Genomic DNA, 127,086 nt, shown 5'->3' on the forward strand with positions numbered 1-127,086 from the left:
AATGCCTACCCGCTTTGGGACACCCTCCCCTATATGTTAAAAGTGGTTAATAGCAAAATCAAAACTATTTGAGTTATTAAACATAAATTTTCATGTTTTATTTTTATTTGACTAGAATTATTGTTTCTGTTACCTGAACAAAAAAAAAAATATTGCAGTTTCATATTTAAAATATTTTTCAAAGGAGCATATTATTCTATGTCCTTGTTAGCTTTGAGATGTTCACCTCTTTAAACAAATCTATCTCTAATTCACTTTTTGAATGCATTTTTAAAGTTTTGTACCTTTTAAATCATTGTTAATGTTCACTTTAATTATGTGTGTAAATAAAACTTAAAAATCACCATGTACATGAATCGCTTTTGTAAATAAAAGTTTTATTTATTTATTCTAATGAAGTTATTTTCCTTTTCTTTTTTGAGGTCACACATATGATGAATATTTTCAACTGGATGAGTTATTTTTATACCAGTTAAGTCTGTTAAAATAGACCATTACAGTTATATCTCATGAAATCGCTTTTTTAACGCTCGGCTTCTGTATGAGGTTTCCCACCCATGGGTCGGCTATGGCTATTCCAGACTGATGAGCCCAAAATATAAATGCTGTAACTGAGCTGTTCGTTTTTTGTTTGCAGTGTAACTGTTTTTAATTTTGTTTAACTGTAGTTGAACAATATTATGTTTTTATTCTTTAATCACAAAGCAACTAGGCGTGCTTTCAAACATACATTAAAGAATTCATAAAAAAAAACTCTATAGCATTCTATAAGAAGTATATACAATTCTATAGAATTAAATTTATAGAAACCTATAGAGTTTTTCCCTATAGAATTCTATAGAAAACGGCCTATAGAAAATCAGGCCATAATTGTGTACGACTATATGGGTATTTCTATAGAATTTTTTAATAGAATTCTATAGACCATTTTCATAAGGGATGAGCCCAAAATATAAATGCTGTAACTAAGCTGTTCGTTTTTTGTTTGCAGTGTTGCTGTTTTTAATTTTGTTTAACTGTAGTTGAACAATATTATGTTTTTATTCTTTAATCACAAAGCAACTAGGGGTGCCCACTCCCCCTTCCCCCTCGATATTGAAGACCCCCCCCCCCAATTAAAAAAAATACCCCTCAAAACAACCCCTTCCCCCTAAAAATTTCAATGGTGCAGTCTGCGCCATGACCCCCCCCCCCCCTTGGTGAGCATTCCTGAAGCAACTATGGTCAAGTTATTTGCAATTTTTTACAAAGCTGTGTAGTAATTTTTTGGTAGCCATTTTCAATGAAATAGATGCCAGTTGTTGACTGGCGACCGCTAATCTAGAACTTTAATTCTCTCCGAAAAGGGGGTTCAGGGAGATACATTCGAATGTAAGACGATCATGCCCATAACGCGTACAAATAATTATTTTTGAAGTACAAAAATATTTCCCCAAAAGTTCATACTTCACATTATGATGTATGATAGTTCTTTGTATTCGAATCTATTACAATTGAAAGCCAAAGTAAAATCGTGGGATAAAGTACAAATATAAGCTTAAAAATATGCATTATATGTATAACTATATGTGTGCAAACGAATTGAGCTGTACATCTTATTTTATTTTTAACTAGTAGCACCCGCACGGCTTTGCCCGTAGTAGAATATTAAAAGGTCTTTTAGTTCGCCTGTATATTTACAAATAATTTGTGAATTTCTCGCCAATTGGCTTGCCCATGTTACGGTTCCACGTTGTGATAACTTGGTTATTTACTCGTCCATCTGATGATAATTTTGCTCGGGGAAATGTTCTTAAAATTGGAGTAGAAGAACAAAATCGAATTTTCGAAAAATCGCTTCGAAGTGCACATTTCCATGCTACAAACAAATTTTGTGCAAAATTTCATGAAAATCGGCCGAACGGTCTAGGCGCTATGCACGCCACAGAGATCTTGACAGACAGAGATCCAGACAGAGAGACGTTCAGCTTTATTATTAGTAAAGAAAACATTCAAACTTCTCGGTCAACTTCGATTTTAAATTAATGAAACATGTTTCAAACCAGAAATCCTCATTTTGGCAACTGCTTGTATTGCCATGTGCAAAACTTGAACTAAGAGGTCTCCCAACGTTCCTCATTTTCTTATTTGGCCGGATAGTTGGAGGTTACTGTATAGTTGGCGATAATGAACAGTAAAGAGCAAATTGTTATGGGGGTGAGCGAGCAGAGGACGGAATACTAGTTGAAAAAATGTTTTCAACATTTTTCATACCATTGTGCTTGAAGTTAAACAAAAGGGCCACTCCATGGAAAACGATCATTGTGACCCATACGTGACACCTCATACATGTCATTAATGATTTGATGTGTGCATCACATGACTTCCTTTTGCTCCAATTTAATGTCATTTCCCCATTATTGGCAATTTTAATGTGATTCAATTGTTTACTCTCTAAATATCACCAACAGTGGACAAATTGAAACCAGATTTGAACAAAAACAAAATCGCCAAATTTGTCGCCCAGTTGGCGACAAAACTTGGCGTCCAAAAGATTGGCGATACATCGTCAAGTGTCCTCCAAATTATAACACCACTTGAGTTTACATCGAAATTAACAATGATTTCCCCCAAAAAGGGGCAAAAGACCCCCTTAGGAACATTCGAATGCAACCAAAAGGGAAGGTGCACAACTAGGCCCCACTAGGAGTCTATGTACCAAATTTCAACATTCTAGGACATACCGTTTTCGAGTTATGTGAGATACATACACACGTACATACAGACGTCACGAGAAAAATCGTTGTAATTAACGCGGGGGGTCGTCAAAATGGATATTTCGGGTGTCTGTAGGTTCCTAGGCCTATATCCACGAAAGAAAAACTCAACATTCAATCGGGGGTGAGAAAAATGGAAATTAAGGCCGATTTTTGAGTGAAATTTTTTTCGCGAATACAATACTTCCTTTTTTTGTAAAAGGAAGTAAAAATAATACTTTAAAATATTCTTGAAAAAAAAATTCGGATCAACTAATTACAAATTAAAGTGTGATATCTTGAAAAAATTTCGTAATTACCCTTCAAAATCGTTACTTCTTGATGAAATATATGAACCGTCACGTGCGGGACAAGCGGTTGAATTTTTCTTGGAATGGCCCAAAATGGTTTTTCATTACGGTACAGCTCCTGCGTCTCGATTGGTTATTTCCACATGTAAATATTACTGCGCATGCTCTCCGTGACATGGGTATCTTTTATTTCTTTGACACGATTCCAAAAATAAAATATGATTGTAGTGCTACATTCTTTTCTTGAACGTGATCTTGCGGCCGAAATAATGGGCTATTATTCCCGAGTGCCAACGACATTTAACGACCATCATATGCACAATTATTATCCATGGCAAGAATGTTGTTTGTACAGAAGCTGGTGGTTAATAAAAAAGCAGTAATTTCCCCAAATATCTTACTTTGTTTTTCAGTATTACGAGCTCTTAATAGTCAGTTTCTTTTACATGGCTATAACGTTAAACGTTTATATAACGTTAAATGTTATGACACTCTAGCGCCTAAACGGATGAACCGATTTTGAAAAAAAAAAATCTTTGAAAGGAGAGTTGATCGAGAGTATTCTTAGCTAGGTTGCATCTTTGGATGATATTAATTAACGAAAATATCAATTAAAAAGCTCTAAAATGTTTTTCGCGATTTGTGCAGTGAAAACATTAAAATTTTGAAAATTTAATACCAAAATAAAGAGAATTTTTTTCCGCATCTTATGAATGTGTTTGGAAATTCCATGTTTCATAGAATTCGAATTATAACGTTTTTTTTAAAGCATATTTTAATGACGGCTAAGCCTTTATTCATGCGATTGATCACCGAATTCATCGTTGGCCGACAAACTCTACGTTAAATCCCGGTTATCACAAATTTGCCATTTCAACTGCGCTTGCGCGCGGACTTAGCTGATTTCAAAAATCTTGCTAAAATTAATTACAAACATTTTAAATTTGGTTTTAAATATGAGATAGCAACAGATTAAAATTAGAAATCACAAAATTTTCTTTGATTTAGTTTTTAGGCCTCGGTAAAGATTGAATTTTGCTTCTGAATTATTAATGGATTCAGTGTTTGATTTTTCTGTCCCTTTTCAGGACCAAATTTTTAACCTCAGAAGAGTGTACTAGAATTGCAGCATCACTTCTAATACAAAGCCGTACCTTCAACCTAAATAAAAATGTACAATACTAAGTTGTTTACGCCTAACGTAAAATATCCGCAAAAGACAAATTTCTGTACTAATATTCCAATCATTTTTGAAGTACACAACGTGTTTTACATTTATGTTAAATAAATGTTTCCAAACCAATAAATATTCAAGTGTCATTTTTCTCTTAAGGTTATCAGTTAGTCATATCCGTAGTTTCATATAATATATCACGAAATCGCCGTGAAAATGTTCTAATCGCATTCATTAATTTGGTGGGACTCTCGCTTATCCTAAATATACACAAGCAACACGAAATCTTAAAACAGAAAGCCCAAAAAGCTAAGTCCGCGCGCAAGCGCAGTTGAAATGGCAAATTTGTGATAACCGGGATTTAACGTCTAGTGGCCGACAAAGAAATGAAAAGCTATGATTTAAAATTTTTATCTGTTGCCAGTTTCTTTTTAATAGCAAATAAAATACTTGACATTGATTTTTAATAATATAAGGCTTTTAAAATTATTTTCAATTTTCCTTCCTGATTCTACAGTTGCGACTCAGTCGGGGGTTTTTAAAATTTTTAATTTTACCTTTGCTTATTTTAGTATTTATTTAGTACAAAATCACTACCATTTTTGTCATCAATGAGGGTTTTCTTCATTTTGCGAAAAAAAAAATTTTGCCGAAAGTATTGTTAACTTCAAGCGTTAATAACATTAAATTAATTTTTGAGCTTTATTTAAAAAAATATCGCCATTGACATCAAAAACTTATCACTAGTTTTCATGTATTTTTGCATTTTTACCTGATAGAAATTAGGTGTTAATCTCGGTCAGTCTTATTTGTTGAAAAGTTTCGTCTTATACGAATTTTCCCGATTAGTTAGTTAAAAAATCTGACATGATCACATTACTTCCTTCCCACTCCCCCCCCCCCCCCCCCAAAAAAAAACAGTGGTGCTCAAACAGTGGTTTTGTCCGAGGGCAGCACTTCGATTCGATTCCGAGTCACAACTGTATTTATGTCGAGGACTGCATACTAAGTGCCTTGCCTGCATTATTTTTTATACCGATAGATGGCAGCACCATCACCGGATCGTACAGTTAATGAGAATTTAGAACTAGACCAGGAGCTAATAGCTACCTAGTACTAGCACCCCCAGAGGTATCGTTTCACTTGGAGGACATTGAGACCACGAGCATATTTAACGTCGCCCAGTCCCCTTTAATGACGACGGTGGATCTTCGACCATCGAGGTTCGAACTCAGGACCCTCCGGCCCCGAATCCGACACTATACCGATCGGGCTGCCACGGCCCTGGTAGCACTTCATACTAAAATCATTCTCGTGGACCAGAACACATATAAAATTTCAAAATACTTCATTCTTTTCTAAATAACGTGGGAAAATATGAAAAGGGAAAGAAAATTAGAGACCAATAAATTGTTGTAATCATTAATTTGGAGCTTATTTTATTAAACGCATGTTTTTTCAAAAACGAATTGCTGAACATTTGGACACGCAAGGACACGTTGTTTTCGCTGCATTGAAACTATGCTGGCAGAGAAACGACTTTTATAAAATTTATTCGTTCTTCAGAATTTTGTTAAGTACGGTAGACCCTCGCGGGGGTTACGTTCCACGGAAATGCCGCGTAAATCGAAACCGCTTAAATTGAGACCTAACAATAGTGTTAAAATAGCGGTTTGGTTCCGTAAATAAAAAAATACTTCATTCTAGTGATGACTAATTGTATAATAAGTTTAATGTGCACTTATATCGACTTTTACGCACAACACGCATAAAGGAAACAAAAATTAATTTCGTGTTCTGTTTATAAAGAGGAGCTGGCTATGATCGTCTTTTGGCAGTCATTCAGAATTTTTCTCTGTCATTCTTTGCAGAGCATGAACGCATCCCTGATCACTTGCATCATTTCCATGATAGAATCTTCCTTCACTAACAAATCAGAAAGATCATTTCTATTGTCTAGGAATGGCTCAACATTTTCAATGTGAACGTTTTTGGTTGTGCGTCACCGACGTCTGTATCCTCTTGGTTTTGTCCTCCTTCGTCATTCTTAAAATCTCTTCTTCCAGTGAGTTCTGAACTGTGTGAGTTTAATAACTTTACTTCTGAAAAAAGCTCTGGAACCAATCGCATAAAATGTCTCCAGTGGCTCAAACTCGATGATTAGCACGCCAAAATGCAGTTTATTACGTGTTATCTGCAATCTTTGGGAGTTTGGATTTTGAAAGAGGGGAAAACTTTTAATGTGTTTGCATTGCCGCATCCGCGTAAAATCGAAACTCATCCGCGTAAAATAAAATAAAGGTCTCAAATCTTAAACCGCGTATAATCGAAACCACGTAAAATAAACCCGCGTAAAACGAGGGTCTACTGTACAGTATATTGCATGTGGTATAGTGTTGCTTTGTGTAAAATTAGCGATAATTTAGCAAATACTCTGCGTCGTTAATCGCTTCGCAAATATATGTCAATGTTCTAAACATTTTTAGTTCTTTTTCTGTGAAAGGGGCACATTTGCTCCGGGATTGGTCACCAATAGAATTAATGATAATAAATATCCTACAGAATTTTTTTAACTATCAGAGTTAACGCTTCAAATTTGCAGTGGAAACGTATCTTTATCTTTCTCTTTATATGCCCCATCTCGCTAAATTCCCAATTCCTCTTCTCGTACGGTGGCGATGATTGCGCATGATTAACTTAAGAACAGATCGATTCATTCAACTCATTCGATCAAACTCATAGGCTGTCCAATTTACCGTCTCAAGTGATTCCAAATACTCTCAATTTCTTACACATCAAGGCCTCGCGTAGACCAGAGAAAGTAATAATGTGGAAGAGGAAATCCCCTGATACCCTTGCTGTGTGTGACAGAGCATTGTCCTGTAAAAAATGGCTCATGGGAGCCCCGCCATAAGTGCTAATACTGACTGAAGCGTGACCCAACGTACCGTTATGGTGCTGTAGATCAATACCTCAGCAAAAACAACCCTTTTGTAAAAATTTCCACGCCAAGAAAACCTTTAACTCATCCCCACAAAAAAGAAAGTCTTCATCCTAAACCAAAAAAAAAAAACCTCAGCCTTAAAAAGTCATGATATCTAGTTTGCCCGCCAAGTATCTGCCAAACTATCATCCTCCCTGTTCTCCTCTTTCATCACACCTACTTCAGTTAGATCCTCCTCCCACCTTCAACTCCTCAGAAATATGGATAGATCCTTTAAATTGTTTATCTTGTTTGGCGGGAAGCTTTTCTAGTTGAGGTGGTTGCTTGATCAGTAAAAAGGGGCCACTAGAGATTGAGTGTACCAAAAATCAACTCCGGGGGTCTTCATGGGGCTGAGATACAGAGGGGTGAAAAACCCAAAAAACCCCAACTTGTTCTGTCGAGTAAACTTGTTCTTGGTCGCTTTTATTTTCTTTCGTCTTTGGCGGTGGATTTGCTTCTGTTGGCTGCTGACGTTTGGTTTCCTTGACGGGGCGGGACGGGACGCTCCCGCGTCCCGTGATTAGGAGTGACCCTGTTTCGTAAATAATAGCACCCTATAACATCACACCCACATGTGGTTGCGATGTGCCGCTGAAAAGCAAAAACACTATTTGGGAGTGCACAAAGGAATCGCCATAAGCGTAAAAAAAATGTCATCATTGCACAAATTTGATCAAATTTCATCGCTAAAGATGATCTGGATCCATTCTGTTGCAGTCAAATCTCGTTGAACTCGATACTATTGTCCGTTTTTCAGGAGAAGGCACTTGACTCCTCCCTCGTCACGTGGTATTCGATGATTCTATTTCGCTGTTTTCGCAGGAGGTATATTTGGATCATAGCATTTTGTTGTAAAAGCGGCAGTTTTTTGAGCAATCACGATTGCTTACTGCTTTCGTTTGACTGTTTTTGGCGTCCTATCATTTTATTTTCCCCCCGCCACCCTCCGCACCATCACCGTCGACGGGCTCCTCACGATGCTGCTCCTATAGCGAAAGCCGTCTCCAGGTTGCATCCATGACCTACACACACGCGCATACATACACAACTACACACACACATAGGTACACATACACACACATACACCTACACATACATACAGACACCTACACATACACACACACACAAAAACACACTCATACACACAACTACCCACACACTTATGCCAGCACACAGACACAAACACATATGCCTACATACACATACCCCCTACACACAAACACACATACCCCCCACACACAAACACACATACCCCCACACACAAACACACACGCCTACATACACACACTCGTGATTGCGGAAAACATAATTTGAATTCAAAATGTCAAAATTCAAATTATTTTTTTATTTATTTATTTTTTAATGTAAGAATAACTAAAATGACAACAGGCAAGTGATGTAAAGGACACTAAGACTTTTTTGCCCATTAAAATGCACGCCCAAGTTAAGGCTGTCTGGTTGTCTCCTTTAGAAGCGCGCGGATTGCGTACCGATCACCATCACGTAAAATGGAACTCTGCGTTCGAGGGCGTGTGGCGAAGACTCGACGTTAAATCCCGGTTATCACAAATTTGCCATTTCAACTGCGCTTGCGCGCGGACTTAGCTGATTTCAAAACTCTTGCTAAATTAATTACAAACATTTTAAATTTGGTAATAAATATGAGATGGCAACAGATAAAAATTAGAAATCACAAAGTTTTCTCTGATTTAGTTTTTAGGCCTCGGTAAAGATTGAATTTTGCGTCTTAATAATTAATGGATTTGGTGTCTGATTTGTCTGACCTTTTTCAGGACCAAATTTTTAACCTTAGAAGAACGTACTAGAATTGCAGCATCACTTCTAATACAAAGCCGAACCCTCAATCTAAATAAAAATGTGTAATACTAAGTTGTTTACGCCTAACGTAAAATATCCGCAAAAGATGGATCTCTGTACTAATATTCCAATCATTTTTGAAGTACACAACGTGTTTTACATTTATGTTAAATAAATATTTCCAAACTAGTAAATATTGAAGTGTCATTTTTCTCTTAAGATTATCAGTTCTCTTAAGGTTATCAGTAGTTTCATATAATATATCACGAAGTCGCTGTGAAAATATTCTAATCGCATTCATCAATTTGGTGGGACTCTCGCTCAGCCTAAATATAAACAAGCAACACGAAATCTTAAAACAGAAAGCCCAAAAAACTAAGTCCGCGCGCAAGCGCAGTTGAAATGGCAAATTTGTGATAACCGAGATTTAACGTCAAGGGTGGCGAAGTGCCTTCTCCTGAAAAACGGACAGTACTCCAAGTGGAGGTGACAGTGTGAATGCCCTAATAAAGCCTTTGTTTTTCAGCGGCACACCGCACCCACGGCTAGAGTGGATTTGTCGAGTACAATTTGCCAAGCACATGCGGGGCAAAGTGAAATAGTTTGTTTCACATTGACACACTTATTCATTTAATATGAATCACTTACGTTTTCGATGATTAATTAGTTCATTTACGTTCCTTCGTTTAGTGTAAGTCACTTATATTTATTCATTCATTCACTTATTTTCTTGTTCATTATCCAGCTGTCAAGTAGTACAAAAGTCTCAGTTTCTGCGGAGTGGCCCACTATGTGTTTCTTTTTAAAACTAGCACCGCAAGTAACATCACGAAACTTTCTTCTACATCTTACATATGAATTCTTGACTCTAACGTAAAATCACTAGCTACCAAGTTTTGCTGTCCGCAAAAGCAAAATCAAAAGCGAAAATTGATAATCATTTTAAAAGCGTTGTAATTACATTTTATTTGTTAACCAATAGAAGACGGCAACCGATAGAAATTTTAAATCATTGAGATTTCATGGATCATCTGCAATAGCCCCCCCCCCCCTCCGCCCCCCGCCCCAAATAAAAAGAAAAATTAGTTTTACTATTTCATTTTTTTTATTGACTTTTACATGAAGAAATGTTTTTCAGTTATTTAAAAGAACACAAAAGACACAAATCTTATTTGGATAAGAGCATTTTTGTTTGCTACAGAAGTAATACTGGAGTCAGAGACTAGGGCGGCAGAAGACATTTGAGGCAGTGAGAAGCAAAGGGATGTAAGTGGACATTTTCAAGTTTTGAATAAAACGACTTAAAAGGTAACGTCTCAGGTATAGGCTTTCATTGAATTTTTTTTTCTGAATCATGCTGTACAGCAGCACCCAGAGCTACCACCAGTGCTATCTTTTGCCCAAGACCGAGGTGGAGTTCACCTACCATTTGTACTGGTTATCTCGAAATTTTTAATTTTGCCACTTACATCCCTTCGCTTCTCACTGCCTCATTTGACTCACTGGTTTCGAATTCAAAAGAACGTATTATCGCGATTCGTCTATTAATTCTTCTTTGGTGGAATCATTAATTGACGTTTTCAAAGAAATGTGTCAGGAAGCGAAATAATAGATTTCTTTTTCAACTTACAACAAATGCAAAATGAAATAAATAGGTAACAGAAATTGGCAAAACCATAATATTAATGGAAGCGGCGAGTAGTATTAAAATTTTTACGAACAAATCTGCAACTGCTTTGAAATTCGCAAAGAAGTAGTTTCTGAATTCTTCAACAAAACCTATATGTTATGAAGCAATGATTTTCTTATTTTTTAACCGACTTCAAAAAAGGAGGTTATGATTTCGTCTTGCGGCTTTTCTATGTATGTTTTCGTATTGTTCCAAGACTACTGGACCAATTTGAAAAATTCTTTTTTGTTTAGAAGGGTATACTTCCCAGATGGTCCCATGGTAATTTGGTCTGGATCTGATAAAGGGTCTCGGAGAAATCAAAGAATCTTTGAATTTCACACGTTGTGGATACGTAATCCAGCTTACGTTAGCGGGCAGAATACGTAACAGGTCACGTGGTTTTTCCGTGAACGGTGTATTTTCACAGCAAAGGTTTTGCCTTCGTCTTGAACGATAATTCTCGTGGAACATAGATGATTATTCTAAATTTTATAGTTAAAATATAAATTCATGTATAGAAACTCAAATGGCTTTATTTGCTAACTTTGTCTCTGTATCATAATCATTATGAAAATGACGTTCCTAATTAGAACCGCTCATCTTACAGCATCTCGGTAATTTTATTTGTAGGGTTTTAATATATAGTGTTTAGTATTTAATCAGCTTAACATGTTAAAGATATTTTACGTCCACATTCAAAGTAGAAAAATGCATAGTATTTATGTTCTTAAAAGTAGATTAATTGCCTTTAAAGCATCCTCAAAAAATAAATAAATAAATAAATAAATTAATTAAATTAAATTTAAGTCATGAAAACTTTGTTATGAAAATAGGGAGCGGGAAGGGGGTGCTTTTCAATTTCGTGGGCCCCCTCTAAAAATTATTTCTGTACCCACCCCTGTTCGATTGCAACAATTGAATCGTGGAAGCTCTTGCACGCAGCAATGGTAAGTTAAACTCTTTTAGTGGGACTTATTTTTCATATTGTTGATTTAATTCAGCGCATCGGAGGAACAAAATAATGACCGCCCCCCCCCCCCCCCCCCCGAGACCGATAGGCGACAAAATTGAATCAAAGTCTGTTTCCGTGTAGGATCACTTTTATTTCGAACTAGTGGTACCCTCACGGCTTTGCCCGTAAAGTCTTTTGGTTCGCCTGTATATTGACAAATAATGTATGGTGGATTTTCTCGTCAATTGACTTGTGCCCATGTTGCGGTTCCACGTTATGATAATTTCGTAATTTACTCGTCCATCTTATGATAATTTTGCTCGGGAAAATGTTCTTAAAATTGGAATAGAAAAAGAACCGCATCGAATTTTCGAAAAATCGCTTCGAGGTGCACACCCCCATGCTGCAAACTAACTTTGTGCCAAATTTCATGAAAATTGGCCGAACGGTCTAGGCCATCCAACGGTCACAGACAGACAGACAGAGATCCAGACAGAGATACTTTCAGCTTTATTATTAGTAAAAATTTCATCTGAATCGTGGCATTATTTCTTGAAATATAGTTATCGCAATGAACAAGGGAAAACATTCGATTGCACCACCCTCTTTCGAGCAATTCGCACCGATATCGAATCAGTTTTCATGTTCTCTAAGGTCTACCTGTCTGTGGAATAATTTTTGTTAAAATCCATTCATAATGTCTTGAGATATAGCAGTCACAAGAAAAGACAAAAAAAAAAAACGTTCAATTGCTCAGTCCCCCTTTGTGCGATATTGGCACTATGGTCAAAATGGCCTCGGCACACCTCAAAACGTTCAAATCCGTCGAAATTCAAAGAATTTCAAGAATCCAATACTTTTGTCTATTATTAGATATACAGGGTGTCTCAAAAGGTCGTTTACAAACTTAACATGCTGGTCTGTCATATCATGATGAACAAGATTTACATAGGAACATGTGTTCGCAAACGCAATGCTGGCGCACTCCATGCACACAAAGTCAGACACTAACGGATGCACAACATGTCACATATCTATTATACAAAGACGGTTTTATGCAACATTTTAGTCTTTTAGGAAAGCTTAAAGCAGTTGCTAAAATTTGAGTCCTGCCAGCTCTCATAATCACGTTGCAACGACAACGCAGCGATCAGAGAAATCTTGTCAGAATGGATCGTTATTACGACGGTCGGTACTTCGTTCGTTGCGACGGTGTCTGACAGTTAAAGGCAGCAAATTTCAACAATAGCTATAAGCCTTCCTTGGAAACTAAAATGTTGTGTAAAATCGTCTTTGTGTAATAAATATGCGACATGTTCTGCATCCGTTAGTGCCTGACTTGGTGTGCGTAGTGCGCCAGCATTGGGCATGCGAACGTATGTTGCTATGTAAATCTTGTTCATCATGATATGGCAGACCAGCATGTTAAGTTTGTAAACGACCTTTTGGGACACCCTGTAGAACGTTAAAAGTATTAGTAGGAAAAAAGTAAATATATATATATATATATATATATAATTACGTTAGATAGGGATTATGAGATTAGATTTTGGAGGAATTGAGAAATCTCAAACTGAAGTCAAAGAGTGTGTCCTGATGAGACAAGTAAACTTCATTTAAAAAATAAAAATAAATTAGCAAAAAAAATAATAATAATTTGCTTAACAAAGCACACAAGCAAAGTACTTTTACTAGACCAGCGAATTTTAAACTTTTAGCCGTAAATATATATTTCTTTTTATGTATTAAAATGTAACGAAAAATGTAGTCCAATTGTCCAGCACGTGAAGATAGTCCAGCACCCAAGGGGCCGTTCAGTAATTACGTAAGGGTCCCGAGGGGGAGTTGGAAAAATCTCTACATACCCTTACTTTGGAGGGGAGGGTCAGACCCATTCTTACGTAACATTTTCCAAGTCGATATTTTATATTAGAAATCGCGCGGTCAAGTGGTTTGGTAATGTAAGATATAAGTAGGGTAAAATATAAAAAAAGAATCGCACGGTTGTATGGAATGTCTCATTTTTAATTAGTATCGCATCATATACAAAAATTATTTGTCGAGAAAACATTCCGTCTAGATTCCTTTTAGTAAATATTTCTTTGCACAAAAAGATTTTTAAAAAAAAATTACGAATAGTGAGTTTAATAATGATTCTAGTGATTCGTTATTTTATTATTTTGAAAAACGAAATGGAATCTAACGTAAGATAAGGGGGGGGGATCTGAAAAATCTTACGTACCCTTATATGGGGGAAGGAGGGGTCGAAAATTGCCAAAATCATCCTTACGTAATTAATGAATGGCCCTTAATGGCCGTTACAAACTTGCCGATTTATGTTGGTTTAGTTCCATTCATTTCCAAACTTTACAAAGGTGTACCCGCCATTCATAAATTTAAACATCTGACGCTCGCGCTAAAACATCTGCTGTTACTTTCTTTAACATTTTTATGCCCGGATATATCGTCTGCGGGATTATTATTAGAACAATTGTCGCCTGGCTGAAGTTTTATGCTCCATTCGCACCCAAAGTGAGAAAATTATAATTTTTATAACTGTACAAAAAAATAGATGTGTGTGCCTGAATACACAAGATTGGGAAGATGTAACCGAATTGGGAGACGATCTCCGAGCAGATGTGTGTGCCGATAAGATTAAATCGTTTTTGTCCGAACCTTGCCGAAAATTCGAGTGGGCGCGGATGTTCCACTCATAACAAGTGTGAAGTCGTGAATGAGGCATTACAAGCAGGGGTATATAAATCACCCACAGGTTTTGGACTTCATAAAGTTCTTTCTTATTCCTTGTTCCTGTTTGTAGAGATATTGCAAATTGTTTCGTAGATACTTTTTGAGTTTTTGAAGTTTCGGTGTAGAATAAGTTCTTAACGTTTTCAACATGAGGTTCCTTGTGGTTGTTGCCCTTGTCAGCGCACTCGCTCTTACCCAACTATCTGAAGGTAAGGATGTAATTTCTGTTCTAAATAAATGTTCTTATGTGGAACTGATGCACTCTGGAAAGCAACAATTTCAAAAATGGCGAAAAGTACTCAATTTTGAACACATCGCAGAGTCAAAATGGCTCCAACTACGTGGTACTCAAATTTGAGTACATCGCAGAGTCAAAATGGTTCCAACTACGTGGTACTCAAATTTGAAACATTCAAATGCTCATCAAATACTCAAATCAACATATGCTCATTTTTGAGATATTTTTGCTCACTTTTGAATATGTAATATTTTCAAAATTGAGTATTAACCGAGTTATGTACTCAATTTCGAGTATGAAATAATTTAGCGCACTATTTGAGAACATGGGTACTCATATTTGTAATAAAAGGTTTCAAGAAAATTTGAAAGCATGAATGTATTTATTTTTGAACACTTCATTTTTCTCAGTGTGGAAACCTTGTAGCATTTTCGGTACGATGATCAAAAAAGAAATATAATTAGATTTTTATGAAAGTAGGGTCAGTATTACTACTTTTCTATTGATTCCAGTTGGCAACGTACCCAATTTAGTCTTCTAAAATACACTAAGAACAAATTGAAACTCCTTAGCTGGCAATAACGAGGAAAATACTCACTGAAGATGCTATTAAATCAATTTTGTAAATGCACCAATCTGATGAAAAACAAAAGTAGATTTATTTTTCTGGCATTCACAAATGTAAGACTTTTTTTTTCTTTTTAGTTCAGTGCGCTTGAAATGCCTATCTTATTTTCTATAACGAATCAAGTTTCACTACTACTTAAATGGAAAAACATTTTCATAATATTTATTAATGTTTTGGGAAATTTGATGGTAATAACTTATTTGTTGTTGTTGAAGTTTTTTTTTTTTTGTGTCAGTGAAAACCCAATGTTGTGCCCAAGTGGTTGTTTAAACTTAAACCATTCCTAGATTAAATTATGAATTTCTTATGTATTTTTCTCATATTTTGAGCAGAAACTGAAAATTAAAGAACACATTTCAAAGTGTTTTTAAAGAATCATGCATGTAAGAGTTAAACTTGACTTGTACTTTAAAAAAAGTTAACATAAATGGTCGAATCAATCTGTGGCTTGTAGGCTGCATGTCCTTTTCCAAATGTAATCTGAAATTATTTAAAAAGCTGAAGCATACAAAACATTAAATTATGCTCTGCATTCATAAAAAATACACACAAAAGTGCCATTTACACCAGAATTATTTTTTCTAAAAAAGTAGGAAGATGAAAAACTTTGTTGTTTCCATTTACCCCTGAACTGAACGGAAACACCTAAATTGAACAACAAAAGTTGCTGGAAAAGTGAAATGCATAACCAAATATACAGTAAGTTCCCGCCCTATAGCCAGGGGTAAGGCAGAAACACATGAAATACACGGCCAGCTCAGTCAAATCTAGCCGAGTACTGCAGTTTTCGTGCTTATTAGCACTCATCAGCCTGGCTTAGGAAGTGACTGAGCTGGAGGTGGAAAACCTCTTAAGGAAGCCAAGAGTGCCAAACAAACTGGTACCTAATGTAGAATCAGCACTGACCAGACGAGTGACCGGAGCAATGGTTCGGTTCAACTCGAATATAAATTAACTACCAGTTTGTTTGGCACTCTTGACTTCCTTAATAGGTTTTCCCCCCTCCAGCTCACTCACTTCCTATGCCGGGCTGATGAGTGCTAATGAGCACGAAACTGAGGTCCTCGGATGGATTTGACTGAGCTGGCGGTGTATTTCATGCATAACCAAATGTTTTTGTATCCTTCCAAATGAAACCAGTTCTTTCGTATTGTAGTCCCACTGGACAGGAAAGTGGAAGATTATTAAACTTTTTGGTCAACAACTTTTTTCTGTGTTGTCTTCAAACAATGGTGACGCCTACACAGTTATTTAAAACCATGCAGAACTATCAGATTGTTCCCATGCACCTTATGTTGCCTAGTCATGATTCATTAACAGTTCAGTTTTAAAAATCACGAGTGTAGGTGTGCAATTTGTTTCCATTGGCTCCAGGACCGTATGCAGGGGGGTGGTTTATAGGGTTCAACCCCCCCCCCCGAAAATTTTCATCCAAAAAAATGCTTTCGATTATTTATTTAATTTATTTATTTATATTTTGGTGACAAAAATAATACTGTTGTTATTTTTATTATTTCAATTTTATTTGTGAAATGAAATTAGTATATGACTGAAAAATTGTACAAATTCATTGTGTGTTTATGGTAGTTTATGGTAGTTATTGAGAAATTCATTTATTATGTAACAATATGGCGTTTTGTAAGAACATCCCCTCCTTCCATTTAAATAATCTATTGTAACAAAAATCAATAGAATACACATTAAACCAAATATGATGCACCATATAAATGTTTCAAAAAATGTGTTTGGGAAAAAACCCTTCGAAACGAAAGTCTGGTTACGGCTCTGATTGGCCCCTTGTTTCCAATAAGTCCAACTAACCTTATGCAACGACAGATTCATAAGATAATGTTTTTAATTTTTTTTCAGTAATATATGTAACTTCTTGATTACAGTCAGACCACCGATGAGATGGAAAGGCAAACATCCGGTTTACAGGCGGAAATGGACGCATCCATTAGTTTTCAGGGATGCCAGCTTTTGCACATGTATGTTATCATTAACTTAAGCTAAGTCAAAATTGAAATTAGCGGAGCACGCGCATCATATTTTTAGTTTCAAACAAAAATTAAAGAAATATACATAGAGAGGCCCCGTCTATGGTAAAAAGGAGATGACATTGAAGCCGGAATTATGGGATACAGCGGTGCAATGATAGGCGGGGTTATGATAACGTGATCGCTAAGCGAGAATCGTTTTGACCAATTTCGCAAGGAGACCGACTAAAGTAGCTGGCGGATCGGTTTGCATTTTCATTCATGTTTTAAGGCAATTTTGAAAACGTAATTCCTGAACTTGCATAAATATCTGTGTTTAAATTAACAACCAATCGAGATTCAGCAATGGAATGTTTTGAATCAAAATGTATCTCAAGATATTTAGCAAGAAGCTAAGGATCTTGGGATACAGCGGTGCTACTTCCGGCTTCAATTTCTTAGTATAGCAGGGCCTCTCTGTGTAATTTCTTTACTCTATGATTTTCCCCCACATTCAGATGAACTCGTCTTAACTGGACGTTTGCCAATACCATATCATCCGTAGACAGACTGTAGGTGTTTTGCTTTTTACCTTCTAATTAAAGTAATTGTATAGTATCCATAAACAAAATTGATTTTTATGTGTACTGAATGAATATTTGATGACTAACGTTGCTTTTTTTTTTGCTCTGCAGCTAGAAAACAACAGCGTCAGCAGCCAAAATATCGTAAGTACACTTTCCTTGGCTAAATATTTCGACAGATGGTGACATTCAAAATATATTTTCTTGCACATTGAATACTCTACTACCCTTATAATGACACATTTATTTCGTAGATACTATGCTGCTGTTTTAACAGATCACATTATTTGAACTTCTCTTTTTTCATTCTGCTTTGTTTATTTTAGTTGAAACCCAAATGCACGGCGTCCCCTACTTTTCACCGGCACGAAATTTTCTACCTCTCCCCCCCATTTTTCAGTTTCAACCTTACTTTTGATATACTTAAGGGGGTGGAAATTTTAAATGTCTGCGAAAAGTAGGGTAAAACAAATGCACTCCTCTCCTGATCTTGAATAATGCTCATCATTGTTAAAACAAGAAAATCTCCCGTCAAGGTATGACGGGGGAAAATGGCTTCTACTATTGAACGAAGCCATTGCCTGTTTGGTGACATTTTGATAGTTGAAATTGTAACCCTAACTCCAGTAGATAGCGTTCATTGTTGACCACTTTTTCGTTGCTTCATTCCATAGACTAATAATAAGAGTAGACCGAGCTATGGCAACCCTTTTGCTGTTCATAAACCAAACCATGTGACTGGTGGATATCCTAGCAACAGCGGGCGTTGATCGTAGCAGACGATCAACGCCAGCGAGAAATAAAATAAATAGAACTGATGGAACACGGGAGAATGATCTTTTATGGAGTCCGATTTGTAAATTTGTTATTCTAAGTTGTAAATATTTTGTTAATATAGTGAGTTTTTCGTTTAGATAGTATTGTGCATTTTCTTTAGTCAATTTCAATAACTCTCTAAGCAATAAAAGATGCGAGCGACCAAGAGGAATCAGCAAACGGTAAGATTTTTACCTACAGTTTTAATTTAAGATACCGATTAGTACATTTTTGCGTTAACGCAAAACGTTTACGCCATTTCGTTCACGCCAACGCTGACAGCTCCGAATGAAATAAAAGTTACCGAAAACTGATCAAAAACTATTACTAATGTCAAAATAATGCATAACTAAAAGAAAAACAGTTCAATCTCTGCACCTGGAAGTTTTTTTTAATGAAAACACATTGTCTTAAAATACATGTCGAGTGCCAAACTATAGATAATGCTGCCATCTAGCAACCAGGCTGCTAAAGTCTTCGCCAAGCCCTTCCACTAGTCACATGATACATCTATGAACTAATTTTCTTTATCAGCAAGAATGAGAAAGCTCGGTCTACTCTTATTATTAGTCTATGCTTCATTCTCCTTAAATTACAGTTTAACCAGTAAAACATTTAAGTTACCGGATCCAGTTTAGCCTTGTCACAATAAAGCATTTCCCTGCACGTCAAACACTGCTAAAAAAAATATTATCGAATTATCATGACGTGGCGCGAGTTTCATTGTTGATGACGTCAGGAACAATACTCGATCAGTATAGTATAGAACCGCTATATAGATAGGCCCACGTTATCAGCTTAAGTTCGGCCATTTTGGATCGGATCTTTCATTGTTGCACTGCTAGGGTTACCACAGCAAAGTTTCGGTTTTCGCCAAATTTAACGAAAATAATATTTTATTTAATAAACAATTCATGTGTGTGTCACTAATAATTGCTCACAGTGAACAATCATCAAACGCGATAACTCGCCAGAAAAGGCCACCACTCAAATACGCGCTCTGATCCAAAATGGCTAATCTTAAGCTGATGCGTCGCACAGTGGGGCGAAAACGCCAAAAAGCGCTTAAAAGTGTTTTTAAACCTCTCTCGCTTATTTGTTTACTCAGGCATGTTATAATGGATTTTTCTCGATTTGTTTGGGCTCAAAGTCCAAAGTTCGCAGGTTTACGCAGCTAATTCCTTTTCAGGGTATTTCTACTGACCATTGGTGACTAATTAATATTAATTTCTAAGAGGACATAAGAGGACATTTTTTTGTAGAGCGTTTAAAAAAAAAAAGCTTTGAAATCCCAAGTTTTCGGTTTTGATGAAAACCAACTATCTGTTTGAATATTCGATTATTCTTTATTTTTGTTCTTTTACTATCGTCGGACACGAGAAAAATTAAATATACCTGCCATTAATAAGAAAAAAATATATAGATTGCTTCAAAGCAATTTGTTTAAATCCCCTTCATTCATGGTTCTTCACCTTCTAAAGGCTATCTTTAGCTTTGTAGTGGAAGAAGGGCTCTAAAATTCTAGTTCTGGTTTCCTAAGATATAGGCCTGTGCAAATATATTAATTCGCAATTGGTTGAATATAGAAAAAAAATTACCCTTTTAAGCGGTTTTTGTCGTTTTCGCCCCACTGTGCGTCGGCTCGTATATACGTATAATCGTATATATCGGCTCGGGGCCTTAGATCAGGCCGGCGCATCAGCTTACGTTTAGCCATTTTGGATCGGATTTTTCATTGTTATTAGCTTGGGTTACCGGAGAAAAATTTCGGGTTTTGCCAAATTAGCCAAAAATAATATTTTATTTAATAAACAATTCACGTGCCGCTAATAATTGTTCCCAGTGAAAACTCACCAAACGCGATAACTTGTCAGAAAAGACAACTACTCAAACACGCCTTCCAATCCAAAATGGCTGATCTTATGCTGATGCGCCGGCTCTTATATATAGGGGCCTTAGGTATGTGTATCAGTCTATTATCTACATGAGGATATTCAGCAGATTTTTTAAATGCAATTTCAAAGTATAATACAAATTTATTTTATTTAATATTTACTTATTTTATTTAGAATAAAGTGGCGAATAAATAACTTTTGAAAAGCATTTAACGTACAAACGACACCAATAAACATCAATAAAAACTCTTCAGCTGATCTGCGATTAAGTAACTCATGCGAACTAAGAGTCCAAACTGAAATTTTGATCTGAAATTTTGATAGAACATCTATGTACGAAATTATTTGCATTCAGCTGATTGGCTAATTCACAGTTCTAGAGTTTGAACCCGCCACCTTATGGTGATTTAAGAAATTAGTCACAGAGGTAAAACATTCCTTTCCTCCTTCAGGGATGGAAAACGTAGGCTTGAAACAGTTTAATATGTTAATGGAATTTCAAAAGAATGCAAGCGAGAAAGGAAAAAAAATTACTTCATTTACTAAGCTCAAAATCAGGTTATAATTACAGGTTTTGTTCGTTTTACCTCTTTCAGCGGTCATTATCCGGAGACTGCAGCGCCGCCTATAGTTTATCTTGTATTTTTGACATCTTTGTGCTGTTATAATATTTTCATGATACTGAAAACTGTTTTTCTGTTTTCCCTTTTGGATTGTTTTTCAAAATTTAAAACTTCGTTCATGTGCTTTTTTCGGTAATTTCCCCCCCCCCCTCCCAAAATTCTAGAAGTTTTCTTTGCTTATTTAACAATTTCTCTTCTTTGGCTCCTTTTTCGAATTAAAACAATCGTTTGGCGCAGTAAAGCCTACTCAGGCTCTTGTGCCACAAAACCCAATCAAACCAACCAACCTTTTTTTTAGTTTCCCAAACTGTGGTTCGCGGACCCTTGGGGGTACACGAGTCCATGCCAGGGAGTCCGCGGTGCTGTCCAGCTAAAACGTGAAATATAATTGAGATTGAAGGACGAGTAACGATATTTTAATTCAAAAAGAAAGCACATTCATCTTTACTTATAATAAAGCTGAAAGTCTCTCTGTCCGGATCTCTGTGACGCGCATAGCGCCTAGACCGTTCGGCCGATTTTCATGAAATTTGCCACAAAGTTAGTTTGTAGCGTGGGGGTGTGCACCTCGAAGCGATTTTTCGAAAATTCGATGTGGTTCTTTTTCTATTCCAATTTTAAGAACAAAATTATCATAAGATGGACGAGTGAATTACGAAATTATCATAACGTGGAACCGTAACATGGGCACAAGCCAATTGGCGAGATACGAAATCATCATGACGTGGAACCGTAACATGGGTACAAGCCAATTGGCGAGAAAATTCACCGTGCATTATTTGTAAATATACTGGCGAACCAAAAGACCTTTTAATTTTTCTATTACGGGCAAAAACGTGCGGGTACCACTAGTGAGGAACAAAAAAAGTACTTTCTTAAGTACATTCAGGACGCAGCGCCCCCCCCCCCCACCCCTCTCTTGAAACTCAACACACTAACTACACATTAATTAATTTTATGTGCATGACTTAACACACTTTAACTAGGCTAATGTGTTTTGTTCACTTACTTCCAAAGTTCATTTTTATTAGTAAACTTGTAGAAATTTGATGATATTTCTAATTGAATTTAAAATAGAAGTTTACCCCCATAACTCGAAATAATAGTGTAAGAAATGAAAACCAGACAAGAGCTCTGAAAAAATAAAACTGAGTAAAAATATACTATTTAAAAAAATAGATTTAACTGCGTCATTTTTTTAATGCGCGCGCCGGGGTCGGGGTGGGGGGGGGGAGGGATCCACGAAGTTTAACTTTTCCGGAGGGGGTCCGCGGAGGTCTGAAGTTTGGGAACCTCTGGTTTATTTGATAGTTGAATACAATTTGAAGCTTCAACCTAACAATAATTTCAACTGTTTACACTAAGCCCCCTGTATAGCGGCTCTAGTTTACACTATTTTAGGGTAGCTTTTCTAGTTATAAGCAAAGTTCACAAATTAGGAAACATCAGCTTATAACACTATATGGTTCACGTACGTTTTAATCTGTCTCTCCTGTCATAAAGTTCCAGTTTATTTCCTGGCAAAGTTCTTGTTAATCTCCCGATGGAGAAACACCAGATACCCTCTCCAGTCGAGTTTGAATAATGACGTCATAGTTTCGGAAGCTCCGAATTTAAGCTCACCAGAGCTATTGTACATAGTTGATGAAACTACTTCCACATGGGAATGAAAATGATCTGAGTTTCATACTGTACTACGATAGTATATTCAAGAACATATTTTGCATACTGTCCATTCCAACCAAATGCTGCAATAAAATAAGGTTAGTTAAATTAATTATTTTTAAACTAGGCGGAGATGAATGCTCAAATTCTTCTGCTAATGTTATTAAATCCTTCTTTCGAGCTTAAGGAAAAAAAATCATACTCTTACAAATTCACACAAAAAAATAAAAAAATTTACCTGGTATAACGTTATCCTCTTTGAAAAAAAAAAGAAAGAAAGAAAAAAAAAAAGCTTGGAACAGCATATTTGTTTTTAATGTAAATGCGAAGTTTTTAGAGGAAAATAATGAAAACTAACATCCTTTTGAGAAGCTTGAGAATAGCATTACGGGAGAAAACAATTTCTGTTGCTGAAAGCAATCTAAGACACATCGAATGCGTCAATAAATACTCACAAACAAACCGCCTATGTTTACCGACAGACACACGTGAAACGCAATGTTTTACCTTTTTCTTTAATTTTGTAAATCACCGCAAGGTAGGTATTCCAGCGCCGGAGTTGCGAATTAGAAACAAATAATAATACTAATAACAATTTTATTAAAACGGTACACACCATAAACATTCATCACAATAATTCAGTATTACACCTCAAAAACAGAATGAAAACCTTCAAAAACTCATAATACATTCTCTGCCTCCCTATTTATAGAAACTATACCTGCTCTAAAAAACTAACTAAAACTGCTATTCGCAACTCCAATAAGCTATAGGGGGCGCTGCAGCCACTATCTAATGGCGGATGAAAAAGGTAAAACAAACAAATGCCGTAACTTATAACTTTGACGCTTAGTGATTGACAGTAATTTTTCATTGTGTTTGTGGGCAGCTTTCTTTTCTATTCTTCTGAAATTACATTACATCACAAACTGTCTGAAGCCTGTAATTTACAAGAAAACACGTGGAATGGAATGCTTTACCTTTTTCGGTAGTATTGTCAATCACCACAAGGTAGCGTATTTGAGCTCTGTAGTTGCGAATTGATGGGAAATGCTTTTCAAGTGGGTGGATAAATTTAGATTGCGAAAATTGAATGCTCCTTTAAATAAATTGTATATTGCATAAGAAAATGTATAGACTTCAAGCTATTTAAAAATTGCGATTGTACGAAATTAAATTAAAATTAATTCTCTTCATACGTTTCCATTCAAAATTGGAGTTCATATACTATGCTTACGTTCGACGAGCACGACCGGTAGCACCCGGTTAGTTAATCACGTGAAGGCTAATGATCACGTGCTCCAATCCACCAATCAACAGCTTAAAATGGTAACCGGTGAGGTAACCGATAGATGATAGAACGCTACGGTTTGTAACCGGTTAATTACCGGTCGATCGGTGAGGTTCGTCCAGGGAGATTAAAGGGAAGGAGATAAATCTTTACTATGCAGAAGTGGCAACGTTTGTTCACTTTTCCCAGAGGGCGCTGTATGTGCACCGCTCCCGTCAATCGCAGCAGATCAATGTAAATGATGCTAAATTTCTCATTGTTTTAGAGGCAGCTATTAAAGCAAAATAAAGAAAAAACTGCTGGAAATTGGTTCTAATAAGGGGCCAATATAGTGGACGATGTACGGCTTTCGTCTACAGGAAGTTAGCGCAGTATTTTGATGGAAAAATTTATTTTATTTTTCATCACCAACTTGCCGAATTCGTCTGCTATTAATATTGCGCTGTGCGATGTTTTATTTTTTACGAGTTGGAATCTTTCTATTCCTGAAAATAATTGACGAAATGAGAATGTAGTAGAATTAATTACGTAAATACTTTTTTTAATTAGTTGTAAATTTCGTGACATGCTTCGAGAACTAATTAAAGCGAAACAATTTTTTGCTTTCACGACCTTCAAAAGATAAAAATAAATGTTAATGTTCTATTCACTTAACTTCAAGCTGATATTGATTGTAATAATTTTATTCACGTGTTTACTCACTGCTTAAACAGAATTGTTATCATTATTTTTTTTATTATTGCATTTTTTTCTACAACCAAATCGAAAAAAAATCGGGAAACTTTTTTCATTTAAAAAATACACATGATTATTTTCAACAGAAAACCCCACAAACTATCTCAAAAAAGCGTTCCAAGGTATAATATTTTTGAATGAATAAGGTTTGTCGATTTTTTTTCCATTTGGTTGTCGAAAAAAATGCAATCTGTTTAAGCAGTGAGTAAACACGTGAATAAAATTATTATAATCAATATCAGCTTGAAGTTAAGTGAATGGAACAATAACATTTATTTTTATCTGTTGAAGGTCGTGAAAGCAAAAAATTATTTCGCTTTAATTAGTTCTCGAAACATGTCACAAAATTTACAACTAATTAAAAAAAAGATTTACGTAATTACTACTACATTCTCATTTCGTCAATTATTTACAGGAATAGAAACATTCCAACTCGTAAAAAATACAACATCGCACAGCGCAATATTAATAGCAGACGAATTCGGCAAGTTGGTGATGAAAAATAAAATAAATTTTTCCATCAAAATACTGCGCTAACTTCCTGTGGACGAAAGCCGTACATCGTCCACTATATTGTCCCCTTATTACAACCAATTTCCAGTAGTTTTTTTTTTTTCTTTTTTTGCTTTAATAGCTGCCTCCAAAAAAATGAAAAATTTAGCATCATTTACATTAATCTGCTGCGATTGTCGGGAGCGGTGCACATACAGCGCCCTCTGGAAATAGTGAACAAACGTTGCCACTTTTACACTCGCAATCCCGTAGGACATTTCTCTCCTTCTTCCGACTCCGTGGGTTCGTCGAACGCAACCTATGTGTACACATTTTTTATTTTAATTAAATTGACCTTACATTAACTTTGTACCTTAATATATGTCGAATTATCAAAGTCTGCTTGAAATTATTGAACTCAAATGATTAAGTCATCTGCATACTTAAAAAAAAAAGGATGACAAATGCAACAATACTTGAATTATTCGAGTTTTAGTTTGTTTGTTTTTTAATTGAGCCGAAAGAGCGATGTAGTGGTTAGACGCTGGTCTCTTACGCCCGAAGGCGCAGGTTCAAACCTGGCTCCAGTCGGTAGATTTTCAAGATGCAGAAAATCGGCCGTGGTTATGTCATATGATTATGCGGATGTGAAAGGTCCCTCGAGTACTCGTTTGGCTTGAAGTGCTCTTGGCAAAATTAAACTCCAAATGCAGTTTCGCACCGAATACAGTCCAAGTGCCTCCATCTGATGGGGGAACTCGGCCTCAAAATGCTCTTGGTTGCCGATTAGGGTGCTACATGGAAAAAAATGGATGCTGAATCGGGGGGCTCTGCAAAAGGTAGAGCCTCTAACGCAGTCCCGTTAGAAAAAAAAGTTTCTTTATTGCTCACCAGTATTTGAATTTTCGAAAGTGTCAAAACATGAAAACATTTTGTTTATGACATTATAAGTGGTTATATTTTCCTTGTATTTTGAAGTTAATTTATTGTTTCTATTCGGAGTTATAATCAGTCATTTTTGAACTTATTATAAAACTAGCAGTACCCGCACGGCGATGCCTGTGCTAAAAATTTAAAGAAAATCCGTTGAATTAAGGAAAAACAAACTACATCAAAATTACACTTGTAGTAGCTTTCAAGTGTAAAAAACTCCATAATTCATTGCCAAATTCTCCAAGCGACTTTCTAATTAAAAAGAAAATCAATTAACATACGCACAATGAATTTAAAATAAAGTAAAAACAGTAAAATATTCATAAGCAACAAAGGCAACGTCCTCCAAAATGTTTAAAAAGAAAGTAATTGAAAAATTGTCTGGAAAATGGTCCTAGTGTTACAGTTAAAAATTGTCTGGAAAGCGGACCTAGTGCTATAGCAATTTCTCAAAAGAGAAGACTTGAACATTAGCTCAATTAGAGTCGCTTATATCTCCTGTTCTAATTAATTGAGAAAAATGGAACAAACATCATCTTGTTCGGGAAGGAAAACCCTTTCCAATGATATATAATGTTTGGGGGTGGGGGGGATTTTTTACCCCCTAATTAGCCGAAATTTAGCTCAATTAGTCAATTAGAAAAAAACTAATTCGAAATTTAGAATTTTGGCTTCGAGGTGCATGGGCCCGGGGTACGTTCGAATTTTTGTGCCAAGTTTCAGGGCTGTAGGTGCTATGCGGTCTTCTGGCCATCGGGTACAAACAAAGAAACACCGTCACCTTTATATATATATATATATATATATGTGTGTGTGTATGTATATATATATATATATATATATGTGTATGTATATATATATATATGTGTATGTATATATATATATATATATATGTATGTATATGTATATATATATATATGTATGTATATGTATATATATATATGTATATATATATATATATGTATATATATATATATATATATATATATATATATATATATATATATATATATATATATATATATATATATATATATATATATATGATTTTATGACAGTTAGCGATTGTTTTTTAGACTGCAATTAAGTTTCGTGTGTTTCATTATAGGTAAAGAGTATGATGATGACGATTATGCTGATGAGGATGGCGGTAAGTTAAACTCTTGATATTCATACAGTATTTTTACGGCGTGTTTTAGCTACATGGCAATTTACTTTACTTAAGTTAACTCAACAATTGATAATGTTTCAAGCCAAAAAAATTATTTCGCTTCCCTTGAGTAATTAGTAAAAAAATTTAGTAATAGTAGTTAAATTGATTGAATATTTTTCTTAGTTGATTAGATTTTTTTTTTATACTTCAGCTATATTTTACGAATAATTTGGAAAGGAAATTATTTTTCTTTTTTCATATGCTGTTTTTTTTTTTTTTTTCCGTTTCTGCTTTCACTATTTATGAGTTTTTTGAAAATAGTTAGTAATTATTTTAATTTTCTTCATCACCTTTTCCCCAGCACAATAAATAAAAAAAAATAAGTTAAGTTTACTGACCAAATTAGCGAGAATAAAATACGGAGTTGCAACTTTTAAACGGTTTTCGTAATGAAATTTCGTTGTTTGATTTATAAAATGTATTGAAAATATTTTCATTCAAAAAAAAAAAAAAAAAGAATTTGAACAAAATCAGAATTAGAGTGATCGAACGTGTTAGGTTTTTTGAAATATTGTTTGTCTTTGCTAATAATAAAGCTGAAAGTCTCTGTGTCTGGATCTCTCTCTGTCCGGATTTCTGTCTGTCAGAATCTCTGTGACGCGCATAGCGCCTAGACCGTTCGGCCGATTTTCATGAAATTTGGCACAGAATTATTTTGTAGCATGTGGGTGTGCACCTCGAAGCGATTTTCGAAATTTCGATTTTGTTCTTTTTTTATTCCAATTTTAAGAACGTTTTCCCGGGCAAAATTATCATAAGATGGACGAGTCAATGACCAAGTTATCATAACGTGGAACCGTAACATGGGCAAGCCAATTGGCGAAAAATTCTTCATCCATTATTTGTAAATATACATGCGGACCAAAAGATCTTTTAATTTTCTACTACGGGCAAAGCCGTGCGGGTGCCACTAGTTATATCATAAAACGATAAAAATTAGCATTGACAATGATTAAGTAATAAACGTATCCCTAGTATGAAGCGGATTTTTAAATCAAATTGTTCAATTTACAGCTAAAAGAACTAACGATTTAAGGTCACCATTAATTGAACAAAAGCCGAATTTACTAGTAGCGGATTGTAAAACAATTCTTAAGGGGTTACAATACATCAAATATGATGAAACGATCAAAAAAAATTTTATTGCTTATTTCAAAACTAAAAACTATTCTGAACATAGGGAAAAAGTTTCATTGCTTTAGTTCAAATATTTAAAAAGTTATGAGTGGTTTCAGGCCATGCTCGCTATGTGTTCTTATGCAAAAGAAAAACTTTAAACTGCTTTTTCTCGATGATGGTATTTTTGTGTTTTCTTGTCATTAGAATCCCTAAGGATGTTTTTCTATTAAAGATACAGCTTTAAAGTAATACTTTTTGGAATTGGGATAACATATTTGACAAAACTGTGCATTGGATAAGCATTTTATAAATGACTCAAATGTTTAGAGCATGTTAAACCTTTAAAAACCAATTTTTGAAAGAAAAAAAAAACCTTTGATTTTTTACATAATTCATCACAGAAAATTTTCCAATAAACTCATAAGCAATTGAATGCACAGATTTTTAGAGATGATTCTAGTGATCGTTTAGCAAAAAACATTTTTTAAATTAGTGCAAAAATAAAAAAGCCTTAAGGATTTCAAAAAAATGAATTTTTTTTCAATTTTTTGAATTTTTAAAAAAAGTAGGCAATATTTTTAAATTTTGAAAATAAATTATTGATTAAGAAATAAGTATGCATCTTATGGTTTAAAAGAAATATAAAATTTGCTTAAATTGAAAAAAAAGTTTGAAAGGTACTATGACCCCTTATTGACGAGGGGAAAAAATCTTTTGAGAAAGTAATCATCTTCTTTACTAATAATAAAGCTGAAAGTCTCTCTGTCCGGAGGATGTCTGGATGTCTGTAGGATGTGTGTAGGATGTCTGTAGGATGTCTGTGACGCGCATAGCGCCTAAACCGTTCGGCCGATTTTCATGAAATTTGGCACTAAGTTAGTATGTAACATGGGGGTGTGCACCTCGAAGCGATGTTTCGAAAATTCGATGTGGTTCTTTTTTTATTCCAATTTTAAGAAAAAAAACTATCATAAATTACGAAATCATCATAACGTGGAACCGTAACATGGGCACAAGCCAATTGGCGAGATACGAAATGATCATAGCGTGGAACTGTAACGTCGGTACAAGCCAATTGGCGAGAAAATTCACCATACATTATTTGTAAATATACAAGCGAACCAAAAGACCTTTAATTTTTCTATTACGGGCGAAGCCGTGCGGGTGTCACTAGTTACTAATAATAAAGCTGAAAGTCTCTCTGTCCGGAGGATGTCTGGATGTCTGTAGGATGTCTGTGACGCGCATAGCGCCTAAACCGTTCGGCCGATTTTCATGAAATTTGGCACAAAGTTAGTTTGTAGCATGGGGGTGTGCACCTCGAAGCGATTTTTCGAAAATTCGATGTGGTTCTTTTTCTATTCCAATTTTAAGAAAAAAAAATATCATTAGCTGGACGAGTAAATTACGAAATTATCATAACGTGGAACCGTAACATGGGCACAAACCAATTGGCGAGATACGAAATTATCATAACGTGGAACTGTAACGTCGGTAGAAGCCAATTGGCGAGAAAATTCACCATACATTATTTGTAAATATACAAGCGAACCAAAAGACCTTTAATTTTTCTATTACGGGCGAAGCCGTGCGGGTGCCACTAGTTACTAATAATAAAGCTGAAAGTCTCTCTGTCTGTAGGATGTCTGTAGGATGTCTCTCTGGATGTCTGTGACGGCATAGCGCCTAGACCGTTCGGCCGATTTTCATGAAATTTGGCACAAAGTTAGTATGTAGCATGGGGGTGTGCACCTCGAAGCGATTTTTCGAAAATTCGATGCGGTTCTTTTTCTATTCCAATTTTAAGAAAAAAAAATATCATTAGCTGGACGAGTAAATTACGAAATTATCATAACGTGGAACCGTAACATGGGCACAAACCAATTGGCGAGATACGAAATTATCATAACGTGGAACTGTAACGTCGGTAGAAGCCAATTGGCGAGAAAATTCACCATACATTATTTGTAAATATACAAGCGAACCAAAAGACCTTTAATTTTTCTATTACGGGCGAAGCCGTGCGGGTGCCACTAGTTACTAATAATAAAGCTGAAAGTCTCTCTGTCTGTAGGATGTCTGTAGGATGTCTCTCTGGATGTCTGTGACGGCATAGCGCCTAGACCGTTCGGCCGATTTTCATGAAATTTGGCACAAAGTTAGTATGTAGCATGGGGGTGTGCACCTCGAAGCGATTTTTCGAAAATTCGATGCGGTTCTTTTTCTATTCCAATTTTAAGAAAAAAAATATCATAGGATGGACGAGTAAATTACGAAATTATCATAACGTGGAACCGTAACATGGGCACAAGCAAATTGGCGAGATACGAAATTATCATAACGTGGAACCGTAACGTGGGCACAAGCCAATTGGCGAGAAAATTCACCATACATCATTTTAAATATACAGGCGAACCAAAAGGCCTCTTAATTTGCTATTATGGGCAAAGCCGTGCGGGTATCACTAGTTGTTAAATAATATACCTTTCATCTTACAAAATTCAGTCAACGCCTAAATGGATAGGAACAAATTTTGTAATCTATTTCCTGCTATGATTAATTAAGTTATTATGAAAAAAATATTCTTGTTAAATTCCTATGAATCACATAGGATGTAAGCAACATGTTTAGCACGTTGTTGAACAATTTATTTGTTTATCTTGTTCAGGTGATTCCTATGATGATGATGAAGGAGGAGATGATGATGGTGGTGCTGGTGGTTTTCTTGGAGGCAGTAAGCTCGCTTATGTTTATTTTATTTTGTTTGTTTATTTATTTTACTAGCTGTACCCGACGCGCGTTGATACGCCAACAAAAAAATACATCATTATACTGATTTTCATGACAATCGGTTGAACGGGGCAGAAGTTGCTACTCTGCAGTGCCACCTGGTGGCGAGTGGCTTCAATGAGCATATTATGCACCTTCTCCGTGGAAAAATACATATATATAGCAATTTTCATAATAATCGGTCCAGGTATCGAGTGAAGCCGTGACTCTACTCAAATTTTGTACTCACGCAGTTTGCAAGATCAATCCATCGCTAAAAATATCAAATAGAAAAAGTTTTAAATCCCCCCGTTGCATGAAAAGCCATAAAACAATAAAGAAAGAATTTATTTGTTCATACTCAAGAAAAATGGCAACAGCTAACTTCTTATCAATGAGATCTTTCACGCGAATTAATAATTAACGAATTTTAATATCACGCGAATTAAATTGGATAAATACGATTTTATTCGCATTTATCCAATGGATTGTGACTTAAATTGGAATAAAAAAGGAACTATCGATCGGATTTTTTTCGAACTGGTCTATAAACATTCCCAGTACCAAAAATAACAAGCGGTGAAAGTTTCAGCCAAATCTGCCGGGTAGTTTTAGAGTTCATGGATGACATACAGACAAACATTCATTTTTATATATATATAGATTATTTGGACAGAAATAATTAATAAAAAGTCGCGTCACATTAGTGATAAAATGGATTTCCTCCTATTGGAAACAAATGACTTCATACACAGCAGGCAAATATCAATTAACTCGTTACGGCATCCACAGATTGCAGTTTCATCCCCGTTAGGAATCATCAGTGTGTAACAGAGCTGGAGTTATTAAACCTCTCGTAGAAACTGAGTTTACCTTCACACTGGTACCTAGATTTGAACTAATCACCCCAGAGAGAGGTCTGCAAACACGGTACGACTCTAAGTAAAGTGGAGGGGAAAAGCTTGGGTGAACGGTTTCATGGTTAGCCACATTTTACTATTGTAAAGTAACTTTAGTATTTGCTGTCATGTTTGGACACAATTGTATAGAAACTAATTAATTGGCTTTACCCTAAATTGTTTTGTGGTTCTATTGAAATTTTGAATAAAACAAATCATTAAAGAAGATTAAAAGTTCCTTCAAAATGAAAAATAATCCACTAAAAAAGTATTTTTAAAGTTTTAGAACCATTAAAATGTAAATTAAAACGCCTAATACATTAAACTCTTTAACTAAACAAGCCGATAAATATAACTGTAAGAGTTCTATCTTTACTAATAATAAAGCTGAAAGTCTCTCTGTCCGGAGGATGTCTGTAGGATGTCTGGATGTCTGGATCTCTGTGACGCGCATAGCACCTAGACCGTTCGGCCGATTTTCATGAAATTTGGCACAAAGTTAGTTTGTAGCATGGGGGTGTGCACCTCGAAGCGATTTTTCGAAAATTCGATGTGGTTCTTTTTTTATTCCAATTTTAAGAACAAAATTATCATAAGATGAACGAGTAAATTACGAAATTATCATAACGTGGAACCGTAGCATGGGCACAAGCCAATTGGCGAGAAAATTCACCATACGTTATTTGTAAATATACAGGCGAACCAAAAGACCTTTTAATTTTCTATTACGGGCAAAGCCATGTGGGTACCACTGGTTAAGTTATAAAATAATCAACCAACTGAGTGAAGCAACAATAAAGGCTCCGACAAAATGTAAATTAATCTGCTAAATAAATATATTAAGTCATTACAAAGCATTAAAAGTTCGATTAAAATGTTGAATTAAAGTAAGATGTCTAAGAATGGTGGCGATGATAGTCGGCATTTTTTCAGTTTTTGTCAATTTAAAAGGAACACATGTCGCCAATCGTGAATGTACCGTAACTTGACTCTTACCACGGAAATCGAAGCATACATTTTGGAAGTTTTTCTCTCTAAATTAAATCTAATCTAAATTAAATCTTCTCTCTTAATCTCTTTTTTTTATATTTCAGGTAACCAGCTATTCAAAATGCCAATGGATGCAGGTAATGATTTTCTTTCTAGATTTTTATATTTACTGTTTCACTGAACGCCAATAAGATAAACGGAAAGCATAAAAGTTTTTTTTTTTTTCAACCAAAGGTCAAAAGAATAAAAGCGAAATTTAAATGTGCCCCACATTTCAACCCCCCCCCCCAAAAAAAAAAAAATTAAAAATTTAAAAAAAAATAAATTTCATTCAGACATGCTACTACAACAGTATTACAGCTACTAATTTGAATGATCACAACTTTTGATCTATGTTTTTTAATTTTTTTACTTCCTTTTACAAAAAAGGAAGTAGTGTATTCGTGAAAAAATTTTCACTCAACAGTCGGCCTTAATTTCCATTTTGCTCACCCCCGAATGAATATTGAGATATTTTTTCGACCCGACCACACGTGGATATATGCCTAGGAACGTGCAGACACCCGAAATATTGATTTTGACGATCCCCGAGTTAATTACAACGAAATTTCTCGTGACGTCCGCATGTACGTATGTATGTGCGTATGTGTGTATGCACGTATGTATCTTGCATAACTCAAAAACGGTATGTCCTAGAAAAGTGAAATTTGGTACGTAGACTCCTAGTGGGGTCTAGTTGTGCACCTTCCCTTTTGGTTACATTCGGATGTTCCCAAAGGGGACTTTTCCACCTTTTTGAGGGGAAATCATTGTTAATTTCAATGCTAACTCAAGTGGTGTTGTAATTTGTCAAACACTTGGCGATATATCGCCAAGCTTTTGGCCGCCAAGTTTTGTCACCAACTTGGCACAAAAATTTGACGATTTTTTTTTTTTTTATGTCTGGTTTTAATTCGGCCAAAGTTGGTGATAATTAAAGAGTTAACCCCTGAATCACATTAAAAATACCAATAATAGGGAAATAAATCTGTGAAAAACGTTTTTTTTTTTTTTATTCAGTTCGCAAGAAACTAGGGATGAAAATATTTAGGGTTTCCTTGTTCACTCCAAGGCGCTATTATCATTAAATTGGCGTAAAAAAGGAAGTCATGTGATGCACAAATCACCACGTTTTAAATCAACATTCATTGTTTTAAATTAAAAATTGCTCACTGAAAATCAAAGACCATTTTAACGCCTCTACAATCCTATTTCACTCATTTATAATCGGAAATACGCCTTAAAAATTTCGCCAAGCTTACTTCTACGTTTAGCATTTTTAATAAAAATTTAGAATCGTGGAAAAGGGGGGGGGAGAAAGCAACTGGAATATTTAAAATATTGTATTTGAATGTTCTGTTCGTTTTTAAATGTAAAACGTCAAAATTGTTAAAAACCAAAGTCATAGACAACATCTCTTCTTTAACTGCCGCGTTTCATTTTATTCTTTGAAAATATTATTTTTTATGGAATTCATCACTATCTGTTCGCTGTTTTCGTATATTAAACTTCTCTAAAATGAATTTATCTCCACTAAAAATATCAAGGAGTACATTTACGCCTTAAAAATGCACTAACTCTCTGCAAAAACTATCAAATTTGAAACAGGCTAGAGGTTTTCAAACAACAATATTCAGGAATTGTATCAAAAACCTTTCCTTAATTGCAATACGTAATCTTTATTTTTTTTTCTTTTTGCAGGGAAGCAACTGTCAGAAAAGGGTAAAAATTTTACAATATATTATTAAATCATAGAATAAGGTCAATAATGTTAACCGAATGACTTGTAAATTTCATTGAGATGTAAACATTCGTGTAACTTTGTGAATTACATTTTGAGATTATTACATTTTAAGAGAAAAAAGTGTTTTTATTTGTTGTCATTATTGGCCTAAATATGAATTTCTAAAAAGAAGTTTTTGTTTTTCTTTCTTTCTTAAATCTATTAAAATAGTAGAGAGTATATCTTAAATATTATTAACGTTTCAAGTTATAAAATTGAAATTATGGAAAATTTTCTGACTAAATTTTTAAAAAAATATGGTTTTTACAATGGTTTTCACAAAAAAGTTCTGGATAGGGACACCCTGATTACCTAGCGGTATGAAATATACTTAAAAAATTTCATAAAAATCGGTCGAGCCGTTGCGGATGAGTTCAAACATATATATATATATATACATATATATATCACTCTCTTCTCTAATGGTTCCCCCAATAATATTATACAGTTAATTTTGTGAAAAAAAAAATAATTTTTTGTGCAATAAGTATTAAATATTTTTTGTTGTACATGCAACTTATATTATACAACAACTTGCATTATCAAAGATAGGCAGTATTTCAACATATAAGGAAGGGGTGGGGGAGACGGAAATGGCAGCAGAATTTAAGTATGATAAATCTCTAATTTCATCACTTTTTGCTGAAAATTTCAATTAAAACTTGCTGAAGAGTTGAAAAAATCCAATTTTTCAATTTATCCGAAATAAAAATAAACAGCTTCGAAAAAAAATGTTTTTTTTTCCGAAATTTTCCCGTTTTTTCCCGATTGTTTTCATCTTTAGTAAAAACGAAATTTCAAGTAGGATAATGTACAAAAGACAAACAAACAAAACCGCTCTTTATATAACTTTTCCTAGACGCATATGTGCGTCGAGAGGTCAAAAAAGCAAGGGGGTGTATGAAATTGGTGGCCGTTTAAATATTTCAAACGTATATCAAACACAGAGAAAGATAATGAGTTTCATTTTCTTTGTATAAGAGAAAGTCACTACTAGGTTAAAGTATTGACAATATGAACCTAATCCTGTGTATAGTATTCATTCCATGATTTGGGGTGGAAAAGAGGGGTTTCTGAGAGGTTTCCCCCGGAAAATTTTCGAAATTTTAGTCTTAAAAATTCCTTTTTACTTTATAATTTTTAAAAATTACAATTCCTCTTTGGGTGTAACCCCCAGATGCATAAAACCCCAGACGGACCGCCCCCCACCCCCGCCCCCTCTAGCGGCACTACTAAATGCATCAATTAAAATGTTTCAATTCTGCTATGTGCCAAAGAGTGCAGTTTATATCAATGTTATTAACTTTTGAAAATGAAATTCTACTAAGTGGTTTTTTTACCGGTCGGTATACCCTACTTTATCATCTAAAATGTTTGTGTTGAATATTGTAAATCGGAGATTTTCATATTGAATTTTCGAAACGAAAGATTTATTTCAATGTTTGTTATTTGTTTCAGGCAAGAAATTTGCCAAAAAGGGTATGGATGCAGGTAAATGAATTATTAAAATATGTTTCTCAGTTTTTGTAAAGTATTTTCCTAAAGACATATCTGCTAGAAAATATTTTAACAATAATTCAAATACAAGCTTGCTTAAATATATGTTATTTGTTTTAGTGCTTAGCAGTTGCATGGTTAATATTTTGAACTAAAATCATGAGATTTAATTCTATAATTAGAAGTATTTTGAAACTTTTCTTTCTTTTAGGCAAACAAATTGGTGGAATGGGAAAGAATGTAGGTAAGTAATTAACATTTATCATTTTTAATTAATTAAAGAATGATAATAGTAAACAACGTACATCAAGCAGAAATTAGCAAACAGAGTGCAAAATATATACGTTCTTGTTATTTTGTTACACACAAAAGTATTCATTCATTTCATAATGGATAAATAATTTAATTATTAAGAACATTTTTTTAACATTTATAAACAATTTATGCATCGCAAGATTTTTTTCAATTTAAATATGTTAATAATGTTTCTAAATTACGTTACTAAGTTTGGCTTCACAAATGATTTTTGAATTGATTTTTATCATTAATACTGCAGTACTGTTAGTGTTATATGCACTTCTTTTCTAAGGGTTTTCAATCCCCTAAGAGTGATGGAGCACCCCCAAAAACGAGTGCCCTCTAAAAATAGAAAGATACCCCTAAAGTTGGATGGTGGACAATCTCTACAATTGCTAATTTAGATGATACTGGCTGCGTTGCCTGGCTTGGCCCGGTCTACTTTGAAAATAAAAATTGTGTCAAGTGACGTATGTTCAGCAATCAGGCTTAAATAAAAGAAAAAAAAACATCATGCAAAATTTCCCCTCTAAACAATGATGACAGATATTAAAATACTTTTAAGAAATTTAAATGAGAAAAATGGATTTAAAAAGCGTAACCATAGAAACACAAAGTAAAATAAGTTTAAGAATTGAAAATGAGAAAGATGGAAATAAACCATGGATTCTAAAAGCGTTACCGTGGAAACGGAAAATAAAATGGTTAAAAGCTTGTATAAAGTACAGATTTTTGAACTTCATTAATTCGCTTGTAACTTTTTTTCTAATGGAGGTGGAGGGTTAAACTTTCGACCATGGGTCGAGTTAAATCTGGAGTAAAAAAAGTCGCTCTTTTCAGTTTTGTGAAAGAGAAAACTGCGGGACAATCCCTTCACTTTTTATTGATAGATTTCATGAGGAAAGTAGTGCCTGAATTCCAGCTAAGCCTAAACAAATTCGAGCTAAAATGCAAATATCTCCCGTCGTAATTAAGTAAGATCATTGAAATAAATTGCGTAGAACGCGGAAAGTTCTACTCTTTCCAACGATATATAATATTAATATGTGCAAGTAATTTTTCTTCCCCATAATCGGGAATTTATGAGAAAATAGGGCCTAAATTGGAATAAAAAAAAGAACTATTCATCGAATTTTTTACGAAATGATCTGCAAACCTTTTCAGGACTTAAAGGAACAAACTGTGAAAATTTCATCGAAATCGGCCGGGTAGTTCTCGAGTTTTGCGAGTTCGAACACACAGACTCTTTTTGGAGACTTCATCTCATACTATGTAGAGATGCACTTCTTTCGAAGGGTTTTCATTCCCCCAAAAATGATGGAGCACCCCCAAAAACAAGTGCCCCCTAAAAATAGAAAGATACCCCTGAAATTGGACGATGGACAATCTCTACAATTGCTAATTTAGATGGTATGTGGTGCATGGCATCTAAAAGATTTAAATGATGCAATTGAGAAATGAGCGTGATTGAGTATTAACCAATCTATTCTCTCCAAATATCTTTGGCGAGAATAGATTGGTCCACAGCACATTCTCCAACGCAGTGGTTCATCTGCAATTTGAGTTTAAGGAGGGCCCGTTTTAGAAAATTCACAATGTGTCATTTTTTCTCTGTTTATGTTTTGACAACACATTTTTCTTAACAAAATCTGTGAAGGTTCGCTGCTGATAACGTTTCACTTTTTAAGATGTTACACTTTTTTTAAATGTTTCAATATTATAACTTGATTTATTTGCAGGAAAGCAATTTTCTGGAATGGCGCAGAATGCAGGTAAGACACTATTTTGTAATAAAGTAAAACCTTTAAATGCAGGAATAATAATTGTTTTCTGTTTAATTTCTTCACTTGTGATACATTAATTCGAAATTTTCTGTGAAACTTTTTTTTTTTTTTTGGTTTGAAAAAAGTAAAACAAAACAAAAATGTTTATTACACAAGGATGTAATAAATAAATCCATAAGCATTAGTAAAGCAGAGGACAAGATTATTTTTTGAAAGAAAAAAGATAAATAAACAAGTGAAAAACTCAGCACTTGTAAATGCCCAAATCTCATTGAATCCATTTCATTGACCTGTTGTTAATTTTTTTTCACATTTCTTATTATTGTTAGTTTTTTAGTGTTCGCATTTAATAAATATTAACACCAATCTAAAAGAAATAAAATATATGTATCGATTATCTTTTTTTTGATAACATTTACAACAAAAAATGAACATGATCAACAATTACTCCAAAAATCAATAAGTGACTAACCTTCCTCAAATAATTCTGGAATCTTCCTGTAAAGTTCTGAAATATTCTGAATAAAACCAGTTACGTTTCAGAAAAAAAAACCAGGAATTTCCTAAGATAACTGAAATATGTTAGTAAAAATAGTTTGATGCTTTCCTAATTTACCAGGAAGGTTCCTAGAGCATTTTAGCACGTATGAACGAAGCTAAGGCAGAATTTTAAGCAAATACCGAGTGGCTCATTTGCCTGCATTTCTTAAAAAACTACAGTATCCATAGACTGCATTTCGCCCTCGTTTGGGACTCAGTCAATTTGGAAGGTCCGTAACCATGCTGAGGGTAAAACGTCGAATAAAGAAGACTAGCTACGTCGCCCGGCTTTGTACGGTCCACCTCGAAAATAAAAGTTATGTCAAGTGACGCGTGTTCAACGCTCAAGCATGAACCAAAAAAAAAAAAAAAAACAGTAAAATTTTGCTGCAGATAGCGGAGAAATAACCAAAAAGTAAACATTTTAAATCCCCCGATTACAGGAAAAGCCTTTAAAACAAAAGCCAGAATTTTATTTGTTCATATTCGAGAAAAAATGGCAACAGATCTTTCGTCTCAATGATTTTCTCCCCGCGCTATAAATTTTGTGAGAGCAAAAATGTTGTGAAAAGTTGATATGAAGCAGTGAATAATAATTTGAATGGAGGAAAGCCTTCGAAAAATAAGGATTTTATGTCGAAATCTAAGTGCCATAATTAATAGCTTTTAATTGATATCTCCGCTAATTATTATCGGAGGATTATGTTAAATAGCCAAACTTAAAGACGGGAAGATGACGAATCCATTGATACCTGGTTCGATGGTCAGTTCACTGTCGTTTGGGAGAAGAAACTTGGACATAGATACATAGGTACATACATAGATACATGCGCTCAGTTTTTAATTATATAAGATGAGCATAGCTTCATATTGAGACTAAAAATACTTTTTACTACAGTGAGAAGCATGCATTCGTATAGTTTTAACCACTTCAGGACACTTTTTGCAAAGATACTTGTTTTTCACAGGAAACTGGTTAAAATCCATGAAATCCAGGAACGGTACTTGGAAACAATCTGCAACTTCCCGAATTTTCTCACAATGTAATACCATCAATCCCACCAATAGTTTTAAGCTTAAACTTCTATCTGTTCTGTTCGTTGAACTTGTGTCATTCATTTTATTTATTTATTTATTTTTTTGGAAAAAGTATTTCATAAAATAATTTTAGTACTAATACATTGCTTTTAATTATTTTGCAGCAAAACAAGGAATGGATCAAGGTAAGCGTTGCTTTTTAGATGTACTAACGGCACGCGTTGTAATTTTTCAATCACCTCATTCGATTTTACCCCTCAATTTTTGTTTTACGTCCCGATAAATCATTAAAAGCTTAACTATTTACTGAACTAGTTATTCAGTGAATAGCATTGAACGTCTATCCTGTCATGTCATATCCTAAATGTTCATACTAAGCTTTAAATTGTTTGTGTTCTATACAGTTTAAAATTATTTCAAAAAATCATGCAATGGAAAACAAAATGTATAAAAAATATCCATTAAACTACTGTCTGACCACGGATTGTATAGAAAACAAACATTCGTTTTACAGCCGGAAATGGAAGACTCTATTTTTTTTCTACCAAAGTTAGCTTTTGCAAAGCAGAGTCTCATTCAAGTGAGTGGAATACGCGCATCAAATTTTAACTTTTCTCCCTTATTCCCATAGATTCGTCTTATCTGGACGTTTTAAAATTCCATGCAATCCGTGTAGTATAAAACAGAAAGATTCTCAAGGTACTAGATCAGGGGTTCCCAAACTATTCCGTTTCGCGGCAATCTTCGAAGAATTGGAATTTTCTTACGGCACCCTAGCGAAAAACAAGTTTCCTTCAAAATGGCGAACAGCGCGCTTTTTTTGCACTCTCCAGGTTAAATTATCTTTTTAACTTCTTTTCTTCACGAACGAGTAATGCCATATCTCAATCAAATTTGTTACTTTTAAAGATATTAGGGGTGTCCATACGATCCATAAAGTACCTTATTCTCTTTTAAAAACGTGTGATGTCACCCTTAAAGGTGACGTCATTTGTGGGCGTCCCCAAAGGAAAAATATAATTCTTGTTCTTTTTACTTCCTTTTACAAAAAAAGAAGTATTGTATTCGCGAAAAAAATTTCACTCAAAAATCGACCTTAATTTCCATTTTGCTCACCCCCGAATGAATGTTGAGTTTTTTTTTCGACCCGACCACACGTGGATATGTGCCTAGGAACGTACAGACACACCGAAATATCCATTTTGATGATCCCCGAGTTAACTACAACGAGTTTTCTCGTGACGTATGTATGTGCGTATGTGCGTATGTATGTCGCATAACTCAAGAACGGAATGTCCTAGAAAGTTGAAAGTCGGTACGTAGACTCCTAGTGGGGTCTAGTTGTGCACCTTCTTTTTTGGTTGCATTCGGATGCTCCAAAGGGGGTCTTTTGCCCCTTTTTGGGGGTAAATCATTGTTAATTTCGATGTAAACTCAAGTGGTGTTATCATTTGGCGGGACACTTGGCGATATATCGCCAGTCTTTTTGGTCGCCAAGTTTTGTCGCCAACTTGGCGACAAATTTGGCGATTTTTTTTCTTCTTTTTTGAATCTGGTTTCAATTTGGCTACTGTTGGTGATATTTAGAGAGTAAACTATTGAATCATATTAAAACTGCCAATAATAAGAAAATGGCAATAAACTGGAGTAATAGGAAGTCATGTGATGCACACATCAGCTCGTTTACAGCCAATGTACAGAAAACACTGAATTTAAACATCAACTGATTAGGCATTTTTATGAAGAAACAATTAATACATATTTAAGAGTAAAACAAACTAGTTTTAAAATAATGCATCAAGCTCTCATATCCTTCTTTCCTTTCAACTTGGTATTTTGATGGCAGATTTCTCTTTTTGCGAGACGGCACACATGTGAAATAACGCTATTTATAATATTGCTGCTCATTTGAATCTGTTTTTGGATGCATCAATGTTACGTACTTAAAATAACTTTGTAATTATTTACAGGAAAACAGTTTTCTGGAATGGCATCCGATGCAGGTAAAACACCATTTTTTAGCGTGCTGCAATTCTTTTATGCAGGAATAATTACTGTTTCCGATCACTTATTTTCACTTGAGATTATCGATTAAAATTTCTTGCGAAACTTTATTTATTTATTTATTTATTTATTTATTTTGAAAACTGAAATATAAAACCCAAACATATACTATTTCTTTTAAGTAAGTCAGCCACAATCTTGTTTCAGATTTTAATTAAACTTTTATAACAGTTCAAATAAAACAAATTACTGTTTGAGCGCGTTCTTGCACCTTTTGGTGGAATAGATCGAATAACAAAACGCTTGACTGTGCAAGAATTCAATTTTGCTTGGAAAGATGAGGTAGAACAAAGGCCCATAGCTATTGCAGTATGTTATTGGCAAAACAAAGCAGCTCTCCTCACCACTCATTTAACAAATAGAATCATTTCATCCTTCGTCCATCGAAGTTCAAGTTGTAAGAGTCAAATTGTTTTTATTTCTTACTTTTTTTGGCCCTTATTAGTCTACATCAGCGGTTCCTAACATTTTTAGTTACGCGGCTTACAAGTTTTGTAGAAAACACCATTGAGGCTTACTAACTACTAAATATTACTTGCACAGCCAAGATTTCCTTTCTGGGGGAGGGGGGGGTTCGGTTAACTGTCCTTAAGTGTAAAAGCCATCAAAGTTAAAGCTGCATTAAATTTTTGACGCTGTTTTTCCTCTTCGAGGTAGTTGATATCTGGATTGAAACTGGATAGTTTTAGCCTCTAATAACTCGTAACATTCGAAGCATTTCTGCATTATTAAAAACAATTAAAAAAAAAAAAGCTGCTATGAAAAGTCTCATTTAAATAGGTAAGTTGTCGAAAATCCCCCCAAGTGTCTCAATTCACTGGATAGTCATGCCCGTTTAACAAAGGAGGAGCATTTTTAACTTGAAGCTAAAATGTACTGTTTTCTTTGGCAATTTTCTTTTAAAAGAGTTTCTTAATCATTAGATTTCATATAGTCAATTATAGGGGAAGGTCCCTAAGAAATAAAAAAAAACTTAATCTTAAAGTTCCTTATTGGCTATGAGCCAGGGCTCTTGAGTGAGAGTGATGGTACATCTAATTACTGAATTTTCGGAAAGAAAAAAGAAAAAAAAAAAAAAACGGAAATTAAGACCTTAAGAATTATTTTGATGTTTCATATTCTCGACCAGTGTTCACGGCCCAGTAACACGCTATTCGCAGCCCACGGGTTTGGAACCGCTGGTCTACATATATTTCCCATTACCTTGTTTGATTCCATATTGTTGCCAGTTCAGGGCGTTTTACATTCTCAAAAAAAAAAAAAAAATCTAATTTCAGATTTTAACGGAAATTACACTTCTGTTTATTAAAAAATGATAAGGAGCAAAATCAAATAAGCTTTTGATAGAATAATTTGAATAAAATAAAATGAGACAGTTTGAGAAACTATTTTTAGAACCAGAGTGCAACAAACAAGCAAGTTAATTGCATTTTAAAAGGACTTTTTCAATGTTTTCATGTTTACTCTTCCTTTAATTACGTCGTATTTTGCTCTGTATTATGTTTAAAAAAATAAAAAACCTTCTCTTTTCAGCCAAATCAGGACAATCTGCCCTCAGTGAAGGAGGTAACGTGTTTAAATTTTTCTATTAAATAATTCTGCTAACCTTTTTCTCCAAGTTAATGTACTGTCTGACCTTTAATTACATGAAAAGGCTAATATCCGGTTAATAGGCGGAAATGCGCGTATCTATTAGTTTATAGGGATGTTAGTTTGTTTCTCATGTGCACTTTTGCCTCTCTATTACATAGCCTTAGTTTTGTAAAAATGAAAATTTGCTCACAGTAACATTTTTTAAATCTTAAGTATATTCGATCTATATTCACACGGCAAAAATGAATTGATTTATTTAGTCACAACAAAGTTTTGAGCTTACCATTTTGCTTTTACGTTCCTGAACGAAATGAAAATAGTTTATTATCTTTTTGTTGTTTCCAGGGTAACTACTTTTGTTTCCCCTTATTTTATTTTAGAGAATGCAATAAATGAATAGGGCACTAGTGACATTATAAAACGCGTGCATCAAAATCCCATCGTTATTTTCCCTTCTCCCCTGCTACATTCATTCAGATGGAATCGTCTTTACTTGGCAGATTGCCAAATTACAAACAACCCGTGGACAAACAGTAATAACAATTAAACTTTACAATGTGCTTCATTTCACGTGATTCGGTTTTCCTTTTGGAACAATTCTGGGGGAGAAAACGTCCCTGCAACATTTTCAAAACATAAAAAATGCTGTAGATACTATTATTACGACTTTGGTGTAATTTCAAACTTTCTTTAAACGACGACACAGTTCTTGAGAAAACACATTAGATTTATTTACAAATATTAATAACTAGCTGCGTTGCCCGGCTTTGCCCGGTCTACCTTGAAAAAAACCATTGCAACCATCTTCAATAACCAGGATTAAATGAAAGAAAAAAAAAAACAATCCTGCAAAATTTTCTCGCCAAACAGTGACGACAGATACTAAAATACTTTTAAGAAATTAAAATAAAATGAGAAAGATGGATTTAAAAGGCGTAACCATGGAAACACAAAATAAGTTTGAGAATTGAAAATGAGAATGATGGAAATAAACAATGGATTCAAAAAGTGTAACCGTGGAAACGCAAAATAAAATGGTTAAAAACTTGAATAGAGAACAGATTTTTGAACTTCATTTAATTCGCTTGTAACTTTTTTTCTAATGGATATAGAGGGTTAAACTCTCGACCTTAGGTCGTGTTAGATCTGGAGTAAAAAATTGCAGCTCTTTTCAATGCTGTCAAAAAGAAAACTGTGGGACATTTCCTTCACTTTTTATTGATGGATTTAATGAAGAAAGTAGTGCCGAAATTTCAGCTAAGCCTAAAAAAAAATCGAGCTAAAAACGTAAAAAACTCCCGCCGCAATTAAGCTAGAGCATTGGAAAAAATTGCGTAGAATGCGGAAAATTCTTCCCTTTCCAACGATATGTAATATTACTATTTGCGAGTAATTTTTCATGCTCATATTCGGGAATTTATGTGAAAATTGGGCCTAAATTGGAATAAAAAAAGAACTATTCATCGAATTGTTTTCGAACTGGTCTGCAAACCTTCTCAGGACTTAAAGGAACAAAGTGTGAAAAATTCAGCAAAATCGGCCGGGTAGTTTTCTAGTTTTGAGAGTTCAAATCACACAGACGCTTTTTGGAGACTTCTTTTATACTATGTAGAGATAGAGCAGGTAACAATTGCAAACATCCAGCAATTAATCGAACATCGTTAAACACTGTACATTACTCAATACACCACGCATTTAAATCCAACATACGTGAAAAGAACAGCAATTCGAAAATCACAGCGCAAGCGCTAATACAGCATTCACACACAGCAGTAAAAAAAAGGAGACTAAACAGTTAAAAAGCAAAACTGACTCTCCTCCATTCACAAGACGCCCGACTTTTTATACCCAGCAAGGAAATATCCAGAAAATCCTACTATGTTCTACCAATTTCTCATATTTTCTTTTAACTCCATTCACAAATCTTATCATTCAGAGCTGGGGGGGGGGCGTATACTTCAATTGAATGTTAGGGGGTTGTATGTACATTGCAAGAAATTATTTACAGGTTACGTTGCTATGATAATTTTAAATGAAAAATAATGGAATAAACGCCAACTTTAGCCAGATTACAACAAATGAATCATAAAAATAATTGCTATTTTCAAAATTTGTAACACTATTTTAAAACTAGTTCGTTAGTAGGCTTACCATATGCACGGGACTTAGACAGTGTTGAGACTTTAATATTGTCTGGGTTGTAAAAATAACCAATGTTTTCAAAATTTTATGACCGGCAAGAATTTTATTTTGTTTTTAAAATTTAGGATCTGTTTGCTGAACGAAAGTTGTTTGTAAAAGAAAAAATTATAATTGCACGAATTAACCGGGTACATCAGACACGTGTTTCGAAGTTATAGGGAACCCCTTTTCCATGCAAAAGAAACTAAGCTCATATATCAAAAGACATCCGACAAAAGTCATTTAAATTTACTAGTAGTACTTTAAAGAAAAAGTTTTTGTCGAATGTCTTTTCACATATAAGCTTACTTTTCTTGCATTGAAAAAGATTTCCTTGCAACCCCAAAACACATATCTGTTGTTCCAAGTAAATTTGTGCAATTTCCCGTTGCATTATTAAATTTCACTTTTCAACACAAAGTAGTATTTCTTTATTTATTAAAGTTTCCTGGTTTTATTTGGAAGAGAGCGTACAAGTTATTAATAATATTATAAAATATTCGATAAATATTGTTGACTTATTCGATGAAGACATACATTGTTAAACCAGATAATTCGAAACCAAAAGATAATTTGTGGTTCAAGTTTTGATCAAGCATCGCAGTATCAGATTCGATTAAAGAAAAGAAGCAAGCAATTTTTAAAAATTTTCAAAAAAACTCTTATTTCGTGTATTAATATTTCTAAAATAATTGAGTTTGCGATTGTTTGCTTGTGGCATTTGCTGTAGTTGAGAGGAATTTTACAATGGGATCGTTTCCAAAATTTAAAAAGTATTTTTTTCTAAAAGAGTATGCTTAAAAATATAGGATCTGAACATTTTTTAAGTATTTTTTTCTAGTTGAACATTAAAAAAAAATACTTAAATCGGTCCGCTTTCATTGCTTACGTTTCTGGCGTGTGACATCACAAATGATGAAATGCCATTCAGTGTTGCCATTCACGGAGAAAAATATTTAATTCGCATCTTTACTCACGTGTATTGGCAACGATAGGGTTGATAACAAGCGTAGAGTGCCATATTTAATCCGCTTCTTGAATATCATAACGTGGAAACGTGGTAGAAAGACGCCTTGTTTTCAAAAAGCGGACATTTTAAAAAATTAATTAAAAAATAACAGTTGGGAAAAGTATTTTCTGGGTCCATGTTATTTTTTTTTACTCATTCTATCAATTTTAGTGACTAAAAGTACTACTTTAGACTGAAGGAAACAACTCCATTAACTGGGAACACTTGAATGTGAATTAATTTCATTTTTTTTATCTTAGGCTTTTGAGTGACGTAATGTTTGTTTAATTTTATTTATACTTTTTTAAGAATGAGTAATAACGAGATGTTTCTTTCCATAGCTAAATCTGCTCAATCTGCCGCCTCTGAAGGAAGTAATTATGAAAAATCTCATATTTTTCCTTTCTAATGTTTTTTAAAAATTTTACTTAATTGTTTTCAAAATTTTATTAAGAAATGTACTGATTACTTTTTGAGTAGTTTTGAGTCTAATTCAAAGCATTTCCTTTTTAGTTCAAAAGGGACAGTCCGCCCTGAAAGACGGAGGTAAATTTAATTTAGTAACACTTTGCTAAAATTAAAAAATATTTCTCTAGCTTTCTATCTCATTTGAAAATATATTATATTATTTAAAGTATATATATATATATATATATATATATATATATATATATATATATATATATATATATATATATATATATATTTAATGCTTATTTCATTGATTCAGTTTTCATATTTTGCGTTGATTTTCTTATTAAATTATTTCATGAAATAGTTTTACAAATTAACTGATATTTTTTACAATACTTTCCGCAGCAAAAATGGGCATGGACCAGGGTAAGTTACGTTTTATTACTAATAAAAATTATTTCATCATGCTAAAAGTTTTTAAAAAATGCAGTTTTAGAAATTTCAGAAAATTTTAGAAGTGCATTCATTGTCTGCAAACGAAACACGTATTAAATTGAGCTTAAAATTATTATTATACAGTGAAAATAAGATAGGTTTGTACTTAAAATATTCATGTACTACTTCCCCCAAATTGTGGAGTCATGCTACTAATCTTAGCTGCACTATTTACCAAGTTATTATTGATTTTTTTCAAAAATCAAAAATATTTTTCCATTTATTTTAAGAACTTCTGCTGGTACATTCTCCTTCAATTAAATTGTGTTTTCCTTAGCATCGAATAGATCGCATCATAAAACGCACAGAATAGCTAACACTTTTCATTTCATATGTCATGAAAGTATTTTTCACTTAGAGTCTTAAAATTCTGTAACTTTCAGCTTGGTCATATTACATGTAGTTGCTAAATATTTTATTTTTTGTGCATAAAAAAAACGTTAACAAATATTGAAATTTTTTATTGAATACGGTGAAAATGCCAGATTGCTAAATCAATTATGCTTATCACGGGGAGAAAATATAGTTTGAACAAATGTATTTTACACATAAAATAAAAGTTTTAAAACATAATTAGTCTTTTTTTTCCTTTTTTTAAGAACTTGTTAAATTCTTCTTTTCTTTATTATTTGAAAATACCTAAGTTCTTTTGTATCGACTTTTGATGAAGTATTGAGACATGCTCACATAAAATATTTTCATCTATCGCTAATAAAAGTGCTTGATCGTTTATTATATTTCTTCCCGTTTTCTTTTCAGCTCAATCAGCAATGAAACAAGGTAAGTTTAATTTGCACTCAAGTGAACGGTACAGTTTCACGACAACTTAATTTTACAAATGATTTTATGCATTAAAAAAACAACAAAAAACATAGATTTAGTTTTTACTAGCTGCGTTGCCCGGCTTTGCCCGGTCTACTTTGAAAATAAAATTGTGTCAAGTGACGTATATTCAACAATCAGACTTATATAAAAGAAAAAAAAACCATCATGCAAAATTTCCCCTCCAAACAATGATGACAGATATTAAAATACTTTTAAGAAATTTAAATAAGAAAAATGGATTTAAAAAGCGTAACCATGGAAACACAAAGTAAAATAAGTTTAGGAATTGAAAATGAGAAAGATGGAAATAAACAATGGATTCAAAAAGCGTTACCGTGGAAACGGAAAATAAAATGGTTAAAAACGTGTATAGAGAACAGATTTTTGAACTTCATTTAATTCGCTTGTAACTTTTTTTCTAATGGATATAGAGAATTAAACTTTCGACCGTAGGTCGAGTTAGATCTGGAGTAAAAAAGCAGCTCTTTCCAATGGTGTTAAAAAGAAAACTGTGGGATAATCCCTTCACTTTTTATTGATAGATTTAATGAAGAAAGTAGTGCCTAAATTTCAGCTAAGCCTAAAAAAGTTCGAGCTAAAACCGCCAATAACTTCCGTCGTAATGAAGTTAGATTATTGAAACAAATTGTGTAGAACGCGGAAAATTCTACTCTTTCCAACGATACATAATATTAATATATGCAAGTAATTTTTCACCCCAATAATCGAGAATTTATGAGAACATTGGGCCTAAATTGGAATAAAAAAAGAACTATTCATCGAATTGTTTTCAAACCGGTCTACAAACCTTCTCAGGACTTAAAGGAACAAACTGTGAAAATTTCACCGAAATTGGTCGGGTATTTCTCGAGTTTTGCGAGTTCAAACACACAGACGCTTTTTGGAGACTTCATTTTATACTATGTAGAGATTTTGTTTAAAAAATTTTTGTATTCTAGAAAAGATGTATCCTAGTAGTTTTTAAGCCTCGGTTATCCATATTTAGTGCTTTTGCTCACTTGCTAGTAACATTCAGAAGATTTGTATGTGAATTAATATTAGACTTTTACAAAAGTAACCACTCTTTAAATACGTTAAAATGTATATATATATATATATATATATATATATATATATATATATATATATATATATATATATATATATATATATATATATATATATATATATATATATATATATATATATATATATATATGAAAAAAGAAAAAAAAATGTTTAAATAGAGATAAAAGAAAAATAACCACCAATTTTTATCATACTCGTAGTAACACTCCCTCTGCTATCAATGCTTTTTGCATAATTTTGAATAATTTTTGTATTACTCTAAAATATGTTTTTATTTATATTATTCAACAGCTAGTCAAACTTTAGACATTAAAAATGTGTTTTTATTATCATTTACTTACAATGATACTTAAAAGTAAAGAAAAGTAGTTACTGCATTAGTTCTACATAAGCTAATACATTTTTGATAAAAATATTAAAAAGAATGCAAAGTAATTAAAATATTAACGCAAAAAAATTAAAATATTAATTTTCAATCATTTTTTTCCCAAAACGTTAAACGTTATAGCATGATTGCAACTACTTAAAAAGCCTGATGCGACACGTGTATGCTTTTAATTTCTATATGCACTATTTCAAAAAGAAAACTTGGATACATTTTTTTGTGCAAAATTTTTGTCCTATCCGCATATTCCTCATAATTATCAGATTTTAAAAACTCATCAAACCAATAGAATAATGTAAATCTTGTAAATATTTGCAATATTTTTATGCAAATGTGAAGCCTATAAAAGCTAATAATTCACCGGCAATTATTTTGTTTTAGGTCAAGATCTCGGTGCCGGCGCAATGGAAAATGGTGCGTTTGTGTTTTTGAATAAACGTAAAAACTAATATGTGTTTGTATGTGGGCATGTGTGTTTGAATGTTTTTCCAAATGTCTAAACTCATGTTTTCGTTTTTATAGCTCAAAAGGTACCATCAATGGCAGCAGAACAAGGTATGTCGATCAGTTTCTCAAAACGTTTTTGATAACATTGACAGACTTTTACTTAATATATTTGCAGAATTTTCAGAATATTTTAATTACTTTTAATTACTAATTTTAATGTACTTTCATAAATTAAAGGAATTATGGGGTTTTTTTAAAAAATATTACCTGAGAAGTTTCAAAATTATTTTGTGATAGTTTTTAAAATAAACAAACAAAATTGGGGAAAAACTGAAGTTAAAATTGTTTTCAAATAAAAGTTAAAAACAAGGAAAAACATTTCTTTTACGCTCCAAACTGCAAATGGTCCATGGATGAGTTTTATTAATTATTCTTAAGGAAAGAAAACGGCAAATCAAAAATTTCCGAATAAATTAAATGCAACCTTCCATAAATACAACTAAAATCCTTTAAAAAAAAAGAATGAAGATAAATCACCAAATAATAATCAAAAGGGGAAATTTTTACCTCAAAACAAAACAAAACGATAGTTTTCCGATACGAAAATAGAGGTCCATTTGGCTTAAAAGTGCTTTTAAATTTTTCCCCGGTGATTTTACAACCCCCTTTTTTTTGGTAATTCGAAGGAAGTGAATGAACTGTATGGGTATTTTTCGCGGGCTTTTGGATGGTGTTAAAATCGAACTGATCAGATAATTATTTAGGATAGAAAGAGCCATTTAATGCCATTTTCGGGCCCTAAAAATTAAAATTCGAACGTTTCGGTTCTTTTCCGGCTTTCGAACTCCCCCCCCCCTACGTTCCTTCTCGGGTGCCCAAGTACCTCCCTGCCAAATTTGGTCAAGATCCCACGAAAACTGAATATGTATAGGAAACATTCATATATATATACACGCACATAAATATATTCTTTGGTGTATTTATATATTTTTTTTATTTCGGTACTTTTTGATGATTTGACGAAGTTCTATTCAGGTATTGTTAACTTTTAATTTATTTCATTTAGTAGCACTGCTGCTCGAAAAGGACATTTTAAATTATTAATAGCCAAAGTTTTCCAATCAAGATGAATTGTAACTTTATTTGCATTTGAAAGCATAATTGCATCTCAATGTGATGTTACATTGAATGAATCATATTATACTAGCTCAGCATGTTAATAAAATTTCATCTTGTGTTTGCTAGGTGACTAAAAATATAACTGTATTTAATAGCCTAAGCATAAACACTTTTTTAAAGAATAAAGTTAAAAATCAACTGAGATAAAATGATAATTCCCTAAAAAATTCTTGAAAATTTTCTTTATGTACGCTGATTTTTCACTTTATTCATATTTTAGCACAAAGCTTGTTTGATCATTTTCCATTTATATTTTTACTATTGAAATGTTTCGCCAATAGCGTGTAGACCGTTCGGCCGATTTTCATGAAATTTGGCACAGAATTAGTTTATAGCATGGGGGTGTGCACCTAGAAGCGATTTTTTAAAAATTCGATTTTGTTCTTTTTCTATTCCAATTTTAACCGAGCAAATGATCACAACGTGGGCGAGTAAATTACCAAATTATCATAACGTGGAACCGTAACATGGGCAAGCAAACTAACATAGCAAATTGGCGCGAAATTCTTCATCCATTATTTGTAAATATACAGGCGAACCAAATGACCTTTTAACTACGGGCAAAGCCGTGCGGGTACTACTAGTATGAAGTATAACGAAAAAGGAATGATTAGCGTAATCAATATAAAACCATTGAAAGGAGGTTCTTAGACGAAATGAGTGCGCTTCTTTATTATTTCAAATAGTCTGTGCTTTAGGTGAATGAACTAAAAACAAAGGTAAAAATACGACATTGTTCGCGATTTTAATTCTATATGCATAGAAAATTCATTTGACTTTGCGAGTGTGTTCATCTATATTTTTGTATTTCATTTCTAGGGCAAAAAATGGCCTCTCAAGCTATGAAACAAGGTAAATATGCTTGCAAATTTAAACATAATTTATATTTTGATACTGATTACGTATGCGGCGAACCTGCGAAATGTGGTTGACTTGGAGTATTAAATTTTATCTGGAAGAACGTTGTCAAAAAAAAAAAAGAAAGAAAGAAGAAAAAAAAAAAAAAAAGCAAGCTTTTTAAAACTCTTTCTTAGTTCATTTAAAAAAAAATCAACCACGTTTACCGTTTCACATGGAACCAGAAAAAATCACATGGAACCAGAAAATACTTTTATTTTCCCAACAGTTATTTTTTAACTAATGTTTTAAACTGTCCGATTTTGAAAACAAGGCGTGGTCTTTATGACGTCACAAAGAATGCACTTTGGCGCATTTTTCCACCACTTTTCCACGTTATGATAATCAAGAAGGGAATTAAAATTGCGCTCTACACTTGCTATCAACCCTATCGTTGCCAATACACGTGAGTAAAGATGCGAATTAAATATTTCGCACTGTGGATGGCAACACTAAATGGCATTTGTCACACGACAGAAGCGTAAACAATGAAAGCGTACCGATTTAAGTAATTTTTTAAAAATATTAAGCTTGAATAAATTATTTAAAAAATGGTTAGATCCTATGATTTTAAACATGCTCTTTCGGAAAAAAATACTTTTACGATTTTGGAAACGACCCCATTATTTTATGTATTGTTTTCCTCATTTTCGAAGAATTACTTCTAATCTCTCCAAAATATTTTATAAAAGCGAAAAATCAAATTTGTCGTTTTAATCTAGTTCGTCCTTTACGTTGATCCGGGCATATTTGATTTTAAAATTGTTTTCGAATGAAATTTATGTCTTATCTCAACAAAGAATAATTATACCAATTTTCAATTTATATGCGTTTCAGTTTTTTGACGACAAAAGGTTCTGGATGAAATTTGTATAAGAAAGCGCTATTTTTTCTGTTCTGAAATTCATTTTTCGCTTCCGAATTTTTTGGAACTAAAATATTATTTTTGTCGAAAGCAAATTTACTTCAAAAATAATACGTTCAACAAAATTCATTTAATGAAACTTGAGATTTAGTTGAATATAATGTTTCTTGCTATGTAAATTTAAAAAAAATATTTTTAATTTCCCTGAAGATATTGAATTTTTAACGTGGAATTCTTATGAATTGATTATTGATTTTCCCCCTTTAAGTCAGAAGATTCCGTCAAAGGTACAAGTCTGAAAAAGTTTTTTTTTTTTTTTTTCTTAATTATGGTTATAGATTTAGAAGTATTTATTGGTCGACATAATTTACTAAAATTTTTCCTCATTTCTGAAAAACAAGATGAATGTAAACTAACTGATGACTAATGAAATTTAAACTATTTTGGATAGTTAAACTTAATTGCGGCGGGAGTTTTTTACGTTTTTTGCTCGATTTTTTTAGACTTAGCTGAAATTTAGGTACTAATTTCTTCTTTAAATCCATCAATAAAAAGTGAAGGAATTGTCCCACAGTTTTCTTTTTGACAGCATTGAAAAGAGCTGCATTTTTTACTCCAGATCTAACTCGACCTAAGGTCGAAAGTTTAACCCTCTATATCCATTAGAAAAAAAAGTTACAAGCGAAATAAATGAAGTTCAAAAATCTGTTCTCTATTCAAGTTTTTAACCATTTTATTTTGCGTTTCCACGGTAACGCTTTTTGAATCCATTGTTTATTTCCATCTTTCTTATTTTCAATTCTTAAACTTATTTTATTTTGTGTTTCCATGGTTACGAGTTTAAGATCCATCTTTCTCATTTTATTTTAATTTCTTAAAAGTATTTTAGTATCTGTCGTCACTGTTTGGCGAGAAAATTTTGCATGATTGTTTTTTTTTTTCTTTCATTTTATTCCTGGTTATTGAAGATACTTCACTTGACGCAATGGTTTATTTCAAAGGTAGACCGGGCAAAGCCGGGCAATGCAGCTAGTGTAAAATAAATACCTTTGTGCATAAAAATTAAAATACGAACATACAACATCAACAAGCAGAAATTGCAGATAACTGCAGACACGCGTTTCGGCGTTACAAGGAACGCCTTTTTCAATGCAAAAGAATTGAAAAATTTGACGCCTTTCAATGAAAAATTGAAACGCCTTTTTCAATGCAAAAAAAATTGAAAAATTTGTTTCTTGGAACGCCGAAACACGTGTCTGCATCAATCTGCAATGGGGTCGTTTCCAAAATTTTAAAAGTATTTTTTTCTGAAAGAGCATGCTTAAAAAAAATAGGATCTGACCATTTTTTAAATAATTTGTTTAAGTTTAATATTTTTAAAAAAATTACTAAAATCGGAGCGTTTTTAATGTTTATGCTTCTGTCCGATGCCATCACAAATGATGAAATGCCATTCGGTGTTGCCATTCACACAGCAAAATATTTAATTCGCATCTTTACTCACGTGTATTGGCAACGATATGGTGGATAGCAAGCGTAGAGCGCAGTTTTAATTCGCTTCTTGATTATCATAACGTGGAAACGTTGTAGAAAGATGCGCCACAAATTGCATCATTTGTGACGTCATCAAAACCACGCCTTGTTTGAAAATCGGACATTTAAAAAAATTAATTAAAAAATAACTGTTGAGAAAATGAAAGTATTTTCTGGGTCCATGTTATTTTTTTTCGCTTATTATATTAATTTCAGTGACAAAAAGTACTACTTTTGACTGAAGGAAACAACCCCATTTGTGCTTTTTGACGTTTTTCTTATTTTAACATTTTACTATGTTTGCAGATTTTTTTTGAGTAATCACGATTGCTTACTGCTTTCATTTGACTGTTTTTGGCGTTCCTATCATTTTATTTTCCCACCAGCACCCTCTGCAGCATCACCGTCAACCGGCTCCTCACGATGCTGCTCCTATAGTGAAAGCCGTCTCCAGGTTGCATCCATGTCCTACACACACGCGCATACATACACAGCTACACACGCACGCACATATACACACACACAAACACATACACACACATACACTTACACACACACGCGCATACATACACAACTACACACACACGCGCACACATACACACACACAAACACATACACACACATACACTTACACACGCACACATACACACACAAACACATACACACACTTACACACACACACAAACACATACACACACGCATACATACAGACACCTACACATACACACACACACACACACAACTACCCACACATTCATGCCAGCACACAGACACAAACACACATGCCTACACACACATATACATACCTCTATACACAAACACACATACTCTCCACACACAAACACACACGCCTACATACACTCGTGATTGCGAACAACATAATTTGAATTCAAGGTGTCAAAATTCAATTTAATTTTTTTTTTACCTTATTACTAAATTGTGTGCAAACGTGAAGTCTATAAAATATAATCATTCATTAACAATTATTTTGTTTCAGGCCAAGATATGGGTGCCGGTGCAATGGAAAATGGTACGTATGTTTTTTTAAGCAAACGTAAAAATTAATTTGTTAATTTTTGTTAGCCTGATATTAATTTTTGCATACACAGCAAACTCTCAATTATTCACCGATTTGAGTAGAGCGGATACTCAAAATCGGGATAACCCGAAAAAAGGCCAAATATTAAGGGCAGATACGGTAAAGATCGTTCTTGCTCAAAAGCATGATTGTAGGATTTTGCTCTAAATCCCGTGGGATTAATTTTGCTAATTATTGTGCGGGATATCGTGGGATTCCGTATCGGGATATCGGGATTGGAAACCCAAGTATCCACTGCAAACCTAAGTTGGAATTTTGCACTGAACTTCGATTTGTTTCTGAAGGCTTCTTCGATTTCAATTTTTAATCCTTAATTTTTGCGAAAGGCGATTGCTGCTATTGTTAGTTGAGGTCACAGATTTACGACGCAGATCCTTTATTTTCTTTTTTTACTTCCTTTTGCGAAAGGCGATTGCTGCTATGTTAGTTGAGGTCACAGTTTTACGACGCAGATCCTTTATTTTCTTTTTTTACTTCCTTTTGCGAAAGGCGATTGCTGCTATGTTAGTTGAGGTCACAGTTTTACGACGCAGATCCTTTATTTTCTTTTTTTACTTCCTTTTACAAAAAAGGAAATATTGTATTCGCGAAAAAAAATTCACTCAAAAATCGACCTTAATTTTCATTTTTCTCACCCCCGAATGAATGTTGAGTTTTTTTTTTTTTTTTTTTTTCGACTCGACCCCCCATGGATAAGTGCCTAAGAACGTATAGACACGCGAAATATCCATTTTGGCGATTCCCGAGTTAATTACGACGAGTTTTCTCGTGACGTTCGTATGTACATATGTATGTATGTGCGTATGTGCGGATGTATGTCGCATAACTCAAGAACGGTAAGTCCTAGAAAGTTGAACTTTGGTACGTAGGCTCCTAGTGGAGTCTAGTTGTGCACCTCCCCTATTGGTTGCATTCGGGTGTTCCTAGAGGGGTCTTTTGCCCCTTTTTGGAGGGAAAACATTGTTAATTTCGATGCAAACTCAAGTGGTGCTGAAATTTGGCGGATACTTGACGATATATTGCCAGTTTTTTGGTCGCCAAGTTTTGTCACCAACTTGGCGAAAAATTTGGTGATTTTTTTTTTAAAAACGTGGTTTCAATTTGGCCACTGTTGGTGATATTTAGAGAGTTAAGTATAGAATCACATTAAAATTGCCGGTAATGGGGAAATAACATTAAATTGGAGTAAAATGAATTGAATTGGAGTAAAATAATGTGGTATCCACGTCAGATGATTACTAAAATTAGTAATCGAGTGTAACTTCATGAAGCTTTTAATGTAATTTTTTCTCTGTCCTGCAGCTCAGAAAGGCCCTGGAATGGTGATGGATCAAGGTAACTATTTCCATGAGCTATACATACTTAAAGGGTCTAAGGACCCTTAACCTTCAAAATGTTCGACTTTCGGGAAAAAAATATATGTCATGCCTAATTTAATTCTGAACAATTTGATACCTTATTTATTACCATACGCAAAAAACTTTTCAAGTTATCGAAAAAATGCGTATACTTTCCCCATAGAGATTTATGGTTGACAGCAGCTGTTTAAGTCTCTTTTTCTTAGGTTGCGTTTTCTCAGGTTTCTCGTTTTGCGTGCATGATATTTCAGAAAGTTTGTTATATATTTCCGTAAAATTTTTTGTGCATGTTTGTTTGGTTTATTTTTATGATCTGAACCTAAATTCGTTTATTAAAACAATTTTTTTTTTGGAAATCTTATAAGTTAATATCAAAATTTTCCAAAATTTTGGGTGAAAATATTTTAATTCTGAACAATTTGATACCTTACTTATTACCATACGCAAAAAACTTTTCAAGTCATCGAAAAAATGCGTATACTTTCCCCATAGAGATTTATGGTTGACAGCAGCTGTTTAAGCCTCTTTTTCTTAGGTTGCGTTTTCTCAGGTTTCTCGTTTTGCGTGCATGATATTTCAGAAAGTTTTTTATATATTTCCGTAAAATTTTTTGTGCATGTTTGTTTGGTTTATTTTTATGATCTGAACCTAAATTTATTTATTAAAAAAAATTTTTTTTGGAAATCTTATAAGTTAATATCAAAATTTTCCAAAATTTTGGGTGAAAATATTTTTTTTTTTTAATATTAACTTTCATATTTAGTTAAAATTTAGGTTCAGATCATAAAAATAAATCGGACAAATATGCATAAAAAGTTTTACGGAAATACATAAAAAACTTTCTGAGATATCATGCACGCAAAACGAGAAACCGGCACCTGAGAAAAAGAGGCTTAAAAAGTTGCTGTAAACATAAATCTCTCTGGGGAAAGTTTTTACGCATTTTCACGATAACTTGAAAAGTTTTTCGCTTGCGGTAATAAATAAGGTATCAAATTGTTCAGAATTAAATTATGCATAACATATATTTTTTCCCGAAAGTCGAACATTTTGAAGGTTAAGGTAGACCCCTTAAAAGAGTGTAATTAGCTGAAATTTCAAAATTTCAGTATTAATTTCACAAAAGTTTATAATCATCTTTGCTATCTTTCTTGCAGCACAAAAAGGTCCTGGAATGCTTATGGATCAAGGTAAGCAAATTGCCTTAAATCAATACATTTCTAACTGATTTTTTTGCTGAAGTGTTCAATTTTTTTAATTTGCTTCTGTTATTTCAGCTCAACAAGGTTCTGAAAAGCCCAAGAGTGCAAGTATGTTAAAGGAAATTTCGAAAATCTAATTTCTATGAAATTAATGACGCATCTTTCACTTTTTATTTCGTTTTATTGTTAAGAATAAATACAGTAGAAGATCGTTATAACGCACTCCTTGGGACCAGAGCTTTTGCGTTACACAGGTTTTTGCGTTAGATAGATCATTTCACAAATTTTGAAACTAATATTCAGGATACATCTATGTATTAGCACTTCAGAATGAGTTTTATCTGTAGTGAGTATTAAAGCACCAATATTACAATTAGACACTCACAAATAAATATGTTTCACAATTAAAAGAAAGTGAATTATCCTGAACTTCTGCTAGCTTAATGGTTTGCATAACAGCTGCATTTTCAAGAGCAATCTAGTATTTTCTGTTTTCTGCGAGTACTAATTTTCATTTAAAAGCTTTGAATCAAGATGAAAAAAAAGAAAAACTGTTTCAAAAACTAATTTGCCTAACAATTTTTATGTTTGCAAAGAAAAACAGGAGATTTTTTAAACTTCAAAACTTAATGTTTACTTCTGAAAAGTTGTGTGGTTTATAGAGAATTGCGTTATATAGGTCGGCGTTATAAAGGTATTCTACTGTATCTGAATGATGTAATTCAGGATCTGTGTTTGAAGTTCTATGACATAAGTTCAATCGTCAGCAGTTATGAATTAAAAATGTGAAAATGAAATTTTAATTTTTCAGTATTCAGAGCATGCCCTCTGGCGATGAAATTTTGAACTATTTTTTACTTTTTTATTATTATTACGTTCCGCTCAAACAAATTTCCATCTCTTTATTATGTTGTACACAAAATTTCGTTCATTTCTGAACAATAGTTATGTCGATAGACAACTTTAAAGTAGGATAATTGAATTTGGACACCCTTTTTTGTATAGGAGAAAAGGGGACACATGTGAGCACGGGGCACATGTGGACATGGTATGTTTTGAAATGGTATGTTTTACTAGGATAACGGTAAGCAAAAAATCTTGAAACATTCTCAAGTAATGGCAGTACCAATCCTACTTCCTGACCAAACTTTTAGAGCAATGAGCCAATTTATGTTCCTGTGGTAACATTTTCTTTGTTTTAGCAGATGTTGATGTAATTTTATCACTGTCTTTCTCACGTAGAACTAACTAATAAGCTAAACAATTATTGCAAACCATCATACGTACGTTCAAGTAAATTTATGACAATGTTTAAATTTTTCAACTAAATAAAGAAGCCTTTATTTTTGAAAATTAGTTCTATATGGTATTTGACTTATTGGAGGGCACTTGTGAACACAACAAGTTGGGGCACATATGAACAGTTCCCAAATCCTTTCCGTAATGTAAATATTAGTGTAGTGTTATTATAAGTGTTAAAAAGGGTGTAAAAATTCACAATTATTATTTTGCTACAATCTGTTGGCAAATTTTAATTTCAAATCTTATTATACATTATTATTAATTAATTATTATTTTTATTGTTTTTTTACTTATTAAATTCTTCTGTTGCTAAATTGCTGACCAACAATTTAGTGTTACATAATACTTACAAGAAAAAGAAAGACAAAATATTTTCCTACGCTATATTGTCTCCGATGTTGAAATATGAGGTCTTAAATTCTGCCGAAATTTTAAGGAAAGTCGCCAAATTTAGCGAGTTTCGGGGAGTTTTGGAAGACATCGCTTTGCAGATGGATGTCCTGCCACATACCAACTGAGAAGTTCCGCGGTATCTCCGATTTTTCGCCAAGTTTTTTAATTTGGCGCTTTTTGTAAAATTTCGGTAAACTTTAAGACTTTATACGAGGGCAAACAATTTTTGCGTCAAAAATAATTTCTCAATATGATCTTTCTGTTGCTACTCAGTAGGACGTTTTTCATTGCTATAAAAAAGATTGTATCAAAGTTTCTCTGAATGACTAAATGAGTTTTTTATTCGTGTATTTTCTAAATTCTGGCATATTGTTCGATTTATTTTTGTTTTGTTTCTAGGACGCCGAGGAAGAAAACCGGCTCAGGATCAAGGTAGATTTTGAATATTTGTTTAAGTATAAATTATTCTGTTTTTATTTCACTTAACTTTTAACTAGCAATGGTATCTTCGTACATGAATTTATAATTCATATCAACGCGGTCAGTTAAGGACGTGATGTGACTAAATTTTTATTTTATACTAGTGGCACCCGCACGGCTTTGCCCGTAGTAGAAAATTAAAAGGTCTTTTGGTTTGCCTGTGTATTTAAAAAAAATAATGTATAATTAATTTCTCGCCAATTGGCTTGTTCATGTTACGGTTCCACGTTATGATAACTTGGTCATTTACTCGTCCATCTTATGATAATTTTGCGCGGGAAAATGCTCTTAAAATTGAAATAGAAAAAGAACAAAATCGAATTTTCGAAAAATCGCTTCGAGATGCATACTCCTATGCTACAAACTAATTTTGTGCCAAATTTCATGAAAATCGGCCGAACGGTCTAGGCGCTATGCACGTCACAGAGATCCAGCCATCCTACAGACATCCTCCAGACAGAGAGACTTTGAGCTTTATTATTAGTAATAATAATAATAATAAAGATTGTTCTTTTCTGATTTATATTTTAATACACTTTTCCTCCCATCCTATTTCAATGTAATAGATTTTATTTCATGAGATGGGGGGTGGAGAGGGGGGAGGGGGTCAATAATGAATGCAAATCTTCACCTCGTTTCTATACATTTAGTACGGTGCAAATAGACCGAAAAAGGGCCTAACCCCAACATCCAAAGTAAAAGTTTCCCGTCAACTCCAAATTGTTGTATACTGTCCACATATTGTTTGGTAAAAAGTTACACCGTTATCAGCGTCGGGTTTTGGGGGGAGGGGGGGGAATAAGTTGGTAAATTAGTAGTTTTTATCAGTTTTTCCGAAATATTTAGAAAACTATAGTGTTTAGCACGAAAAGTGCAATATACAAAATAATCTACACTAAATTACGAACAAAATGGTCCTAAACATTATTTTGTTAAGTGAACGATTCCAGAGTTACAATAGGTGAAAAATAGAAATTTTTCGTATTTTTTGAGATTTTTCGGAAAAAAAATTCATTATCACTCGGGAAACTAATTTTTTGTATGAGGAGTGTTTTTTAAAAGCAAATTGCGATTTATGGGGCCGGTAGTATGTTTGTGATTAGCCCTTGAAGGAACGACAACCTCACCACCTACTCAAGGGGCTCTACTTTTAAGGGAAAAGAAGCATTCATGGACCGTGGTTATATAAATCTGCCACAGGGAGAGACCCAAATTTTCTCTAGACAATGCCGCAATAAGAATAAATATATTATAAACATAGATGATTTTAAATTAAAAAATTCATAACAATTATGATTTATAGTTATATCATTTTTAATAATAACATTTTTATAAGTGCAGCTTTTGAAGTTTTTTCTTTAGAAAATAGGCATATTCGCCTGCATATTGCAACCATATTTTATCAAACTTTTTGACGTTCGTACACTGAGTTCAATACTAATATTTAATAAAAATGTAGAACGTTAAATGCGACATATTGTGATGTAAAGTATTCATCAGGATTCAGTCCTGTTCAAGCATACCACAGTGTCCTCTTCTAGATCTTCGTCTATGATATTAGTGCCCCTGTTATTACTTCCTAGACCTGAGCAATTACTGCACATACTTGAGCAGTTTAGACCACTACTTCTGCACTCGCAGCTATGGACGCATTCGGCTTTTTAAACGCGCACTATGAGGGAAAGTAATTCCTAGGGAGTTACAGAAGGCATTGTTGTAATTGGTCTCAGGTATTCACCAATCTTCTTCTACCCCCACTGGAGGTAAATTCTTTTCTTCATCCAGCTGCTGCTGAACCTGGTGGTATATGAATGCTGCCTGGTAACTGTAGAAGTGAGGGTAAGCCAACTTGAACAATGAATGGGCTGCGTTGCAATAGCCTGCAAGTTACACTGGTAGCGAAAACTATCTAGATCTTCAGTATTCTTTGCTCCAAACATCGCAAGAAAGAAATACTTTCCTGTGTCAGCCACCGCACTGGGGTCAGCTTTAGAATCGTTAAGGACTTAAAAAGCTTCGTACGAAGAGCGTTGTTGGCTTACACTTTCCTATACGGTGAAATGTTTCCCTTCTTGTAGAAAGATGGTACATTGTCACATCCTGTGAAGGCGTATATTGCAAAGAGTACACCCTTCATGTCTCCAATGCTTCGCTGAATGTCCGAAACAGTGCATACCTTTTCCTGCTGATTTTCTTTGGTACCACCATTTTCAGTTTGTTTTCTGATGGTGTGTGAAGATTCAACAGGACTACTAAGTCCATGTCATCACCGATCACACAAGCTTCAACTCCATTCTTAGCTTTATCAATCGCTGTTAAAACTATAAGTCATCGTCACCCGATGCTTGGTGAACTGTGCAACCGCCTCTTTGCAAGTACATTGTCAGGAGAGAAATTAGGCCCATTTTGTTCTTAGTGTTAGCTAGAAATTCACGTTGGTTGATAGTTACATCGATTGAGTCTTCAACTTTGACTTCAATGTTAGTCGTAGAACGTGATCTACATAATTGTTCTTCATCTTTTGTGGTTCCTTGCTCGTATTCATCAAAAACAAGTTGCTGGCCTATAATGAGCAATTACGTAATTTATGTATTGCTCGCAAATCTGTCTGAAGGTAGCTGAGAAACGTCAGAAAACACGATGAAGAAGGTGATCTTCATTAATGATATAGGACGCTTTTTCTAAATAAGGGGTGATCGATGATTCATTTGAATCTGGAACCACAACAGACACCATTGGAGATAAGCTCCCCTTCCTTATCAAGCCAGATTCGTCGAACAAGGGTGGATGATATGCACGTAATTCGAATTAAAATAGTCAAGCCCGTTTATTAGAATATCGGTTAAAAGAATATCCCGCTTAATATAATACATTTTCAATGTACCAAACCAATGTAATGTGTTATTTTTATCCCGGTTTTTGGAATATCCCACTTATTAGAATATTTTTTCGTGGCAAAATGGCTATTCACTTAAGCGGGTTCGACAGTATTTCTTAAAGTCTCTCATATTTTCTTACAGTGCACACCATCCGATGTGAGAGAGTATTAGGCAGGGGTGCACGTGGACTCAAGTAAAATTTTTTGAAGGCAGTGTGAAATTTCCTGAAACTATGAAGCTAGACCCTTCTCCCTCCCCAGTAAAAACTCTTCAAATATGCATACAAAAATCATTTAAATCATTAATGAAAATTATTTTTAAAGTTTATTTATTTTTTTATTTTTTGAAATAATTTTTCAGTTTTAGAATGTATTGTCAACCCATAAGTTTTGGAAATTTCTGAAGTTTCGGATCACAAACACCCCTGGTATTAGTGTTCACACATACAGTGGTGTTGTTAATTATTATAGACTTGGTAATAAAGGCTAGAGACTGAACAGCTAACTTTCTTTTCAAGAGTATCTCTGAATGTTTTGTTCTCAATCTTTTTTGAAGCTAGTAGTCTAACTTCAAGTGCTTTATCACAGTTCACGCAAATTGCAGAAAACCGGTTCTCGTTCCCAGTATTTCTACGTTTCTAACCCCATGTGGTGCCTCTTAGTTTCTTTTTGACTAGAATACGATTGTACAACATTACTTTTTAATAAAATTATTTAGTTATTTCTGTTTACGTAGTTAGAATTGCACTTCCCAAAAAATCTTAAAAATGCGAAAATTTTCTACTTTACACCCGCCGTAACTCTGGAATCGTTCACTTAACAAAATAATGTTTAGGACCATTTTGTTCGTAATTTAGTGTAGTTTATTTTGTATATTGCACTTTTCGCGCTAAACACTATAGTTTTCTAAATATTTCGGAAAAACTGATAAAAACTACTAATTTACCAACTTCTTCCCCCCCTCCCCCCAAAACCCGACGCTGAAAACGGTGTAACTTTTTACCAAACAATATGTGGACAGTATACAACAATTTGGAGTTGACAGGAAACTTTTACCTTGGATGTTGAGGTTCATGTCTAATTGCACTGTACTAATTGAAGTAGTATCGATGCATACTTTAGATTTAATGTTATTAATCTTAAACCTAAGCTTCATTTATAGTCTTTTTAAACTATTATAGATGTACACTTTATTAATTTTAACTCAATTTTAACTGAAAGCCTTATTTATAGGCTTTTAAAATCAGTATATTTGTATACTTTTAATATTTAATGTTATTAACTTTAAATCTAAACTTCTTTTATAGCATTTATTTATTTTTGCTCTGCACTGGTTTGGTTGGTTTGCCAAAACAAGCGTTCCCATTGTTATCAAAATCAAAAATGAATGAAAGTAATTATTAAGTTAGTTGTTAATCAAGTACAAAAAATAATTTCAAGACTTGAACTCATTATGGAGAATGTGTTCGCAGTTGACACTATTTTCAAACAAAAAGTCTTTAATCATTTTATTTTTGTTAGCAAAATTACCTTTAACCCTAACATTATCAAGCAAATTCAACTTTCTGATTGTATCGCAAGTTCATTAGTGGGGCCAATAAATGAAGAGTAATAAAATAAGTAGCTCTTTTACTAAGATATTATTGATAATTGAAAGACCCATTTGAATTTATGAAAAGCGAAGAAAAAGCAATTGAATCGCCCAATTGTCTTTTGATTTAAAAGTTCATCATCATTTTCTCGTTGTAGAGTCATTCCTTAATTATAAAGCTGAATTAAAACATTTTCAGATGAAGAAGCTGCGCCCGAAAGAAGACAACGCAGGAAACATAACAGGAGAAGACGTGAGATATTCTTTTGTTTCATTAAGTAGCACTAGCAAAATTATTATTCTTTTGATTTTTAAGATTTACGATAAATTATACTGCATCAGGTTCAAGGGCGCACATATAGGGGGGCAGGGGGGCTAGAGCCCCCCTTTAGAAATTATAACTTCCTTGCTTTTAGTACAGTAATCCCTCGGTACATCGCGCCTCGTTATATCGCTGATTCGGATGTATCGCGCTTTTCCTTTGTCCCCCCAAAAAATATACGTTTAATTAAAAAATTTTGCTTTTTATTTAAACTCACCGCAATTTTTTTGAAAAATATTTCTCCAATATATTTCTTTTTTTAATAATAATAATAATAATAATAAACTTGCATGATTTCCATGTACTTAGTTCAATACAGCTTCAACTGCAACTTGCGATTCATATTCCACCATAAACCAATAAAAGTATTTCTGTATTTTTTTTTAAAGAAAAAGTATTTTCTTTTTGAGTTTACAAAAAAGCATCGTTCTAGTTCGGTATTAAACTAAAAATTTTGTTGAGGCACATGTCATTAAATTTTATGTTAATAGGTTAAAATTGCGTTACTTTTTATAACCTCGGTTTTATCGCGTTTTCGGATATATCGCGCTTTTTTTTTTTTGTTGTCTCCCGACAAGAGCGATATAACGAGGGGCTACTGTACTTTTTTCTTTGCAAAAATGTAAAAACATTTCTTCTCCATCCATTAATGAATAAGTTATTAAAAATGTCAAATTTTAATGACTCTAATCTGTCCAGAAATCTACTTTTATGGGGAAAATATCCCGGCAAACCATGGTTAAAATATCTGAGCCCCCCCCCCCTTAACAATTTTGCATATGGGCGCCCATGAGCAGGTTCAATGGTGGTGTTCTGAAGTTGATATCTGCGTGTGGGGGGAGGGGGTTCGGAAAATTTGTACACAAAAATAAGTGTTTTACCTATTATTTTTTTTTGGGGGGGGGGGGGCTTTTGTAATTCACGGCTTGCCGTGTTATTTAGTTTGAATGATTGTCATTATCTTCCTTAATTGATTCGTATTAATCAATTGTTTTGTGTTATGCAGACGGAAAACTGGAAAATGTTACGAAATGTCTACCTATTAATTTGGGTTCATGTTTCAATGTTTTGCATTTTAAATGTGCGTGATCTGTAACTTATTCGTTTGTTTTACTCAATTAGAAAATTATTTATTTCAAATAATTAATTTATTATTATCATTATTACTGGAAAATTGCCTCTCAAGGTATGGAGGGTGAAAATCGCTTCTACATTTAAACGAATCAATTACACACTTGGTGATATTGTGATTGTTGAAAGTTTAACCCTAACTCCAGGGGATTAACCCTAACTTCAGTGTTCATTGTTGACCACTTTTTCGTTTCTTCTTCTCCTTAAATGACAGTTTTATAAATCAATCAGTTTAAGCTACCGGATCCAGTTTAGCCTTGTCAAAATAAAACGTTTCCTTGCATAATGAAAGACTAGCATAAAACATTGCCAAAAAATATTATCAAATTACAAATAACTTACTGAATTTTTGGTGCTTCAACAATGCTGTGGAGCGAGTTTCATTGTTGGTGACGTCAGAGCGTTACTCGATCAGTGAATTATCTATTATATATATATGAGGATTATTGACTTTTGTAGTGGATGTGACTATTGGATAGTATCGATGTTTTAATTGTGTTGGTCATTTATGTCGCACTACGAGTCAGTATTTCTGTTTCTAAAGTATGTAAAACGCATTTATTCAATTGTATATATGCAGCGACTTACAAAAGACGTAAAATCTTCGGAGCCAGGAGAAATTTCAGGCTTGAGACAAGTTATTTATCAGAGTTATACAAAAAAAAAAAAGAAAAGAAAAAAAGAAAAAAAATCACTGTATCATGCATTCCGAAATATTCCTGTTCTGAAAAAAACATATTTTACTGTCCCAGTCTTTTTCGGCCCCTGTGTATATGCAACATATTTGTTTCACTTATTTAAATATTTAGTTAATTATGTACTTAATTTTTGTATTTTTCAGAGCAACAAGAAGAAGAAGAAGAATAGAGTGAAAAAAGAAAGACATCAATTTCCTCAGGAATACTTGCTTTATAAATTTCTCAAGTTTTTTTGAGACTGGGTTAAAGTTATCTATGATATGGAAATGAATGTTCAATAAAATATGTATTACTAAAAAGAGTTTTCTTCTGTGTTTAATTTTTTGTACTCTATTTCGTTCGTACTTTACCTCTAATAGAAATTAGAAACTTAGCTAAAATCGACAGTAATATCATGACAGTACGCTTATAGTTTAGTGTACACTAATTATCAAGCTATTGTTGTACTTCTGTTTACACAAATCATGCTCAATAATTTAATCAAGGTTGGCAAGGTATTACCCACCCCCTGTAAATACAATCTTAAAAACCGGTATTTACCGTCCTGGGAAATACTATGTTTTTCCCACATGGGAAAAACTGATTTTTAAAATATAAATACAGTAGACCCTCCTTTTACGCGGGGGTTACGTTCCACGGAAATGCCGCGTAAATCGAAACCGCGTAAATGGAGACCTAATACTGGTGTTGAGACAGGGGTTTGGTTCCGTAGATAACGAAATACTTCATTTTAGTGAAGACTAATTCTGTAATAAGTTTAATGTGTACTTATATCGACTTTTATGCACAACATGCACAAAGAAAACATAAACTAATTTCGTGTTCTGTTTATAAAGAGGAGCTGGCTATGATAGTCTTTTGGCAGTCATTCAGAATTTTTCTCTTTAATTATTTACAGAGCATTAACGCATCCATGACCACTTGCGTCATTTCCATATTAGAATTTTCCTTCACTAACAAATCAGAAAGATCATTTCTATTGTCTAGGAATGGCTCAAAATTTTCAATGTGAACGTTTTCAGTTGTGTGTTACCGACGTCGATATCTTCGTTGGTTTTGGCCTCCTTTGTCACTCCTGAAAGCTCTTCTTCCAGTGCGTTCTGAACTGTGTGAGTTTAATAACTTGACTTCTGGAAAGAGCTCAGGAATCAGTCGCATAAAATATCTCCAGTGGTCCAAACTCGATTATTAGCACGCCAAAATGCAGTTGGTTACGCGTAACCTGCAGTCTTTAGGAGTTTGGATATTGAAAGAGGGGAAAATGTTATCTGTTTGCATTGCCGCATTAACGTAAAACCGAAACTCAGCCTCGTAAAATAAAATAAAGGTGTCAAATCTTAAATCACGTATAATCGAAACTGCATAAAATGAACCCGCGTAAAACGAGGGTCTACTGTACAAAATAATCTTTAAAAATATCAAAATTGAGATCTAAGTAAATAATAGTTTGAAAGATTGAAAAAAAGAGGAAAATTCACAAAAATGGACAATAAAGTGGATTTTTTAATTTTTTTGAGGCTTTTTGCAAAACCAGTCTATTTCTAATATTGTTTTGGATGAGTGAAAAAATAGAAAAAAATACGTTCGAGAGATGCTGATGATGCAGGAGCAAAGAGAGAGAGAGAGAAGGGACACTTGTTGGCGCGAGCCTGAAGGGGGCCCAATATTTTAAAAATAAGGATTTAAATATCGGGATAAACAATATGGAGGGGGGCCCGTGAAAGTCAAAGTCATTTGTGACGGGTCCCTAATTTCTGCGCACGCCCCTGCTTCCCGGTCTCAACCAGGTTTTACCACATATTGCCATTCATAATACGGTAGTTTATGTAAAGATAAAGAAGGATCCCCCAGCAAGTGCAGATCATGGGAGGGGGGGGGGGGGGTCATGACCTCTACCCCCTTTAAGTGAGTCTGAAACGGCGTTTTAGGGACTTATATTTCGAAAAATTCGCCCCAAACCTCCTAATTATGTTCAAAAACGGGACTTATGACTCCCTCCCCCTTCCAGAAATGACCCCCTCCAAAACCAGAGGCTGTATATGTCCCTCTGGGCCTGATTAATGAATAGGTCAACTAAGTCGTGGCTTAGGGCCTTCATTCTTTAGGGGTCCCCCCCCCCCCCCCAAATAATTAAAATAGTTTTAGTCTACTGTAAGGTTTCACTACAGAGGGTGTTGGGGGGGGGGGGTGGAAGCATATGGCCTAGGCCCTTCAATGTCTTAATCGAGACCTGTCTGCCCTTACTCTTCCCCCCTCGCCCACAGACTCTTGCTGCTCTCTGGCGCATCCCGATGGGAGTCAGGGATAGATGTCTGACTATTCCAAAGATTCGGAGACGTTATGGCAATTTTTTTAAACAAAATTATTTTCTTTTAACAAGGGCGCCCATATAGGGGGCAAGGGGGGGGGGGGGGGGCTCGAGTTAGAAATTAGAACTTCCTTGCCTTTAGCACTTTTTTCTTTGTAACAATGTAAAAACAGTTCTTCTCCAGCCATTAACGAATAAGTTGTTAAAAATGTCAAATTTTAATGACTCTAATCTGCCCTGAAATCTGCTTTCATGGGGAAAATATCCTGCTGAACCATGGTTAAAATATCTGAGCCCCCCCCCCCCCTTACAATTTTGCATATGGGCGCCCATGTCTTTTACTGCATAACATCTCTTTTCTTCAGTGCAAACGGGGAGCATGTTCGCGTTTTATCATTCAGTAAAATTCGAAGTTTCATTTAGTAAACTGCAACCCCCCCCTCCCTTACAATTTTGCATATGGGCGCCCATGTCTTTTACTACATAATATCTCTACTCTTCAGATGCAAGCGGGGAGCATGTTCGCGTTTTATCATTCAGTAAAATTCGAAGTTTCATTTAGTAAACTGCGCCCCCCCCCTCCCCACCGAAAAAAATGTTAGCGCTACCGAAAAAATGCTCTACCGAAAGAACACACTGCGTCGACCCTTTCACACCAAACAGGAACTCTTCAAACAAATTGAGCTTCATCATGATCTTTAGCGGAACCTTTGCATAACCCTCCTCAGCTCAGACAAGGACCACGGTGTTGAGCTGGAAGGGTCAAACATCCAAACATCTGTACTTAACCTCCCCCCCCACCCCATCAATCCATAAACCACACTTCCTCGCTAGTTCCCCGCGCGACTACTAGGGGCGAGGGAAAGAGGGCCCCGACAGATGGCGGGGCGAGCGCCATTCGATTCTTCGCCGGCGCAGTCGCAATCCGTCTCCTCCCCCCCTCAATGCAATCGCAACAGCCCTCGAGGCAAAAGCGTCTCTGGCGAAAGGCGATGGACCGCCGAATCGCTTCGACTATTGCAATCCAGTTCGGTTGTTATTTCCTTTGCACAAGAACCGATAAACCTGCACGTGTGTCTGTGCATCGCCTGCACATAGGAGAAGCCTCCTGAATGGTGTGTGTCAGTGTGCACCGCGACTCCCCCCGTTCATTCATAAAATTCGTTCGAATTCGTTCTCTCGCGAGCCGGCGTCTTTTCGAATGGTGATCCGTCATATTTAGAGCTCGTCCGTACCATGCCACCAAAGTGGGACTTCGACGACTGCTGGCAGTGGTTTGTTTGTTTGCACATTGCAGCTGTGTGCCTACAAGTGTGTGCAGTGAGCGACTTGAATGGAGGTGAGTGCTTCGCTTTTGTTTTTGCTCCGTGTTCTGTTTATCTCCGTGCGCGCGACCCTTCGAATAAATCGAACGAAGCACGTTCCCGATCCCTCGTAGCATCGTGCCGCCCTTGTGTTACATTTCCCAAAAACCGAGAGCCCTAAGGATCGATGTTGTCGGGTTTCCAGTGTCAAATATATTTTTGTCGAATATTTAGGGCAAGGGCGCCCATATAGGGGGGCAAGGGGGGTCGAACCCCCCCTTTGAAATAAGAATTTTTTTGTTTTTAGTACTTTTTTCTTTGCAAAATATAAAAACATTTCTTTTCTAGCCATTAATGAAAAATTTATTAAAAATGTCAAATTTTAATGACTTTAATCTGTCCTGAAATCAGTTTCCTCGGGGAAAATATCCGGCTAAACCATGGGGAAAATATTTGAGCCCCCCCCCCCCCTTGCAACTTTGCATATGGGCGCCCATGATTTAGGGGTTGAACTGTTTTATCAATGTAAAGCTTGCGTCTAATGTGGTGTTACGAGAAAATTTTAATGAGGAGGTATAGGGGGGCAGAGCCCGGATCAAGTCAAAAGTGCTGCCCAGATCCTGATAAAAGTTGGTGCCCCATTCAGAAGACAAATTATTTTCAAAGTAGTTGTGTGCAGGTCCCGATCAAGCCAAACTGGTGCCCAGGTCCTGAGTAGATGTTGGTGCCCCCCCTCCCCCATGAAAAAATTCGCACAATTTTAAAGTCAATGTTTCATACTAGAAACCTAATGTACTAGAAACTACATTTTAAAGAAACATTACTACATTTGAAAGGAAACCTGGGATTTTAATACCAAACACTTGATAGTCACCATACTAATCACGGTTAAAATTGCCTTACTTTTTGAGGCGAAAAAAAGTTAAAAAACGATTTAAAACTGCAAAAAAGAAAAAAAAAATCTCACTAATTCTGACATCAAGCTTTAAAAAGGCTTTTTTCTGGCTTTAACAAAGGCGAATGTGTCGATTAAATAATCGAAATCTATATTTGATGTCACAGAATTTTCAATGGTCAATAGCAAAACGCCTGTAAATTATCCTGAGAAACGCAGCTTCTCAAATGATTGATTCCTTTCAAAAATGAAAAGGAACGTTCACTGGAACAGCTGCTGATAGGCAAGGTAAGAAGCTGCAGGGGTGAATACACATTCGGAAATGTATGTGTAATATTTAGTGATCTTATTCTTTTAAAACATGCTCCTGGAGAAGGGTTAACTTTTGCAAAAATTTGAAAGTATGTTAATTCTTCTGGAAAATTCATCTATGTTATCCGAGTATTTTTTTTTTCAAATTCCAGAGCTAATTAACAATGACTTCTTTACGCGAATTTTTTTTGAGTTTTTGAGCTGATTTAAAAAAAAAATTTGACTCCCTCTCCCTTAAAGTTGAGAAAAAGTAAACTGAGCTTAAAAAAAGGGGGGGGGGAGGTACGTGAATTTCGGCTAGGCTATTTTGCTGCCCCTAAATTTGTGGTGCCCAGGTCCGCGGACCCGCCGGACCATGGCACCAGGCCATGGTTGTGTGGGGAGGGAGGACCTTTATATTGTACACTATTCCTTATCCCCATTCCCCTGTTCCCTTTCAAAAGTAGGTTTTCTTGAAAATTTTTATTTTTGCGAAATGTTTGTATGGGGGGGAAAACAAACAAAATCCTTTTAATAAACAAACAAACAGAAAAAAATGTAGTCATTGAATACTGTAACCTTTTAGAAAAATCAAATATCAAATCAATGATGAAATGGATATAACAAAAGCAACAAAATAAAATAAAACTGCTTACATGAGCAGTGAAGAATCCTGTGTAGAGTTTAATTGCTAAAATGTGAGATGTGCTTTTCAAAATAAAAAATCGTTGTGGTGTGTGAAAAATTTGGTGATCCTAAAATTATTGTGCCCAGAGGGGGGGGGGGGAGTGCGAGATATAAACATATGTTTATTTTCAAGCTCACATCTTTATGTGTACATATAGTTTTAGTGCTTCATGGTGGCACTAACTAAAAAGGTCCTACTGTCGTGGGAAGGTAAATGGCTGCATATGCAGAAATGAGAATTTTAGATATTTGAAGAAACATGTTCAGGATTATTGACAATCGGGAAATGTTTAAATTCGACGGTTTTTTCGTGCTTTATTTTCGGCGGAAACCAATTAAGCAAGCTACAATAAACTATAGCACAATAAATGACTAAAATGCAAAAGAAAAAAAGGAAAAAATTTGCAGACACTTTCCCACTGCAGTACAGCCCTTAATCCGTTATCCTCTCTCTTGTTACGTCACTGTTCTGAGTGTTAATTCTTCGCTTAAAAATATTTGACGTGAAATTCCAGCTATTCAAGGCTAGCTCATAATTGTCAGCATTTTTTTCTGAAGTTATACAGTTTTTAACGCGTAATTTAAAGCATTTTTCACTGCTGCTAATTTTAATTCTCAAACTTTTTACCACGAAATTTTTTTTGTTAACTTCAATTGTTTATTTATGCTAATAAATGTTTACTTAAAATCCAGCTGTGTAGTATTTAAGTTTTAAGTAATACAATTCCTAAGATAAAGTTTAATGAAAGAACTAAGTTATTGAAGCAGAGCACTTTCTTGACAATTAGTGTTATATTTACTTTGTTCATTTTAATCACATTTTAACGCGAAACGTTTTTGATCGGTTTGCATTTGTAGCTTTTTAAAAAAATATTTATTATGCTACTTTCTTTAACCTGTTCTCTTTTTTTTTTTTTTTTTTTGACTTCAGTCACAAGCAGTGCTGTTGATCAAAAAAAAAAATTTTTTTTTTTTTAGAGCACAGAGGTGTTTTTTTTTTTTTTTTTTTTGTAGATGTCTTCATAATTTACGAATCTTCGATAAGCCAAAAAAAAAAAAAAAAAAAAAAACAGCTCAGCTTAGATTATTTTGCCACCTTTAATTCAAAATGCACACATTTATTATTTTTTAAAAGTTGGTTTGAAAACAATTCACGTTAAATTACTTTTACATTGTATTACTTTTACATCAATGAACCAAATATTTCGAGACTATCTGCCTTCCCCCTCACTCTTAACAACAGGACTGGTCATAAGCGATACTTTTTAGTTTGAAAATATTCAGCACGAATGTTAATAGGTGATTAATGTATATTTCTTTTAACTGCTAGCAATCCTTTATAAGCCTTGAAACTGATTAACTGAATTTTAAAATGGTTTATTAATGCTAATACTGTCGTGTGCAGGTAAAAGGTAGTCACTGCAAATTTTTCATTTTTTTGCATTTCTGTCATCTATTGTACGTTATCTTGATTGTACAATCTGGCTTATTTGGTTTCCGCTGAAAAAAAGGCGCCAAAAGCTCGTCTAATTCCAATGTTTCCCCATTGTTAGTATTGGATCCAAAACGCGTTTATATCTCGAAAACTCATTTCTGTAAATACTGCCGTTTACTTGCACACGGTAGAATAACGTCTTAATGTACAGAAAATAAAAAACTTAATTTACTAATAACGTTGATTTTTTTTTTAACCTCAAAAAAGAACCAATTTGTTGTTTCAATGTTGGCAATCCTAATGTGTCTCATAAATTGTATCATTCATGGTGGTAAATTCTTACTTTGAGCAGTTATACCTACATTTTTTTTTCTTTAACGTTTAGACAAGAAATTTAGTCCTTTCTATTAATGCGGAAAGTATTTATTTAGTTACCAAACCAGCTGTGTTTTCAGATTTAGAAATCTTGACTTGAACGTAAAAGATAAACGAAAATAATTTATTTCTAAGCATCTATTAACCCCCCTGACTGCTTATTCTGCGATTTCCACGGGCTACGTGAATGCAGCAAAATTTGCTCACCTCGCGATTTCCACGTGCATGCGTTTTTTCACGTTCTAGATTTAAACCCAAATTCCGCTATGTCATCGTTTAAATGTCAGTACAGTCGATTCCCGCTACAACACGATTCGACTTACGCGAAATGGCTATAACGCGAATTTTTCACGAGTAACGAATTTTAGAGCCAATACGAGTTTTTCGTCCAAAACAAGAAATTTTTTGGCTACTAAATACTGATTTCGTGAATGTTGTCGTATCCCTTTAAGAATCACTGACAGCGAAAATTCCCACACCAAGCTAGTCTACGTATCGCGTCGTTAGTGCATCAAATAACTACTCCCTGCATCTTTCATTTCTTTATTTTTTCATTTTAAATATTAAAGTTTATGAAATACAATGGCACCTTAGTGGTACCTTCATCTAAAGTATATAAAGATGGGAAGAAAGAGAAAGTTTATGATTAAATAAAAAAAAACTAAGATTCACGATATGCTTGAACATTAAACAAATTTATTTCATGTTTTATTCATGTTAAATAAAAGTTTTTATTTTTTAAATACAGTAAAAAAACAGTTCCTTATGTAAGAAATTTTCTTGCATGGTTGGGGAATGCTTTAAAGCAGTTTAAGGGGTGTTTATAAGTGTCTAAAAGAATTTGGTATGCTTCTAGAAAATGTACACATACATTTCTCCATAAAGCGAAATTCCGACTTACGCGAGGAGTCTTGAAACGCATCCCTCGCGTAAGTCGGGATTCGACTGTAATACGTTTTCTGAAGTGTTTACCTTGACGGTTCATCACCTTGCAAGTCGCATCTTCCTTGATGGGGAGGTCAGTGTGACCTCTCGAAAAATTCCGTATCTCGGTTAATTTTTCTGACGATTCGATAAATTTGGAGACAGTATGCCGTTTTTATTTTTTTTTTTTAAACTGTTGCCTATCGCCTTTCCTCATTAGTGGTAGCTGTGTGTACATACACGTGTATTTTCATTGGGACAAATTCGGAGTTCATTCGGCAAATCGATAAACCCCCTTCCCCCCCCCCCCCCAAAAAAAAAAAAAAAAGTTCGAGGCATACCTACTCCTATCTCCTCAATCAAAAAATAATCAAAATATTGCTACTTTCATTCACAGAACCACATACCGTAAACCGGGGTTACTTTGATACAGGTTTCGCATATTTTGTATTGTAGCACCCTCATTTTTCAAGATATTTCAACAATTCTTGAACCAAACGATAGCTTAACATCTCAGCTTTAAATTGCCGCTTGAAATTCTTCGATATATTGAACAGGGAGGAAGGGGGGTCATTTCTTGTTTAAATTAATGTTACCCCCATCATCCGGGGTTACTTTGTAACAACGTGTTTTCTCCATCTAAAACGACTGTTTCGGTGATTTGTAATAAAGTTACCCCATCCCCACATAAATCGGTGTTTCCGAAACCATTTTACTGTTTCAATCAATTGGCGATGTCACTCTGAAAAGTGATTCTTGAAACCCTGAGACCACCAGGGGGTCGCCAATTGTAAAATTAAGCCCGCCAGAACGGTTCAAAAATAAAAAAACAGGTTTTTATAAAGTTACCCCCGTCAGTCTAAAGTAACCCCGGTTTACGGTACCTTCACACACACGATCACAGTTGCTAAACTCGATCAAATGTGAAAATGTTCTATTCATTAATCCATACCTTCCGAATCTACAGTTTTAAACGAGAGCTGCCAATTTAAAAAAAAATTGTAAAAAAAATTAAACTTCAACAAACCTTTTAAAGATCGAGCGCGACAATAAATGATACAAATTTGCAAAAAAATTTTTAAATCAGAGATTTTTCTTTCTATTATTTTGTAATTTACCTCTAAACTCTAACGATCGTGTCGATAAAAATTAATTCCGTTCATGACCGTATTGAAATACAGTCGGATCCCGCTACAACGCGATCCGACTTTCGCGAAATGGCTATAACGCGAGTTTTTCATGAGTAATGAATTTTTTTAGTTGCGGACACAAATTACTCGCCTGCAACATGAAATTTTTCAGGAAAGAGCGGCGGAGAGTTAGAATGGGCTTCGTTGACACTAAATATTGGTTTTGTGAATGGACTTTCATTCCTTTAGCATCACTGAAAGCGGAAGTTCACCCACTGCATTAGTCTAAACAACGCTTTGCTTTAGTTTATACAAATAGCCGCTCCGATTCTTAACTTTTTTTTTCATTTTACATATGTACGTTGATAAAATACATTCTGATAACATTCTGATCGCGCTGCATAAACCTTCTTCATTTTTTAAATTATAAATATATTTACTGTATCTATACTGTTAAGTGTTATAATAATGCTGTAGTGTACATACTGTAAGTACCATACTGCTTTATTTTAAATTTCTGTCCCCCCATTAATCATTGATTTTGTGCTAAATTACAGAATTTTTATGTCAAATAATAAAGCTTTTTCTAAAATACAGAAAAAGTCGGTTCTTCGTAAAAGATAACTGCAATATATAGTTAATAAATGGTTTGAAACCATATGAGAGGTGTTTACAAACATCTGAAGCAATTGGGTATGCTTATAAAAAATTATTAAACATACCTTGTTCCACAACGCGAAATTCCAACTTACGCGAGGTGTCTTGGAACGCATCCCTCGCGTAAGTCGGGACTCGACTGTAATACATTCTAAAATTATTTTATTCGATAAAAAAGTTCTTTGTAATTTCCGTTTTAATACTTCCGTCGAAAGATGCAATAGCTTCGCATCTGTGGTTGGATTCCCCCCCCCCCCCCATTTTCGATTATTATTTAGCATTGTTAAAAGATTCTTAGATAAAATTGATATTTATTTTCATTAGAACTTTACTTCCGAAATGTTTACACGAAATTATGTGATAATTTTGAGTGCAGGTTTTTGAGTTTCATAATCATGACATTAAATGCTTAACTGAATTAAATTTATTTAACATAACGTAACTTTAAAATGCTTTCAGTGTAAAATCATGCTGTTTTTTCTCCTGTTTTTCGAATCAAAATCTACTGTTTGCGTTTCTTTGAAAAACGGCACGCGTGCTGTACATATTGCAGGAACTTTTTTCTTTTTCAAAATGTAGTGGCATAACCGCGAGGGTTTATTTCAAGACGTTATAACAGGCAAATCTGTTCTTTTACAAAAGGAGCTGACGTGTTCATCACATGACTTCCTTTTATTCCAATTTAATGTCATTTCACCATCACTAGTAATTTTAATGTGATTCAATAGTTTGCTCTCTAAATATCACCAACAGTGACCAAATTAAAATCAGATTTAAAAAAAATCGCCAAATTTGTCGCCAAGTTGGCGACAAAACTTGGTGACCGAAAGACTGGCAATATATTGCCAAGGCCCCTCCAAATTATAACACCACTTGAGTTTACATCGAAATTAACAATGATTCCCCCCCCCCCCCCCAAAAGGGACAAAAGGCCCCCTTTGGAGCATCCGAATGCAACCAAAAAGGGAAGTGCACTATTAGACCCCACTAGGAGTCTAAGAACCAAATTTCAACTTTCTAGGACATTCCGTTCTCGAGTTATGCGACATACGCACATACATACGTACATGCAGACGTCACTAGAAAACTCGTTGTGATTAACTCGGGGATTGTCAAAATGGATATTTCGGGTGTCTGTACGTTCCTAGGCATATATCCACGTGTGGTCGGGTTGAAAAATAATCTCAACATTCATTCGGGGGTGAGCAAAATGGAAAGGCCGATTTTTGAGTGAAAATTTTTTCGCGAATACAATACTTCCTTTTTTGTAAGAGGAAGTAAAAAGGAAATATTAAATAATTTTGTGATTCATTAAAGTTTTATGAAAATGCTCCACACATTTTTATGTTTGAAATCTAGCGTGAAAAAAGAAAAAAAGCACACTTCCTAAAACCATTTTTTGTTCACTTGTTCTTCATGTTATCAAAAAAATAAGAACGAATCGACCCTTGTCGATTGATACTGTTGATAAATATTATCGCTTGCTCGAATATCTTTCTTTGCATAGCCTCGGACGAATATATGTATCTGCAACAGTCGTTCGTCCTATCTTAAACGAATTATTCTTGAGTTGTAAAAAACGTTCGAGAGTGCTATGTGTGTCTTTTAATGTTTCAGCTACTGCGTGCAAAAATTCGTCTATTTTTGTAAATCGCTGATTTATGTCAGAATTGCGAGAGGACCCCACAACATTAGGACCCCGTAAGGTATTTAAAATGGCACAATATGACAAAAATTTTACGCTTGACAAAGGGACCTCAAAAAGTGCAATGCGACGGGCCCCAAATGTGTGAATGTGCTACTGACCTTTTTCTCATCTAACTGTTGTTTATCAACAGAGCAAGGATGGCGAATCTTTTTCTGACGCGTGTCGAAAAAAAGAAATGTCTTGCAACAGTTGAAATTAACGCTGCAAGTTCCTCAAAAAAAGAAAAATTTTGAATTTTGACATCTGGAATTCAAATTATGTTTTTCGCAATCACGAGTGTGTGTATGTAGGCTTGTGTGTTTGTGTGTGTGGGGAGGGGGGTATGTGTGTGTGTAGGCATGTGTGTCTGTGTGCAGGCATGGGTGTTGGTAGTTGTGTCTGTGTGTATGAGTGTGTGTGCGTGAGGGCGGGGTATGTGTATGTGTGTGTAGGCATATGTATTTGTGTCTGTATGTATGTGTGTGTATGTGTAGGTGTCTGTATGTATGCGTGTGTGTATATGTTTGTGTGTGTAGGTGTGTGTGTGTGTGTGCAGTTGTGTATGTATGCGCGTGTGTGTATGACATGGATGCAAACTGGAGCCGGCTTTCGCTAGAGGAGCAGCATCGTGAGGAGCCGGTCGACGGTAACGCTGCAGAGTGTGCTGGCGGGAAAATAAAATGATAGCACATCAAAACAGTCAAATGAAAGCAATAAGCAATCGTGATTGCTCAAAAAAAAAAAAAAAAGCATTTGGGTAAACCTTCGGATGTTCAAAACAATTGCATGATAAATATTTAAAACAAATTTAACTTTATTTAAAACTAGTGGAACCCGCACGGCTTTGCCCGTAGTAGAAAATTAAAAGATCATTTGGTTCGCCTGTATATTTACAAACAATGGATAGTGAATTTCTCGCCTATTTGCTATATTCATTTGCTTGCCCATGTTACGGTTCCACGTTATGATAATTTCGTAATTTATTCGTCCACGTTGTAAAAATTTGTTCGGTAACATTTTCTTAAAATTAGAATAGAAAATTGAAATTTCATGAAAATCTGCCGAACGGTCTAGGCGCTGTGCGCGTCACAGAGATCCAGACAGAGAGATATCCAGACAGACTTTCAGCTTTATTATAAGTACAGATTATCAATGTCAGGAAGAAAAGAATCGCGGAAATATCAAATTTAATGTGACACTTGTTGTCTTTTCGGACGATAATTCATTCATACTTGGTTCGATATTTAAAACTTTTAATCGTAATCGTACGCAAGCGGCGAGCAAGGTTTTTCCGTTTTAAAATTCAAATACAGTGAAGCACCGTTTATACGTTTCTCTTTTATACGTTTTTATCAATTATACGTTTTTAAAATTGGTCCCTGCAAAGTCTAATACACATTAACCTATACCTATTATATACATTTTTTCGTTTGTTCGCTTTTTTCGTATAGTCCCTTCAAAAACGTATAAACCGTGCTTCACTGTAATATACACAAAACCATGCCCCCCCCCCACCTCCACCTAAACCGTCGACAATATTATCCATCCATATCGTGTTCAAATACTTCGTATGAAATGCAAACGATTGCAGTAAAATTTTTCAATTCATTTATTGTATTTAACGGTAAAAACTTTTCATTGCTTATGTAATTAATAAGCAGCGTTTATGATGAGACCCAAGCTACGGCCCGCAAAGTAGATCTGTGCGACCCGTTGTTTTGTTTTAAATCTTGCAAGTCGAAAAGCACGATTAATGACAATGTTGCAAATTTAGAGCCAAAAATGTTGAGAAATGGGTTTCTGAGAAACAGCTGCAATTAATAGCAGGTGCATCAAATAATGATAAAAATAATTATTCGTTTTTAATTTTCTTTACTTTTTTCGTAGTTTACTTTGTTCTTCAGAAATTTTTTACATATTTTGAAAATTTATATGTATTCTGACCTGCGAAAATTCATTTTCATACGAGGTGCGGCCCTCTATTCCTGCCGATTTGATGTTTTTTTTTTTATTGACACCCAAAAAGTTTCAGAAGTTTTTCACGCTCAAATCCCTATGTTTGTATTTCAGCATGATTTCCTCCCTCTGGGGTGCCCCTTTAAGAGCAAGAGCGCACTCCCCCTAAATATCTCGCAGACTCCCCCCCCCCCCGAAAGCAAGAGCCCCCAAGCGAAAAATATCCTTTAAAACAGCCTCTCCCCTAAAAACTTCAATGGCGTAGTCTGCGCCATGACCCCCCCCCCCAGGTTGGCCCTCCTGCTTCCCTTTCTAAAATGATAGTCTGTATCCACCCCCTGCCCAGCATTCTTACTAATTATTTCCTGAGATTTTTTGAATTTTCTATACGAAAAAACATGGAATAAAATGTCCATAAAAACAAAATTTCTTTATTTTCGTAATTAGTTTTTTAAACTATTGGAACTTTAGTTTTATTAAAATACATCTCATATTATTTAAAGTTGTTGCTGGGGGTACGCATGGTTATAAAACAAAAGTTGGCGACACGGTTTAAAAGAGGTTGAGAACTCCTGACCTGGGAAGTGGTTAAAAAAAATTTCTGCTTTGGATTTTTTTTTTTTTTTAAACTCTTGATTGAAGAATATGCAATTGGACGCTTGCGCATTTTAAATTTTCTCAGCAAACTTATGAGCCCTTGGGCATTTTCACAATTAAAGAACCATGAGTTCGTGCTCCCCTGATTAAGCTTGCCGGAGGCTAACACAAACTTTTAATTCATTTTTCCACCCCGTGCATTTTTGTTAGCTTTAATTGTGTTTTATTTGCTCATAAATCATTCAAGTCAGCGAAATTTTATATTAATTTACGAATGCATATGTTCTTATTAAATTCATTCCTTTAATTAAATTTGGATTTGTGTAGTTTGATTTGACTTACGTCTTTGAGAAAAGTTTTTCGCTAGCTGCATTTTCGCTGACTATTTTGCAAAACTATTCGTTAATTAAAGTCTAGTTTCATCTGAGCTTTTGTTAAAGAATACTTTTAACCAATTTGTAATATATATTTTTTCCTTGCTATATTTTTAAGGCTTTGGGGGGAAGTATAATAAGTCGCTATTTTGAATTCTTTGTGATGTTCTCTTTTATTTAATTTTAATTTTAATTAGATATTGTGATAATTTGTCTAAAATATTCGTAGATTTTTTAAGTTTGAATTTTTATGAGTTTCTCTTTCCGTTATTGATGGAGGTTTCTGAAAAAGAGGAATTGTTAAGGTGAGTACAAATACTTTGCGTGGAACACATAGATGAATTTGCACTTTTGAGGATTTAGGTACATTTGTTGCGTATAAAATGTACAAAATCGATTAAATAGTGTGTCAATGGGGTTGTTTCCTTCAGTCAAAAGTAGTATTTTTTGTCACTGAAATTGATAGAATAAGCAAAAAAATAAATAAATAAATAAATAAAATAAATAAAAAAATAAAAGTAAAAATTAATTGGAATTTTGACCTCTTGAATTCAAATTATGTTTTTCGCAATCACGAATGTGTGTTTATGTAGGCGTATGTGTTTATGTGTGTGTGTGGGGAGGGGTATGTGTGTTTGTGTGTAGGGGGTATGCGTGTTTGTGTGTAGGGGGTATGTGTATGTGTGTAGGCGTGTGTGTTTGTGTCTGGGTAGTTGTGTGTAGGTTTGTGTGTGTATGTGTGTGTAGGTGTATGTATGTGTTTGTGTGTGTTTGTGTGTGTGTACGTGCGTGTATGTATGCGTGTAAGTGTAGGATATGGATGCAGCCTGGAGACGGTTTTCGGTAGAGGAGCAGCATCGTGAGGAGCCGGTCGACGGTGATGCTGCAGAAGGTGCTGGCGGGAAATAAAATGATAGCACATCAAAACAGTCAAATGAGAACAATAAGCAATCGTGATTGCTCAAAAAAACATGGACGCAGAATTTTTTTCCCCAACAGTTATTTTTTTATTCATTTTTTAAAATGTCCGTTTTTTTTTTCAAAGAAGGCGTGATCTTGATGACGTCACAAATGATACTCTTTGGCACATCTTTCCACCGCGTTTCCACGTTATGATAATCAAGAAGCGAATTAAAATTGCGCTCTACTTGTTATCAACCCTATCGTTGCCAATACACGTGAGTAAAGATGGGAATTAAATATCTTGCTCTGTTTTTGGCAACACTAAATGGCATTTCATCATTTGTGTGTCATGGGCAGAAGCGTAAACAATGAAAGCACACCGAATTAAGTAATTTTTTAAAAATATTAAACTTAAACAAATTATTTAAAAACTAGTTAGATCCTATGTTTTTAAGCATGCTCTTTCAGGAAAAAATACTTTTAAAATTTTGGAAACGACCCCATTGGTGAATGTGCAATCTTGAGGATTTAGGTACATTTGTTGCGTATAAAATGTACAAAATCTGTTTAATAGTGTGTCAATTATAGCTAAAAGTAGTTAATGCTAAAATATAAGAGGAACTGTAAAAAAACAGAAATTGTGGATCACATTTTCTCTGAATGACTATCCTGATAATGTGAGTTTGATTATTAAAATGTTTTAAAACTGCATTAAACATAATTTGTGTGTACTTTCGCAAAAATTTCAATTTTATAAAAAAAAATCTATATAAGTAAAGCAAAGAATATGTGGGTACATAGTATGTGTGTATGTTCCTTATACAATTCCACAGTTTACGTCGAATCTCGACCAAACTTGACAGGGAGGTACTTTGGCACCCGAGAAGGAACGTACGGGACCATTCGAATTTTAATTCTAAAGCCCGAAAATGGCATTAAATGGCTCTTTTTACCCGAAATAATTATCCGATTTCTTTGATTCAGGTCCCATTCGAAAGCTCGCGAAAGATACCCTCAAGGTTCCCTCACTTTCTTCGAATTTCAAAAAAAAAAAAAAAAAAACCTGTAAAATCACCGGGAAAAAAGTGAAAAGCATCATTAAGCCTAATGGAACTCTTATTTTCATATCGGAAAATTATCGTCTGCGCGATCTCATTTAAAATTAGCTTTCAGAAGGTTGCCACTTTTTTTCTCCCTCGGCTGTGACTAAATAAAATTTTGCTTTTGTTTTGAGATAAAAATTTCTCCTTTTGATTATCATTTGGCAATTTATCTCCTTTCTTTTTTTTAATAAGGATTTTATTCGGGAATATTTGATTTGCCGTTTTCTTTCTTTAAGAATGATTATTTGAAAGAGAAATTTACAGTATTTTTTTCCCCTCTAATTGAAGCCTGATTGTTGAACATGCGTCACTTGACATAACATTTATTTTCGAAGTAGACCGTGCACAGCCGGGCAATGCAGCTAGTATTAAATAAATAACATGATGAATGAAATAGTTGGAATTTTCTCTCACTTAGATGTATGCAACCTTATGCTATTCGCAACTCCAATAAACTATAGGGGGCGCTGCAGCCACTGTATAATGACGGATGAAAAAGGTAAAACAAACTCATGCCGTAACTTATAACTTGCTTTGACAGTAATTTTTAATCGTATTTGGGGGGGGGGGGGGGGAGCTTTCTTTTCTATTCTTCTGAAATGACATTACACCACAAACTGTCTGAAGCCTGTAATTTACCTCAAAGAAAACACGTGGAATGGAATGTTTTACCTTTCTTTTTAGTATTATTAATCACCGCAAGGTAGCGTATTCGAGCTCTGGAGTTACGAATTAAGCAAAGCTAATGGAAGAAACGTATAACATATTTAAAAACGAAATTAATGAATTACGCCATTTAGAGAATAAATTTGCTTGCTAAATTCTGCCAAATTTAAACTGATCTCATAATTTCAACTAGTGTTTTCATAAATCTGGCGTGAATTATGGTTGTCACATTGACGTGAGCCATCTTAATAGTCATGTTTGGGAGTGCCAAAATAAATTTTCAGCGGAAATGGTAATTTATAATGCCGAGTATTAATCCTGCATCGCATCACCGTGAAGTAGTCGATATAATTAGAAAAAATAAATACCACACGAGGCGAAAATTATGCGTTTTACATAAAAATTGCTTTGAAAAGGTTTATGATCCACTAAAAATAGCGAGAAATGTTTTTATAATAATGTAACAGCTGTGAAGGCATAATTTTTCATTAACTACTCTAAACATGTAGAAATCATAATTAAAACTTCATATTTGCGTGGTTATACATTTAATTTTTAGTGTACTAATTTGTTTCATTACATCTGCATATGGTTATGGTGGTTCACGAAGGTTTTGAGTGACAAGGTGATTATTTACAGATTCATAAATTGAAGCATAATAATATAGAGGCTATTCCACCTTAAAAACTGAAATTTAAATTTTTACTTGTATAATAAGTTTATTCTGAAGTACAGAATCGTTAAAAAGGAATTGAATTTAATATCTAAAACAAATAAATACATTGTCCAAAGCTCTTTTTTTAATTTAATACACAAATAGTTGAAGAAAGGGGGGGGGGGGTAGAGAATCCAAAAATTATGCTCAAGTCGTTACTTTACGGAACTAAAAAAATAAGTTATTGTCTACAATATATAAATGTTACGCACGAGTAAATAATATGCAAATGTACTAACCATGTATTTAGGTATGATAACATGAAGCAGTCGAATTACCTCGAACAATAGTTAAAAATCACAAAAATGCGTATTACACGAATTATAATACAACATATTCGCCAAAAGCATTGGCGTAGCCAAGGGTGGATCCAGGGAGTCGGAACCCTCCCCGAAATGAGTAAGAAACTTCAAAAATAGAAAATACCTATTTTTTATACGCAGTTTTTCTACATACTAAAAAAAAAATAAAAAAAAAATAAAAAAAAAAAAACTCGAATTGGAGTGCATAGAATTCTAAACATTTTCTCTGCTTCTCTAGCTAATAGGCTTTCATTTGAATTATTTTCTGTAGAGTAGTTTTTTTAGAGTAGTTTTTTTTTTTTTCACTGCAGTCTTAATATTTTACGTAACAGAAAAATGCCAATAAATAACTCAAATGTACCAATAAAGAACTCAAGTTGAAAATAATTTAATAGTATTGATGTAAAGAATATTGCATCACACAGCAAATTTATTAATCAAAATTATTATTTTCAGTTGTACTTGCTGTTAGAAACAATTTTAAGAAGCAAATTCTTGTTGCCTTTCAGAAAATCAAGGAATTCCTTGCATGAATAAGAAAAGTTAATTTTAGTTAAAAGAAGACTTTTTAAAGTGGCAACTGATAATTGCGTTTTTTCAGGTGTCCAAATTTTATTCACCAAGGAAAATGTTCTTTAAGGGCAATGTCCGCCAAAAGCGGGACGTTTAGTTACATTAATTAAAGAATAACATTTTACATGGCATTCTTACGTTTACTGACAGCAAAAAAATCGAAAAAGCGTTTAAAAAATCTAGATTGTATGTTATATTTCTTGTGTGACGGAATTTAAACAAAAAAAAGCGGGACTTTTTTGACAAAGCAGGACACTTTGGCGGGACATTCCCGCAGCGTGACAGTAAGACAAAAAGCGGGACTGTCCCGCCAAAAGCGGGACTGTCCCGCCAAAAGCGGGACGTCTGGTCACATCACCTAAGGTCCTTCCATCATTTTTTAGAAGCAATAATGGGGTTGTTTCCTTCAGTCAAAAGTAGTCATTTTTGACACTGAAATTTATAGAATAAGCAAAATAAAATAACATAGACTCAGAAAATACTTTCATTTTCCCAGCAGTTATTTTTTAATTTATTTTTTAAAGTGTCCGATTTTTCAAACAAGGCGTGGTCTTTATGACGTCACTAATGATGTACTTTTGGCGCATCTGTCTGCCGCGATTCCACGTTATGATAATTACGAAGCGAATTAAATATTGCTCTCTACCCTTCCTATCAACCCTATCGTTGCCAATACACGTGAGTAAAGATGCGAATTAAATATTTTGGACCGCGAATGGCAACACCGAATTTCATTTCATCATTTGTGATGTCATCGGCAGAAGTGTTAAACGATGAAAGAGCACCGATTTAAGTAATTTTTTAAAAATATTAAACTTTAAGAAATTATTTAAAAAATGGTCAGATTCTATGTTTTTAGGAATGCTCTTTCAGAAAAAAATACTTCTTAATTTTGGAAACGACCCCATTATACTCATCAATAAAATCTTTTTGATGTCATGTACCGAATGTTAGTCTTGGCGATGTTATGAATTTTTGGAAAGGAACTTAGGCTTATGTGCTCATTTACTGGTTAGACTACCCTATTCTCATAATATTCGAATTGGGGAATGTTGAGTAAAATGTGCTCAAATGTAATTAACGAGCTGATGTGTGCATCACATGACTTCCTTTTACTCCAATTTAATGTCATTTCCCCATTACTGGCAATTTTAATTTGAGTCAATAGTTTCCTCTCTAAATATCACCAACAATGGCCAAATTGAAATCAAATTAAAAAAAAAAAAAAAACCGCCAACTTTGTCGCCAAGTTGGCGATAAAACTTGGCGAAAAAAAAAACACTGGCGATATATCGCCAAGTGTCCACCAAATTATAACACCACTTGAGTTTGCATCGGAACTAACAATGATTTCCCCCCCAAAAGGGGCAAAAGACCTCTTTAAAAACACCCGCATGCAACCAAAACGGGAGGTGCTCATTAGAAGTCTAGGTATCAAATTTCAACTTTCTAGGACATACCGTTCTTGAGTTATGCGAGATACATACGCACATACATACTTACATACAGACGTCACGAGAAAACTCGTAATTAACTCGGTAATCGTGAAAATGGATATTTCGCGTGTCTATACGTTCTTAGGCCCTTATCCACGTGTGGTCGAGTCGAAAAAAAAAACCTCAGCAGTCATTCGGGGGGGGGGGGGAGTAAAATGGTAGTTAAGGTCGATTTTTGAGTGAAATTTTTTTCGCGAGTACAATACTTCCTTTTTTGTAAAAGGAAGTAAAAATTACTGATCAATAAAAATGGGGATGGAAATATTAGGACACAAATTCAAATCGCTCTAAAATCAATTCCAATGACAGTCAAACACAAAACAATTTTTCTGCTTAATAAATCATGATCATACATCGTTCCAACATGGGCATCAGATATTTCCCAATATTTTCAAGTTCTATTGTTGCTGAAGCGGTTTGATTAGAAAAGAAGTTTCTCTTATTAGCAACGAAAAATTTCGACACGTCAGTATAATCTTTCTCCCTCTTAAACAAACACACTATGGAATATTCAATGGCATTGTGTTCCTGCCCACCCGTCGGGTTCTCGAGAATTTTCTCGGCGATGTTCTTTGTCGTACAAGTTCCTTTCAATTATCTCGTGCTTTTATTAATTAAAAGGAAAATGGCCGCCTTGGTCGTAAGAGCACCATGTATGAATACATATATTTTTTTCTTTAGATGATGGATAGCTAGATGGAATATTTTCTGTGTGTAATAAAAAGAATTTATATGAATAACGGGAATTATTCATCGCGTTTTTTTTTTTTTTTACAATAATTAATTCCGTTGACTGGTGTCGTTTGCTAGTGTGTTTATTATTATTATTTTTTTTTAATAAAACGAAAAATGATTGCGATGTTTGAAATTTTTTATGAGTGGCTGACTACTGAATTAGCCAATATTTTGCAACGGAAAGGAAAAAAATGCTTTGGATGTTTCTCATGCAAAAACTCAATATGTTCGCGTAACATTTTCATTCTTTTTTTTTTCCTTCAAAATGTGTGTTGTAAAAATAATTTAACCCTTTGAAGACTATAAACTTTGATATAGTCTGGAAATTTTTTATGCGTAAAACAATTAAATGGCGACGTAAATAATAAGTATGTCAAGTTTTATGAAAATGATTCAGTAGTTTTTTATGTAAATGGCTGGCACATATGTGTCAATAAGGTCCGTTAGAGATGCTTTGCCAAGTTCTCAATTTTTGTTCAGTTTTGGCTGACATCATCAGTTGTATTTTAAATTTGTGTTATGAGAAATTTATATCAATGCTTTCTTCAATTTATTCTTCAGAAATTTGTAATCAATTATGTTCAAGCTTTTTTTTTTTTTCGATCATGATCTCAAACTTTAAAATAAACTAGCTGTGCGAACGGCTTTGCACGGTCTGCCTCGGAAATAAAAGTTCAAGTTACGAGTGTTCAACGATCACGCTTTAAAAAAAAAAAAAAAAAAAAAAAAAGTAACATTTTGCGGTAGATTGCGGAAAAAAAACCATAAAGGGAACATTTTAAATCCCTCGATTGCAGGAAAAGCCTCAAAACAAAACCCAGAATTTTTATTTGTTCATATTCGAGAAAAAAATGGCAACAGATCTTTCATTTAATGATTTTTCTTCAAGTTACAAATTGTAAAAAAAGTAGTGTTACGGAGAGTTGAGATGAAGCACTGAATAAAAATTTGAATGGAGGAAAGCCTTCGAAAAATAATGATTTTATGTCGAAATCTAAGTGTTATAATTAATGGTTTTTAATTGATATCTCCGCTAATTATTGTCGGAGCATTATGTAAAATAACCAAACATAAAGACGGGTAAATTATGAATCGATCGATACCTGGTTCGATGGTCAGTTCACTGTCGTTCAGGAGAAGTAATTTGGACATACATACATAGGTACATACGCTCAGTTTTTAATTATATAAGATGTTAGTTACTCCACATCTCCCACCTAAACCGAGAAGGTCTTGCAACCATTCAGGGGAAAAGTGAAGGAGTCTCACTCTCTCTCCATTAGAAATGAAAAGCTACAACTACGTCCAAAATATGATTAAATATTATGGTAATTAATGTCATTAGTGCACACGGTACTATTATTTCTTGCGAAAAATAACCGCAATATTTAAAAGTCACATTTTTTAAAACGCAAGCTTTTCGGAACCTCCGTCGTCACGTACGCATTCAACACATCTACTAGTTGAAAAACTTGGCTCATATTTTTGAGTTTTAATGTGTTGATTACGGGAATTATTTGATTTTCAGAGTGAGTGAGCTGCTGTCTCTGGTGGCGTTTTACGTACAGCTCTGTTGTAAAAAATGTATTATATACGCACACTCACACACATTGACTCGAATTTTTCATTAGCACGAATGAGGTGTCATTTCTTGGATTTAATCTAAAGCTGTCTGTTATCGAAGAATCTGAAGGATGAAAAAATATTTCGTGGAAGAAACCTTTTGAGTGAAAGGCGATATTCTTTTTTAAATGCAGTCAACTCTCGGTAACTCAAAGTCCCAATGTACTAGCTAAAGCCTTCGAGTAATTGGTGAGTTATCGGAAGTTTCCTTCTTAAAAGTTTTTTTTTTATTTTATTCTAAAGAAATAGTGCATAATAGATTGACTACAACTCATATAGTTACTAACTAATAGTTAACTAATTATTAATATTACATAAAACATTTTTAGAAAAAAAAAATAATTTTTATTAGCAGTTTATTTTAAAAGCAGTTTTAACTACTGTTTATGTCCTAGGCCCAATCTTTTAACTTCACTTCGCATTGCATTTAAAAGTCTTTTGTCCTTAATAGGACAACTTTTTGTAAAAAAAGGCTGCTTTTTTCAATGTTTGCCAAATTATCAAGCTTTACAGAAATTAGTCACCAATGAAATTTTAGATAGTCAGCCCTTGGCAAAAAGTAGACCAATCGGATACTATTCAAGATATCTTGCAACACTGTGCGCACTGAGGAGCACTAATGTAAATAAATTATCCCTCTCCAACAAGCGATAACCTAAGCAATGGTTTAAAGGAGAGAAAACAACTTTTTTTTTCTTCTTATCTTTGGCTGCATTTTTATGCTTAAAATGGAAACGAAACCTTCGTAACAACTTCGACATAAAAGGAGTACATTCGAGATATCGAGACACTTGTATTGAGAACACTAAATTATTTTGGGACTTAATGAAAACTTCTAGATGAAAGAATATTCGAGTTATAAGGCTTCAAGTTATCGAGAGTCGACTAGAGTTTGATTATTATAGTATTCAAAGAAAATAAAACTAGTGCTTGCCAAAATAGTGAAATGTACGATACGACCTCGTCCATTATTTAACTTGCTGTCATTGCTGAAATCTCTCTGAAGTTAAGTATAACTTAGGGCAATAAAATCTTCGGAAACATGATCTTTTCCTGACTAATTATTTTCCCCCAATTCCACGCATTCTCGCTTTGCGGAAGATCCCTTGCCCCACCCCTCCGTCGTCTGGTTATACTCCGCTTTTGGGGAAAATAGGATGTAAAAGCCAAGATGTCATGAAAATTATCTATTTTGTTGTTAAGTCTGACAAGAGTTTTGGGTTTAAAGTGAAACGTTGAGTAAAAATTAATGTTTAGGTGGCATTCGTCCAAAGAAAGCATCCTATTGCGTCAGCAAATGACAAGTTTTTCAAGGACAGTTAAAGTGCGTAAACATGTGTTGCTAAAATGATTTACTTGTCTTTTTTGTTTCTGTTTTATTTATTTTTTAAGGAAATCGGTACTTAAAGCACTAATTTTTATCTGCTTTTAACCTATCAAGAAAAACATACACGCCACTTACGAAGTCAAACTAGATGCCTGATGAGTGTTTTGACCTGGCAGACATTCTGTTAGTACTAAAATGCAGCATGTCTGGTTTGGAAAGCTCTGAAGGGGTCTAAGGACCTTTAACCTTCAAAATGTTCGATTTTCTGGAAAAAATATGTTATGCATAATTTAATTCTGAACAATTTGATACCTTATTTATTACCATATGCGAAAAACTTTTCAAGTTATGGTACAAATGCGTAAACTTTCCCCATAGATTTTTATATGTACAGGAACTGTTTAATCCTCTTTTTCCCAGCGGTTCTCGAGAAGATCGATCTTCAGACAGACAGACGGACGCGAACAGATTTTAATATTATAGTGGATTGCGAACTCTAAAAAGGAAACTTTATTTTTTGAGTAAAAAAAAAACTAGTATTTTAATCAAATTTTTGAGAGGAAGGTACACAATGCAATTGACGTAGAAAAAATCTCGTTTTGCCAAACTGTAGTTTAATATAACATTTGTGTCCCCCGAATTCGAGGCTTATTTTACTAATTAGTATCGAATATAAATGGTTTATAAATTATTTTTTTATGTTAATGAGACAACTGCATCTTAGTATTTGAAAAAAAAAAAAAAAATATCGTTCAAAATATGTGCTGTAATTTTGTCTGAAAACATCGGGAATTTCCATAATGTACCTCAAAGCTTACGCTCGTCAAAGGCTTGACTCCATCTTTATCTTTACTAATAATAAAGCTGAAAGTCTCTCTGGATCTCCGTCTGTCAGGATCTCTGTGATGTGCATAACGCCTAGACCGTTCGGCCGATTTTCATGAAATTTGGCAAAGTTAGTTTGTCGCATGGGAGTGTGCACCTCGAAGTGATTTTTCGAAAACTCGAATTTGTCTTTTTTTTCTATTCCAATTTTAAGAACGTTTTCCCGAGCAAAATTATCATAAGATGGACGAGTAAATGACCAAGTTATCATAACGTGGAACCGTAACATGGGCAAGCCAATTGGCGGGAAGTTCACCATACATTATTTGTAAATATGCAGGAGAACCAAAAGACCTTTTAATTTTTCTACTACGGGAAAAGCCGTGCGGGTACCACTAGTGTTAAATAAAACCGACGAAAAGGCCCAAGTGCCGAAAATATGCGATGATGAAATTAATCTACCAAAAGAAGTAGTGTTGCAACTAAATTCTTTCACGTCGTTTTGATGACGATATTTTGTTTCCGCGTACTCTGGCAAATGAGTTCAGGAGAGAACACCCGTCTCTTTGTTTGGAAATGAGCGAAAATAAAATTGAATAACTCTTCTGGAGTTTGGTTTTAAAAATGTGATCAGTGCATTTCAGTTACAGTTAATGTGAATGGAAATGTTGTAAGCATCTGCTGCGAAAATCAGTAATTGATACTTCAAAATGATGTCAACTTTCTTAACCCTTTCAGGGGCTGTGGTTGCGCTGTGAAACCACTAATTTATGAATTTTTCTCTCTTTTTTCCGAATTTTTTGAATCAAAATCGCTGGAGTCCTCTTCCTTTAAGTTCAATGAACATTATTAGATGGCAGAATAACAAAAAAAAAAAAAAAAAAAAATCGTAGGCTCAATTTCTTGTTTAAATCATCAAATTTTCAATTTTTTGTTTACCCCAAAAATTGGAATTTTCCAGATTTTAAAATTTTTAATTAGCGCTGAAAGAGTGAATCATTTTTCTTCTTTTTTCCTGAGGTAGTCAATCATATTGTTCGAAAAGATTCAAATTCATTTTTACATGCATAAACATGTTTTTGTCCTTCCCCAGGTGGGGGGTGTGAATAAATGGGGACACCACCCCCAGTGAAAAGAATTCCGAAAAAAAAATTTTTAACTGAAAAATCTATGTCTAGATGATAAAATAAACCCATTTGTAGTGTTTTTTCTTAAGATTTCTCAAAAATTAATGACGCGCCCCTGAAAGGGTTAAGCGAATTCTTCCAAAATGTCTTTCCAATGGTGCATTAGGGGTTGTCTACAAATGATGTCACGTTTTGAGGGGGGGGGTTACTATGTTGTGACAGGCTGAGACAAAGGGGAGGCAGTGGTGACAGTGACATCACACATTTTTAAAAGATAATGTGCTCGTATAATGCAGGGGTGCAGAAAATGTTTTTAAAACCATCATTTCCCCCAATCTATATGAAAATTTCCCCAAAATTTTACAATATGCTTAATGTTTCAGATAAGAATTCATTCCTATTTCTATAGGTAGAGATAATTTTCGAAAAAAAAAAGCAATTGCATCTTTAAAACTAATAGAATAAACTAGTAGCTTGTAGAACTCGGTATCTAAAAAGTAAATTAAGTCAATACATGTAAGTTTTAATTGAAATCTCATATCCAATATTTATTATTAAATGTAAATTATTATCCAACAAATAGATGATGAAAATATAAAGAGTGGCGATGCAAAAGAAAATGCATTCAAAAAACACTTGCAGAAAAAAATCGGATTAAAAAAAAAAAAAAAGAAATTGAATCTGCAAAATTTCCCAGATGGTTCAAATTTTCCCTGATCCTAGATTCCCGCCGGATTAGACATATTCTGCACCCTTGATATAATGTAGCGTGACAATGGTGATGTGTGGCACTTTGCACTAAAAGGGGGAGGGGTCAAATATGCTGAATAAAGTGACATCATTTATGGCCATGCCCTTAGGAGTAAAATATTTCAAAAATTCTTTGCAATGCTGTCACATTTTCCCGAATCATGCTGAATTTCGTATTGAGCAATCACGATTACTTATTGTTCTCACTTGACTGTTTTGATGTGCTATGATTTTATTTTCCCGCCGGCACCCTCTGCAGCACCACCGCCGACCGGCTCCTCACGATGCTGCTCCTCTAGCGAAAACCGTCTCCAGGTTGCATCCATGTCCTACACACACGCACATACATAAACAACTACACACACACACACATACACCTACACACACATACGCAAACACAGAAACACACACACGCATACATATAGACACCTACACACAACTACCCACACACTCATGCCTGCACACACACACACATTCCTCCCCCACACACAAACACACAACTACCCACACACTCATGCCTGCACACACACACACATTCCTCCCCCACACACAAACACACAACTACCCACACACTCATACCTGCACACAGACACATACACACATGCCTACACACATACACACATGCCTACATACATACACATACCCCTACACACAAACACACATAGCCCCCCACACACAAACACACATAGCCCCCCCCCACACAAACACACAACTACCCACACACTCATACCTGCACACAGACACAAACACACATGCCTACACACATACACACATGCCTACATACATACACATACCCCCTACACACAAACACACATAGCCCCCCACACACAAACACACATAGCCCCCCCCCACACAAACACACACGCCTACACACACACAGACACTCGTGATTGCGAAAAACATAATTTGAATTCAAGATGTCAAAATTCAAATTAATTTTTTAATATTTTTTTAGTTATTTATTCGTGTTCTATTGTTACTGCAAAATTAACAAATATAAAAGTGCAAGTAAAATCCAATAATAATGAAAAGGTAATATAAGAAGCGAAATTCGAGCGCTATAATCTCCTTGATGATTTATACATTATTTCAAGTACTTTAATGCTCATATTCTTAAAATGTTCATGAAATATCAGACGAGAACTTTGCAAAAGCATCAACTTGTTCATTTGGATATAAGACTTAAGTGATCCGTCTCGCTTATTATTATGATTATTATTACCGTCATCTTCTACTGGGCGACGTCTTCGAGGTGTCTTTTATCGATACTAAAGCTTTCTGGAAATTTCTGGGACAGCTATCATTTTCCGATATAATACTTCTTTTCGGTGATGCGTCTGAAAGAGCTCGCTTCTAATGATCTTTTTACAAATTTCAACTCCGTTTTCGGGTATTTAAGAGAGTTTCTCTCTGAATTCAATTGGTTCCGTATTTAAAATTCAAATTCAAGCCTATTTTTTAAATGTTCGGTATTGAAGCCCTAAAAATAGTCTGCATATATCTTGCAAGTATTTTTGGGAGAATTGTTTCATACTTTTAACTATTGTTTCCGGAAATTATATTACTGTGCTAAGATTGTGAGTTTTTGTTGCGTGTCACAATAAGTAGTGGAAGACATTTCATAACCAGTATTTCATGATTCAACTGTTACATTTTGAAATAATTGCCTCCTACCTATAGATTTTAAACCTAGATTTTTCCCCGAACTTTCGAAATTGTTTATCAAACAATTTTGAAATGTTTTCATGAATTTTGTGTCTACATCATTATCAAAAACAGATCTCTTTGTGTTAAATTGCATTTGAGGCAGTGAGAAGCAAAGGGATGTATGTGGACATTTTCAAGTTTTGAGTAAAACGCGTTTAAATATAACATCCTAGGAGGATTTCATTGATTTTTTTTTCTAAATCATGCTGTATAGCAGCAACTACCAGGTACCATCTACTACTAGTACCATCTCTTGCCCCAAGACAGAGGAGAGGTTTAATCTTCAAAATTTTAATTTTGCCACTTATGTCCCTTTGCTTCGCATCGCCTCATTTGTGTTTATTTATTTGCTTTTGTCAAATTCTCTCATAATTGAAGACGGTAAAATTTATAGATACACTAATTTAGTACGATGAGGTTTCGAAACAGAAGGCAACAAGAACTCTGATGGGTGTACAGATTCTCTGTATGAATAAAAATCACGCTGAATGTGACGAAGATAGTCGGAGCTTCCAAATGGTACCGGTGGATGGAGCTGGGTGTCCACTAACAGGACAAAATGTCAGTTAGAAAATGGCTGCGTTGACGGAAACATGTCCCGCCAATGAAACAAGAAGTGTGATAAGGTTTTTGCGTTGGGGGCGGGGGGATTGGATCAACCTCCTTGCAGTCCCGACCTCGCACCAAGTGATTCCCATCTGTTTGGACCGGAAAAGAAACACTTGGAAAGTCAACAGTTCAGAACCGATGTTGCGCTTCAGCAAGGCATCTTGATGTGGTTTTACAATCTTGGGGGACGATGATCCCTTCCATCTCCAAGTGTTTCTTTGAAGGTCCTTAGAGCGATTTGGACCATTTTTATTCATACAGAGAATCTACACACCAATCAGAGCTCTTGCTACCTCACTTTTTGAAACCTATACGTACATCAATTCACATTAAAAGAATATTCCGTGTAATGTAGTCACTCTCTCCTTAGTGCAGATATGTCGAATGGGGTCGTTTCCAAAATTTTAAAAGTATTTTTTTCTGAAAGAGCATGCTTAAAAACATAGGATCTGACCAGTTTTTGAATAATTTGTTTAAGTTTAACATTTAAAAAAAAAAAAAAAAAAAAAAAAAAAAAACTTAAATCGGAGCGCTTTCATATGTTTACGGCTTCTGCCTATAACATCACAAATGATGAAATGCCATTCCGTGTTGCCATTCAGAGTGCAAAATATTTATTTCGCATCTTCACTCACGTGTACTAGCAACGATAGGGTTGACAGCAAGCGTAGTGCGCAATTTTAACTCGCTTGTTGATTATCATAATGTGGAAACGCGATAGAAAGATGCGCCAAAGAGCATCATTTGTGACGTCACAAGCAGGGCTGTGGAGTCGGAGTCGAAGAGTCGGAGTCGGACTGATTTTAGAATAAAGGAGTCGGAGTCGGAGTCGTTGGAAAACATGGCGACTCCGACTCCAGGCTTCTTTTTTTCTTTCCTTTTCACTGACTCTCCTTGCATTTTTTAAAAATTGATTACCAATTGGTTCGATTACATGTATAAAAAGATACTAATGAGAAAATAACTGCCATTATGGCAATCAGCTAGCTTGAATGCTTACCGAACTTTCTGTAGCCGTCCCCTAGTTTGCTTGCTTTTTAACTTAACTAATAGCAACTTTAAGCAAACGGTTTTGTTGAATAACATTTTCAAGTAATCACTTTCAAATAAAAATAGAAATATAGTGTTTTGTTCTATCTCAGTTTAAAATAGTAAAAGAAACGTAACAAATTAGTAAGTCGACGCCTGTAGCTAAGGTTGAAACGTTTAAGTGTGATCGGCAAATTCAAAGAAGTTCTGGCTCGAAAGCACGAATCCAAAAGATTCGATGAAATAATCTAATGTTTTTTTTCTTTATTAAGACTATTTCTGTAAGCTTGGTTCTCACTAAAAAGTATGTAACAAAATAAGTGTAAAAAATTTCTTGATTACAACACTCAAGAATTGCAGTTAATCTTAAAATCTTCATATTTAGGTTAATTCTAAAGCAGCCAATAAAATTTAAATTAAAAATTTAGCGAAGAAGAAATATAGGTATAGTAAAAGCTATTCGTACAAATTTGTATACCGCCGCGTTTTGTGTAAAATTAGCTCCTGACGCATATGTGCCCTATTTTCGTTGAAATTTTATTGATGAAATATAATTTAAAATATATTCGTGAAAATTTTTAGAATTAAAGTATTTATATTTTTTATAAGCTCTGAAATTAACTTTGGGTGTCATCTACCAGATGGATGTCACCAGGGGCAAACCACTCCCTCTCAAGAACTTGGATTTAGAAAAAAGTTTCTTTTCTCTCAAGTTACAGCTTTCAAAAATTGAAAGCACACGATTTGATCAATATATATTTGTTAAACATTAAAGGGGGGCAAATTACAGATAATCATTTTCAAAATTTTTAAAAGGGATTTTTAAGTCATCTCACTTTTTAACTCGTAACTATTGGAAAGTTTGATTTTTAAATTGAATTTCTAACGTTGTATGACGTCTTGGGTTTACAATAAAAAACAAAATGCTAAATTTTCATAAAAAGGAATTAATATTTCAATCTCTGTTAAGAGGTTTTCCCCCTTCCCTTGAATGGAGAGAGGGAGTTTAAAAAATACAATTAAAAAAATTAAAAAAAATCCGGAGTCGGAGTCGGGCGTTTCAAAATCCAGGAGTCGGGGTCGGAGTCGGCCATTTTCCTTCCGACTCCGCAGCCCTGGTCACAAGACCACGCCTTGTTTGAAAAATCGGACACCTTTAAAAAAAATAATTAAAAAATAACTGTTGGGAAAATGAAAGTATTTTCTGTGTCTATGTTTTTTTTTTTTTTTTGCTCATTCTATCAATTTCAATGACTAGACGTAGTACTTTTGACTGAAGGAAACCACCCCATTGATTGCTTATTTCATTTTTTTAAAATTAATTTCACCCTTGAAAAAATTCAAGGAGTATTTTCACCCCTTGGGACTAATTTCAGGAATGTCTCTGTTTGCTCATGTTAGTGGAAAAATTTAGTTCGAATCACAAAAAAACGGACATTCCGACGCAGCAACGAAATGGCTGTCAGTTTTCCAATGTGCAATTACGTGCAGATTTGCATCTATCCCCACGCGTTTAAATCGAACGATTATCGGAACATAAGCGAAATTCAAAACCTTTCAATGAAACACCAATCCCGTGTTTGCCCATCGAAAGAAATTCCCTCAAACGTCCCCTCAATGCAAACACACCTAATCGATGGTTAGTGCTTCATCGCCGAGCATATCAACAGACTAGCCATTGAGCAAACAGCTATCTGTCGGTGGCAAATGGCGCTGTGTTTGCAGAAGACTAAAAATCTCCCCTATTCCTTGGCCATCCCTCTCTCGATGTGCGTATTACACATATCTATTGCATGATTTCACGGTGGGGCACCCTCCCCAGTTACGTATCGCTCCGCCATTTTCGGCGATAGCGACAGTTCCATGCGTTAAATTACTTGCGGCTAATTTCCAAGACGCTCTTTATGTTCCAGATATGCAGATCCGGAGGATGCTTTTAAGAGGGAGAGGGAAATTAAATTATGTTTGTCAGACAACGGAAGTGGGGGGTGGCACGAGTTGGGGCGGGGGGGGGGGGCGGCGGACTCCAGCGTATTTGCGGAAAACTCTTTGGTGTTGAATCTAATTTATGGCAAAATGTAGTTCCATTTTTGGGGTGAGAGTTACTTTTTTTTGTTATCGGAATCCAAGTCGATGTTCGTGTAATTCATTATTTCTGTACAAATGCTAAGTTTCAAATTTTAGTAGAGTAAGGCAAGTGTAAAATGTAAGCGGAGGAAGCGTTTAGAGTAATATTTCGATATTGTTTCTTTTTCAGGAGTACATTAGACCCTCGTTTTACGCGGGTTTATTTTACGCGATTTCGATTATTAAGATTTGACACCTTTATTTCATTTTACGCGGATGAGTTTCGGTTTTACGCGGATGCGGCAATGCAAACAGATAACATTTTCCCCTCTTTCAAAATCCAAACTCCTAAAGATTGCAGATGACGCATAATCGACTGCATTTTGGCGTGCAAATCGAACTACGGCCACTAGACATTTTATGCGATTAGTTCCAAAGTTCTTTTCAGAAATAAAGTTATTGAACTCACACAGTTCAGAACTCACTGGAAGAAGTGCTTCTAAGAGTAACAAAGGAGGCCAAAACCAACGAGGATACCGACGTCGGTGACGCACAACCAAAAACGTTCACATTGAAAATTTTGAGCCAGTCCTAGACAATGGAAATGATCTTTCTGATTTGTTAGTGAAGGAATATTCTGTCATGGAAATGACGCAAGTGATCATGGATGCGTTAATGCTCTGATAAGAACTACATAGAAAAATTCTTAATTACTGCCAAAGGACTATAGCTCCTCTTTTAAACAGAACACGAAATTAATTTGTTTCCTTTATGCAGGTTGTGCATAAAAGTCGATATAAGTACACCTTAAACTTATTATACAATTAGTCATCAGTAAAATGAAGTATTTTGTTATCTACGGAACCAAACCCCTATTTTAACACCAGTATTAGGTCTCCATTTACGCGGCATTTCCGTGGAACGTAACCCCCGCTTAAAAACGAGGGTCTACTGTATTTCATTTTCGGGTTTGGTAAATAGTTGGTTATTGAAACAATGCAATAACATTAAAAATTCGCAAGTCGCCATCAGTATATCGACACAACTCAAAAATCATCAAATCCTACAAATCGAAAAATAAAAATCTCATGAAATTGTACTGCATAATGAAAGCAATTAATAAGTATTGTTCCGAAGATTTTAGTTCATCCGTTAGTTAAATGAAATGAATGAATTACCGACGTTTTGGTGCGCAAATTATTCCAGACACGTGTTTCGGTGTTATAAGGAACACCTTTTTCAATGCAAAGAAGTCTTGAGTTTTTGAATGAAAAGTCATCCGTGCATCAAAACGTTGGTTCATTCATTTAAGTTTCAAGCACAAAGACATTTATTCGTTATCATCTGTTAGTGTTTTAAAAACAGTATTGAGGGCATGATTTTGTAAATTCCAAACTCAAATTTTTGAGATGTGTAAGTCCAGTTAACGAGGTGCGACATCACAATAAGAATTGCAGACATGTGTTTCGCGGTTACAAGAAACGATGCAACACAGGTCTACAATTCTTACTGATTTTTGTGTATTTTTAACGTTCTTAAATTGTTTTAATTTAACTATAAACACGGCTTACTTTACATGGGAGCTCAAGAGAGCTCAGCTTTAACGATTATTTTCAATAGTTCTCAAGAGTATAGGTTATAGGACCCCCCCCCCCTCTTCTTTCGCCAGAAACTGAACCTTGAGATCAAGGGTAAATATCTTAAAGTTGTGTATTCTACGTCGGTTTATCGTACTATTTTATCTTGATTATTATATATCTTTTTAAATGTCCTCAATATTCCTACACATAAATTCGAAAGCGCAATAATAAAGTTCCAATTCTTAAAAGGAGATACGACAAAGTTGGATTCTTAGAAGGAACGGGGAGTTAAAGAATGAATTTCGTAGCCTAAAAAGAAAGGGAGGGGGAGTCGAGAAAGAAAATAATAAGCAGAAAGAAAAAAAATGAAATTATTTAACTCTTTTTATGTAATTACTTGAAAACCGCCCGTTATGTTATGACGGGTGAAAACTTTCAACATTTGAAGAAAGCCATGCCCGTTTGGGAATATTTTTATAGTTGAAATGTTAACCCTAACTCCAGTGGATTTACCCTGAACTCCAGTAGGTGGCATTCATTGTTGACCCCTTTTTCGTTTCTTCATTCCCCTGGAATCACACAGTCTTACCAGTAAAACAGTAAAGTTGCCGGATCGAGTTCAGCCTTGTTAAAATAAAGCATTTCCCTGGCATGCCAAACATTACCAAAACATACCTTCAAATTATCATGCCGTGGCGCGAGTTTCAGGTGACTTCAGGAGTCATTGGCTATTATTAGAGCCGCTATATAGATAGGCCGACGCATCAGCTCAAGTTTAGCTATTTTGGATCGAATTTTTCATTGTTGCACTGATAGGGTTACCAGAGCAAGTTTTGAATTTTGCCAAATGTGCCGAAAATAATATTTTATTTAATAAACTATTCACGTGCCGCTAACAATTGCTCACAGTGAACAATCAGGGCCTGATTACCACACAGGCGAACTAGGCCTGGGCCTAGGGCCTTATCTTCTTAAGGGGCCTCGAATTTTTAAAAACTTATTCATTGCATTAAAAATTCATGTATTTTTGTGAAAATAATGAAAATTCCTCTTTTAAATAAATGTTAAACATTATTTTAACATTATTTTTCGTTGACTTACAGGTTATTGAATAGAGAAGGGGGGCCTTCAAGGCAATGTGGGCCTTGGGCCTCACTTTTAGTTAGTCGGGCCCTGTGAACAATCACCAAACGCGATAACTCGCCAGACAGACAACCACTCAAACACGCGCTTCGATCCAAAATGGCTAATCATAAGCTGATGCGTCGACTCGTATATATTGGGGCCATAGCTTATTTTTTCTTTATCTTTATCTTTACTAATAATAAAGCTGAAAGTCTGTCAGGATCTCTGTGACGCGCATAGCGCCTAGACCGTTCGGACGATTTTCATGAAATTTGGCACAAAGTTAGTTTGTAGCATAAGGGTGTGCACCTTGAAACGATTTTTCGAAAATGCGATATGGTTCTTTCTCTATTCCAATTTTAAGAACCAAATTCTCATAAGATGGACGAGAAAAAAACGAAATTATCATTACGTGAAACCGTAACGAAGCCAATCGACGAGAAAATTCACTTTACATTATATGTAAATATACAGGCGAACCAAAAGACCTTTTAATTTTCTATTACGGGCAAAGCCGTGCGGGTACCACTAGTTATATATAAATGAGGACTATTTTACCACTACTATACCAACAATGTATTCAACGAAAGAAATTGCATTTAAAATACAAATCACAAAAACTATCTGTTGTCAGTGAGTGTAATTACAAGAGTTCAGAATTCCATCGACAACAATCTTACGAAGTTTCGTCGATGCTTTCAAAGCACTATCTCCGAGTTCTATCTTGTTCCTTTGATCTGGAAGAAGAGGCGTGTGAACAGAGACTATTTCGAACGCGTGGTAAACAACGGAACTTCCCTTTCCGGCGGTCACTCTTTCTAGATTCAGCACTGATAGGATTTTGGAAATCTGCCGTGGTAGTCAAGGGTCGCAAGGAAAGACACAAAGGGCTTTTAGGACTTCAATGGGAAATTTGAGCGCCAACAGTTTTATTTTCTTCTAGGGATGGTTTCTGCTTGCGGAGAATTTATTTGCTTCGTTTTAAAAAGAATTTCTAAAAAACATGTCAGAGCAGGATTTTAGAATGGTTTCACGAAGTGACTTGTTGAAATATTTAACTTATTACTTCCTTGTACAAAATAAAGGAAGAAATGTATTCGCAAAAAAATTTTGACTCAAAAACAGGCCTTAATTTTCATTTTGCTCACCCCCGAATGACTGTTGAATTTCTCTTTAAACCCGACCACACGTGGATATATGCCTAAGAACGTATAGACACCCGAAATATCCATTTTGACGATCCCCGAATAAATGACAACGAGTTTTCTCTTGACGTCTGTATATACGTATGTATGTGTGTATGTACCTCGCGTAACTCAGAAACGGTATGTCCTAGAAAGTTGAAATTTGGTACGTAAACTCCTAGTGAGATCTAGTTGTGCACCTCCCCTTTGGTTGCATTCGGATGTTCCGAAAGGGTGTCTTTTACACCTTGGGGGGGGGGGGAATCATTGTTAATATCAATGCAAGCTCAAGTGGTGTTATAGTTTGACCAGCACTTGGCGACATATCGCCAAGCTTTTGGTCGCAAAGTTTTTTCGCCAACTTGGCGACAAATTTGACTTTTTTTTTTTGTTTCATTTTGGCCACTAGTGGCGATATGTAAAGAGTTTTCCATTGAATCACATTAAAATGTCCAATATTGGGAAAGTTAATCTGTATAAAACCTTTCTTTGTTTCGGTTCGCAACAATTTTGGGGCAAAAATATTCAAAGTGTTTCTTTGCTTACTCCAAGGCACTACTATTATCATTAAATTGACGAGGCGCAGTTTAGCCTATTTACTCTTACGCCATTAAAACCAATAGAACAACCATTAAATTGGCGTAAAAGAAAGTCATGTGATGCAACACATCAGCTCGTTTTATTTTAGTTTATTATAAAACTATTTGCATAGGTTGTACAATAAATTATACTAACTTAACGAACAACTTGGCGCATTTTAGAGTGCTTGTCCGGTGTCCGACATCTCTGCAACTGAACTATAATGAAAGTGTTTGCAAGAAACGGTCCTACGTAATTTTATTACAAAATATCGTTTTTTGCTGTGTTGTCTGCTTATGTATGAATGTGTTTTGCGCATTATCCTTATTACCCCGATTATCCGGATTTCCGTTTATCCAGATTGCCTTTGGTCTTTGTTAGGGGACATTTATTAATTACGTAAGGATGATGTTGGCAATTTTTGTCCCCCCCTCCCCCATGTAAGGGAACGTAAAGTTTTTCCAACCCCTCCCCCCGTTCTTACGTAAGATTCCATTTGGTTTTTCAAAATAATAAAATAACGAATCTAACATCACTAGAATCGAAATTAAATTCATTACTATTAAATTAAACCTTTTTGTGCAATGGAAGATTTACTAAAAAGTTGGAATCTAGACTGAATGTTTTTTTCGAAAATTTTTTTGTATATGATGCGATACTAACTTAAAGTAAAACATGCCATACAATAGTGCGATTCTTTTATTATATTTTACATTATTCATTCTTTGTAAAACAAATAAAAAACAGCTCATCTTAATACGTTTTTTACCTTCCAGACGCAAATTAAATAAATCCTTGTGAAAGCACTTGACTGCGCGATTTCAAATGTAAAATATCGAATTGGAAAATATTACGTAAGAATGGGTTTGCCCCCCCCCCCAAAGTATGTAGAGCTTTTTCTACCCCCCCCCCCCTTCCCCTCGGGACCCTTGTGTAATTAATGAATGGTCCCTGATGGCCGATAAACGAGGTTGTACTGTACATTCATAACTAATCTTTACTAATAATAAAGCTGAAAGTCTTTCTGTCCGGAGGATGTCTGTAGGATGTCTGGATCTCTGTGACGCGCATAGCGCCTAGACCGTTTGGCCGATTTTCATGAAATTTGGCACAACGTTAGTTTGTAGCATGGGGGTGTGCACCTCGAAGCGATTTTTCGAAAATTCGATGTGGTTCTTTTTCTATTCCAATTTTAAGAACAAAATTATCATAAGATGGACGGGTTAGTTACGAAATTATCATGACGTGGAACCGTAACATGGGCACAAGCCAATTGGCGAGATACGAAATTATCATAGCGTGGAACCGTAACATGGGTACAAGCCAATTGGCGATAAAATTCACCATACATTATTTGTAAATATACAGGCGAACCAAAAGACCGTTTAAGTTTTCTATTACGGGCGAAGCCGTGCGGATACCACTAGTAGTCACATAAAGTTAAATCACTTTAAAACATTTCGTGCAAAACTCTCGAAATGAGTGAACATTTTACATTCGAAAAACTGGCAGTATTAAAAAAAAACCGAGAAACTTTTTTTTTTCAACGAAAAAAAAATCAATTAAAATTTTCAGCAAAATGTAGTTGTGCGAAACTCTTGTGGATTGAATAGCGGTTGAATAGGCTAATTTTAATCGTTAAGGCACGAAAAAAGAAGAAGAAAAAAAGTCGAGGTACATATGACAGCTAAATTCTTTAAAAAAAGTTTTAAAACGAATTCTTATACGCTTTGATAGAGTATGAGGAGATTAAAAAAGAGTGGAGTAGGTGCTGCTAATGAAAGTCTTGCGTGTTCCTGCAACGTGTTTCTTTTTAAAAGGCGTCGTAAAAAAAAGTTATCTTGAGAGAGAGAGAGAAAAAAAAAAGTGGAATTTTCTACTACGTTGACTATAAATAGGATTTCCATTATTAAAGATGATGTGGATAATATATCTTGATATTTAAAATTCACCTTAGCGACGACGCCAGGAAATTTATCTTTCGTTGTTATAGTTAAAATCTTCAAGAAAAACCGATTAGGTTCCGTTAATTATTGGTGACTAGTGTTTGAGTGGGGAGTGTAATTAATTTCTTATTCAAAGAAAGCGGTTGGTCAGTATCGCGTGACTTAATTAAATGCTTGCAGGAAGTTATATTTAGAAACATACGATGCTTCCTCGCGTTTAATTTACTGTTTTGCTTTTCTTTTCTTTAATTTTTTTTCTCAAAGAATTTTTTAAAAATCTTTATACATAACTAGCTGCGTTGCCCGGCTCTGCCCGGTCCACCTTGGAAATAAAAATGTGTCAAGTGACGTATATTCAACAATAAAAAATAAATTTGAAAAAACATGATTTCCCTTCCAAACAATGACGACAGATATTAAAATACTTTTAAGAAATTAAATCCAGAAAGATGGATTTTAAAATACGTAACCATGGAAACACAAAATAAAATAAGTTTAAGGAATTAAAATCCGAGAGAAAATGGTCCACAATTTGAATGGAATCGAGATTTCTTAAATTTGATTTAAAACGGCTTGTAACTTTTTTTTTCCTTTGGAGATAAAAGCTTATTTTTTCGACCATAGGTCGAGTTGGATCTGGAGTAAAAAAGGTCGCTTTTTCCAACGGCGTCAAAAAGAAAGCTGTATGACAATTCCTTCACTTTTTATTGATAGATTTAATGAAGAAAGTAGTACCTAAATTACAGATAAGCCTAAAAAAATTCGAGCAGAAAACGCTAATAAATCCCGCAGTAATAAAGTTAGAGCATTGAAACAAATTGCGTAGAACGCGGAAAATTCTACCCTTTCTAACGATATGTAATATTAATATGTGCAAGTAATTCTTCATCTCATACTTGAGAATTTATGTGAAAATTGAACGTAAATTGGAATAAAAAATGAACTATTAATCGAATTTTATTCGAACTGGTCTGCAAACCTTTTCAGGACTTAAAAGAACAAACTGTGAAAATTTCAGCGCAATCGGTCGGGTAGTTCTCGAGTTTTGCGAGTTCAAACACACAGACGCTTTTTGGGGGCTTCATTTTATACTATGTAGAGAAGGGCTACTTCTGTCCGGATGTCCGGGGTAAACTTCAAAACTACTGGACGGATTTTAACCATTTTTTCCCCATAGATAGCTACATTATCAGGGAACAACTTAGGCTATAATTTATTGCTAAAAAGCTTATTTTAAAAACGTCGTGAACGAAAACAGTATATGTCATGTAATTTCTACATCAAATGATTAAAGATTAAACCCATTGTTTTGAAAATTCGTTGCCTTAGAACAGCAACATTAGAAGTACTCATAATGAAAATTTTGAATCAAGGCTTCTCCGGAGCAAACATGAGTTTTTTTTTCATTAATCATTCTTTTCTCTTTCGTAATTTAGGATCCCACTGCAATTTTTAAAATTGCTTCATTCTTTTCCTTTTCGAAATTTAGGGACCCTTTGTATTATTGTTATTTTTTTTATCGTGTCATTTTTTCCCCTTTCGTAATTTAGGAACTCATTGTATTTTTTAAAAACTGTATCATTCTTTTGCCTATCGTAATTTAGGAGCCTATTGTTTTTTTTTTTTTTTGTGTCTGTGTGTGTAGGCATGTGTGTTTGTGTCTGTGTGCTGGCATGAGTGTGTGGGTAGTTGTGTGTATGAGTGTTTGTGTGGGTTGAGTGCGGGGTATGTGTATGTGTGTGTAGGCATATGTGTCTGTGTGCAGGCATGAATGTGTGGGTAGTTGTGTGTTTGTGTGTGTGTATGTGTAGGTGTCTATATGTATGCGTGTATGTTTGTGTGTATGTGTTTGTATGTGTGTGTGTAGTTGTGTATGTATGCGGTGTGTGTAGGATATGGATGCAACCTGGAGACAGTTTTCGCTATAAGAGCAGCATCGTGAAGAGCCGGTCGACGGTGATGCTGCAGAGGGTGCTGGCGGGAAAATAAAATGATAGGAATTAAAAACTGTCAAATAAAAGCAATAAGCAATCGTGATTGCTCAAAAAAAAAAAAAAATCAGAATGTTCTCCGGTGACTTACCATGTTTGCGACCCTGGAGGGGGGGGGGGGGAACGCAATATCTTTAGTTCGCCAGGGGCGCTAGACCCCATAGTTGCGCTACTGAAACGGACAATAATCGAATCAACACTGGAAATATCAAAATCTTTCGCAGGCCGGTCGTTTCCTTTTTCCCAGCCGAGAGTGGCTAAGAATATAATGTACGTCGTGCATTTCATCTCAAAAATCAACAAAAACCTTGCAAACATGCATGTAAACATATTATTTTCTCAACGCTTACGGGCGAAGGGGGGCAATTACCCCCCCCCCCCTTCCTGCCCTCCAATACGACGGTGCAAAACAAACCGCAAACTAAGGAAGCCCCATTGTCATGAAAAACCAACTCGGTTTGTTGGTTTTTGTGTATTTCACGACCGCCACAAATGGCGAGACTAGAGCTGCCATCAAGGCACGAGTAAATCACCACATAAACATATGTTGCAATCATCACCATAATGGTTCGTCTGAGCTTCCCGTCCAAAAGAAAGATTCGAAGAAAATGACAGAGCGCGTAACCTGACGTCACAGATCAGGGCGAGGTCAGTTGCGGTTGCAGCAAGTGGCAGCGATGAAAGAACAGATTTCTTTTTTTCCCGACCCGATGCTTGCTACATGAAAGGCCACCTTTGATTTCGAGAGTGTTATTAGCTTGTGTTATAAACAATATTTGATATCCCGGTTTCGTATGAGTTGTTTTCTTTTTCTTGTTTTCGATGAAGGTCGATAATAAAGAAATATGTGGTAGTTGTTGCGTTAATTATCAAGTACACATGCTTTAATCCACCATCCAAGGACTCCCATATGGGGGAGAGGCAGGGGCGGCATTTCAGCATTTCATTCGGGGGGTCGAGTTTTTAAAATTTAGTATGAAACGAAACACATATTGGCTAACAGCAAGTAGTTATAATATTGGGGGAGATTGCATAGTTAAAGAGCCCCCAGAAAAGATATTTGTTGATATGAGATATTTTTTTCAAAAATAGTATGTATTTTTAAACAGTATCTATAAAAGCATTCTATGCATTGAACAGCTGAAATGTATTTCTAGCAGAAGAAAGTGATGAACACTTATTAAATAGACACACTTAAAGTATGAGCGTAACACTCAATGCAAAATACCAAGGCATTTTATTGTGAAAATCGTGCAGACACACCACTGCACGGCCTCTCATAACAATTATTACATAGAGCACAGAAGAACGAAATATTTACCCTATATGAGGAAATTACGTCTTTAGTTAAAATTAACTATGATTCTTCAGTTTTTTTCTGTTCTTAAAAGACCGGTAAAGGCTTAATGAATTTCTAATAATTAAAAAAACGGAAAAAACTTGCTCATGTCTGAAAATGTGTCGAGTTTCATCAATCATTACGGAGAACCAGCAAGATTGGCTTTCTTGAACATTGATTTGCGATTTACGTAAATTGAATTTGATCATTTTTTATCATTCCTCTTAAAAATTTGGGGGTGCCGCCCCCTCTCGACCCCTTATTTGCCGCCCCTGGGGAGGGGGGCAAGTGGGGGCTGAAGCCATTTTTGGCTCAAGCCAAAGGCTTCAATCCTTTCTAAGAAGGGCTCAAGCCCCCCCCCCCCTTAGAAATTAGAACTTTCTTGCTTTTAGTACTTCTCTCTTTGCAAAAATGTGAAACCATTTCTTTTCCAGCCGTTATTGAATAAGGTATTTAAAAATGTGAAATTTTAGTCACTCTAATCTGTACTCAAGGGCGCCCATATAGGGGGCAAGGGGGGCTCAAGGCCCCCCCCCCTTTGAGATGAGAACTTCCTTGCTTTTATTGCTTTTTTCTTTGAAAAAATGAAAAAAAAAAGATATTTTTTATCCATCAATGAATAAGTTTTTCAAAATGTCAAATTTTGATGCCTCTAATCTGTACTGAAATCAGTTTCTATGAGGAAAATGTTTTACTAAACCACTGGGAAAATTTCTGAGCCCCCTCCCCCCCAACTTAGAATTTTGCATATGAGCGCCCATGTCTGTACTGGAATTGGTTTCCTCGGGGAAAATATCCTGTTAAACCATGGGGAAAAAATCTGAGCCCCGCCTTAAAATTTTGCATATGGGGCCCATGCCATGCCACCATCTTTCGTGACTGGTAGTCGGCGGTGGTACATTGTACACTATCTATTTATCAGAAAGGCAAAAAGTAACAATAAAAAAAAAGGTTTAAAAAGAAAACAAAAAATATTAGAGTGCGATTAAACTTTTACTGGATGTTGTTTCTGATCAGAAAAAGAGACCCCCTATTAAAATAAGAAACAACAACGTAAAATGCAGTAATCTGCAAATTTGTGCGATGGGGCGTTTCTTTCAGTTAAAAGTATTACTACTTTTAGTCACTAAAGTTGATAGAATGAGCAAAAAAAAAAAAAAAAAAAAAAACATGAACCCAGAAAATACTTTCATTTTCCCAACGTTTAATTTATTATTTTTTTTAAATGTCCGATTTTTCAAACAAGGCGTGGTCTTTATGACGTCACAAGTGATGTACTTGGGCACGCTGAATGTTTACGCTTGCTTTCTACCGCTTTTCCAGGTTATGATAATTCAGAAGCGAATTAAATATTGCGCTCTACGCTTGCTATCAACCATATTGTTGCCAATACATATGAGTAATGAAGCGAATTAAATATTGCGCTCTGCGCTAAATGGGATCAGTGGATGACATTTCGTCACTTGTGATGTCATGTGCAGAAGAGTAAAAAAATGAAATTGAATCTGCGTACCTATTAAAATAATTTTTTAAAAATACTAAACTTTGTCTAATTATTTAAACAATGGTCAAATCCTATGGTTCTAAGCATGCTCTTTCAGAAAAAAAAAACATTATTTCTTGTTTTACTTTTCAAGCACAAAGTATTTTATTCAACTATACCCCTATTAGTTTACTTTAAGCATAATGACTAAAAATACTTAAAAAAATTTCCGCGTTTTGTAAAAGCTTAGATTTTTCCAAACAATTACGAATTTTCAGCAAGAAATACAAAATTACATATAACTTCAAATTAAATTCCCGAGAAAATATTTTCACGCAAAACATAAATAAATATCAAGCAATCAACATACCATCGTAACTGTCGCTGAATCTTTTTCTCTCATTGCCAGATGCATTCTGGAAGTATGTATTGATTATTAGGGCCCTCTGGCGGTCTTTTCAACTGCGAAAGAGAACTCCCAAATCTAATTGACATTACTTTCAGATAGGACGCTCCGTTGTCGTTAAATTTGCTATGCAAAGGACTTGAATTGCAAACCTTTTTTAGCAAATTCGATTGCTAAATCTGACAAAAATTACTTCAACAAAATTATTTGAAAACCCGTTCTACTTGTATTTTACACAATTCATTACTTAGAGCAATACTACAAATACAAAAGTGATCACCAGCTACAAATCAGGATTTAAAAAGAAAAGAAGCTAAATTTGGCATTTTTTTGGCGACAAAACTTGGCGACCAAAAGCTTGGCGATATATCACCGAGTGTTTGCCAAATTTTACACCACTTGAGTGACTCCCCCCGCCCACCAGGGTTGGCCGAACTGGACCCTATGGAGTTGGACCCAATGGGTTTTTTTGAAAAAACCCATTTAAAAAAACCCATTATTTAGCCCACTTTTGGGTTTTTTAAATTTTCTGAGGAATTTTTTAAAAAATAATTTAAATACATTCACAATTTAAACTTCTTTTTTTATTTGTTCTTCACCACAGGCAATGAACATAAAAAATGAATTTTGAGCTTTAATAGTATTTCTTAACTCTTAACGGCATTAAAAATATACTTCAAAGATTTTAAACAAATGTGTTTAACTTTTTTCTTTAACTGGTCAATAAATAACTCATATTATCTTGACCAAGTCCTATCACGTCTGATTTTCTCAATATTTGTAGATTGTACAGAGAAAACTAATCTAGTTAAAAGGCTTTCATGTAAATTATTTTCTACTAACCAACACGTCACAAATCTCGAATAAACACAAGGTAAATTTTTTAGAAATAAACAGATTTTTCAAACTGTCGACAGAAAACAGAACAGGTACAGTATTTTCATTATTTTACAAAAAAGTTTAATATTTCTTACCCTGTACACAGAAATAGAAAAACAGGCAACATAAAATTCAAAAAAAAATTCTTGATTAAGCTGGAATTCAGTAAAAAGGGATTTAAACTAATTGAGGTTCTACAGTAGTTTTGCATAACAAAATGAAATGCTATAAAGTAAAATGCAAAAAAAAAAAAAAAAAAATGTAGTAATTAAAAACGAACAATAGATTTTATCACTCGAGAAGTAACTTTGCCTTAACTGTTGGTAATAAGGAAAATTAAAAAAATCTGAAACTTTAACATTCTTGGGTTTTTTCGTCTTTTATACTTTTCTTCAGAAAACTCTGAATTTTAACTAGTTTTCCAGCTTTTTACCCGAAGATAATTTTTGCACTTTGTCCATATACTTACGCTACAATATGCTACAAATACCCCACATTTTCCCTAAAAAAAGACAAAAAAAACCACTTTTCTTTTAAAAAACCCAACTTTAGTTGGGTTTTTTTGGGTTTTATTTAAAAAAAACCAAAAAGCCCTGGGTCCATGGGCTTTTTTAAAAAAACCCGGGTTTTTGCCAACCCTGCCCCCCACTGAAAGCGACTCCCATTAAAATTTACTCTTTCAAATGCTTTATGTGGCCTGGAAACTGTAAAAACATACCTCATGCAGCAGGCTGCAAATGACACTGTATTTTTTTTTCTCTCCATAAAGTCGAAAGGGAACTATTTCGAGGCAATTATCAAGGAAATTGTCCAAACATCTATTACTCAGTAGTTTTAAATTTCAAATTAACTAGCGTATAATAAGTTGTGGAATGCAGAATAAAAAGTGTAAACTTTCTAATAATGGATATTTTTGCGCTGTTGCTTATATTAGGGGTTTTAGGTAAGGTGAGTGCATTAAAAAAAATCACATCCCTATATTACGAATAACCCCGATTCAACGTGTAAAAGTTTCGTCCCCGATGAATTCGTTGAATCGGGGTCCGACTGTAATTGCACATTAGTAGCCATTTTTTTAACTCGTAGTTCGAAACTATATTTTTTATATTTGTTGAAACAAATGATTCTAAATGTATTAACTATGAAGTATAATATACTTGTAACAACTTAGATCATAAACGTTGCATCTTGATTTTTGTAAAAAAGATTTTAACAATTACTGATGTCTTATGTACATTTAAGGCCACTAATTTATTTCTTGGGGTGGAAATCGAGAGCGATTGACACATGATTTTTAATCGCCATTTTTTACTTCCTTTTACAAAAAAGGAAGTATTGTATTCGCGAAAAAAAATTTCGCTCAAACTGCGGCCTTAATATCCATTTTGCTCACCCCCGAATTAATGTTGAGTGTTTTTTTCAACCCGACCACACGCGGATAAGTGCGTAAGAACGTATTAACACCCGAAGTATACATTTTGACATTCCCCGAGTTAATTATAACGACTTTTCTCGTGACGTCCGTATGTACGTACGTGCGTATGTATGTCGCATAACTCAAAAACGGTATGTCCTAGAAAGTTGAATTTTGGTACGTAGACTTCTAGTGGGGTCTAGTTGTGCACCTATCCTTTTGGTTGCATTCCGGTGTTTCTAAAAGGGTCTTTTGCCCTTTTTTGGGGGGAAATCATTGTTAATTTCGATGTATACGCAAGTGGTGTTATAATTTGGCGGACACTTGGCGATACATTCTTTTGGTCGCCAAGCTGGCGACAAATTTGGCGATTTTTTTTAGAAATCTAGTTTCAATTTGGCCACTGGTGGTGTTATTTAGAGAGTAAAGTATTGAACCACATTAAAATTGGCAATTATGAAAAAATGACCTGTGTTGCCAGATTGGGGGAAATTTCCCCATTTTGGGGAAATTTTGGGGAAATGGGTTTTGAGGGGAATTCTTTGGGGAAATATTTTTTCCTTGGAGAAAATCTGGGGGGGAAAAAAAAAACTCGGAAAAAAGATTTTTTTTCGTATTTAAATTCGCGTCAAGAAGTAGTGGGAATATTGTTTGTGTATCAAACAGCGTTGGGTTAGCTTTGCTCAACTTAATGGAATTCGCATTTCACGTTATGTGGAATATTATGCTACGGAATTCGCATTAATGTTCTGCGTGAGTAACTAGTAGATACTTGAAACAGGTAAAAATAAGTGTGATGAAGAATGTTCTTAGATAAATATATACAAAAATCATATTTAAATATACATACAGAAGCAGAGTAGTAAATGCGAGCAGAAAAAAATATTTGGCTATTTCTTATCTCTCGGTCAGGCGCTTGTATTTATGACTAGTGGCACCCGCACGGCTTAGCCCGTAGTAGGAAATTAAAAGATCTTTTGGTCCCCCTGTATATTTACAAATAATGCATGATGGATTTCTCGCCAATTGGCTTGCTCACGTTACTATTCCACGTTATGACAACTTGGTAATGTACTCTTCTATCTTATGATAATTTTGCTCGGGAAAATGTTCTTAAAATTGGAATAGAAAAAGAACAAAATCGAATTTTCGGAAAATCGCTTAAAGGTGCACGCCCGCATGCTACAAACTAATTCTTTGCCAAATTTCATGAAAATCAGCCGAACGGTCTAGGCTCTATGCGCGTCACAGAGATCCTGACAGAAAAAGTGAGATCCGGACAGAGAGATATCGAGACAAAGAGACTTTCAGTTTTATTATTAGTAAAGATAAAAAAAGATGAAGAAGACAAAAAAAAGCGGCGATAGTGGGAAGAAGAAAAAAAGTTGGGGAGTTTGATAAGAAAATTTGGCTATTTGGGGGAAAAAATTATTTTTCAAGAGACAAAAATATTAGAGGAAGTCGATTCATTTGATGAAATTATTAGGGGAAAATTTTTTTTGAATTCGTGGAATTTTGATAAAAAACATCGCTTTTTGGGGAAAAGTTGGAAGGGAATTGGGAAAATCTGGATTTAACCATCTGGCAACACTGAAAATGACATCAAAATTGGCCCAATGGTGGCGACTGCTAATTTTCCTGTTCACCTTTTACTGATTGCCTGACAGGAGCATAGCTATTTTTTTTTTAGACTACCACGTGATCAGTGAATAACTATTTTAACACTAAGGGAGGGGTGTGACTGCTATTTCTATTCTAAAATTCTCAGATTGTGCGACATAGGCGAGGACTTCAACAAGACTACCACCAACTCCGGGCAGATGCTTCCCTTCTTTTTATTGATCGTTTAGCTGCAAATACATTTTCACGGTGATCTTCCCTTTATGGCCTGGAGATAAAATAAATTTCACTGAGGACGCCTCTCTGAAAGGTCTTAAGGCTAAAGAATAAGGAGGAGGGGGAGAAAAACTAAGGATTCTCCCCGTCATTTAGAGGGGGACTGACTGTCCGGGAGCTTTCTTTACGTCGAGTCATAAACCCTTTATTCCCCTCTTCCCTTCGTTGCTCGGAGGATGGAGAAAAAATGAAAGTGAATGATAAAGTCATTGAGGTTGCTTAAAGCTATTAGAGCAATAGAAAGTAGCGTTTCCATTCACGTGGAGTCGTGGTGTGCGTGCGTGCTGCGTTATTCCCCCATTGCGGCGGGGGGGGGGGGGGATTTTAGATAAAAATAATTGGAATTTTATATTTTAAATGGTATTTTTCGTGCATGAGGGAGCAGGTGACGTTGAAAACATCGCTTGATTTTTATTTTGAAGTCTTTTCAATAAAAATATTTTGCTTTGACGTTATTGTATTTTTTTAAGTGACACGTGCTTTGGTTGCATAAGATTTCTTAAAAAGAGCTCACTTTTTGTGTAACATGTTTAAAATGTCAAGAACGACGTCTTACAGTGCTGGCCAAATTATTAAACTAAGACTGTTTTAAAAGCAAATTCTTTATTGATTACTTAACTATAGACACATTAACGAACAGTGAAATGATTATCTAATATTTAGTATGCATTCCCTTGTTCTTGATGAGCATTTTAAGACTTTTTAGCATACTTTTCACAAGGTTTACACCATTTCTTAACTTTTAAAAAAGGAGGTAAAAAATTGTTTTTACTCACTATTATATATACTCACATACGCATACTCACTAATTACCTAAAACTAACTTTAAATATAACAGAACACACTAATAAAAAAACTAGTGAACTGTTTAAGCTGATTGACGTTATGTTCCTGGTAGGTAGATAAACAAAGAACATAAACAAAGCAGACAGTGCTGCCACCTGCAATCATTAAATTATGCTAAAATAACGTAATAATCAGTGTACAGTATGTACTGTACTTTAACAGTAAAATAAATAGTATTTTAGTACAAATAGTGTACAAAAAAAAAAAAAAAAAAAAAAACCTCTTTAGTCTAATAATTTGGCCAGACCTGTACATTATTTTCTGCATTCGACGGAAAGTCCTAAAATTACGAAACAATGTTTTGAAAGTAAAATTTAACACTTTTTATTATGGTTGTTTTTAAACTTTTAAATATATAGTGCGACAATGCAAAAATGCATTGAAATATAACTTTTTCTTCTAGTAATCGAGATAAAATTAAATGAGAAGCGAAAGTACTTAGTTTCGTTTTTTCAAAGCCAAAATCAAAAACAGATGGTACTAGTAGCTCTGGAAAGTACTGTTACACAGTGTGATTTGGCAACAGTTTTCAATGAAAGCCTTTCTGCGGTTTGAACTTGGCGCACTTTTTGCTGAAAGCTTTTTTTTTTTAGTCCACTAACAGAATTTTGCTTCTAACTGCCTCAATTGAAGTCGTTGAAATCTCTCGTACTACATGGTGCATTTATAGAGATCTTGTGAAAATCTGAAATTTCCCCCCGAGTGTCACAATTCGGCCACCCCCACCCTTAATGCCAAACTAGCGTAAGTCCGAAAATGGCGGATTTTCAAGTTGCAAAAAGAAACTTACTACTCAATGAGCCGTAACAACGTAAATCTATATACAAAAAAAAAAAAAAAAAAAAAACTCGAATTTTGACCTCTTGAATTCAAATTATGTTTTTCGCAATCACGAGTGTATGTGTATAGGCATGTGTATTTATGTGTGGGGTGGGGTGTTTGTGTGTAAGGGGATATGTGTAGGCATGTGTGCTTGTGTCTGTGTGCAGGTATGATTGTGTGGGTAGTTGTGTGTATGAGTGTTTGTGTGCGGTGGGGAATGTGTATGTGTGTGTAGTCATGTTTTTGTGTCTGTGTGCAGGCATGAGTGTGTGGGTAGTTGTGTGTGTGTAGGTATCTGTATGTATGTGTAGGTGTCTGTATGTGTGTGTATGTATGTGTTTGAGTATGTGTTTGTGTGTGTAGGTGTATATATTTGTGTGTGCGCGTGTGTAGTTGTGTATGTATGCGTGTAAGTGTAGGATATTGACGCAAGCTGGAGACTATTTTCGCTATAGGTGCAGCATCGTGAGGAGCCAGTCGACGGTGATGCTGCAAAGGGTGCTGGCGGGAAAATAAAATGATAGCATGCCAAAATAGTCAAGTGAGAACAATAAGCAATCGTGATTGCTCAAAAAAAAAAAAAAAAAAAAACTTTATATTTCCTTCCCGGAATTATAAAGGATTTTTTATGAGTGAAAAGTGCGCCAAGTTCAAATCATAGAAAAAAAAACCTTTATAATTTACCAGTGTTATAGGAGCGCGATTAGTCTAGCTGAACTGAGGTCGTGGTGGCCTGATCGGTGAGGCGTCGAACTTGTCTCAGCTTCGAGAACAGCCAGTCGAAGATCCTCCGTGTACGATAATGGTGATTAGGGGACGTTAAATAGGTCGTGGTCACTCTAGTCTTCCAAGTGAATCAATGCCTTTGGGGGGTGCTGGACCACGGATTGGTCGTCTTCTGGTGTGGACTAAAACAAAAAAGCGGTCTTCAGGGCCCCGTAAAAAGTGGGTAGGTACGGGGGACCCCAGAGTGTGATATGACAAGATGAACAGAACTTAGAACCAGTCTAAAAACTCATTTTGAAGTATTTAATAATTCTTGTTTAAAATTTGGGATTTCCATTCAGCATTAAAGAGGTTTTTCTTCCGTTTAATGCCTATTTGACTCGATAGCAACTATTAAAACGAGCTGATGTGTGCATCACATGAATTCCTCTTACTCCAATTTAATGTCATTTTCTCATTATTGCCAATTTTAATGTGATTCTATAGTTTACTCTCTAAATATCACCAACACTGGCTAAATTGAAACCAAATTTAAAAAATAAGAAAAAAAATGGCCAAATGTTTCGCCAACTTGGCGACAAAACTTGGCGACCAAAAGACTGGCGATATATCGCCAAGTGTCTGACAAATTGTAACATAACTTGAGTTTGCATCGAAATTAACAATGATTTCCCCCCAAAAAGGGGCAAAAGACCCCCTTAGGAACATCCGAATGCAACCAAAAGGGAAGGTGCACAACTAGACCCCACTAGGAGTCTATGTACCAAATTTCAACTGTCTAGGACGTACCGTTTTTGAGTTATGCGTGATACATACACACATACATACGTTCCTTACGGACGTCACGAGAAAAATCGTTGTAATTAACTCGGTGGTCGTCAAAATGGATATTTCGGGTGTCTGTACATTCCTAGGCATATATCCACGTGTGGTCGGGTCGAAAAAGAAACTCAACATTCATTCGGGGGTGAGAAAAATGGAAATTAAGGCCGATTTTTGAGTGAAATTTTTTTTTGCGAATACAGTACTTCCTTTTTTGTAAAAGGAAGTAATATAAGTGTGGACGCTAAACATGGTGAAATGGTTAATCAGTCACCCTGTTGTAGTTCAATTTCCAGTTATAATCTTTCAATGGTAGCTGAATTACAGCTATCGTCATAGTATTTTATCTTCTTACTTAAAGGACCCGTCCATGACTCACAGTCCAAAAAAAAAATGCTATTTGGGAATATTTTATACTTAAATGAATCTGTTGAGGTCGAGATTAACATGACAAAAGAGGAATACTGCAGGCAATGAAATGTCAACTCGTGGAAGGTCAACCTCATTCAACAGGACCCCAACTGATGGAAAAAGAATCTTTGTCAATTTTATGCGTTGAATGATACTGTTCGGTGAAAGAGGTTTAACTAATATTGAAAGAAATTGTACTGTATAAATAGAATAAACGCTATATCTCATTGAAATAATCATTGTAAAGCTTAAGTTCGTAAATGTATTGAATTAGTATAAATGGAATTATTTTCTGCATTGAGTGGTATTGTGAGGTTTAAAAGGTTTAACTATTGTAAGCAGAATGTGTTTTATTGTATGAGAAAAATAAAAAGGAAAGTTTTACTGAAATAATGTTTAGTTATTATCATAATGTTGAAACTCGTTGGTATTCAACTCGCGTATGTGTGTTCTCTGTCGTGTAATTTGTTTTAAACCTTCTGTGCCATTTGTAATGAAATCAAACTCTCTTTGATTGCATCAAGAATCAATTTCCCCGTTTCTGGTAATAAAAAATCTAGCTGTAACTTTCATATTGTCAATTTGGTTCAGTTATTGACGTCTGCTCTGTTATATTCTCACTTATTTATTAGGATGTTTCCAAAAATTAGTCCGTTCGAAGATGTATGCAATTTGTTGGAAACATTCTTAAGCAAATAAATTATCAAACGGTATGACATTTCAGTTCATTTAACCTGTTTTTCATATAACTTCGTTTTTCTGGCAAATTCGAATCTTGCCATCTACTGATGAAATTCCCTCTTCCGCGGTACTAAATTGATGCGTCATAAAGCCAGTCTAAGTAAATAAAAAGACCATTAACAGTTCAAGTTCTCGTGAACTAAAATCACCATTAGCGCAAATGACTTTCCTATTCTTCATTCACGTTGTATTGGGTTATTTCCGGATCGTGTCTTGTTCCGTGGAGCTGTGATCCTAGCTATTTGGGTATGAACTTTGCTTCAACTTGAAGTTTCACTCCATTGTATAGAAATGGTTCAGTTTGCCTAAATAAAATTAAACTTTAGTCATATTTAGGCGCAGAGATGCTTCGTTTGTAACTGCCAGTTTAAAAATCTTTTTCAACCAATTCTTGAACCACTGTGTCAGTTGGAGGAAAACAAATAAATAAAATGGTGGCTTCAAATGAAGTCACCGGGCCGCATATAAACAAACTTTACTCTGCTAGAAACCAAGTAAAAATTTCTAGCCTCCTGATTGGCTACCATGTGAAAACGTCATCCACCTCCTGTATAGTTTGTTTTGTACGCTCTAATTATTGTCATTTCGAAACAAGACGTATCTTCTCGACATATTCAAAGGAGGGGGTTGAATTAAAATCATTCAAACGTGACAAACAATCCAGAACTTCCAAGGAGCGAAATTTGTTCAATACATTGGATGGGGGAAAAACATGGCCCACACATTTGCGTCGACTGATCAATCAGGAGTCCCAAAATTATTACAAGGTCCCTAGCTGAGTAAATGTTTGTATGCCACTGGGCCTCAAAGGGTTTCAATAGAATAGAAAAATTTCCAAAGTTCACGTTGACCTATATTCCAATGGCGTATTGAAGAGGGACGAGGGGGGAGAATTAACGGTTTACGCAGCTGTTGTACGTCGTTGATTCCCTAAAGAATCCTGAATGCTAAACCCTCCCCATACAGTACAGAAATTTCGTGAAATTTAACGGTAAAAAGTACTGTTATCCATGTTGCTAGTACTTTTTACCGCAAAATCATATTGTACTGTTCTAATTTACGGTACAAAAAACTTGCGCTGAATAAAAAGAACGATCTTCAAGCCGTGGGATTCGAACCTGCCTTCACATTATTCGTTGAACGGCGCACTATTCCCTATACTGAATGAGACTGGAAGGGAGAACCAGAAAGACGAAATATGTATGCTAAACGCCGTGAATCACTTGGTGTACCCAATCATTTTGTACTAATGGCACCCGCACGGCTTTGCCCGTAGTATTAAATTAAAAGGTATTTTGGTTCGCCTGTATATTTACAAATAATGTATGACGAATTTCTCGCCAATTGGCTCGCCCATGTTACTGTTCCACGTTATAATTTGCTCGTCCATCTTATGATAATTTTGCTCAGGAAAATGTTCTTAAAGTTTGAATAGAAAAGGAACAAACTCGAATTTTCGAAAAATCGCTTCGAAGTGCACACTTCCATGCTTCAAACTAACTCTGAGCCAAATTTCATGAAAATCGGCCGAACGGTTCAGGCGCTATGCGCGTCACAGAGATCCGGACAGATATCCAGACAGACTTTCAGCTTTATCATTAGCAAAGATTTATACTAAACAAAACTTAATATTTTGTAATTTATGCATTTTTTAAAATATAAATCAAATTACTGTGTGGAGAAGAAACAACTCTAATTTTAGCTGTTCCCTAATATTGGCATACATACCGGTATTACAACTACTGCAATGAATCAAATTTCTAAAGTATTTCTCTTAAGAGAAGTTCAAATTTGCTTACAACATAATCTCACAAATAAAATAATTTCCTCGCATCTTCCCGACTCTTTTACAACATTCATTCACTATGAATTTTTCGGTTCATCTACCCCCGCATTACTTTATCTCATTCCCTCTTATTATACATCCGATTTATTCGAATTCTTTTCTGCTTCCGTGGAACTTTTATCTCGCCATTTAGGGAGGGGGGCCGAAACTGCAACCGTCCGAAATAAAACATCCGATTTTATTGGCCACTTCCACGCGCTCATTATTATTTTCCCGCAGGAAGGGGAGGGGAGAGGGGGGGGGGGGTTGTAATTCCATTCCTACAGTCCAGTTTCAATTACTGTAACGAGATCGGCATTTATTCCACTCTTGCGATGCTGATGACCCCCTCTCTTGCCTGCACATGAAGGCTCTCCGCCTGATTGGCCGGCGCGTGCCGTGCGCCAGAAGTAATAGTTTCCTTCCGCCTTGTTGTGTTATTTCGAGAATGAGATGGATGGTGGGAATTAACAAATTCAAGAGCTTCTCGTGTGGACTTCGATATTAAGAGAGTTATGAATTTATGAAGAATGAGGCGGAAGAAATCTGTTGCATTGGAGTGGATATGCACAATAGGGTGGTTCAAAAAAAAAAAAAAGAATTTTTTTTTTTTTCGACTAGAGTTTAGGACACCTCCCATTTTTTTTAAGACTTACTAATAGTATTGTTGTGTAAAAGTAGCTAGTATTGTAGTAGTAAAGTTTAGCTTCTTACTCCAATTTTAAGACGGTGCTCAATGCCTCTTCAATTTAGCATTAGCCGTAGCATAAAAAATGTTACAAATTTAGAAACATCTAATTTCCCCAGCTGTTTTTTACTTCCTTTTACAAAAAAAAAAGGAAGTATTGTATTCGCGAAAAAATTTTCACTCAAAAATCGGCCTTAATTTCCAATTTGCTCACCCCCGAATGAATGTTGCGGTTATTTTTCATGGGACCACACGTGGATATATGCCTAGGAACGTACAGACACCCGAAATATCCATTTCGACGACTACCGAGTTAATTAGAACGAGTTTTCTCGTGACGTCTGTATGTAGGTATGTCGCATAACTCAAGAACGGAATGTCCTAGAAAGTTGAAATTTGGTACTTAGGCTCCTAGTGGGATATAGTTGTGCACCTCCTTTTTTGGTTGCATTCGGATGCTCCAAAAGGGGTCTTTGGCCCCTTTTTGGGGGAAAATCATTGTTGATTCCGATGTGAACTCAAGTAGTGTTATAATTTGGCGGACACTTGGCGATATGTCGCCAGTCTTTTGGTCGCCAAGTTTTGTCACCAACTTGGCGACAAATTTGGCGATTTTTAATTTTTTTTTAAAATCTGGTTTCAATTTGGCTACTGTTGGTGATATATAGAGAGTAAACTATTGAATCACATTAAGATTGCAATAATGGGAAAATAACATTAAATTGGAGTAAAAGGAAGTCATGTGATGCACACATCAGCTCGTTTTTTTTTTGTAAATAATTATTTTATTGCAATTATATGTAAATATATTATAATATGTAGCATTGTTTTTTCAGTTCGGTGTATTTTTAAATCCCCCTCCTCATGCTGATGAAGTTTGGGGGAGGGGGTTGAACACCCTCTTTCTGTTGAAATAGGAAGCTAAAATTCTTCCAGTATATTACTATCCACAAGTCTAAAAATATTGAGGGGTGTCCTGTTATCTAGGAGAAAATTTTTTTTTACATGTTTTTTTTGAACCACCCTATGCACAATTCTGGCAACTAATAATAATCTATACTAATGGTGCCCAAACTTTTTCCATCCGAGAATCTTATATACCATTTTGTTTCGAGTAGAAATTGAAGAAAATGAACTGAAGAATTATTTTATCTTTATCTTCTTTGCTAATAATAAAGCTGAAAGTCTCTCTGTTCGGAGGATGTCTGTAGGAAATCTGTAGGATGTCTGTGACGCGCATAACGCCTAGACCGTTCGGCCGATTTTCATGAAATTTGGCACAAAGTTAGTTCGTAGCATGAGGGTGTGCACCTCGAAGCGATTTTTCAAAAATTCGATGTGGTTCTTTGTCTATTTCAATTTTAAGAACAAAATTATCTCAAGATGGACGAGTAAATTACGAAATTATCATGACGTGGAACCGTAACATGGGCACAAGCCAATTGGCGAGATACGAAATTATCATAACGTGGAACCGTAACATGGGTACAAGCCAATTGGCGAGAAAATTGACCATATATTATTTGTAAATATACAGGCGAACCAAAAGACCTTTTTATTTTTCTATTACGGGCAAAACCGTGCGGGTTCCACTAGTTTAACAATAAAAGTTTGCGCTTGTCGAAAAGAGGAAAGAAAAAAAAGCATGGATATCACTTTTCCTTTATCTTTCACAGCTCTAGTTTTACTCGAGATTTTAATATCCGCTACTCATGGAAAATTTTCCTAAAAATGTCATGTGACTTCAACGGGTTGAGGCGCGATGAAGAAAGAGAGGGGGACAAAATTGAAAAACCTTCTTCCTAGGGTTGCCCTAATATGCTCGTTTCATTTTGAGCCTTAGGGTGAAATTACGACAAATAATGTAAATTTTTCATTTACTAGCATTCGCATGCTAGCCGATATTATTTTGAAAGATGACATATTAAACTTATAAATTTTCGTTTAGTTTTAATAAAGCACAACGCACAAAAAGATTTTATATTAATGTTGTTGCAATTAATTTTTTAAGTCAATCATCAAATGGGGTGGTTTCCTTCAGTCAAAAGTACTTCTTTTAGTCATTGAAATGGATAGAGTGAGCAAAAAAAAAAAAAAAAAAAAAAAAAAAAAAAACATGGACCCAGAAAATACTTTTATTTTCCCAACAGTTTTTTTTTAAATTATTTTTTTAAAATGTCCGATTTTTCGAACAAGGCGTGATCTTGATGACGTCACAAATGATGCACTTTGCCGCATCTTTCTACTACGTTTCCACGTTATCATAATCAAGAAGCGAATTGAAATTGCGCTCTACGCTTGCTATCAACCCTATCGTTGCCAAAGATGCGAATTAAATATTTTGTTCTGTGAATGGCAACATTGAATGGCATTTCATCATTTGTGACGTCACACGACAGAAATGTAAACAATGAAAACGCACCGATTAAAGTAATTTTTTAAAAATATTAAACTTAAGTGAATTATTTAAAAAATGGTCAGATCCTATGTTTTTAAGCATGCTCTTTCAGAAAAAAATGCTTTTAAAATTTTGGAAACGACCCCATTGGGAACCTGCAAGGTTTTTTTTACCAGATTAGAGATACAATTTTTAAGATACTGTTCTAAAAGGGTTAATTATTTGATTAGGATAATTATTTGTTTTTAATTTCTTGTGCCGTTCTTTTTACAACACGGTTGTAGAATTTCCTTAGAAAGGCAAACTTTTAAGTGCATTATCGTTAGTGAAAGTCGCATTAAGCATTGTTCTGATCACCACTTTCTTGAAAGAAGCAAATACCAGTGATGAATAAAACGTTATCACATAGCTGAGAGAAACATAAACTAAATAAATTTTCATTCTGAAATCGACTGAAAACTTGATAAAATTTAAACTTTCGCATTCAAATGACCCTAGGTATTTTACATGAAATACGCCGCTAGGTATTTTCAAGACTCGGAATGATTATCTTTGATTAACATTTCTTTTAGACCCGCTTTCCTTTTATTTCCAGAAAGCTTCTATTATTTGATTGGAGAATCCAACTTCTTTTTCTGGAGAATAGGGAAGCTGCAACCTGTTAAATGTTCATATTTTGACTATTAGATATTGTTATTGACCCTCAAAACAAAAAAAAATCACCATCGCCGAATTTTAAAACACCGTGATTGATTTTTAATGAATTTTTAAAAATCCACGTGCAAAAGTGCGCTCTTCTGAAACGTCACGAGCTTACGTCACAGGGCACTAATGGGCAGCCTTCCCTCCGAAGATCCCTTGTTTTCGCTACGGACATTTTGAGCGTGCTGATATTTTTTATTTTTTAGAAATTCAATAATCCTTTTGAACACACTATGAAGGACGGATTCGTTAAAGCGCAATCTAATAACCTTCATCAAGTAACATCAATGATAGTATTTGAATATTTCCGAGAGGATGAAACGTTTAATGTTCCAGAAACGCGAGGAGTTAAATGCGAAGAGATAAGCCTTACGTTTCGTCTTCGAAGTCAACTGCACGTCCTTCGGCTTCTCCCGCTGCGGAAGAGCGCATGACGTCACTTCCTGTGCCATTTGACGTCACAAACGCTTGAATTTTAAAAATTAATTTAAAAACAACTACTTATCGTATCGCAAAAAATTTTTCACCTATGATGTTCATACATGTTACTCTATCATATAAAAATAAAATTGAAAAATCGAAAACTTCCCTATTGTTATGTTCATCATTAAAATGTAAGCATATAAATAGTGAGAGAAGGGGGGGGGGATTAGCCGGTTCCTACAGATAGCAAAGGCGACTAAAAATACCTTGATGACTATTTCTTTCAGAGCAAGAATCTTTCGGAGACCATGTTCACTGAAAATATGAAATGTGGGAAATCATTTGGCGCCTAAAAATTTTTATGTCTCCTAAGATTTTACAATTTTTATCGGTCTCTGGTCAGAAGGGGTCTAGTCATAAATAGGACATAAGGCTCTCTTTCTATAATAAAGGTTCATCATTAAGGGGATTAGGGGGTTAATCCCCCCCCCCGCGTTTTTGTGAAATCAATGCAGTATTTACGCTTAAGTGGGCGTGGCTTTTGCTGTTTTTTTTATTTCAAACTTCCATTGAGTATATACACCCACTGCCTTCCTCCCTCCCCCCTGGAAAAATTCTAAATGACGGGACTGCTGTAATATCTGGGAAATGAAAATTCCCAAAACGCAATTTTAGGATCAAGTTGCGATAACTCGAAGTCCCAAGTGACTGACTAAAACGTTCGAGTTATGGGAAGTTTCCACAACAGTCAAGAGTGTGGGACCCGATGAAAACTTCAAGATAAAGGAATATTCGAGTTATCGAGATTCGACTGTATTTGGTCGGGTTATTGCTTGTGTTTATCATGGCTCTTCGGAGGACGTAAAAATTAGCACCCCCCCCCCTCTCAAGTTTCGACTTGTGTGCAAACATGGCGTCGAACATCGCCCTGCACCCAAAGCGATTGCACTATCGAGCGTTAACAGCTTTCGGGGCAATCACCCCCCTCACACTATGCTCTGTGGGCACAT

General features: G+C 34.8%; 1 protein-coding gene across 2 annotated transcripts; it reads left to right on the plus strand.

The window, feature by feature from the left end:
- Window positions 1-14,485: 14,485 nt before the first annotated feature.
- LOC129234255 (protein DR_1172-like) lies at window positions 14,486-67,974 on the plus strand. 2 transcript variants are annotated; one of them, XM_054868235.1, is made up of 26 exons: window positions 14,486-14,608; window positions 17,937-17,969; window positions 27,384-27,425; window positions 31,276-31,341; window positions 33,370-33,402; window positions 35,006-35,026; window positions 36,546-36,578; window positions 36,796-36,828; window positions 38,621-38,653; window positions 40,408-40,428; window positions 42,214-42,246; window positions 43,841-43,873; window positions 47,432-47,464; window positions 47,604-47,636; window positions 47,910-47,930; window positions 48,759-48,779; window positions 50,680-50,712; window positions 50,821-50,853; window positions 52,744-52,776; window positions 56,217-56,249; window positions 57,621-57,653; window positions 58,834-58,866; window positions 58,954-58,986; window positions 60,973-61,005; window positions 65,722-65,775; window positions 67,817-67,974. In XM_054868235.1, exons 1-26 carry the CDS (start codon window positions 14,548-14,550, stop codon window positions 67,840-67,842), a joined length of 894 nt encoding a protein of 297 aa, XP_054724210.1. In that variant the 5' UTR covers window positions 14,486-14,547; the 3' UTR covers window positions 67,843-67,974. The 2 variants fall into 2 exon arrangements, with proteins under 2 accessions (XP_054724210.1, XP_054724211.1); XM_054868236.1 differs by lacking the exon at window positions 35,006-35,026.
- Window positions 67,975-127,086: the final 59,112 nt, after the last annotated feature.

Source organism: Uloborus diversus, chromosome 1, assembly GCF_026930045.1.
Source record: "Uloborus diversus isolate 005 chromosome 1, Udiv.v.3.1, whole genome shotgun sequence".
NCBI lineage: Eukaryota > Metazoa > Arthropoda > Arachnida > Araneae > Uloboridae > Uloborus > Uloborus diversus.

Excerpts from the sequence above, each read along its gene's own strand:
- LOC129234255 (XM_054868235.1), top strand. The coding sequence starts at position 14,548 with ATGAGGTTCCTTGTGGTTGTTGCCCTTGTCAGCGCACTCGCTCTTACC. Across the intron at positions 50,854-52,743 it reads ATCAATGGCAGCAGAACAAG|GGCAAAAAATGGCCTCTCAA; the intron begins GTATGTCGATCA and ends TTTCATTTCTAG. Across the intron at positions 52,777-56,216 it reads CTCTCAAGCTATGAAACAAG|GCCAAGATATGGGTGCCGGT; the intron begins GTAAATATGCTT and ends ATTTTGTTTCAG.